This window comes from Durio zibethinus, chromosome 10, assembly GCF_047325235.1.
Source record: "Durio zibethinus cultivar Kanyao isolate XHJ-2024 chromosome 10, ASM4732523v1, whole genome shotgun sequence".
In the NCBI taxonomy this organism is placed as follows: Eukaryota; Viridiplantae; Streptophyta; class Magnoliopsida; order Malvales; family Malvaceae; genus Durio; species Durio zibethinus.
The window spans coordinates 21,443,044-21,587,222 of record NC_143171.1 but is presented as its reverse complement, the minus strand read 5'-3'; the positions used below and the strand labels follow the sequence as shown (position 1 = coordinate 21,587,222).

The 144,179-nt window shown below is 29.8% G+C and overlaps 6 protein-coding genes and 1 pseudogene across 28 annotated transcripts; 3 read left to right on the top strand and 4 right to left on the bottom strand.

Annotated features, from left to right (window-relative positions):
• The first annotated feature begins 41,370 nt into the window (after nt 1-41,370).
• Nucleotides 41,371-46,861, top strand: LOC111292455 (protein DETOXIFICATION 41-like). The gene is made up of 8 exons (XM_022884857.2): nt 41,371-41,728; nt 44,328-44,872; nt 44,946-45,032; nt 45,128-45,184; nt 45,650-45,888; nt 46,142-46,260; nt 46,350-46,436; nt 46,513-46,861. Exons 1-8 carry the CDS (start codon nt 41,435-41,437, stop codon nt 46,582-46,584), a joined length of 1,500 nt encoding a protein of 499 aa, XP_022740592.2. The 5' UTR covers nt 41,371-41,434; the 3' UTR covers nt 46,585-46,861.
• LOC111292454 (Tetratricopeptide repeat (TPR)-like superfamily protein) lies at nt 46,806-53,652 on the bottom strand. The gene is made up of 7 exons (XM_022884856.2): nt 53,421-53,652; nt 53,012-53,300; nt 51,915-52,205; nt 51,414-51,662; nt 49,571-49,695; nt 48,610-48,708; nt 46,806-47,511 (listed from the first exon to the last, which is right to left on the bottom strand). Exons 1-7 carry the CDS (start codon nt 53,615-53,617, stop codon nt 47,004-47,006), a joined length of 1,758 nt encoding a protein of 585 aa, XP_022740591.1. The 5' UTR covers nt 53,618-53,652; the 3' UTR covers nt 46,806-47,003.
• Nucleotides 53,653-55,942: 2,290 nt separating this feature from the next.
• On the bottom strand, nt 55,943-63,106 carry LOC111292242 (protein NPG1). Of its 3 annotated transcripts, XM_089766921.1 has the most exons (7): nt 62,795-63,104; nt 62,609-62,722; nt 62,425-62,512; nt 61,095-62,305; nt 59,596-59,743; nt 56,477-56,810; nt 55,943-56,391 (listed from the first exon to the last, which is right to left on the bottom strand). In XM_089766921.1, exons 1-6 carry the CDS (start codon nt 62,960-62,962, stop codon nt 56,497-56,499), a joined length of 2,043 nt encoding a protein of 680 aa, XP_089623047.1. In that variant the 5' UTR covers nt 62,963-63,104; the 3' UTR covers nt 55,943-56,391; nt 56,477-56,496. The 3 variants fall into 3 exon arrangements, with proteins under 3 accessions (XP_089623047.1, XP_022740245.1, XP_089623046.1); XM_022884510.2 differs by having other exon boundaries at nt 62,425-62,722; nt 62,795-63,105; XM_089766920.1 differs by having other exon boundaries at nt 56,208-56,340; nt 62,425-62,722; nt 62,795-63,106.
• A 2,200-nt stretch (nt 63,107-65,306) lies between these two features.
• LOC111292324 (uncharacterized) lies at nt 65,307-72,221 on the bottom strand. 6 transcript variants are annotated; one of them, XM_022884637.2, is made up of 12 exons: nt 72,016-72,221; nt 71,660-71,769; nt 71,474-71,556; nt 70,355-70,430; nt 70,178-70,245; nt 69,891-70,008; nt 68,872-68,993; nt 68,645-68,728; nt 67,147-67,293; nt 66,218-66,326; nt 66,020-66,139; nt 65,307-65,649 (listed from the first exon to the last, which is right to left on the bottom strand). In XM_022884637.2, exons 2-12 carry the CDS (start codon nt 71,745-71,747, stop codon nt 65,573-65,575), a joined length of 1,092 nt encoding a protein of 363 aa, XP_022740372.2. In that variant the 5' UTR covers nt 71,748-71,769; nt 72,016-72,221; the 3' UTR covers nt 65,307-65,572. The 6 variants fall into 6 exon arrangements, with proteins under 6 accessions (XP_022740372.2, XP_089623043.1, XP_022740373.2 ...); XM_089766917.1 differs by having other exon boundaries at nt 68,872-68,994; nt 69,925-70,008; nt 72,016-72,211; XM_022884638.2 differs by having other exon boundaries at nt 69,912-70,008; nt 72,016-72,210.
• Nucleotides 72,222-96,950: 24,729 nt separating this feature from the next.
• MAPR4 (membrane-associated progesterone binding protein 4) lies at nt 96,951-102,278 on the top strand. Its single transcript, XM_022885347.2, has 8 exons — nt 96,951-97,142; nt 97,232-97,308; nt 97,392-97,463; nt 97,798-97,835; nt 98,860-98,903; nt 99,372-99,418; nt 100,758-100,932; nt 101,805-102,278. The coding sequence occupies exons 1-8, from the start codon at nt 97,044-97,046 to the stop codon at nt 101,970-101,972; spliced, it is 720 nt and encodes a 239-aa protein (XP_022741082.1). The 5' UTR covers nt 96,951-97,043; the 3' UTR covers nt 101,973-102,278.
• Nucleotides 102,279-102,986: 708 nt separating this feature from the next.
• On the top strand, nt 102,987-110,305 carry LOC111292265 (uncharacterized). Of its 15 annotated transcripts, none has more exons than XR_016345821.1 (8): nt 102,987-103,108; nt 104,053-104,511; nt 104,662-104,842; nt 105,602-105,884; nt 106,687-106,759; nt 107,657-107,747; nt 109,651-109,717; nt 109,801-110,305. XR_016345821.1 is itself a non-coding variant. In XM_022884551.2 (8 exons), exons 1-8 carry the CDS (start codon nt 103,034-103,036, stop codon nt 110,157-110,159), a joined length of 1,521 nt encoding a protein of 506 aa, XP_022740286.2. In that variant the 5' UTR covers nt 102,987-103,033; the 3' UTR covers nt 110,160-110,305. The 15 variants fall into 15 exon arrangements, 5 of the variants coding, with proteins under 5 accessions (XP_022740286.2, XP_022740285.2, XP_022740284.2 ...); XR_016345822.1 differs by having other exon boundaries at nt 105,596-105,884; nt 109,620-109,750; nt 109,881-110,305; XR_002690496.2 differs by having other exon boundaries at nt 105,587-105,884.
• Nucleotides 110,306-113,066: 2,761 nt separating this feature from the next.
• LOC111292017 (DEAD-box ATP-dependent RNA helicase 53, mitochondrial-like) lies at nt 113,067-119,929 on the bottom strand (annotated as a pseudogene). The gene is made up of 7 exons (XR_016345817.1): nt 119,454-119,929; nt 119,198-119,325; nt 118,208-118,619; nt 117,714-117,812; nt 117,309-117,533; nt 116,365-116,526; nt 113,067-113,788 (listed from the first exon to the last, which is right to left on the bottom strand). The product of XR_016345817.1 is annotated as a DEAD-box ATP-dependent RNA helicase 53, mitochondrial-like (transcript).
• Between the last annotated feature and the right edge of the window lie 24,250 nt (nt 119,930-144,179).

The following is a 144,179-nucleotide window of genomic DNA, read 5'->3' as shown; positions in this document are numbered from 1 at the left end:
GGGTCTAAAATAGAATTTTCTCAAAGTTTAAGGACCAAAGATGAAACTATTTGATAATTTTATATATTTCATATATATTTTATGAAACTATAGTTAAATATTTAATATAATAACTAAATTTTAAAATCTCTAATGTGATATCTAAATTATGAATATTTTAACTAATATGGTATTTAAATAGTTGTTTATCCATTACGTGTCATCATTTAGAGCTAAACACTTTAGAAGTGAGTATCATATTAGTTAACAAATTCACATTTTAGGTATCACGTTAAACATTTTTAAAGTTTAGGTATCAAATTGAATATTTCACAATAGTCGAAAAACTATTCATAACATTAACCCTAATTTTAAAAATAATAAATTAATGTTAATTAGAATATGATCTATTAATGTACATTGAATAAACTTTACACGATAACATGCACTTTTTAATTTCAATTGTTTGTACAATATACAATTATTTATATATATATTCAATTTATAGTGATTATTTTAACATATGATCCATTAATCACTACAATAAAAGAGGCTTTTAGTGAGGTTACGACCTTCACTAAAAATTTATATAATTCTCACTAATTCTTTTAGTGAAAGTTAATGCGAGTTTCACGAGCTCTCACTGTAAGTTCTCAAGTTAATTTTATATAATGAGTAACAAAAATTGACCCTCACTATATTTATCATTTATCGAAGGTTAAAAGACTTTAACTAAATATAAATAATTAATGAAGGCCATTTTTTACTCTCACTAAATGTAAAACCTATAGTGAAAGTCAAATCTAACTCTCATTATATCTTTTATATTTAGTGAAGACTTCTGTTAACCCTCACTTAAAGCTTTCATTGACTCTTATTTAAAGCTACTTTTAGTAAAGGTTGTGAGCTTTATTATTATACTTTATATCATTTATTGAAAATCTTATGACCCTCATAAAAAAATACTTATTTATAATATTTATTGAATTTGTTAATAACTAAATATATATTTTTATATTTGTAATTCTTATGCCAAGCAAAACATAAATAAATTAAATGTGTTAAAAAAATTTGCATAAAACCAAATAAGCATCGACATTTTCAAGATTATTTTGCCTTGTTGTTTTCTTTTTCGTACATTGCTCATCTTTATTCAGTTCAAAAGATTCTTTCTTGACTTGTATTTCTTTTCAAGAAAATGGTTTTTAAAATAAAGTAAGATAAGGTCTGTTAAGGAAAGATTGGTTGCTCGTTTTCTTCCTTATGTTTGTTGTTCGATGGTGTCAATTTGTAGAAGCTAAAAGGCTTTGGGTGAAGATCATACATATAGAATCCTTTCTAAACTCGTTTTTAAGTTTTCTTAAAGCTTGTTTTAATTGCTCTTGTATGCATTAAGCTTCACTTATTTCCTTCACTGTTTTGTATTTTATTTTCTTGCCTTTCATTTCTTTGTATGAAAAGTTCAAAGTTCAAAGCTTTCATATAATTGGTTCATTTATGTAAAGGGCGACTGCATGTTATTGGTCCACTCATCAGTTAGAATATCTCATCTATATATTTATATAGTTTGATGGAAATGGAATAGTTTGTTGTTTTAGATTAGGCACATGCATCTTGTAGGTCCAATCATTTTTTTTTCTTTTTGTATGTTTTCAATTTTAGGTAGAATAATAATATAACATATATTAAAAATAAAAGTCTTTGGTTTAATATGTTGTTATAATAAGTAGTAAGCTTCATAATTAAAAACATATAGAATAAACAATAACAAATAATAATAAGTAATAAGTAATAAATATGTAAAAGATAAAAATCTAACAAAAATAAAATTTTTAAAACCCTACATAAATTTGTAGGGAATTCAAAATTAATTTTAAGAAAATTTAATTCTGTCTAAATGTTAGAGAATTATTAAATCATAAAAAATAAATAATAATAAAAGTAATAAATAATAATAATATTTTTTATGAAAGGGAGAAAATATATATAAATAAATAAATAATAATAAAATTTTAATGAAAAGGAAAATATATAAAATTATAAAAATTCACTTTTTAGAGAAATTATAATAATATAAAAATAAATTTATTTCAAAAGTCTACTTGAATGTTAGAGATTTTTAGAGAGGTTCATAAATTTTTAAAACAAAACCCTAAATAAAACCCTAAAATAAAACCTCAAATGAAACCTAAAACATTAATATAAGACCCTAAATTAAATTTTAAGCGAAACTTGAAACCCTATATGTAAGCCTTAAACCCAATATGTAAACTTAAATCCTGAATGAAACCTTGAAATCCTAAATCAACCATAAACCCCAAAACCATATCATAATTTAAGGATTTGCATGAAAACTTCCTATGAAGTAATTTATTCTTGAACGCTACCTAGAAGATGGGATATTTAAGAAATTTTATTTCGTTAAGATTTTTCATATAATTTTTTAATTAAAATAATAGCAAGATTAAAAAATAAAAAAAATTAAATATAAATAGTCGCACCTAAACTATATTTAGAAGTTTGAGAGTCTTGACGGTTTCTTTATATTTAAAAACTTGATCTTGAAATTGCATTTCATTGTCTTACATGCCATCTATTCACACATGTTTTTTTTTTAGATTATTATTTGCATTAATTTCACATTCTCCTATTTTAAATTATTATTATTATTATTATCCCTCGTTTAATTACATCATCATCTTTTTTCTGCATAAATATCTTTTTATGAACAATGTTATTTAAAAATGGATTTAAAAATAAAAATAAAATATTTTAAAGGAAATAATTCTTTGTACTCTGCTTAGATGTTAGATAGTCACCAATAATTATCAGTTGCAAAGAATATTATTTTATTTTTAAAAATAAAAATGGATTTAAAAATAAAATTAAAATATTTTAAAGAAAATAATTCTTGGTACTCTTCTTAGATGTTGGAGAGTCACCAATAATTATCAGTTGTAAAGAATGTTATTTTATTTTTAAAGGAATGTTGTGGTAAATTTTAGATGAAAAGCATTATCTTTAAATTCTGCCTACATGTTGAAAAATTATAAGGTATTTTTTTTATTTAAAGAGTTTCACAATATTCTTAATAATAGATTTTTTAACAAATTTTCTTTCTAAATAATGAAGGAAATTATTATTAAATTTTTATATGAAACTATTTTTATCCAAAATCAGATGTAGCGCATGATTAATTGGCATCGATTTAAATAGGCACTTGAGGGGTGCTAATTATTTTCCACACGTAATTGACTTCCAAATCTAATCTTATTTTCATATATTGAAATTATCTTTTTAATGAACTTTAAATCTGTTTTACTATTTTATTAAAAATATAAAATTTTGGGGTGATCAATCACATCTAAAAAAGATTAGTGGTGGCTTTTCTTTTTTATTTTAAATGTTTACTTCTAACGATCGAGTCTCTGAACTAATATGTTATGACATGTCACTAGGAGTTCTCAAGGTTATGAATCTTCTAATTGAATGAAGAATGAAATGTTCAATGAAATGGCTTAGGATGCTTATTCTTAATAGTAAAATCAAATTTCTTGAGATTTTTCACATACATTTGAAAAATTAGTTATACAAGTATCTAACCAAAACTTATTACAAACTTCTAAAATTTTTCAATGACAAATGCATTTTTGAAACATCAACAAAGAAAAATCATCCTATGTTAATGCCATAACATATCCGTTCAGGGACTTGATCGTTAGAGGTAATCATTTAAAATTAAAAAAAAAAAAAAAAGCTGCAACCAATTTTTTTGAGAGTGTGATTGGTTACCAAAAAAATTTATGTTTTTAATAACACAATAAAATAGATTTAAAGTTTATTAAAAAGATAATTTTGGTCTACGAAAATAGGATTGCTTTCGAGAGTTGATTATATGTGATGAATGATTGGTACCCTCATAGTGCCCATTTAAATCAGTAACGATTAATCGTGCGCTATTTATAAGTTTAGATAAAAATTATTTTTATATGAAATTTAATTATAATTCCCTTCATTTTTAAGAAATAAAATCAATTGAAATTTTTTATTTAAAAATATTGTAAAAATATTTTAATTAAAGAAATACCTTAAAATTTTCAACATATAAGCAAAATTCAAAAATAATCTTTTTTGTCTAAAATTCACTATAATATTTCCTTAAAAATGAAAATAACATTATTTGCAAATAATAATTATTAGTGACTCTCCAATATTTAGGTGGAATACCAAAAATTATATTCATCAGAATGTTATTTTAATTTTTTTTTTTTAAAAATCAATTTTTTGAAAAAGCTTTTTACAATAAAAATAAAAATGAGAAAAATGCTATGGTAAACCATGAACATCAATGATTAAAACAAACATGTATATACGCAATAAATGCAAACATAGATGCAAATATGTGTCATAAGTGATAAAGAGATGCGATTTTATAATCGAATCCTTTAAATATAAAAAGACCACCTATACTCTCTAACTTTTAGGTAAAGTTTAGGTACAATTATTTATATTTAAGATTCTATTTTTATTTTTATTTTTTTGTTTAATTTTATTATTATTATAATTAAAGAATTAAATGCAAAATATTAAAGAAATAAAAGTTCCTAAATACCTTTTCGTTTATATGGCATTCAATAACAGATTATTTCGTAGAAAATTTTCACACAAATTCTTAAATATTATGATGATTTCGGGATTTTGGGTAGATTTAAGATCTAAAGGTTTTATTTAAGGTTTTAGCTAGGGTGTATGGCATTTTGTTTAGAGTTTAGGGTTTCACCTAGAGTTTAGGGTTTCATCTAAAGTTTAGAGTTTCACCTAGGGTTTAGGGTTTAGAGTTTCACTTAAGGTTTTTTATTAAATTTATTAACCTCTCTAAAAGTTTCTAACATTTAGACAAATTTTTGGAACAAGTTTGTTTTTCATGATTTTCTCTAAAATGAATTTTTATATTTTCATGTATTTTCCTTTTATTAAAAATTTATTATTATTCATTTATCTTTTATTATTTTATTTTTATTTTTTAATAATTCTTCAATATCTAGATGAAATTATTTATTAATATTTTTTAAAACATGATTTTTAATTTCCTCTAACATCTAGGCATGGATTTTAAAATCTTTTATTATCTTTATTACTTTTTATTTTTATTTTTCAGAAGCATGATGGAATTAATAAATTTAAAATGCATTGAGAATAATTTACATATAAAATAATTTACAACATGAAAATTAAATTACAAAAAAACTAAAATAAGCATAGAAATTTAACTAATAAGGAAATTAAACAACTATGAACAACACTAGGATTTCAACCACACAACTTTCATACCAAAAGGACCCAATAAACAATAGAATGAAACTTGGTTTGAAAGTTTTTGCTGTGATTTCAAAAGTCATTTCAACCGGCCAAGAGGTCTGTGTGATGGACAAGGGATCATTAAACACTCATGGACAACAACAAGAAAGGAAAGAACTGAACTTGACAGCACCTAATCAACTAAAACGGAAACCCCCACACAAGAAGTCCAGTAAATATACAAAACTTCAAGCTTTTTTTTTTTTCTACCACACCTAGCCCTCATGTAACAAACCAATGAACACATAAAATGAGGAAGCTTGAGCTTCCATGCAAAAAACCCACACGTAGAGAAAGGAAAAGAAAACATCAAAATGCAGAGAACCAGATGTGGTTTGAAATATGGACAACAGTTTAACATGCATCAAACCAACTTTCATGTAAAGCAAACAAAACTAAACATGACTAAAATAAGCCTAAACGACGAGCTAAATATGACTATAGGCTTTAACTAACTTTCAATAAAACAGAAGGAAGGCTATAAGAAATATCACCTTTGCTGCAAATTTGGCTTCCACGGGCTCTCTTTTTCCTGGTTTTGTATTGTTCTTTGCTACTGGTTTCTTTGCTGTTGCTCACGTTCCTCACGAGCTGCCTTTCTTTTTTTTTTTTTTTTCACTACTGAATGCTTAGTTTTTCTCCCGTCTGGTTCCTCTTTTTTTTTATTTTCTTTTCTTTTCTGCTGTTGCCATTGTCACTGTTGCCGTTGTCGCCTAAAATGCCTACTCCCCAATTATTTTCTTTTCTGTTTTTCTGCTGTTGTTCCTCTTCTTCTACTTTTCTTCGTGTCTGCTGACATCCTTATTCTTCTTTTGGTTTTCTATTTTTTCGTTCTCTTCAACGGTTGTACGCGAAAGCTAGTGCCTACTGCCTTTCCTGCTTCTTCTTTTTTTTGCTTTCTTCGATTGTTTTCTCTGCTTGCCGTTTTCTTTTTGCTTCCTCCCTTTTCTTTCTCGCTTCCTCTGTTCATTGCCTTCACGTTCTTGTTTTTCTTTTTCCACTACTTTTTTTCCTATTTTTTTTACTGGTTTTCTGCTGCTTGTTCCATTTTTTTCTGCTCAGTTTTTTTCGGTTTGATTCGTTTTTGCCCAATATTTTTGCTAGTTTCCTGCTACCAAGTTTTTTGCCGTCCGTTTCATCGCTACTGCCTGCTATTTTTTCTAATTTTTTTGGCAGTTATTTTGCCCACGAATGCCTGCTGCCTCTTTTGTTTTCTGGCGGTTTCTTGTTTGCTTTTTTCTTTTTTCACTGGTGTTTTTTTCTTCCCCGAAAAGCCTCTTTCCTCCTTTCTTTTCCTTTACTTTTCCTGTTTTCTCCTTGTAGCTTCGCGTGTCTTTCAAGCCCCTAAACCATGCAGCTTTCAGTTTTTATTTTTTTTTCAGTTTTGCCATAGCTCCCATGTCCCATGCCGTGCCATCAGTTTTTTCATAATTTTTTTTGCACGTTCCATACTTTGTTTTCATGTAGCTTTATTCAATTTTTATAGTTTTTTTTACCTTTTTAGTTTTCAAGCAATCATAGGCCGAATGGCCTCGATCATAGGCCATAATTTGGGTTTTACAGAAAAACTTACAGGCCTCGCTCACGGGCCTAGCTTTGTGGCCAAGCTTAGGCCTCTTTAATATTGATCGTGGATTCTATTTTTTTGGGGTTTCTTTCATTTTTCTTTGATTTTGATCTTTCAAAATATTTTTAGGACAAGCTTTTTATTTTTTTGGGTTTTTTTAATTATTTATATTATTTTAATTATTATTTTTTAATATTTTAAAATTTTTTAAAAAATTTTAGTGGCCAATAATGGGCTTTAAGGCTTTTTGTTAGGGCATTTTGTGAAATCATTAGGGCATATACAACAAGCTCAATATGGGCTTCATCTTGGAGCACTTAAAAGTGAATCATGTAATAGGCTCAAAAAATGATGATTGAGGTCCAATTACAAAAATAAGCCCATATTAAAAAGATAAATAAAGTATCTGATACAAAATTAGATGCCTATAGTTAAAAAAGATTTCCATTGGTGAAAAAGCACTTGGGTCAAGGTGCCACTATTGATGAGACCTTCAATCTTCTCTTTCAACTACTTGCATCTCTTAGTTGATTGTCTAGTTGCCTTATTTGATAATTATATTTACCATTTGGATCATAACTCTTCACTAATATATTTGAAATGGTTTTCAAAGATACATGGGTAAAACACTAGTGCTTTGTTACCAAAAGCAAAAGATCATGAATTGGAATTAGGATTTTCTCACGATTATTTCTTGATTTTTTTTATTACTCATTGTTCAAGTGGCAGATTAGGGATAGCGACTTGTGTGAAAACCTCATAGTGGACTGGTTGATGAAGATAAGGATTTTCGGAAAGATTTTTTATGGTAGGGTAATAAAGTTGGTATATTAGAAAATGATGGTATAGGGTAAAGCCTCTAACCTATTTTACCTCATAAATCACGACTTGAACATCTTTCTTCCAATCTTGATGTACCAACTTCTTTTACAATAACTACATCATCACTTTTAAGCTTCTTATTTTTTTATGGCATTTTCTATTATCTCCCCAGATATGACCATGTTAGTAAAATTCCTAATTGCTTTTCCAATCACCCTTTCATAGTATAGGGCTTTAAAAGTGTTGACAAATAAAATTGTAGTTTCTTTTTTTATTAGAGGTGGTTGAACCTGGACAACGGTCAAATAAAATTATAGTTTTTTTTTCTATTTGAGGTGGTTGAACCTAGTCAACAACAACTTTCCATCTTTAGGCATATTCTCTAAAGCTTTCAATATCTTTTTTTTTCCATACTTTGTAAAGCAATCAATCTAAGGCCAGCTCTATGATGTTCGTATATTAGGCAATAAATGCTTTCATCAGTTTTTTATAAAGTGATACGAGTTCTATCCAACTAAGCATATCACTTGACAACAAACTTTGTAAGATTGACTTGGTATACAAGAATAAAAAAGCTTGTCATCATGTATATAAATAGCCATTTTTTGTATTTTATTCTAAAAGTAAGGTAATTTTTGATCTAATGACCCGTATTCCCAAAATGATAATCAAATTGAACATCAATATCATACCACTTAGGATAAGAAAGTTTTAGTGCTCTAGAGGAACTAGTGTTATCAAACGATTTTTGAGGAACTAGGGGAATAGCTCTATGTAAGTCACAAAGATTGAATCAATTATGGCTTTCTTTTTATTATTACTCAATGATTTTTTTGGTTGAATAGTTGTTTGACTTATAGATGTAGGTTATGAAGTAGAATTCAATGCATATGCTTGAAGATTCTTTTGCCAAGTTGATCGCTAATTAGCTGATAAGCATAAGGATTTTGGAAGGCATTGTACATAGCAAGATAGTGATATAGATTTGAGCCAATAAATATGGGTCAAATGGGTGCAGCTCTTACTTGGGATGTCAAAAAAGGTTGTTGAAAAATAATGGGATAGGAATACAAATTTGGGTGTGAACTAATTTATAGAGTCTGTCAGAAAATACTAGATCATGTCTCTTCTATCCCTTTTTCAATTTAGTCTCTATATGGGCCATTGGATGCACTGGTAGGGGTTGGACAATCATTGATTTTGCAAATGATGTTTTGATCTTGACAAAGTGGTTGCTTAATGCATAAATAAATTGGAAGTGATAATGACTCTTAACAACGGGTCATTTCAAGATTTTCAACTATTTCCACTAGCTTAATATTTTTCATTTTCACTTTTCATAGTTCATGTCCAAATTCTTCTTGGTTAAGTTCCAAGGCTTGAACCTGAGCTTCTAATTAATAACTCATATCTTCTAAATTGCTACCCTAGATAAAGCGAAAGATTTTTATATTATGCAAGGATATGATGAATGCATTACATAAATGATGATGATCTATGCATGAGTGAGATGCATTAAATGAATAAAAAATGCAATCGTATTGATATTAACATGATTTAGACAAAAAAAATAATGTCTAATATATATATATATATATAACAACTTAGTGCATGATATATGTACATACAAAAAGGTATTATAGAAACTTAATTTTGTTTGGCAATTTCTAGCCATTTATTAAGCTCTTCAAGTCCAACCTGATTCAAATCCAACTCTTCTACAATTTTGACAAGTTTTTGAAATTAAAATTTGGACCAACTTAACCCAAATATCTCAAGATGAAATCTGATCATAATTGGTCAAACATGGTCAAATAAAGTCAAACTTGATCAAAATTGATCAAAAATAATCAAAATGGTTAGAAATCGATCAATTTTTAAAATTCACAACCAAATTAGAATCAATGTTGTTTCAAATTGAAATTTATGATTTTTAACGCATTAAAAAATTTTCACATTTTGAAAAGTGTAAAATTATTAAAATGTAAAGAAGCATGTCGAAAATGAAAAAGAAAATAAAAAAACCTGTTTGAAAGTAAAAATTAGTAAAGAAACAATATGGAATGGATGAAGGACTAGTAGAATAGTAAATGGAGATCATTTTGGGAGAAACTGAAGATTTAATTGAATAGGAAATGGGAGATAAGTAGAATTTTTTGTGTTTACATTTATATTAGGGCACATACATCATAAAGTTCTTACATTTGCATGAGCATTGGCATTTGTAAAATGAAGTTCTATGGCTGTAGGGAGTATTCAAAATAAAAATTAAATTTGCAAATTTGCATATTTAAGGCATGCATATCGTGAACATTAGCATTTGCCATTTGCATTCATAAGAGGCATTTGCTCCATGAAAAAGAAATTTATTGATAATAAATTTTTCATGCACTTTTTTAGATATATTTGTGTCAAAAAAAATCACATTTGAATGATTGTAGAGTCATCCACATGGAAAAAACATTGGCATCTGCATCATGAAACAGCACTTACAGTTACATTGAACATTTGCATCATAAAAAAGTTCCTGCATAGATTCTTGCATTTGCATAAAACCATTTACATTCGCATCATTTCTTGTGAATCAACATTTGTGTCATGATTGCATTTGTTAACTTTATAAATATTAAAGAAAGAAAAAGAAACAAAAACATTTTGAAGAAAAACCAAAAAAAGAAAAAAAAAAGAATCTTTCAATTTAAGAAATAAGAAAAAAAGAGTTTACCAAGAAAAAGATGAAAGGAAATAGTCTAAAACAAAGAAAAGAATAACAAAGAAAAAAAAGAAAAAGCAAAAAAAAAAAAAAGCAAAAAGAGAGAAAAAAAATGCCATAGGAAAAAGGGAGAAAAATAAGAAAAAAAAATAGTTTGACCAGAAACAAAAAGATAAAAAAGTTTAAAGAATAAAAAAAAAATTTACAAAATAGGAGGGGTTACTGAAACAATGAATGAAAAAGATGAGATGTGATAACAAATTGTGTCAATATCAAGAAATTTAAAACAAAATAAAAATGAAAGAGAATTAAGCTCAATTTAGCTCGCACTTATGAAGATTTAAGCCTAGTCTAGATGGTACCAAGGAATTTAGCCAGTATAGCTAGCATCGAAGAGAATTAAGCTCAGTCTAGCTTACACCAAGAAGAATTAAGTCTAGTTTAGCTAGCATAAATGAGAGTTAAGCCCAGTTTAGTTAGCACAAAGGAGAATTACACCTAGTCAAGCTTGGCACCAAGATAAGATTTTTTAAAAAAAGTTTTTTGCTTGTCTTTATATGAGCCTTTTTCAAAGTGAGATTTTTAAAGTTTATTACTTATCTTTATAGAAGCTTTATTCAAAATGAGATTATTAAAGTTTGTTGCCTATCTTTAAAGAAGTTATTTTCAAAATAAGATTTCTTAAAATTTGTTGTCTATATTTATAGGAGTCTTCCTCCAAATGAGATTTTTAAAGTTTTTTGTTTATCTTTATAGGAGTCTTTTTCAAAAAGAGATTTTTAAAGTTTGTTGCCTATATTTATAGAATCCATTTTCAAAATAAGATTTTTAAAGTTTGTTGCCTATCTTCATACAAGCCCTTTTCAAAAAGAAAAAAAAAAAAAAAACTCCTCCAACATGCAAACAAACAAACAGAACACAAAAAAAAAACCCCTTAACCTTTTATCCCTGACAACATTGATGTCTATGGTCTTAGCATTATTTATTATTCTAAAAAATATGTAAAGATGGGCAACTAAAGATACCTAATTTTATTCGATAATTTTTGGTCATTTGTGAAACCCTTCAAATCCAACCTTTTTCACATTCAATACTTCTTCAATTTTTACATGTTTTTAAAATTAAAATTTAGACCAATTTGATCCAAATGACCTAAGATCAAATATGGTTTAATTTGATCAAATAGAGTCAAACTTTATTAAAATTGGTCAAAATAGTTAAAACTCGAGTCAATTTTCAAAACTTACACCCAAAAGGGAATCAATGTGCTTTTAAGTTGAAATTTGTGACTTTTTATGCATTAAAAATTTTTTGCACTTCAAAAAATGTAAATTATAAAATGTCTTTAAGGGTACTTTTATAATTTGACATTTTTTAAATCGAATTTTTTAATGATTTTTTATGCTTAAGAATCCATATCACACAATGGAAGGTGTGATATTACAAAAATACCTTAAAAATTTTTTGCACTTCGAAAAATGTAAATTATAAAATGTCTTTAGGGGTATTTTTATAATTTGACATTTTTGAAATCGAATTTTTTAATGATTTTTTATGCTTAAGAATCCAGATCACACAGTGGAAGGTGTGATATTACAAAAATACCCTAAACCCTAAAACCAATCTTTAACTCCATACATGCATTTACATCACATTTTATTGTGATACATGCATTTTTTGCCATGCATTCATATTATGTCATTAATGTATTCATTCATTCATTTTATTATGTTCATGCATATCATGCATTTTTTTTCAAATTGAGTTTTCGAAATAAAATTTTTTTAAATAGGATAATATTTCAAGTAAATATAGCCATCGAGATCTGACCTAACTATAAAGAGACTATTGGTGGTTATTATTTACGTAAAATGTTATCTCAGTTTTTGTGAGGTAATTTGAAAACCTTTAAATTAAAGATATTTTTTAAGCTTTTCCTAAATATAAGAGAGTAAAAAAAATATCTTGATATTTAAAATTTTTCACTTTCGTCCAAAAATAAAATGTTTTATTTTCAAAAGATTGATTTGTTTTCAAAAAGGAAAGAGAATTGAAGTTTTTGGAATGGAAAAGAAAATTAATTTCTAAGCACTATAATAGGACCATGTTTACCAAAATGTCAAGATAGCATACAATCGATTGGTATTGTCTTCGACGAGCACTGTAAGAGTACTAATTCTTCCTTATATATAATCGAATCTTAAACCTATATTGGATTTCACAGACCATAAATTTGCTTGTTTATAAAACCTTGAAATCTTTTAAATATTTTATCAAATGATAAATTTTTGGGTGACCAATCACATCTGCTTGAAAGTGATGAGGACTCTTAAAAACAGGTCACTTCAAGATCTTTAGCTATTTCCATGAGCTTGGTAAATTTTCTTTTCACTTCTCATAGTTCATGTCCAAATTCTTCTTGGTTAAGTTCCGAAGCATGAATTCGCATTTCTAATTGAGCTCCCATGTCTTCTAAATTGCTACCCTTAATAAAGCAAAAGATTTCTATACTATGCAATAAAATGATGAACGCATTACATTAATTATGATCTATGAATGAGTGAGATGCAAAAAATGAATAAAAAAATGTAATTTTATTGATGTTAACATGATTTAGACAAAAAAATATAATGTCTAACATTAAAAAAAAAAGAAACAAGTTAGTGCATAATATATTTACATACAAAAAGGTATGCAACCTAATTTTAGGTTATTTTTATGGAATAAGAAAGACATAGCTCTACTTATAGGTTAGGGCTCTAAGACTCACTATATAAGTGTTTTGGATTCACAATCTAAAAGTTGTCAAATTGTTCCTTATATCATTATCTATGATAGACTAGTATGATACCTTAATCCTCACCCATTATAAGTTATAAGTGAAAAGGATTCAATTTTAGTGAATATTTCACTAGCCACTACAAATGCATTAAAACTTCATGAAAGCGTACTTACTATACTTTCTCCTAAAAGAATAAAGCTTGGGTGTAAAGCTCATGTTATATATATGCACATGAATGACATAATAATAAATGGTTGAAAAATAAATAATGAAAAAAATCATTTTAAGGAAAAAGAAGAAAAAAATCACATTTATTAGACTTGGACAACATAAATTCATTCATTGGCTTGACTCTCAATTATCTCTAGTGGAATTACTAAACTGTTATAACATATAAGTCTATGAGCCACCAATCTTTTTTGTTTAAGTGTAATTGATCACCTAAATGAATCTATCCCAATTTAAAAAGAAGTCCTAAGCTTGACTTGGATATTTTTAAAAGGTTGATTTTAGTTTATGAAACAAGTTAGGTCTAAAAGTATGGTTATATATGAGAAATGTTATAGTACCCTTATAATGTCTATAAAAAAATGATGCCAATTGTTTTCGTATTATCCGTTAAGCCTTAAAAATTTATACGAATTGAAAATTATTCTCAATTGAATATAATATTTTGACAGAAATTTAAAAAAACTCTCTCATCTCAAGAGTATATAAGAAAATAATTGTTTCTTTTACGGAGATTCTGTTATTAGGTCATTTAATACTTATCTTATTTTTTGTACAATTTAAAAAAAAATTTAATTTTAAAGAAAAATCAATATTTCAACTTTTTTTCCCAAAATCTTAAAATTGTTTGGAAAATTAATATTTCAACTTTTCCTTAAATCCTTTAACATTATTTTCTTTTTAAAAAAAATGATATTTCAAAATTATTTCTCAAAATTTTGAAATTATTCTTTGTCTAAGGAAAAAATTGATATTTCAAAATTTTCCTCAAAATTTTGAAATTATTTTTCTCTTTAAGGAAAGATTGATACTTCAACTTCTTAATTTTTGAAATTATTTTTGTTCAAGAAAAAAATTAATATTTTAACTTTTTCTCATTTCTTGGAATTATTTTTGTTTTAAGAAAAAAATTAATATTTTAACTTTTTCTTCATTTCTTAAAATTATTATTTTAAGAAAAATTTGATATTTAAACATTTTCTTCAATTTTTGAAGTTATTTTTGCTTTAAAAGAAATTGAGATTTCAAGTTGTTCCTTTTTTAAAATTATTTTTGTTTAAGGAAAATTTGATATTTCAAGTTTTTTTCATTTTTTGAAATTATTTTTTATTTTATTTTTTAAAAAACTTACTAAAAAACATATTAAATAAATAAGCAAAATAATAATAAGGAATAAAATTACCAAAAAACATGTTTCGGCTCGGCGCAGTAAGTTCGGTAGCTCGACTGATGAAACAGAGTTCGGCTCGTGGCTTACTAAACGTCTCGACTTGGTTTGAAGGTGATTCAGCAATTGAAGCAGCTTATATACAGGTCGGGTTACTTGAGGATCGACGTGCGAATCTGGAAAAGCGGGTTGAAAGGAAACAGTCCCTTTACCCCCAAAACGGTGTCATTTTGCACACTGTATAAAACCCTTTTCTCTCGTATTTCTCTCATTATTTACTTTGTTTTTCTTTCTGTAAGGCTAGTTCGGTAGCCTCTCTTGATGGTATTCAGCCTGCCAAAAATTCATCACTTAAACCCAGATCCTAGTGAAGAGCCACCATTGCCATCACCATTTGGTGCTCCAGCCACCACTCACCAACACCGTTTGGATCCTAAAATTCAAACAACCGTTCCTCTCGGCGTCCCCTTTCTGTTCCACGGGTTGATTTCCTTCACTACTAACTTCAAAATTACAAACTTATAGATTTAAGCCAAAACTCCTCTATCGAAAAAATCTTTTTGCATCGTCCGATGTGCCTGAGATTACAACATTTTCTTCCCTTTTTTTAACTCTCCCTTCCCACCGTACCAATTTTCAGAGGCTCAAGTCATCGCTGTGAGCTGCCTACAACACCATCAATCCCGTTATTCTTCGATGACCAAAAATCTCATAAAATTTTCTTTTTTGGTTCCTCTCAGTCTACTCTTCTCTTTTGTTGTTTTGGATTTTTCGAATTCCTTTTGACAAGCCTAAACTTTTCCTTTCTTTGATCTAAAACTATCCCAAAAAGAATTCAAGCAAGCCTCGAATCAAAAATAGCTGTTGCCAACAACTGCCTTGCTGCGTATTACGTATCTTTGTGGATTGTTGTTCTATCAAATTGTGTGGGCTTATTACTTGTTGATTGTGTACTTGTGTGCTGTTTGCTAGAAGTTGGCTGAGGAAAATTGGTTGTTTAGGCTAAAATTGCTTATATGATTGTTTTTTTTTTTTTTGAATTATTGATTAAGGTTTGTCGTATCGTCGATGTTAAAATTGTAAAAAATATAAAAAGTTATCATCAATATATTTTAAAGTATAATTGATCACTTAAAAATTTTATATTTTTAATAAAATAATAAAACTAATTTAAAGTTTATTAAAAAGATAATTTTGATCCACAAAAATTAAATTGATTTAAGAGTCAATTACGAGTAGAAAAGATTAGTAATCTCACAACATCAATAACATTGGTATCAATTAATTATGCGCTATTTATAATTTTAAATAAAAATAATTTTTATATAAAATTTAAATATAATTCTATTCATTTTTAAAAAATAAAATTAATTAAAAATTTTTACTTAAAAATGTTGTAAAAATCTCTAAATTAAAACAATATCTTAAAATTCTTCAATATAAAAATAGAATTTATTAATAATCTTTTCAATTTAAGATTTATCATAAAAAATTTTTTTTAAAAAAAATAATATTCTTTGAAAATGACAATTATTGGTGCCTCTTTAATATTTAGACAGAATACCAAAAATTATATTTCTTAGAATATTATTTTAATTTTATTTATTTATTTATTTTTGAAATTAGTTTTTGAAAGAAGCTTTTATGCAATAAAAATGAAAAAGACTATAGTAAACTATAAACAACAATAATTGAAATGCATGTATATGCAAAAAATGTGCAAGAAAATAAATATATGCAAATGTATCTTAAATGACAAGAAAATTTAACATTAAGATTGGGTCTTTAAATATAAAAGGATTACCTAGACTTTTCAATCTCTAAGCAGAGTTTGGGTGCAACATTTTATATTTAAAATCTATTTTTTTTTATTTTGTAATTTTTATTCTTTATTTAATTTTATTATTTTAAGATACGAAATTATAGAAAAAATTCTTAATGAAATAAAATTTTTAAATATCTCATCATCTTGGTGGCATTTGAGAATAAATTATTTTACAAAAATGTTTTCATATAAATCCTTACACTATAAGAAAATAGAAGATTAGTGACAGTTTTGTAACCGTGTTTCACTTACAAACGTCGCTAGCTTTCATGGTTTTATAAAACTTAAGACGTTTATTATCAAAAGGTCATTAAATATTCAAAAAGCGACGTTGTTACTTATAAACGTCACTCAAGACTTCATATTAGCAGTGTTTATCAACTAAAATGTCTTGAATAATCCTGTCTTAAAAATTTGAGTGAATACTTTTGGCAGAAAATGGCTTGAATAACCCTATTAAAAAAATTGATAGAAAATTACTGAAGGTATTTTTGGCATACAATGTCTTCAATAATCCCCTCATAAAAAAATGTGTGCGATTATTAAAGGTGTTTTCTATAAAAAAAAAAAAACACCTTTAATAATTCCAGCAAAAAATTTCATAGGCTTATTGAAGGTGTTTTTAGTCAAAAATGCCTTCAAAAAATATCATATCAAAATTTTAGGATTGTATGGATGTTAACCATAAGGTGGTAGGTTTGATCACTTCCTTTAGCCTTTTTTGGATTTTTGTAGAGATTATTTGTAATTGATTATCTAGGCATTTTTTGGGTAAAAACATCTTCACCAATTGCTTTAAAAATTTTTGGAGAGAATATTGAAAGCATTTTTGGTAGAGAAATGCCCTTAATAATTCATCGAAAAAATATGGAACCGATTTTTAAAGGCATTTTTAGTTGAACTTACCTTCAATAATACAATCAATAAATTTTTAATTTAGATTATCAAAGGTGGTTTTTATCAAAAACGCCTTCAATAATCCATACACAAAAATTGGAATGGATTCTTGAAAGTGCTTTTGGCTCAAAACGTTTTTAATATTTCATACGATAAATTTGAATGGTCGGATTATTGAAGGTACTTTCTTTAAAAAAAATGTTTTCAATAAAATTTTGTTAGAGATTATTCAAGGTATTTTCAGTAGAAAAATGCCCTTAATAATCCATACGAAAATATATGAAATGGATTATTGAAGGCGTTGTTGGTCGAAAGCACATTTAATAATCCATTCAATTAATTTTTAGTTGGTATTATTGAAGGTGATTTTTTTTTTAAAACGCCTTCAATAATCCATACAAAAAAGTTGAAACAGATTCTTGAAGGCATTTTTTTACCCAAAACGCCTTTAATATTTCACACAATAAATTTTTAGGTGAAATTATTGAAGGTAGTTTTGGTAAAAAATTACCTTCAATAACATTTTGTTAGAGATTATTCAAGGCGTTTTCATGCTAAATATGCCTTTAATAATCCATAGAAAAAATATGGAACGGATTCTTGAATGCGTTTTTAGGTGAAAGCACCTTTAATAATCCAATCAATAAATTTTTAATAGAAATTATTGAAGGCAATTTTTGTAAAAAATGCCTTCAATAATCCATACACAATATTTGAAATGGATTCTTGAAAGCATTTTTGTCCCAAAACACCTTTAATATTCCATACAATATATTTTTAGGTGGGATTATTGAAGGCGATTTTGGTTAAAAACGCCTTCAATAACATTTTGTTAGGGATGATTCAAGGCATTTTCTTGCTAAAAGTGCCTTAATTAATCCCATCAAAAAAGTATTTTTGATATTGTATATGTCAAGTCAGTTGTAGGTTTTTGCTCATAAAACATTTGAAGTCAGTTGTATATTTTTGCCTAGATGGTTTATATATGTTATACTACGAATTACATTTTGGAATTTACATAATGAATATTATTGTATTTTAATAAATTGACCACATATCTGAATTTAAAACTGATAACGTTGCCATATTAATATACTTTTCTGAAGTAATCATACTCAATAATATATTAAGTACACATAGTGTATTCATATTAAGTATACCAATAACATTAAACCAATACCCCAATCTATAAACTTAAATTTTCCATTCAACATGGCATGTTAAAAATATTATAACAATTTGTTCCTCATTATTTACATTCAACCAACAATGTCTAACCTCAAGGTTTATCAACATTGATAAATGATAATACATACTCACATCATTTTTTACAGACTTCATCTAGTTTTTCTACTATGAAGCTTTCTTTACTCTCCCACTAAAAAAAAATCAGAAGGAAATGTTAATAAATGATAACATAATTTTGCTTTTAATTTTTTGAAGATATAACGAGTTTATGAAATTTATACTAACTTTGAATGGTGTAGTCATAAAATCATATAAAACTATCTCTCGCATAAAATGAAGGATATAATATCCACATTCCATATTATCGGGTTCACGAGATACCTGAAATTAAATTGAGTGGGTTTAAAAAATATTTATCTACACAAATTCAGTATAAAATAAATAAATTTCACATTTATCGGTAATGACACTCATTTCAGTTTCTTTGCCTTCTTGTCGAATGCAAATATTACCCTAAATTGAAAAGAAAAAAATTACTTAATACATAAATAAAATTATTTATGAAGATACAGAAGATATATAATATGATAAAGTGTAATACCTCTTTATAAAAGTTTGAATATTGGGGTTAGGCATTACCGTTGGATTAACTGAATTAAGTAAGTATTGCATTAAGGATTTGGTGTCAATTACAATAAGCACCAAATGACGACTGTAAAATAATAACAATGATATAGTCAGATTACGCATCAGATCAAAATTAGGTAAGGTTGGAATATAACTTACTACATATTATACGGGAGCAAATAATAATTAGCCAATCTTTTCATGCATTCAATTACATAATTAGCACGATAAGTGACTGTGTCACTCTATTCACTAATGAAGTTGGGGTTAACGAATCTAAATTTGTTGGTCAACTATCTCCTATTGAGCTCTCTATATAGGAAGCTATACGATAATAATTAACAATGTTAGTTAATATTACACCGTAAATAGATTAATATAATTGAATGTATATATTTGTATTTATAACCTAACCTCATTAAGCAATAATATCAATAGCTGATAATTCATTCAGTTCATAAATTTCTTTAACCTCATCCATACCAATGAAAGGAAATGATGTTTATCAAATAACCCTTCTCAGACTTAATGGTTATGAAGTTTCCTCTAGATAAATACTTCAACGAATAATTAGATAACTCATCCATAGTAGCCTGAACAAGGGTTATACTTTGAGTCCCAACATTCTGCTATAATATTTAATAAAATATAAGTATTAAAACCAAGTCAATAAATATAATAAACAAATTAATATTAAACTTATAAATAAAATCATACTTCATAAGTGGTAGTAGAGGTTGGGTTCGCTGCCTAACTTGCAACGGAAGCTTGTCTTACATAAACAATGTTATCAGATTGACCTACTGGCATGCTATGCTGCATTGTTGCCAATATGGCCTCTAAAGCAGCAAGTCTTTGTTGTTCCTTATTGAGGCGTTGCTTTTGGTCATCAATTTGTTGCTATTATTGCTCAATGATTGCTTCATATTATGCATTTCTCATTCACAAGGTTTTGGGTTGATTACTAAAAACTTTGATGGCAAGATAAATTTACCAATCTCACGAACCCAACCAAGCCTTTCTTTAGAGCCTATTGCTAAAGATAATGGATCTTCGCTATACTAAGTTACCAGTTCACCAAATTTGACTTTGGTAGTATAATCATTCTGAAGGATAATAATAATATGGGTTGTAACAACAAATTTATACAAGCTAGTATACAGTCATGCATACAACCACAATACCAATCATACATGATATTAAAAAGTAGCTATACATACAATCTTTTTTATCATTTCTTCAGTTGCTTCATCTACAAAGGATCCATTCTTTTATAGATGTCCTTATTTCCAAACATCCCATTTGAAAACTTTGGTGCCAAAGCTCACTGATTCCTAGTAAATTATCGTAATATAAGAATCAGAATGTATAAAATGAATGTTCATAAATATTCATTAATGAGTACAAAATAAGTGTGCAAATACATATAAGCTTATATTTTAAATTTGCATATCCCTTTCTCGTTGTCCGATGGTGTATTGTTGTTTGGCCCAAATGTTCTGTTGGTTTTCTTTGATTTTCTACAAAAGAAAGAAATTACGCCAATCACATATAAAGATCAAAAGCTATATTGCATAAAGACTTATAAGTAATTTTTTTTGGTAATGGGTTTATGTACTAAGAAATTTTCTAAAAACTGATATTAAACAAAATTTATCCAATCTTCAACACTTATTACACTGCATATGACGTAGGTGGAATAGCCAATACATCACATTGATCAGCCAACGGTAAAATATATTTGATTGTCAATCTACTTTTAAAGTTTTTGAATGCTTTCTCAGCAAATTACAACATAATCTTTTTACAATCAATTGGGATGTTAAACCATTCATAAATAATTTATCACAATTAGTATGAACACATTCAATTTCAATTAAATGATCATTTAACAAATTTTACGAAATAGTTCAATAAACATACCATAATCGACAACCATATATCATCCTTTAGATAATTAGGAACTCATTACCAATTAGTGTATGTAATCGAAATCCTACTACGGATGATGGATCCAATATGAGTAGCCAACTTGGTAGCTCCTTCAGACACAAGCTGCTCACTTTGATTGAAGTCAATGTGAATTTTTGTGTCACTCACTTTAATTTTTTTATTTGAGCCCCTTTCCTTTCTTTTTTGGCCTACTGGTGTGTCTTGTGCATGTTTAATAGAAGGAAAATGATGTTGTTCAGAGTCGTAATATCTATGATTTTGATCATAATTATACGAATTACATAAAAATGATCGTTTAAATTTAACACTGTACGTAATTAAATACAACCAATACCATACTACGTTCAGAAACACCATTCAGCAAACTAATCAACAATGTACTCAGACACACAGCAAACCATTCAGCATATGATTCAGTATACCAATATCATACAATACCATTCAGCAAAATAATATCACACAACAAGGTTCAGCAAACCATAACATTTAAAGAAAACTACATAGAAACAGCATACATGCAATGATAGGTGCTTTGACGACTATGCTTACGATGAAATTAATAAAAATATATATGCATATGTAAATAGTAAGAAATAAAAAAATAGCTCTATCAAATAATATAAATAATACAATAAACAAAAAAAATAAAGACATACCAGTAAACAGAAAGGTGCGCGCCATTGATTTGTTGAAGGTCGGTGGCAATGATAGGGATAAAAAAATTAAAAGTCTGATAGAAATGTGTTTATGGGTTTGGTTTGGTTTGGTTGATTAATGTAGCTTTTAATCATTCTTTGTACTAACAATTTGTGATTCCGATGTTCAAGATAGGGGAATGAATATAAAAATTATTATTAAAAGCATTTTTTTGAAAAAACACTTTCAATAATCCCGTTAAAATTTTAGTTGGAGATTGTTGAAAGTGTTTTTTACTAAAAGACATCTTTAGTAATCCAGAAAATAATTTTCAAAGGAAATTATTAAAGGTATTTTTTCTCAACAAAATGCCCTTGATAATTCTGAACAAAAATTATTGAATGCGTTTTTAGTAGAAAATCGCCTGCACTGATATTCCCGTGATAAGAATGGAGGGAATTGTTAAAGACGTATTATGCAAAAAACAACTTTAATAAATTCCTTTAAAAAATTATAACAAATTACTAAAGGTGTTTTTCTGAAAAAAAAAATATCTTCAAAAATCCCCTTAACATTATTGAAGGCGTTTTATTCTAAAAGATACCTTTAATAATCTTAATCATTTTTAAAAATAAATTATTGAAGGCGTTTGTTCCTAAAAAATACCTTCAATAATTATGTACAAAGATTAAAATGAATTAGTGGAGGTGTTTTTCTAGAATAAATGCTTTCACTAACTGTTTTAAAATTTAAGAAGTGAAATATTGAATGTGTTTTTTATTGGAATAATAATCCCAAAAATTTTAAAAAAATATTATTGAAGGAATTTGTTTTCAAAAAATGCTTTAAATAATTATGTACGTAAATTAAAAGGAATTAGTGAAGGTGTTTTTCTAGAATAAACATCTTCATTAATCGTTTTAAAATTTGAGTAGTGGAATATTGAAAGCGTTTAGCACTGAAGAACACATTTAATAATCTAAAAAATTTTCAAAAGAAAATTATTGAAGGCATTTGTTCTCAAAAAATGCCTTCACTAACCGTCTTAAATTTTGAGTAGTGAAACATTGAAGGCGTTTTTCACTAGAAGACACTTTCAATAAATTCTTTTAAAAAATAAAACGAATTAGTTAAGGTATTTTTCTGGAATAAACACCTTCAATAACCCCTTAAAATTTTAGTAGTGTAATATTAAAGGCGTTTTGTATAGAAGATGCCTTTAATAATCTCAAATAATTTAAAAAAAAACTTATTGAAGGCGTTTTTAGTAGAAAATTACCTTCTCTGATATTCACAGATAAAAATGAAAGAATTATTGAAGGTGTATTATGCAAAAAATACCTTTAATAATTACACCATAAAAATTAGATGAAATTAGTGAAGGCATTTTTAAGGCGTAAATGCCTTTAATAAGCTTAAACAATTTTACTACGACTCTGTTGAAGGCACCTATAATATATTCAAAAAATATTTATGAGAAAATTATTAAAGGTGTTTTTCTTAGTAAATGCCTTTAATAATCCGGTCTAATAAAATTGTCTCCAAACTTAGCGCATTCAATCACCAACTTTAAGCTTCATCTTCATTATTTTACTATTTTTTTCAGGCTAACTACAATTTACTGTCCCTTTCCTTTAGCTCTTAGTATTCGAACATTATCTTTTAGAACCCTATTTCAACTATTCATTAATTATTTACTTTAGCTTTTACTTCATTTGACTATTCCTTCAGCTTTTGCAATTCGTAATTTTTTTTTGTTTAAACAATTTTCTCTAAAACCCACATTCCTCAAATACCCATTTGTAACCCATCATCCACTTCTCTTTCCTTTTCATTTTCTTCTTTTTTGGGTTTCCTCTATACCTATTTTACCTTTTTTTAATCCTAAGTACAAATACTCTTAGGTACTGTCTATGTTAGCAGCAGAGTTTTAACATTCATACTATCAGGTAGCTAATAAAATACTTCACAACAATGAGTTCTCATTTTCTGTAAGTACTAGTCTTGTTGTTATCTTTTGTTTAAAACATAGTACACTTAAGTATTTTACATGTTCATTTTCATATAAATTATTTATATACATTTGATTTGATAATGTAGCAAGTACTAAATGGATAAGAATTGAATATAAAAGTCAAGATTAAGTCAATAGTACAGAGATGGAGTGAAAAATTTTCTTAATTTTATATTTAAGAATACAAGTAAAGATAATATGATCTTATACCCATGTGTGAAGTGTGCTAATATTAATTAGCAAATGCATCAAGTTATTTTTGAACATTTTATTTGTATTAGATTTCTCTCGGGATATGTTAATCGGTATTTTCATAGAGAGTTTGTACCATCAAAGTTTTTTACTAAAGTTTCTTCAACTTTAAGGGTAACCCAATACTAACATGATCCTTTTATAATATATGACATTGAAAATATGCTGCAAGATGCTTTTAACATTTATAACCAACATTTTTATAATCTTTCTCCCCAAAATGATGGATTTAATTAGTCTAATGTTAAAATGAATGAATTTGGTGAACTGGAATAGGTGTACGTGACCAACAACCTAGAAGAGAAGCATCAAAGTTTTATAGGTTGCTTGAAGATATGAATAAAAAACTTTATGAAGGATCAAAGCATTCAAGTATATCTTTTTGTATTCATCTTTTTTACTTGAAATGCTTATATGGATGGATGAAAAACTTTTTGACTTTATTATTAGTGTTTTCAAAAGAATTTTTTTTTTGTAAAAATTCCTAAATCTTGTAAGAAATCAAATAAGATGATCAAGGATTTAGGTCTCGGATATGAGAAAATTCATAGTTGTCTCAATGATTGCATGTTGTATTAGGGTGATAGAAAAAATCAAAAATCTTGTCATTTGTGTGGTATTTCTCATTAGGTGGATAAAAATTTTGATTAAAGGTTAAATGATGATGGTGATGAGGTTTGTGTCAAAAAAAAGCCCGTTAAGGCTTTACGCTATTTTCAATTAATACCAAGACTTCAACGACTCTTCATGTCTTCTAAAACTATAGATTCACTGGATCATTGAGGCATCTTACAGATTTTTTGGCATGAAAATCATTTCATTCTAGGTTTTCAGACTTTGCATCTAATCTTCAAAATGTTATGCTTGGACTAGCATCTGATGGATTTAACCCGTTCAAAATGATGAGTACTTCTTATAGTACTTGGCCAATTGTATTGATTCTTTACAATTTGCTACCATGGATTACTATAAAGCAACAATCATTATATTGTCTATGATAATTCCTAGGAAAAAAAGTACGGGTAATGATATAAATATCTACTTACAATCTTTTATTAAATAATTAAAATAATTATGGGAAAGAGTTGAGACTTATGATGCATAAAAAAAAAAGAACTTCAATATACATGTTACTTTATTATGGACTATCAATGATTTTCTTTCTTATGTGAATTTATCTGGTTAGAGTACAAAAAGTTGTTATGCTTGTCCATGTGTTGTACAAACATGTTCGAAGTGGTTACCTAATGGTAAGAACTGTTATATAGGATATCGTCGATCGTTAGATGATAATCATTGATTTAGATTTCAAAAATATCTCTTTGATGGAATTGAAAAGTTGAAGAGATCACCTTTACCCATTAGTGGGTCTAATATCTTGTCAAAGTTAAAAGATATCAATTTCACTTATGAAAAAATGACTCCATCAAGAAAAATAGTGAAAGATATCTTTAAAGGTGTCTGGCCTCATATTACACAAGTTGATGATCTTGATGTATAAAGTGATGAAGAGGACAATGAAAAAGATGAAAAAAAAAGTATCTTTTTTTAGTTACTTTATTGGGAATATAATTTATTACGTTATAACATTGATTTGATACACATAGAGAAGAATGTTTATGAAAATTTTATTAGGATAATTCTTAATGTGAATAAAAGATAAAAAGATGACTTAAAGAGTCAGCTTGACCTAGTTGATATGGTGATTCACCCTGACCTTCATCCGAAATTGCTTCATAATGGTAAATATCAATTGCCTACTGGTTGTTTTAAGATTTCTAAAGCTGAAAAAGATGTGTTTTGTAAGGTTTTGAAAAATGTCAAAATTTCAAATGGTTATACGTGAAATTTATCGAGATGTGTGAATCTGAAGGAGCGAAAACTTTTTTCATTGAAGTCACTTGATTATCTCATTTTGATGCAAGACTTACTTCCAATTGCTTTACGTTCATCAATGTCAAAGAAAGTCACTTCTGTGGTAATTGAATTGAGTAACATATTTAAATCTCTATGTGGATGTATGAATATGGAAGAGCTTGACAAACTTTAAGATCGAGCCATGATTACTTTATGTCATTTAGAAAAGATTTTCCCTTCAAACTTTTTTACTGTTATGATGCATTTGGTTATCCACTTTCTATATGAAGCAAAAGTTAGTGGGCTAGTTTATTATCGATGGATGTATCCTATTGAAAGGATTATTGTTTAATAGATTGATTAGGTTTTTATTAATGATCATGCCACTCTAGTTAAAAAGATATATGACTAATATTTTATGCGATAGGTTTTTGGGGAGGTTAAGGTCTTATTGTCGTAACAAATGCTATCCAAAAGGTTCTATTACTGAATGATATTTAGCAGAAGAGTATATGATATTTTGTTGTTGTTATTTGGAAGATGTTGAAACAAGATTTAATAGACTATCGAGAAATGTTAGTATGCAACATGCTGACTCTGCCTACAATCATCTTTTTCAAAGTTTTGGACAACCAATAGGCAAAGCTGAAATGGTGGAGTTAGATGATAAATCTTGGGCACAAGCATATCTATATGTATTTTTTCATCATGACTCTATTGAATCATTTCACACGTAAGTTTTTTAGCAAAATAATTATTCAATAAATTAAGCATAATTTATTGTATTTTTTTATTGTTAATAATTTATCATGATATTTTGTAGTGAGTATAGAAATAATTTGATAGTTACTACACATTATCGATGATCAAACCTTCAAGAGCTTGATAAGTTATTCACCGAAAATTTTCATAAATGTTAGGAGCAACTGTAAGTAATGTCATACTTCCCATTATGAGAAATCTATAGAATGCTTACGGTATAGATAACATTAATAACATATATATATATTTATTCCACTTTTATAGGTTTGGAGTGGAAGGCTTGTTAGTGAAGAGGTGAAGTATCTTTCACAAGATCCAAACAGGATTATGAAATGATACGAAAGTTTCATCATCAATGGATTTAGATTTCACACAAAATCTCATGAAAGATTTAAAAGTACATAAAATTCAAGAGTTGTTGTTACTTCATCAACTAGTAGCTACGTTAATGCTAGGGACACAAACCCTTTAAAAGGAAATGTTGACTATTATAGCATGATTAATGACATCATTAAGTTGGATTAATATGGCAGGTGAAAGTTATCTTATTTCGGTGTAATTAGGCTAATGTGAATAGTGTGATGGGTATTAAGAAAGATCAGTATGGATTTACACTTATGAATTTTTCTAGATTAATTCAGATTAGACAACAACTCATCGATGAACCTTATGCTTTTTCATCTTAAGTCAAACAAATTTTTTATTCTGAAGATCCCAAAGAATTGGGTTTGTTTGTTGTTCTTCGAAACTTACCTAAAGACTTATTTGATATGGGTTTAGATACAATAGATGATGTTGAACATGAAACTGAATATTATCCTTTTGCTGAAAAAAACTTGAATGAAAATATCTCCGACACCTATGCTTAGTAGGTCCGTGAAGATATTAATGAAGACATTTATGAACCATGATGGATCATTTATATTTTGTAATTCGAGTGTTTAAGACATAATGTAGTAAATGATTGTATGTAATTAATGTCGCATTCGCTATTGTATATTTATTAGATCATATATTATCTTTTGATTTAATTAAATCGATATATTCTTTATATATCGTAGGTTATGATTTCTTAACTTCTCAATGTCTTTATATATGTTCTAAACTAATATATTTTATATATTCGCTTTTATGATGCAGGTAAGCTACAATGTAGATGAGTAAATTGAAAGGAATACATATCAAAGATATTAGTTTAGAATCGTCTGTGACACCTATTGATATTGGCTATGGACTAAATCCTTTAGAGGGGAATGAATGTACTGTCGAATCTAACTCAGTCACTTCTAACCCTTCAACTGATATTAAATCTGACAATACGAAAAGTCTAGGTTTAGATAGTATCTCGTCAATTGATTATGCTTTAAATTTGAATGCAAGTATCATATGCAAGATATTTAGAATTCAATTATAATGATAAAAGTATTGCCATTTTACAAATTTATTTTTTATTTTTTACAGTTGATAATAATGGTCAACGGAGGACCAAAGGTCGGACAACTTTGAAAGAATTGTTTGCACTACTTTCGAATGAACGTATTGTAGTGTCTGCAAACTCTGATAGGCAACCAATTGATGAAGAGGCTTAATTGTTTGCTGGATTTCTAGGCATGCTTGCCCGTGATGGAATGAAATTGCCTATTCATTATAAAACATGGCATAAAGTTCCAGCATAAGTTAAGGCCAATGCTTTAAACTTTATTGAGGTATTAGTATAATTAATTACATATAAAAAAATTAATTATTTTAAATTTGGTTTATTAATTAAAATTTTTCTTTTTGTATTATTACAGTCAAGATTTGTACTTGAAATACTAATTTCATTTGTGATTAAGTCATTAAGAAAGAAATGGAAAGATTATAAGCATAATTTGAAGAATAAGTATTTTGATCGAAATACTATTGTAAAGGTGACAATGGAAAATCTACCCTATAATGTGATTAGGTGGTGATATGAACAATTAGTTAGATTTTGGTTCTCAAGAAAAAGAGAGCTACTAATTTATAACTTTTATAGTATAAAGAAATAATGAAAGTGTTTTATGCTTTAAGTTAGTAATATTTGTATTTCAACCATATAAGTAATTATTTTTTATGACAAGAAAAAGAACAAATTGGGATTGATAGCAAAAAGCAACAGAAATATAACCAAACAAGTGGATCAAAAAGTTTTGCAAGAAAGCAAAAAGAAATAATAAGTTTATGATTTTAAACTTATTCCAATGAATGAACTTTTTATGCCGTTAAAAGGTAAATATGCAAATTAACAGTTATTGTTCTGTTTTAATAGTTTTGATAGTTTTAATATATGATATTAAACTTATCAAAATTTTTTAACTTCGTTGACACAGATGATATGTATGAAAAAGTTATTGTTTACATCTATTTAGGTAAAAATACAAATTAGTTGTTATTGTTCTATTTAAACAGTTTGGATAGCTTCAATACTTGATATTAAACTTGTCCGATTGATTGAACTTGGTTTCTACGGTTGATATAGGTGAAAAAATTATTATTTATGTTTATTTGAGACTATTTTTGCTTTTAAAAGGCAAAAATACAAATTAAACTTTTGGATAGCTTTCAACAGTTTGAATAGCTTCAATCCATGATACTAAAATTGTCCAAATGATTGAATTTAGTTGCCATGATTGATATGAGTAAAAGGCCAAAATGCTTTATTGTTTATGTCTGTTTAAGACTATTGTGTTGTTAAAGGGCCAAACTATAAATACATGATATTCAAATTATTTGAAAATTTTGAACTTGATTGACAGGCTTGATATGTATGAATAAGTTACGGTTGATATGTATCCTATCAAATAACATATATTTTTGTATAGGAGATTGAGATGGGCGGTAAAATTGAACGTATGGAACTTTTTTTCTTAACATACACAAAAAAGACAGATCTTATATGAATGTCGAAACACAAAAAATTATGATAATTTGTAACATCTATTTTAACAGAAAGTAAATACTTACTCTTTTTAACATATTATCAATTAATCATTAAACTTTTAGTCGTATATGACTAATTTACAAGAGAAAGCGAAAGAGAAAATGACTGCTGAGATTGAAGTAGCATTTGATGGTTCTCTCAATATGCAAGAATTGAAAAATCGGATATTAATAGAAGTTGTTAGACAAAAAAGGCATGGACGGATCTTAGGCCTTAGATTGGATCCAACAGCATCTACCTACTATGGATGTAGTTCTCAGTAATTTACATTCTCAGCAAGTCAGTTTTCATGAGACATTTTGATATTGGGAAAGGAATTGCAAACTATGCAACAATGTTTTTAGTAAATGAAAGCAAAAGAGAATAGAAGCGTGCCAAAATTGAGGAAGAATATGCTAGAATGGAGTAAGAGCGTGTAAAATTTCAGTAGTTGCATGATCAATTTGATCATCTTATGAATTTTATGCAACAACAATTTTCAGGAATTGATCTTGGTGGTCCACCAACTCAGGTATTATATTTAGTAAATATTTATATTTTTTAATATAAAAAAAGCTTACAATGAAGTGTTAAAAATTATATACTATTATTTAATAGGTTCTTGAGCACGCTAGTAACCAAGATGGAAAAATTCTTTTATCAATTGGCAGCCCTCAAAATCTATGCAGTCATCAATTTCATACATTTTAATTTTCATTTGGATAATGTATTAAAAAATTTGAATGTTATTATACTAATTATTAAACTTTGTGTTAATTAGATGCATATTTGAACGTGAATTAAGTTTATATTAATTTTAGTTTCTAAATTTAAGCTCGTTTATGAAAATAACAAATATTAACAAAAATTTTTTATTTAAAAAAAACTATATTTCTTAATTTCTTGGCATTTGCATTCAAGAGTATCACTAAATGAATAATTTAATGGTGTTTGTAACATAAAATGCCACTAAAAGTAATGGCACTCTTAATAGAAAACGCACTAAATTAGCGGTATTTTTCTTATATAAACGTCACCAAAGTAATGATGTGTTTCTGTTAAAAACGCTACTAAATTAGCGACACCTCAAAGATACAAACACCGTTAAAATAGCGACATTTTTTAGATACAAACGCTGCTAATATAGTGACATTTTTCATATACAAATGCTGCTAATATAGCTTCGTTTTATAAAAAAACGCTACTATTTTTCATGATGCATGTATAACTAGTACTCTGACTGGTGTTTTGGGATTATAGGTGTTTTATAAAAAATGCCACTATTTTTCACGATGCATGTATAGCCGATACTCTGACTGATATTTTTTTCAAATGCCACAAATTTTTTAGTGACATTTATAAATTTCGTTAAATATTTATAAAAATGCCACTAAAAACCTAAACCCCTATAGTGTTAATTTTGGGATTGTCGCAGAGTTTTTGGTGAATTAATGATTTTGGATAGACTTAAGATTTCATTTAGGTCTTCAACTAAGGTTTAAGGTTTCAAAGTTGTATTTTAGGGTTTCAGGTTTTACCTAGGGTTTGAATTGTATCATATATTCAAAAATGATATATTTTATTTCATTTGGTTTGAATTTTCCTGAATTGTATCTACAAATTAGTTCTTCTTTTTGAACTTTAGCTTTGAGGATACATCCCCATTGTTCTTCTAAGGTATCGGTTTTTAAAATCAATAACTCCCTTGGTTTAGGGAGATAAACTTTTGGGATAAATATGAGATTTTATTTTATTTATTTAATAATATTATAATCTTATTTTGTCCAAAAAAAAAGAATATCTTTTTTCAATTTTTCTTGTAAAACCTTTTCTTTTTGGACAAGATTTTTTATAAACTATCTTCCATAATTTAAAAGACCTAAAAATTTTTATAGATGCTTTTTATCTTCCAGTTGTTATGGAAAATCTTTAATTTTTACAATAATATGATCTCGTAAAGTAAGACCAGTGGAGGATAAATTTAATCCTAAAAATTTGAATATCAAATTCATTTATATCTTATTTAGTATAGATCATGGGTTTAACTCTAATAATTTTATTAGACTTTAACATTTGTAGATTTCAATATCAAGGATTTTTTTACCATAATTTTAGTGGTTTTTCACTAAAATTTTCTTATAAAATTTTAAATAACTAAAGTATTTTTTTGATTGCTTTAATTTCAGCTTTGTTAATTTCAGGTTGAAAATTTAAATCACAAATATATTTATGATTTTTGACTAATGATATTTTTATGGATTCTTTATCTATAGTAAGACTAATATAAAGAGGATGTAAACAAAAAGATAAAAAATTATGTTCTATTAAAATGTTATCGTGCAACATAATGGAAAATTGGAGTTAGGTGGGAAACGTTTTGTTTGATTTCAAGCCTAACTCCACCAGAGAAGGGGAGATAAATAAAATAAAATAAAATAATAATATGAGAAGGGAAGAAAGAAGGTTTGCTACAATCGTCTAATTCCGACTAAAGAAAAAGGAACATGTTGTACGAAAGATTTTGGCTTCTCTTTTTTGGTCAAGGGTATTGTCTAGTAGCCTGGTACTTTTTTTTTTTTTTCAAGAAAAGGAAAGTTTCCTACCAATTGTTTGTCGTATTCATTTTCATGGTCGAAAATCTAATTTCAGGAAGAAATAATGCATAATCGTTGGTCACCAAAGTTTTTGCGCTTTTCTTAGCATAAATATTGCAATTTAAGAATATAAAAAATTTTAAATACTAATATTTTAATTTTAAATTTATTACATATTATTTTTTAAAATAATTATATAAATCAATTTATTTTTACTTAATCAAGTATACACTAACTTAATTTATACATGACATTCCATGTCATTGATTTTGGGTGATAAAAAAAAAAATGTATCCTTTCAAAATTAGGTGATCAACACAAAAAATGAAAACTTCGACGAACAAAAATAAATTTTTATGTCAAGTCTCATGCATGCTTGCCAAAAAGAATGTCGACGTGGAATATCAGGAATGAGTTTCATTAATATTTAATAGAAGGTGATTAGAGGTCTCTGTTAGTTGGATAGGATTAAATATGATTAACACCTAAAATTTCTTGTTTAAAGTTTGGTTCGACCTAAACATTGTTTCTAAAAAATATTTTTTACATTAATATTTTTAAATATATTTTTAAATTAAAATTAAATAAAAATATTTTTTATTAATCATTTAATATTTTGAGTGGAGTTCAACCTTGGTTTCTAGTTACCTACTTTTCAAAAGTTATGCTTTGGTGGCTAACGTTTAGAAAATTGTACATTTGTTGTCTAATTCTAGACTTGTAAGTACAAGTCTAGAATTAGACAACAAATGTACAATTCACCAAGGCGTATCTTTTGAAAAGTAGGTAACTAGAAACTGAAAAACCTTAAAAGGCGGCTTTTAAATTCACCACCCAAATTTCTTTATATATCCCATCAATTTTTTTTTTCAAAAATATCCATATAACAAATATTAAATTTATCTTTTAATAAATTATAATTTTACCCTTTTCTTGTTATTTCTCTTTTTTCCTTCTTTTTTCTTTTTCATCCTTCTTTCTCATATACCTAGTCTAATATAGTTTCTTTTTTTTTTTATGTTTTCCAAATCTATTTACGAGATTATAGCATAATTTTTAAAAATTTATTTTCAAAAATTATGATATATTTTTGAAAATGAATTTTCAAAATTCATGTTATATTTTTGAAAATGAGATTTTTCGTAAATAAACTTTTGAAAACCTTAAAAGCTTTTTGAAAATGAATTTTTGAAAGTTTTAAAGACTTTTCAAAAATTCATTTCTAATAAACTTGAATTCTACAAAATTCATTTCATAAATTTTAACCTATTTTCGCATGCATTTAAAAAAAATCAAACGAAATAAATCTCAAAATCTTACTTCTAATCAATGAAAGATAGAATAAGCAAGAAGGAAGAAAAAATATTGATAGTATGAAGGGAATATCAATTGTTGAGGGATGTGGTGTATTTAGTAAAAATAAAAAATTTAAATTTGAATTTGGAGTGTATTTAGTAGTTAGGTGTATAAAATAAAAATGGAGGTGTAAATAGAATTTCCCAAACCCAAATCTTCGATGATAGATACTTTGCCCAAATATGCAAATCCCTTTTTTCTACAAACTATGGAAATCATAATTGTTAGAAGAGTTAATTATATATTTAGTAATATGGTCGTGGAGTCAAGATTTTAAACTAGAAGTTAGAAAGGATCATAAAGTATGTAACATAAAAAATTTTATTTAACATATTTTTTGTATGTTATTATCTTATATTGAAAAATATAATCAATTATATGTTATAATGAAAAATATTGATTTTTTTAAAGTTTTTTTAAGAATAATTATGAGATGATTTTGATAATAATAAAAAATCAGTAATTGAATTAGAAAATATATCTAGATTCAATTGTGATCAATTATAATCTCAAACATCTCTCTCATTATTATTTTTCATACATTATGTATACTGCTTATAAACATGGAAGTTCCATGTTATCTTTCATACAAGTCATTATATCAATAATATAATCATTTAATTCTTTCTCTCATGAATGTAGGCCAGCATAGTCGAACCACATTTTTTTTATATTCTTGTGCCATTGCTTTTTCTTCTTACTTGTTTTTATTCATTTAAAAAATATATTTAAAACTTAACAGGGATCAAGCCATAAATGTTAGAAAAATGAAGTCCAGTCCCATGTAAGTGGTTTTGGACCAAGTAAAGGCCATGGGCCTTGATCTTTTATTTTACACAGAGCCCTAGCTACTTAATAAAAAAGAGGTGGGGTTGTTTAAGGTGTGTGTCGAAAACCAAGCAGAGAAAGAAGAAAAGCCAGGAAAAGCAGAAAGAGAAAAATGAGAAGGGAGAGTTGGTTGAACGGAAGTCAATCCGTAGTCCGATTAAGTTGGAACCTTGTCAGGAGGTTTATGATTCAGAGTTTTACATTCTGAACGGTGAAGATCGGGTTTGAAGCTCTTTAGGAACAAATCCAAGGTGTATTTGTTGAGTCACTTATTTGGTGAGATTTCTCCAATTGTTTCTCTAGTTGTTGATTAGCTCTAGTTTTAGCTAGAGAAGAACTTTGTATAACTATTATTTGATAGTGAAGATTTTTCTGGTGGCCCGTGATTTTTTTCCTCTACACTGGAGGGTTTTCCACGTAAATCTTGGTGTGCTTTATTTTTCCTGCGTATTTGATTATTGATTGTTGTCTATTGCTTCTGTATTGTTGTGATTATTGCTTCAGGCGCAACAAGTGGTATCAGAGCGAGGGTTATTTTGAGACATCGATACAGAAGCAACCCAGGATAGAAATAAATTCTGTTTGAGATCATGAAGGGTGATACAGGTTCCATGATAAAATTGACAGCATCGAATTATTCAATTTGGAAGCCTATGATGGAGGATCATCTATACTACAAAGATTTGTATGAGCCAGTATTGGGTGATTCGGTTAAACCAGCGGATATGAAAGATGAAAGTTGAAAGAAGCTAGGTAGAAAAACGCTGGCTACAATAAAAAAATGGGTTGATATCAGCGTGTTCCATCATGTAGCGCAGGAATCAGATGCTCACATTGTTTGGGGAAAATTGGCAGCATTGTATGAAAGAAAAACAGGTATGAATAAAGTTATGCTTGTTAAAAAGATTGTAACTTTACAGTACAGGGATAGACGATCTGTTACAGAGCACTTGAGTGATTTTCAAGATATATTTAATCGGATGACTACTATGAAACTTAAGATGGATGATGAAATGAAGGCATTATTTCTTTTGGGTTCATTGTCAGACAGCTGAAATACTCTAGTTGTGATTGTTCTTAATTTAGCTCCTGATTATAAGGTGACATTGGAGATGGTAAAGGACAGTATGCTTAATGAAGAAGCGAGACAAAAAGATGTAGACCCTGGAAATCAAGCTCTGATCACAGATAATAGGGGTAAAAACATCGACAGAGGTCAAGACTCAAAAGGCCATGGTAAGTCTAAACATAGATCCAAGTCTAGAGGTAAAGTGAAGTGTTTCCATTGTGGTAAGATGGGTCATATAAAACGAAACTGTATAATCTTAAAGCGAGAGCGAAAAGATGAGAAAAGTAAGAGTTCAGATGATGGTAATGTTGCAGCAATGAATTCAGATAGTGATTCAGTTACTTTGATTTGTACACATGGTGATTGTAATCATGTTAGTGATCCCTGCATTGAGTGGATAGTTGACACAGGTGCGGCATATCATTGTGTTTCTAAGAGAGAGTTGTTTACAACTTACAAAGTATGAGACTTTGGTCGTACCAAGATGGGAAATAAGAGTGTGTCGCAGATTGTTGGGATTGGTGATATTGTTGTATAAACTAGTACAGGCTGCATGTTGACTTTGAGGGATGTCAGACACATTCCAGATATGAGAATGAACTTGCTTGCTATTAATGTCCTTGATAAGGAGGGATATGAAAGTCGACAAAAGAATGGACAATGAAAGCTTCTCAAAGGATCTATGATAGTTACAAGGAGAAAACTATGCTGCACAATGTATAAGACATTGATGCAATTGAACGGTAACCAGGTAAATACCGTTGAAAATGATGCTTCAGCAAACTTATGGCACAGGAGGCTGGCATACATGAGTGAAAAAAGGTTACAGGTTTTGGCAAGGCAGTCTCTCATTCCCTTAACCAAAGGTATGTCTCTCGATTCATGTGATTATTGTTTGTTTGGTAAGCATCATAGAGTTTCTTTTCGTAAAAGTTCTCAGAGAAAAGAAAATAGATTGAAATTAATTTATTCTGGCGTATGTGGTCCCATTGAGGTTGAGTCATTAGGTGGTAGCAAATATTTTGTTACTTTTATTGATGATGCTTCACGTAAGACTTGGATGTATATGTTGAAATACAAAAGTCAGGTACTACAGTATTTTTAAAAATTTCATGTCATGGTTGAAAGGATGACAGGGTTACCCTTGAAGTGTATTCGAACTGATAATGGTGGAGAATACACATCTAAAGGCTTTGAAGAGTATTGCTCAAAGCATGGGATCAGGCATGAGAGGACAGAACCTGAAACATCGCAGCATAATGGTATAGCTGAAAGAATGAATCGCATCATTGTGGAAAAAATCAGATGTATGTTGAGGATGGTAAAATTACCAAAGCCATTCTGGGGTGAAGCAGTCAACACAGCCTGTTATTTACTTAACAGGTCACCATCAGTTCTTTTGGACTTTGACATTCTAGAAAGAGTGTGGATAGAGAAAGATGCTTTATACTCTCACTTGAAAGTTTTTGGGTGTAAAGCATTCATGCATGTACCAAAAGAGCAGAGGTCAAAGCTTGATAGTAAAGCTACACAGTGTGTGTTTGTAGGATATGATGATGAGAAATTTGGCTACAGGGTATGGGATCCAGTAAAGAGAAAGATAGTCAAAAGCAGAGATGTGGTCTTTCATGAAAAAGAAACCATAACAGACCTTGAGAAAAATGAGAAGACTACACGAGTTACTGTTGAGTGTGATGTTTCAACACCGACAAGAATTTCATAAGAAAGAGCCACAGATGGTGAAAATGAGTCAAAAACAGAACTTGGGGATATGAATGAGCCAGCCATAGTTGGTGATGAGCCAGATGCTATTAGTTTTGAGCAGGGGGAGCAATCCTCTCTACCTGAGAGTGTTGAGCAGGGGGAGCTACCTTCAGCATCAAGTGATGTAGAGTCTCAGCCCAGGAGATCTACTAGAGAGCGCAGGCTATCTACCAAGAATCCAAGTTCAGATTTTATTTTAGTTACTAGTGAAGGGGAGCCAGAAAGCTTTCAAGATGTGCAGCTACTCCGGATAGAGAGCACTGGTTAAAAATAATAAAAGAAGAGATGGAGTCATTGCGAAAGAATGGTACTTATGATCTTGTTAAACTTCCAACAGGGAAGAAGCCATTAAAGAATAAATGGGTGTTCAAGTTGAAAAAAGATGGTGACAAACTAATGAGGTACAAAGCTCGATTGGTAGTAAAAGGTTTTTCTCAAAAACCAGGCATCGATTTTGATGAGATTTTTGCTCCAGTTGTAAAAATGAGTTCTATTCGAGTGGTACTGGGATTGACAGCTAGTTTGAATCTTGAGCTTGAGCAACTTGATGTTAAAACTGCATTTTTGCATGGTGATTTACAGGAGGACATTTATATGAATTAGCCTGAGGGTTTTGAAGTGAGAGGGAAAGAGCACTTAGTTTGCAAATTGAAGAAAAGCTTGTATGGCTTGAAACAAGCTCTACGACAGTGGTACAAGAAGTTTGATTCTTTTATGGTGAGTCATAGCTAAAAAAGAATAGCAGCGAATTCTTGTGTGTATGTTAAACAATTCCCTAATGGTAACTTCATTATCCTATTATTATATGTTGATGATATGTTGATTGTAGGACAAGATGCTAGTATGGTTTGCAGGTTGAAAGAACAATTGTCTAAGTCCTTTGATATGAAGGATTTAGGTCCAGCAAAGCAGATTCTTGATATGGACATTATCCGAGATAGGAGAGTTAAAAAGATATGGTTGTCACAGGAAAAGTATGTTGAACGAGTGCTTAGTAGATTCAACATGCAACATGCTAAATCAGTTAGCAGTTCACTTGCCAACCATTTTCATCTAAGTAAGAAATCTTTTCCAGTGTCTAAGGAAGAGCAACTAGCTATGTCTAGTATTTCTTATTCTTCTGCAGTCGGTTCTTTAATGTATCTTATGGTTTGTACAAGGCCTGACATTGTTCATGCAGTTGGTGTAGTGAGCAGATTTCTTTCTAATCCAGGGAAGGTTCACTGGGAAGCAGTAAAATGGATTTTTAGATATTTGAGGGGTACCTCAAAAATGTGTTTGACTTATGGAGTTTCACAACCAATTCTAGAAGGGTTTACTGATGCTGACATGGTAGGCGATCTTGATGGTAGGAAATCTACTTCAGGGTATTTGTTCACTTTTGCAGGAGGAGCTGTATCTTGGCAATCTAAGTTGCAGAAGTGTGTTGCTTTGTCAACTACAGAAGCTGAGTATATTGCAGCAACTGAAGCATGTAAAGAAATGCTTTGGATGAAACGTTTTCTTCTTGAATTGGGGTTAAATCAGAAAGAGTATGTGATATTTTGTGATAGCCAGAGTGCTTTAGATTTGAGTAAGAATACTATGTACCATGCTAGAACAAAGCACATTGATGTTAGATATCATTGGTTACGTTCAGTGATTGAAAAACAGCAGATGCTATTGAAGAAAGTCCATACTGATAAAAATATGGCAGATATGTTGACTAAGATACTTTTCAGGAAAAAGCTTGAGCTTTGCAGTAACTTGACCGGAATGAGTTCCCTGGCCAAGGTAAGTTCCAAATGAAACTGCTATGGTGATGAATCTCCTCCTAATGGGGCTGGAGGGGGAGATTGTTAGAAAAATGAGGTCCAGTCCCATGTAAGTGGTTTTGGATCAAGTAAAGGCCATGGGCCTTGATCTTTTATTTTACACAGAGCCCTAGCTACTTAATAAAAAAGAGGTGGGGTTGTTTTAGGTGTGTGTGGAAAATCAAGCAGAGAAAGAAGAAAAGCCAGGAAAAGCAGAAAGAGAAAAATGAGAAGGGAGAGTTGGTTGAATAGAAGTCAATCCGTAGTCCGATTGAGTTGGAACCTTGTCAGGAGGTTTATGATTCAGAGTTTTACATTCTGAACAGTGAAGATCGAGTTTGAAGCTCTTTAGGAACAAATCCATGGTGTATTTGTTGAGTCACTTATTTGGTGAGATTTCTCCAATTGTTTCTCTAGTTGTTGATTAGCTCTAGTTTTAGCTAGAGAAGAACTTTGTATAACTATTATTTGATAGTGAAGATTTTTCTGGTGGCCCGTGATTTTTTCCCTCTACACTGGAGGGTTTTTCACGTAAATCTTGATGTGCTTTATTTTTCCTACGTATTTGATTATTGATTATTGTCTATTACTTTTATATTATTGTGATTATTGTTTCAGGTGCAACAATAAACTCCAATGACCAAAATAACTTATTTACCTTTTTTTTTTCTTTTTTAATAATTGACACGCATCCCCAAACACCTAACCCTAAAAAGTCATCGTTCATAAAATTCATTTTCTCTTTAAAATATTTATGACACTAGAGCGGGTTAGATCCTATTACCTTTAAAATTCAATGAGTTCTTTTTCTATTGGCACACGTATTACCTTGTCTAATGTCCATTTGATTCAACCTCCCAAACATTCAATTCAGGGAAACTCATATATTTATTTTGCAAGACCATTTCTACGAAGGTTCAGCATCTCCTCCTTCACGTCAATTCAAAACAAGTGGAGCCCACTTTTCACAACCTTTCTTTCTTCAGTGATCATTCCTTAAAGATCATTAGCTGTTGATTTTTGAAACTTTCTTCATCCTAGCTACTCTAATTAATCTTTCATGTGCCAACTTTGAAGGAGACGTGTTGGGAAGTTTAAACATTTTTAAAATTTTTCTAAAAATAATTATGAGATGATTCTGGTAATTAATGAACAACTATTTATTAATTTAAAAATATGTCTAAAATCAATTATAATAAACCTTATTTCTTAATAGTTTTCTCATTATTATTTTTTAGACATTATTCACATCACCTATATAAATAGATTTCTTTTGCTCTTCATACAAGTTATATTATCAATCTAAATAGATTTCTTTTGCTCTTCATACAAGTTATATTATCAATCTAACTCTTTAGTCTTTCTCCTATGGACGTAGACCACTTGACTAAATCACGTATTTCTTTATATTCTTGTCTTTTCTTTTTTTTTTTTTTTTTGTACTTATTTTCATTCACATAAATATTGTAGACATGCATATTTAACTCAGATCTCTCTCATTTTTTCTTCTCTTATATTTTCAATTTGAAGTAATTTATTTTTATAAATACAGATGAAAAATGATAATATTTTTTTTTCTTTCCTCTCACTTTCCTCTCCTTTAAGCCCACTCAATTCTTTTTCTTTTCAATTTTTTTTTCATTTCCTATCTATCCTTTCGCTTTACTACTTCACCAAACACAACTTTCTCTTTTAGTTTACTTGTGGTCCAGCTGATAACTGTGACAGAAAGTTAAACCTAGCCATGCGTCGTCTCTAAACTAGTGCAAAGTCATTTTTAATTACTTTTATCTTTATATATATATATATATATAGGAGGACACTGATCTTATAAGCAATTGGCTCAACATGGAGGAATCTTAGCTGAATTTACAGATTTATTTTGTTGAAAAAGTTATAAAAAGAAGAGTCTATAATTCTTGATATTCCGGAACCTAACCTGCCTAATAAGAATTGTTTAGATTCAGTGAATAATCTACTTGAGATTTTTTAATTAACCTTTTTGGTTCAAATGTATCTGCCCTTCTTTGCTAAACGACTGGTAGATAAACATAAGGACCAATCAGTTGGTGGGCGAACTGAAATATTTGCCCTTCCCAATGAGTTTCAAGGAACCATGCAAATATGTGATATATAAATATACATATATGAATAATGTCATAAATGATTCTTAAATTATAATAAAATATTTAATATAATATTTAAATTTTAATAATTTATTAATTAAAATAATATTTAAAAAATTATTTATCCGTAACATATTATCATTTCAAACTCATCACAATAAAAATAAATATTATATTAATTAATATACTTATAATTCAAATATTATATTAAAAATTTCACTATCATTTAAAATATTAACCAATGTATATGCTATAAATAGATATCAGGTTCTACCATTGTGAAGGAAGAAAAAACAGCAAGAAGTTTTCATAAACTAGAGGAGACTAAGCAGCGCATGGGGTCAGTGGAGCGGCAGCCATTGCTACATATTTCTGAGTTGTCGTCCGATGGAATTGAAGAGGTTTTGGGAAATAGAGTGGCGGTTGAGGGAGTGGGATGGTGGGCGAGGGTTGTAGCATGGGAGTCAAGGCTTCTTTGGGGGCTGTCTGCGGCATCTATAATTGTCTCCGTATTCAATTACATGTTGAGTTTCGTGACCTTAATGTTCTCCGGTCATCTTGGCGCATTGGAGCTGGCTGGAGCTTCTATAGCTAGTGTGGGAATTCAGGGTCTTGCTTACGGGATTATGGTACTTTGTTCTTTAACTTATCAACTTTTTCATTTAAATTTTTAACTTTTTAAAATGGTTCATTTTCATTTTCAAATTTATTCATGAACTAATATATCTCATCTTCAAATTTTTCGTTGGCCAAAAAACTTTCTTCAAATCTATCTAATAAATTTTTGCAATGTAAAATGAGATAAAAAGTTACTTACGAGCGTCTTAAGGGCACTCTTTCAAGTTACTTTATTAAATAATTTATTTTTTAATAAATTTAAATTCAAAATATTAACTATCACATTTGATATAAAAATATTATTATAAATAATATTTTAATTAATTTTAAGGAGTATTTTTAAGACACTCATTAACAAAATTCAAAATAAAATAAAAAAAAATTAAGATGAGAACAAATTATAATTATTAGAACTATATCACATTCACACCATCATTGGATCGATTAAGTTGGTGACCCAACGATCGAATCGATTTAATTTTGTTATTAGACTGTTCACGCATTTAACTCGGATTGGATTATTGGTTATGGACAGTTTTATACTTTTATTATTAATCCGGTGAAATGAGTGGGTTTGACTTATGTTAGTCAAATGATTTTAAAATCATGATTAATTTAATTTTAAATTAAATTTATTGGTTATTATATCATTTAATTAAAATAATATATTTAAAATATTTTTAATGACTAAAAAACTAAAAATAACTTACAAACAAAGTATAACCTTACAATTTACAAATTTCTTTTTCGAAAAAAAAAACTAAAAAAGAGTAAAATGTTTTGTAGTTGACTAGTACTTTCAATTAAAAGTTTCAATTTTTAATTTTTAATTTAGTTTTGTAAGTTAAATTTATTTTATATATATTTTAAAGAGGAAAAAATAATTTACACTAATGTAAAACACTTTGGTTTGGTTTAAAAATCAAACTGAATTAAAATTTTAGTTTTAGTTTGCTTTCCTATTTTTTCAAAATCAATCCAAAATTTTAATTAAAAATGAATAATCTAATGATATTTATATTTGTATAAATTTTTATATGTTAATATTTATATTAATATATATAATTAAACTCTCTTTAATTTAGGGTTTCATTTTTAAAATTACTCATATGTTAAGATTCTACTTTGAAAATGAAAACTTATTCTATTTGTGTAATTAAAATTTTATATTAAATATTAATCAATTTTATATTTCATGTATTGTCAATATATAAATTTTATACATTTTCAATAAAAATATATATTATCTTATTAATGAAGTGAATTAAATGATATCATAATATTAATAAATGAATTTTTTTAAAAATATTAATTTTTATATATTTATTTTAAAATTAATATTTATTTATTAATAAAATAATAATATCTAATTTATTGATAATATATAAATTTTATATATTAATAATATATTAAATATAAAAGCACGCTCATTTATAATATTTTAAACGGCCGGTCGAACCTATCCTACGGACAGCTGACACATTTAATGTTGACCATGAAAAGTCGTACTTGTTGCATCATCCTATCGTATTTGCTATTGCTTTTTCGAAGATTCCGAAACTTTCTGTCTTGATTACGTGAACTATGACGTAACCTATTTTCTTTTTTTTTTAATTTTCTTTTACTAATTCCTCTCTTCATTTTTTTTCCCACTTTTCATTGTTTTATTATATTTTTTATTTTTTAATAATTTTCATTCATTTTACTGTTTTATTTTATCTGTAGCAAAGTTTTGCCCTCTCTTTCGGCATTGCTTGATTCTGTTACTTACTTTTTTCAATTTTTTTTTTGCGATTTTTATTATAGAAATAATAAAGACATTAACAAAATATCCATGCCAAATACTGTTTTTTTAGTTTTTAATTATTTAAAATCATAATTTTTTAAATAAAATTCTAAAATTTTTTATAAAAAAGTAAAAGGAAAGTAAAAAGGTTTTAATCTTCAGCACCTTTTTTTTTTTAATTTCTTCAACAAAGCATTTTCAAAATTCTTTATTCAATTTAATAATAGTAGTATAATATAGTTAAGATTAATTAAAGAAAAAAGTTTCACATAAAATTTTTAAACATCAAAATCTTAAGATAAAAAAAATGAAAATTAAACAAAAAAAATCAGAGAAATTAATTTTTTTTTTTTTATATATTTGAAGTATTAAGATTAGAATCATGGCCGAAACTTAAAATTCAATGCTTTACTTTACTCATTTTTTATCAAAATTAAATTTCAATTATAACATTAGAGGTTTGAAAATTAATAATTGACATTTCAAATTGTAAGAATCAATTTGAACATGAACCATAACAAAATTCATTTATGCAACCAATTTTAAAGATTTTATTCAGCATATATAAGATTTAAATTCTAACATCCAAAGGCGATCTAGCTTTTGCACTAGGATACTTTTTTAACTTATTCTTACTTTACGATTTCCTTTGGAAAAAATAAATATGATGTATGATCTAAACTTTAAAAAGCACAAGTGACATTTACTCCATTGTTTTAGTTACCTAGTAGTTTTTTTTTTTTTTTTTTTTATCAAAATTTCTAGTTTTCTCAATTCTCATACACCGAAGTACTGAGAACTTGTTTTTCTCTCCATAAAAACAGTTGGGCATGGCCAGCGCGGTGCAAACTGTGTGCGGCCAAGCTTACGGGGGTAGGAAATACGCAGCCATGGGGATCATTTGCCAAAGAGCAATTGTGTTGCACTTAGGAGCCGCAGTTCTCCTCACATTTGTGTACTGGCATTCAGCTGCAATCCTTCAAGCAATTGGCCAATCTAAAAGCATAGCTAAGCAGGGGCAAGTCTTCGCTCGGGGTTTGATCCCTCAACTTTACGCATTTGCTTTGAGCTGTCCCATGCAGAGGTTCCTCCAAGCTCAGAACATAGTAAATCCCCTGGCAATTATGTCTGTTGGGGTATTCCTATTGCACATTCTTCTTACATGGCTTGCCATTAATGTCTGGGGATACGGCCTTCTTGGAGCATCCCTGACTCTCAGTCTCTCCTGGTGGTTTCTTGTCATTTTGAACGGGCTTTACATTGTTCTAAGTCCTTCTTGCAAGGAAACTTGGACCGGCTTATCCGTCAAGGCTTTTAATGGAATTTGGCCTTATTTCAAGCTTACTGCGGCTTCTGCTGTTATGCTTTGGTATGTCTATATTCGACATATAGCTAGCTTTATTTTGAACCACTAGTCTCAACCTCGTACCTTGGCGATGCAGCTTGGAAATATGGTACAACCAAGGACTGGTGCTCATATCTGGTCTTCTTCCTAACCCTACAATCTCACTGGACTCCATTTCCATTTGGTATGTTAAGGCCTGCTGGCTCTTCTCATTAGATACAGATATATTTTTATTAGAAGTCGTAATAGTTAAAGCCGTTCATGCATTTTCATTTTCAGCATGAATTACTGGAACTGGGATATCTGCTTTGTTTTAGGCCTCAGCGCAGCAGCCAGGTTGGTATAGCACTAAATGTTTGTTTTGGCATTACTTGTTTGAAAAAAAAAGTAAAAAAAAAAAAAGAGAAATAATGTAAAAGAATTTTGGTTTTGGTGAAGAACCTTAAAAACAATTATGTCTTTAAGATATATCAGTAAAAGTGATTATGTTGAAATATTTATTTATAATAAATGAATAAACATAAATTTTTATTCAAATTATTATGATTTTTTGTATAATTATCATTTTTATAAATAATAATTTATTTATATTTAAATAATTATGATCATTTGATATATAATAATTATTTATATTCAAATATAAATATTTAAAATATAAATAAAATTAATATAAAAATTAATTTTGTTTATCACTAATTAAATTTTTTTTATCAAATGTGGATGCGCCACATTTTAAACCGCCAACATTACCTCAAGAAATTGATCTGTCATTTCTAATCAATTATATCATTTATTTGACAGTGTTCGAGTGAGTAATGAGCTAGGAGCAGGTCATCCAAGGCTTACCAGATTTTCAGTTATAGTGGTGAATGCCGCAAGCATTTCCATTAGTATAGTTTTCAGTGCAATTGTTTTGATATTTCGAGTTGGATTAAGTAAAGCTTTCACAAGCGATGCCGAGGTCATAAATGCAGTTTCCAATTTGACTCCACTGCTTGCCATCTCCGTTTTCTTGAATGGCGTTCAGCCCATACTCTCAGGTGACATGTTTCTTCCCAAATTAGTTTGCTAGCTATAGACCACTCACGAATAATCGACGGATTTTTTTTTAATTACTCACGGAATAAAATTACCGACTAGCTTAATATCATGGATTTTTCGTCGGTAATTATAGCTTTTATGGGTGAAAATATTTGTTGGTAAAAGCTTCTTTTCTGATAATAACCAGCCACTTCAACATGCTTATTTCTAAATATATTTTTCATGACCATCCTGGGAATTTCTCAATTGCAGGAGTGGCGATTGGGAGTGGGTGGCAACATATTGTAGCTTATGTCAACCTGACCACATATTATATTATCGGTCTTCCAATTGGATGCCTCCTTGGCTTCAAAACTAGTTTAGGAGTGGCAGTAAGTGATTCTTCAATCTCTCTTTTCTCCATTTACTTTGATAATTTTGTCTATAAATATTGAGAATGTCTTTTGACACTGTTGTTTAGGGTATCTGGTGGGGGATGATTATTGGGGTCCTTCTACAAACAGCAACTCTAATCATTCTCACTGTCAGAACAAACTGGAATGAGGAGGTAATTTAATTTTCTGTAATAGTGGATTTTAGCTAATTTTATTTGTTAGTTATTACTAAACCTAACCGTTTTGAAGGTTGAAAAAGCTGCTGACCGCTTGAAGAAATCAGCCACTGAGGAGAGATTACAGTTGGTGACAAATGTATGAGAGACATCTTTCTCCAAGATTCCGTTGGGATGTATGCATCCATCATTTAGAGATATTTCGTTAATCACGTTTTACGTTTTGCTTCATTAGGATGAAATTGTTCAACTAATCGATAAGTTTGGTAACTGTTTTTCTATTGGGTTAATATCTCTAATTGTACTCAATTATGATAAAAACAGTTACCAAACTTATCACTGAGTTCATTTTCGTGAATTGACTACTGAAATTAATTGTACTCAGTGATATTTTAATTAATAAATTGTTGCTCCCAGGTCCAGCCAAACTCTACCGATTTTAACTCAGTGATACATTTTCGTGACCGAGGAACCCAACCAGAACACAAAATTCCAGGCTTTACAAATCAAAGAGTAGCCTAGTATGTACATATTGCTTTTCTTGATAACAATCACTACTGAAAACTATAGTTGACCCATTTTTTCATAAGATTCAGTCTCCCCCTCTATATCATCATAATCTTCTTCATCAAGAAACCTAGAAAATCCATTCAACTTAGTCTCCATACATCCCACAAGTTGGTTAGCCTCCTTTTGTTCATCTGCAGTTTTTGCTAAGGACAAGAGAATGTTTTTCGCTTTCCTGTCAGGTGGAACACCATGAGATTCCATTTCTTTAAACCAAACAACAGCACTACCGAAATCCCTGTTCTTCCCAAATGCATCCATGAGAGTCGTGAAGATGGTTTGATTTGCTTTGATACCACTTAATTGCATTTGTTCATAAGTCTCCATCATCTTTTCAAGATTGTTTACCTTGGCATACCCTTTCATCAATGTCCCATACGTGACAATATTGGGTTGAAGGCCATCTTGTTTCAGTCTAGTGAAGAAATTTTCAGCACCTTCCATATCAGACGCATTGACATAAGCAGATAACATAGTTGTATAAGAGCAGATATCAGGGGTGTATCTGCAAAAAAAAAAAAAAAAACAAACAAAAAGTTAATGTAGATGTTTGGGCATTGCATCAATCGCATATGTTAGTGCTTCATAAGGATAAAAGCCACTAGTAAACCACCTTAAACTCAGTTGTCCTAACAGACAATCAGAAGGAGTGAAACTGACATTTGTTACAAGCTCTATTAGATAAAAATGATAGGATATTCTCTAACTAGTGTTGAAAATAAAAGTTTCGAATGTGATGGATATTACTTTGCTAAAAACTGGGTGAGAAAAATACAGTGAACATTAATAAGAAGATAAACTAAAAGCAGAGGAAACAAGAAAAGAAAAGTTGAAATAGTTGCTTGCCATGGAAAGAAGAAATCAAAGAAACATGGCTTAATCTGATTTAGGATGAATGCAAGAATAAATTTTTTTGCTCAAATGTAAAGAAATTTAATATTTACAAAAACCAAGGATATTGGTGAACAGCTTTTTAAAGCAGAATCACACCAGAAAAAGATTTGTATGATCAGATAATATCATTTTTTACAATGTACCACGGCAAATAGTATTGAAGACTTGGATGGCATGGATGACATGGACTTAAAAGAACGGTAATGTAATGAAATCGAATAGCGTTGTAGCAACTCCTTTATACATGCAATAGTGAACAATACAAATAATGCAGGTCTAGGTGTACCAATTTATTTTTTGTTTCTTTCAAATACTCTTTTAATCACTATTCAAATGTGTGAGATCCAAACATGGATTATGGACCTCAAACAATTTAATGGTGATTAAAGGTGTATTGAAAAGTAAAAGAAAGGATCTCCACGGAAATAATGCAATGTGTCAGGAACTACATAATAAGAAGAAATTTACTAACCCCATCCCCCTTCCCATTATATTGGGTTGAGTATGTGGCTGTAAACTAAGTCAATGTTGAAATATCATCAAATCACATTCTTTAAGATAGGCTCACATCTAAAATTACCTTTTTTTAGGAAAGGATATAAAGCTTTGATGGAACAAACTAAAATAAGATACCTAAACATAGGAACCAGAAACCCTGCATTTGCAAAAATCCTCATAGCAGCTTGACTTTCAGATTAGAACACTTTACCTATCTCTTCTCATGCTTTTGAAAACAGTCCGAGCTTGCTCCACCATTCCCGAAATTGCAAATGCATCAAGCAAAATATTATAAGATTTATGGGTAGGCCTGAAAAAGAGGCAGAATATGATAGCAATTGAGACCTTCCCAAAATGATCGGGCATCAACTTCGACAGAAAGAACATATAGCTGTCCAATGGCTAGCCACAAATTTAACAGTCAATTAACAAATGATGATGATGATGACAACGATGATGGTTTGCTATTACATGCTAGTCAAATGGTGAAGTTGGCATTATGCCACCAACATCAACTTTATCCTGTCCACTTGCATGATATTAGTATTGTATCCATATTCATGAGGATGCACACTGAAGCCATCGGATATGAATCCAGTATTATTTCTTGCACATACAATGAATGATTACACAATTCTTCTATTATGGCTAAAGCTGGGATACGCAAAAATGAAAGATCAGAAAATAAGACATCTTTGGTTTGCCTCACATCTAATTACTACTTCAATCATCCTAGTGGAATTTAACCAGCCCAATGAACTATCCCTAAAACCTAAAACCATTATTACTTGAATAAATCTAAGATGCAAAAAACTACTTTGCACCAACCTTTTAAGGACTCAAAATGTTTTTTTTTTTTTTTTGGTACCCTCTAATGGAGTGTTAACAACCAAATTAATGAAGGTCACTTATTAAGGCCAAACTGTTCAGACATGATTTATAATTTTATACATACAAATAAATATGTATATATATATATATATATGTCAAATAAGAAAATTAGCATGTCTATTTGCTGAATTTACTTTCTGTTTTATTTTTCAAGTGACTTGGCTGTTGATAAAAATTGATTCTATAATTAAAAAAAGAGCAAAACTGCTCAACTGACTACATTAGCTTCATATTGAAGCACAGTGGGCTCTAAATTGGTTATATAAGTTCAAAGTATAAACCTGATTCCAGCATCCAGCATCTCCTCAAAAACAGCCAAAGCTTCCTCTTCTCTCCTAGCTTTGCCATAAGCATTAATAAGCAAGGCATAACTCACCACATCTGGCCGAAGACCAGCTCTTTGCATCTAAAATGCCAATACTTCAAAGCATTACAAAATTATTATCAACAAAAGATTGAAAGAGAAAAATCAAGAAACTCGAAAAAAATAGACACTGGTATGAGGACATGAAACAGTTCGGTGTTTAGTTGTTTGCAAGGCTCTTGCAAATGCATGTTAAGTCCAAAAGTTTACCAGAAAAATTAAATTATTTACCACTCTAAACCTTTTTTTGTATTTTTCTACTACGTAAGTACAACAAACCATAGGATATTGGGGAAATGAGCTTTTTTTACATGAGGATACATGGGACTATTTCAGCATGCATACATAATAGATATGACTATTCTAATATATTTTACAAAGAAATCTGACTACCTGTACGGGCATTTTGCAAGTGCTACGCATGTTTGATACATCAAAATGCATATTATCCATGAATGTCAAAACCAACAAATAAATAAAACATCAACACCACTTTGAAAAACAGATGGTTTATGCTGCATCTTCTAGTACTAAAACATAACATATAAAATGCATAAAATGATATGATTAGCTGTTGACAGCATTTAAAAAAAAGGAATGATGCCAAATATACCTGCTTCACTAGTTGAACCCCCTTTTTTTATACAAAGGAGGCCGCAGCTTAGGGATAGGGAAAGGGATTGCATGTGCTGGGATTTGAACCCTAGACTTAATGGATGCCACTTCTTAAGGATGGTTGCATAAACCAACGGGGCTAAGCCTCGGCTTTGAACCCTTTTTTCTACTCAAGTGGGAATGGATAAGTCCATCCAAAAGGAGGAAGTAAATAACCTAAATTTTCAAGTACTAATTTACAATAATATTGAACATTAAAATATTCAATTACTAATTGCAATGATTTTTAATTTAAATTGCTTGAGTAATTACTATAGATAAATCTATATAAAGTTCATAATTGTCTTTTTTTTTTCTAAACTATCAAAAGTGAAAAATTTTCTCATAACTAATACTAACAATTAATAGTTTACTTATGTATCCTTTAATCATTCAATTTTTTAAGCTTTTCATATGTTAAGCATCCAATCTAAAACCAATTGGGAATGGTAGAGAAGCCCAACTTGAATACAAAACCACAGGAAACTCAAGACTAAACAGATATAGGATAACACCACCTAAAACTCCCCTAACATGTAGCTCAAAATGTGTCTACACGTGGATAACCTCACATCGGGTAACAAAAGAACAGAACCTGGCCTCTGAAGTACAAGGAAACATTACCATAGGATCAATGATTAAACATAATTTATCAACCAAGAAGATCAATAAGATTTATATACTACCTCAATTGAGATCACCACTAAAAAACCTCATTCATATATTGTTATAAATGGAATATCAAGGATATGGTAGATAAAGGAGGATGATATGAAAATCTGAAAATATAAAGGACGATATAGAAAAATACAAATGGAACTTTATGATATTAGCATCAGTCAAATGATAGATAACAACATTATTTCTTGGGATGTTAAACAAAATTACATCAACAGAATAATTCATCCAAAAAAGCTGGACACACAAAAAGGACCTTAGAAAATTCAAGAATCTTTCCATAGTTCCTCTTTGAACAGTGGGCAGAAGAACATTAGGTGCACCTAATGGTTTCCACAAAAGAATTTCTTTCAATAAAAGCATAGCAACATCCACATGCTATAAGGCAGAAACATGAAAAGTTGGTCAACAATGAGTAAACATTATACCTGATCATAGATCTTTGAAACTTCCTTGTAATTAGTTTCAAATGTCATAAGACTATTGTAAGTGACCGTGGATTGCTTAACTCCTCGTTCAGCCATGAGTGCAAAGATTTTACGAGCCTTCTCATAACTCCCTGCCTTCTTATACATATAAATCATCATGTGGAACATTTTTTGGTCTGGCTTCAATGGAGATTTTTCCTTATCCAGAAGTGTCTCAAAAACTTCTTCTGCTTCCTTAAATTTGTTTCCCTAACAAGATATTAAAAGAGGGATACTTAGATAGAAGCAAAAAAGACAAAAAATATAATGAAAATAAGAAGGCCAACAACTGAACAATTTGAAATATGCCTTAGTTACTATAGACTGTGTCATTTCTGGACAAAAAAAATGGTTAATCTGCCAATAGCATATTGCGGATAATTATTTAACAGATCTATAAAAACTTATTTTGTAAAGAAAGAAAAAAGTTTTAAAAAGATAAAGGTTTTGATAACAAACTACCTCAACTAGTATTTTAAGTATTATTTGATAAGTCACAGCAGAAGGTTCAGGGCCCGCAGACTGCATCCTTCTAAAGATGGCTTCAGCATTATTATATCGACCTCCTCTTCCATATGCTTCCATAAGAGCAGTATGTGATACAACACTTGGTACATAACCCTTTTTATTCATAAAGCTTAAAATTTTCTCAGCCTTGTTGAACTCCCCTTTCTTTCCATATGCTGTTATAAGCATCAGGAAATCCATTTCACTGAAGTCCCACCAACTCTGAGCTCGAAGCCACTCAAGAATCTATAGGATCAAAAAGATTAGCATACAATGAGCAATTAGAATGCAAAAATACACAAAGTTTCATATTTGCATAATTTATAATTCAAACTTGTGTACTTTTAAACAAAGAATTTGAAAAAAAAGGTCTTTTTTCTTTCTTACAAACTAGGAACATATAATAGTCTGCAAGAAGCCTAAGTCTCAAGCATTTTCAAAAGTTCGTGGTTTCCTTTTCATATGATAGTAAGTCGTCCATATCTTATCCCTGCTCTCCCTCTCTTTATTCTGTTTGTGTTTATTTCTAAATTGATTAAAAGAACAACAAGGCCAAAGTAATTGGGACGAAGGGAAAACCTGTGAAATATTTCTGAGTACAAACGACAATGACACGTTGAAATCTAGGGTAAGAATTTGTTAACAAATGCCAAATTGTTGAACCAATTTCAATCAAGGATGCATTCTATTATGCCTTTTATTTTGGCTATAGTTTGGATTTTTTTACCTCTTCCCAGGATAAATGGTTTGCTTTTGTACTATAATGACAACACCATCATACAAGCATTACTTAGCTTTTGCTTTTTTCTTAATCTTTAATTGGTAGTCATGTCTTGATATTTTATCAGCAATCAACAAAATAATCCATGAAGTCTCCTCAAATTCAATGGTTTTTCCTTTGTGTTCCATTTGTGCAATATCAGTGGGAAGAATACGTTCAACAGATTGTTAAAACTCACTCAAAACCTAAAGCACATTTATAGGCAAAGAAACAAGGTAATTAGGTAATGCTAAAGTTAAAGCAAATAACATACACATAATTAAGGAGATACCTCACTAACATAGTGCCATTTTCTCATTTGCTTAAATCTAACCAAGGTGCCTAAAACCAAGTCTCTAGGAAGAGATTGGTCGCTAGTTCGTTGGCGTCTAAGTACTGTCGAAGCAGAACCCGTGTCCTCAATCTCCTTCATTAGTCTCCTCCAGCTCTTCTGATCAGCCTCATCGGCTGCATCTTTGAAATGTTCCACTTTCTTCCTCTTCTTCAAAAACTTTCTTGGAGCCAACATTCCCATTGAGATCACCCCAAACAAAGGATTACCACCACCTACTTTCAGTAACCTGAAAAAAAAAAATAAATAAAACCCACAAAGAATTCAACCCAATCCATTAAAAAAAATAAAATCTTTAGAAAAAGAAAAGAAATGGGCAGTGATTAAAATGAGAGAAAAAAGGAAGGACCTTGGGGATTGTCCAACTCTGAGAATTGCATGTTTAGTTGAGAAATAAAGGTTTGGGGGAAGAGGGTTTATCGTGAGAGCCGTAGGAAAGGTAAGCCGAGAATTGCAGGGCATGGAGGAGGACAGTGGGGAGCGTCTGAAGATGTTTTGATGAAGCCTGGAGCCACGTAAAGAAGAGGAAGAAGCAGATGTCTCCATTTCTCCTTCTCACAGTCAGTAGGTCGAACGGGGATAAACGTACAAACGCTCAATTCTCAATATATATATGGTTAGATATTTATTTACGCTATGGATTGGAAACATAAAAAATATCCTGTCTATTTAGAAACATATAATCAAGAAACTCGAATATTATTGGACAAAATTTTTTAATTATACTTTGTAGCTATATTATTTTATTATTTATTTCATTTTTTAATTATAAAATTATTTTCTCCATAATAAAATTATTTATTTCAGTATTTAAGAAGGGAAAAATATCCAAATTCAAAGAGGCATTTTCGTTTTTGTTGGACAAATTACAAGAGTAAAATGCATTATTTATTATTATAAAAAATAATTTTTATATGTATACAATTACTTTTTATTTTTATATAATATTTATTATTAAATTTAAGTTTCACTAAATGTAAATTTAATTATTTAATTATATTATAAGTTATTATTTGATTATTTAATAATTATAATTTGATATGTAATAATTAATTACTCAACAAATTATATGATATAATATTTAATTATAAATAAAACTTAAAAAAAAACTCTTAATATTAGGAATCAAAATTTAATCCTTAATAACATCAAATATAAAAAAAAAAATTGAAGAACTTAATCTAATTTAAAAAAATTTGATTGCCTTCTTTATCTATTCATATAAATATTCAAAAATCAATCTAAATATTCCATTTAATTCAATGATAAATGCATTTTCTTGTTAAAATATTACGTTTAAATTTCACTTTTGTCAAAATTAAGTCAATAACATTAAAACTAGAATTACTATTTTTATATTAATATATAGGTCAAATTATGTTAGAGGTCCATTTATTATGTTAAAATTTAAATTTTAGTCCTATAACTCATAAAAATTTAGTTCTCGTATTATTTTTATTTGTTGGTCATTAATTTTATCAAATTTTTACCATTAGAAATTTTGAAAAATCAGTTGACTAGATGACATGACTATTTACTTGATAATGTGAGTATTAAATTTACTAATGTAATAACTTAGATTGATAAAATTAATTGTCAAATTATGTAAATATTTTTCGTACTCACATGAAATTTAAATTTTAATCCTTTCAATATAATTCATAATATTCATGTTATCATACAAGCTTAATTTGATAATATTAATCCAATTACTAATAAGAATCATTTTTTTAATTGTTTAAATTGTTTTTTAATTTTTGAAATCAATATTTTTAATTTTTTAGAATTTTCATATTTTAAGATATTAAATTTAATAATTTTTAAAAATATTTTAAATTTTAGCAATCGTATTTTTAAATTTTTTTAAAGTCATATATTATATTTTAAGAAATTCAATATTCTAAAATTTTTAGAAATTTTCATATTTTTTAAAAACATTAAATTTATTTTTTCAATATTTTAAAAATTTTAAATATAATTCAATTTTGAAAGTTTTATTTTTTTCAAATTTTAACATTTTTATTTAATCAAAATATTAAACTTTTTTTTTATTTTTAGAATTTTTACAAAATTTTCTATATTTTAAAATTTTTTTTTATGTTTTTAGAAATTTTCTATATTTTTATAGAAAATATAAAATTAAAAATTCCAAATATTAGTAATTGAATTTTTTTAAAAAAAATTTTAAAAAATAAATTTAATATTTTTAAAAAATCTAGAAAATTTTAAAAATTGAAGATATTGATCTTTTTAAAATAAAAAATCTGATTTTAAAACAAACAACAATATGATTTTTTAAAATTAAAATATTTTTAAAATATCAAATCTAACATTTTTAAAAAATTTGAAAAGATTATAAAAATTTTTTGAAATATTAATTTTTTAAAAATTAAAATCTAATGTTCTAAAAAATTAAAAATATATATAATTTTTATTAGTAATAAGACCAATAATATCAAATTTGATTTGTATGATAATGAAATTTTTATGAATTATATTAGGTGGATTAAAATTTAAACTTTTATGAATATAAAGATTATTTTCATAATTTAATAATTGATTTCATTAATTCAAATTATCATCTCAATAAAATCAATATTACATTAGCAAAATCAACATCCATGTCATCAAATCAATTGTTACATTAATATTTTTAACGACAAAAATTCAACAAATTTAATGATTAAAATAAGAGTATCAAATCAAAATAATATGAAAAATAAATTTATATAAATTATAGTATAAGAATTAAATTTTAAATTTTGACAAAATAGAGATATCTGGCATAATTTGAGCTTATATATATAGCTCTCCACTTTAGTACCATTGTGCAACAAGACACCAACCAATTGTAAGTAATGATCAATTTTACAATTACCTAAAAAAAGTATAGATAAATGAAACAATCAGTTTTTCCCCTTTTTATCATTAATCACTGTAAATCTGTAAAATAAAGATCCAAGCAATATGCAATTGAATCATAACCACCAAGAAAGCAAAAGATAATATACATACATACATATATATATATATATATATTATTAGTTCTAAAACAGCGAGAAGCATGCTCAGAAAAATATCATTAGAAGACCATTTGAGAGCCCCTACTGCATTTCCTACAATTTGAACTAAATCATCTGGCATTTCCTTTGATCTTATTTTCCTTTCAAATTCCATTTTCATTTGACTTGATCCCTTCTTTATGGCAGCAACTAGCGAGGAAGCAACATAAATGAAGAAATTGGAAAGAGTGTGCAAAAGAGCCTTCCCTGTACCCCGGGGGAAACTGATGTTGGTTAACGTTACATGAACAGATTTTGCTGCAAAAATTAGAGGAAAATATGCGCACAAGCAAATAAGCAAACAAATAAACATCATGAAGTAGAAAATATTAGAATTTAATACCTGAAATGTATGGGAGCCTGTCAAAGGATAGATCTAAAGCTTTCAATAGGATCTGACTCTTCAAGAATTGAGGCTGCCTGGAGGCAATCTGTGGCATCTGCAATGCGACCATCTTCCTTATGTACCATACCTAAGTAATACCAAGCCTTCCGGTTTGTAGGTTCAATCCTCAATGCATCAGATAGTACGGTTCTCGCCACAGGCAATGAGCCCATCTTGGACAACATTGCACCAATCAGTACCTTGGAAGGTACATATGATGGTTCTAGCAGACTAGCATTGATATAAGCAGATAATGCTTTTTGGATTTCTCCACGTTCTTGACACATAAAACCTGTCATATACAATAAAGAACTTTAGTTCTCTATAACTATCACCCTAAAAACATAAATGTTCCTTTCTTAACATTTAAGAAACCAAGTCATAAACTCCTTTATTGCTCAAGGAATAATGTCACAAATGGCCCTTGAACTATAGTGAAATGTTCAATGTGATATTTGCATTTTAAAAATATCTAATGTAGTACCTAAACTATGAGTCTGTTAACTAATGTCGTACTTGACGGGATGTTTGTCAACCACATGTCATCATTGGAAGCTAATAACGTTAGGGTGAGTACCACAATAATTAACAAATTCATGGTTCAAGTATTACATTAGAGATTTTTAAAATTTGGATATAATATTGAATATTTCATTATAGGTCAGGAATCATTTGTGACATTAATCCATTACTAAATTCACAACAAAATTTAATAATACTAAAAAGTAATATCAAAACTATCTAAAAGGTTTAACATTTCAATAATTTAGTTCATATATATATATATATATAATATGTATATATCATAAGCAGCACTGATAAAAATAAAATTAAAAAAAAAAAAAACTAGTTCTCTGTTAACAAAATCCTACTCAAGGCAATGAATATTGTACAAATCTCCACTCTGTTTCTTTATATTGGAAACAAAAACTAATGTGCTTGGACCGAATCAACTGCTCAATCAATATTAACGGCAAACAATTTGGATTCAAACAACTATATCTGCAGCAAGTGTGTTTGAAATGAGTAGTATATAAAAAGCCTGGAAGTCACCAGCATTCCATCTTACCTGGGTAAGCCATTCAATTGAAATCCTTCATAAGAATTCAAGAAAATTGTTACCAAGCAGACAATGTCAATCAATGCTATGCAAACAATGCAACTCCAAAAATGTTTCCTAAATGGGCTTCACTATTCAATGTTATGTTCTCAATCAGATCTCTGGAAAACCTTTAAGAACAACCTGAGTGGCAATATTAGCCTCGGTGAAATCTTCTTCACAAGAGTTAATACATCAAAAGAATGATCAGATTGGAGTCAAACTAAGATTCAAATATGATTTCTTCAATTTAAAAAGAAAAAAAAAAGTTGAATTGAGAATTAAAATACCATAACAAAGAAAGAAACAATGAAACAAAAAAAAAAAGAAATGAAGCGATCCAAGATTTTATTCTGTAAAAAAATGAAGCACCTAAGATTTTATTTGTTAAAAAAAAAAACCCTTCTACTTTGATTACAGCACAAGTGTTAAGGCTCTATTAAACTTGATCTTTAAGCAACTTGTTCCCAAAACTACTGGAATTCCTCAACAATCATAGTAAGAACCATAAGCTATGACACTTAATGTGATTTAGTTATATACCTAATAAATTCTAAGACATAAAAAAATGTTACAGAAATCAAATCAAAGACCATAAAACAAATAATTACCAGAACATAAGTACATAATGCAAAAGGAAACTAAACATTCCTAATCTATTTCTTAATTCTTTAGTTAGCCTTTTCAACATTAAGGACCGTAAACCTTCATTGCATCATAGTAGCAAGCCAAGTTAACCTATAGAAGTCTTAGTTTAGGCAAGAAAAGTTTTGTTTATATTATCCACTTCAATCAAAATCTCAAAGATAATTAGACTGAAAATAAGTAGGAAAAGAGTTCCATTTCATTGATGGGATGACTGCTAACCTCATCTAGTCATCATATTACATATTATAAAGTAGTGCATCATGCCAACCCATGATGTTTCTTAGGCTCTGCTAGAATTAAGCACATAAACAAAATTTAATCATGATACTATGAATATTTTGATATAAAAAGTTAGAAAACCTTTGCAAAACAACAAAATAGAATAAGTTACGGGTGTTATTCTAAACAGTTCTTAGACCTAAAATAAAGGCTCAACAAGAAAAAAAGACTCAAAATAAGTCCCAACATTATTCTCCCACCATTCTAGTAAAGATGCAATTACAGAAGTTCTTGAGTTGTTACTCTTGCAATTTACTTTTTGACTTTTCCCATTTAGAAGCAAAAAGCAGATATTGCTCTTTGGATGCAAAAACAAAGTAGTACTTTTGAAGGATTAAAAACATTATTTTCATGGATATCAAAACACACAATTCGGTTCCATATGATTTTATTGTAAGTGGATCAATTATGGTTGAATTTCTTTTTTAGTCATTTGCTCATTTTAAATCATAAATATGAATTTTCTTTATATTATTTGCTTGTTGCAACTTCTGAGGAAACAAAATGCTAATAGAAAAAACAACCAAATGGAGCTTAAAATATCCCTGACTTCTAAGAGAAATCACCCACAGATCAAGTGCTTAGGATTTAACAGGTTTATTTTAGCTGGACCAAGTTCTAAACAAGACCTACATTAAAAGAGACTGTAATTTCTCATATTCTTGGATTTAATCTGGATTTTTTCTGACATCTCTATCATCTTGTCAAGAGGAGAAGTTCTCTCTCTCTCCCTAACAGATGATAAGACAGATATTTTAAATGTTTGGTGAATATGTCCAAGAAATGTCCTGAAAGCAGCTGTAGCTTTATGTTCTTTATATCTTATGCGTTCTGAACATTTCAACCTATTTCATCATTGCTGAAGCACCTATGATATTTATCAAATCTCTCTCAGCTCATAAGCTAGTCCAAGAGAACTGCTGGGTTGATTCAAGTATAGAGTTGGTCCCATAAATAGACAAGCAAATTCATTAAAAAATTATAAGTTTACCAAGTAGAAAGTAGAGGTAAAAAGTTAGTTCATTCAGTAAAATAAGGTTTCAAATCTTGCCTTCTGTATGCAGCAGTTCTGCAGAATACTGTTTCATCTCTCTGGCTTTTTTCAAACAGATTTCTACATCCTTCCAGTGTGAAAGACTAGAGTACAGATTTGCAAGGCCATGCCAAACTTCAAATTCTTTTACTTTATCATCCTCTACCTATCAATAATAAATAAATAAATAAAGATTAATTCAGAAGAAATAACATCCAAAATATCAAACATTTATAACAATCAACCAACAAAACTAAGCCTTAATCATGGGCTTGGTCTAACTCAAATTTTTTGTAATAAAGGAGAAAAGAAAAAACAAAAATCAAAGTATAATATAATTGCAAGGTAATACAAACAGTAAAAATTTAGAAGTACGACTAAGATAGAAAATAGCAATGTCATCAAAATTCCAACATAGAGCCTTTTGCACAAAAATAATGATGACAAACTAAGCCTTTTCACACTACATGGGGTTGATCAAATGGTTCCTATGAAGCAATTGTGCTCTGTTGGGATCCATATCCTTCTTAAAATCAGTAAAAACAAGGGCCTTTCTTGTAGTTTCTAGCAATGACCTCTTTGGTCCTTTCCTCACTCTTTTGGCAAGAAATCCCAAATTAAGTCAGAACTCACTTCTTAGAATAGGTCTGTGTCTCACATATACAATGCATTTCAATTTTATAATTGTATAACCATGACGTAGAACAAGTCGGGGAATGAGATAGAAAATAGAAATTTAGATGAAAAATCAGAAAATAGACAAACAAGCTAGTCCACAGAGAAAATTAGGGGAAAAACAGAAGAACTAGAAGAACTAGGGAATAAAACCACAAAGAATCAGAGGAGAATACCAGAAAGAATCAATACAGGGAGAAAATCTCAATAATCAATATCTCAAAATGTTCATCATCCAAAACCTAATCAAAACTTAAGTAGCACATATATTTATAAGCTAACTAAACCCACAAAATACCAAATATAACACTAAAACCTAATACTTAGAAATTAAATAAAATAGTAACAGTATAAAATAAACTAAAAATAACCTAAATTTTTGTAAAAATTACAACTGAACGTGTAAAGGCAAAACCTCTTCAAAGTGCATTTTTTCATCAGACAACTATGTGAACTCATTTTCAATATAGTTTCAAAGGTGAGCTTTACAATTAACAACTTCATATGAGCACCTGATGTTTGAAACTCAAAACCAACAACATATATTTCAATTGGTAATACAATTAAAGCACATTGAAGTCAAACCTGGCATATTTTTCTTAAAATAAAAATCTTGCTTAATCAGTTCAAGAAATAGAAAGTGATTTACTCGGCTCGATTTTTATGTAAAACAGTGCATTGTAACAACCTATGCCACTTGCATGGTACTTGTGCTAACATATTGCATTACGGACATTTAAAAGTGGTAAAAAGCAACCATAACAACATTTAAAAGAAATATTATCATGAAAAAAAGTTTTTTCTTTCTTAAAACAAATTAGGAAGAAGATTCTGAATTGAACCTGAGAATCAATTCTCACAGGACCAAATGATTTTCTTTGGGCCTGAACCAATGCAAGGAGGTAACGATAAGTTTCAATAGCATCCATGGGTCGTGACTGGGAGATCTGCAGTTTTGCTTTCAGCCTTAGCAGTGGCCCTTGGTCCCATTTGGCAGTCTCATCCAAAGCAGCATCAGTGACCAACTCAGCCTCTGAGAATCGCTGTTGAGCAGACAAAATTAGAGCAAGCAATCTCCAACCCTTTAATACAGAACCACCAGTTACATCAATGTACTTCTTTGCATAACGCAAAGCAGCATTCAAATTCCGCTGCTCTGCATATTGAACTCCCAACTCAAAGATTATATCAGCATTATCCTGCTCAAAAGATATTGCAGCATCTAAAGATTTAAGCGCTTCAGACTGAATACGGGACCTTTCAAAGTCAGAGGAAGAAACTTTAGCTTGCTTTCCCAAACAAAGACCTAACATACGAAGACCAACACCCTTCAGATGTCCATCCACCCCTTGTGCATTATCGATTGCCCTCTGTGCATATGCTACTCCCTCGGCTGCAAGATAAAAATCCTCACTACAGATCTTGGCAGCCAATAGTAATGCTGTGAGATCATCAGGTCTTTCATGTTTATGCAGAGACTTTCTCAACAGATTCAAGGCAGCTTTATTCTGTCCCGCACCACTGCAACAAAGAGCTAAGATATTCCAACGGTCAATACGATGAAATACTCCAGGTTTGAGCTCTTCAAGTTGCTTTGATAAAACAGGAGTTTGGCTGCATACAGAAAGTGCATACATTAAGTGATCCATAACAGATGGATCCCACTGGATCATACCCTGTTGAATTTTTCTCATAAGAACCATCAAAAGCAGAATAGCCTCTTCCAAATTATTTTTGGGTACGTAAGCTCCGTCAATTTGAGCACCTAAGCTAGGAGGACCAGCCTCCAACCCACTATGCAAGAGAAAAACTGCAAATGCTTTCTGAATTCGTGCACAACAATCATTGTTTAAGTTCCATAGATGGAGCAGTGCACGTCTATAAGCAGACATTGCTTCTTGATAATTATCAGCCTGCTTCCAAAGCTCTGGAAGTAGCTCAACGGCTTGACTAACCGTCTCCTGCAATCGATTCTCAACTTGGACGTTAAGTATTCCTTGAGGAAATATCCTCCCCACAGCATCAAGCACATTTGTACAATCCTGAGCAGCCTCTACAAAAGCAATAAAAAAAAACATTCAACTTTCATTTCCTGAGGTATGAAAAGGAAGATTCCATTTTGAGTAAGATTCGAACAGAAAAGGGAGGCGAAATGTGAGTGTTTTGGAATACCAGTAAATCTCCCGAGCTTTTGAAGGGACTTGGCCTTTAAGTAAACGCCTTCAAGAACGAGGCTGGCAGCGTGTTGGGAAACGGCAGGCTGCGAATCACGATTAGCCCGGCGTTTCTTGTTAGAAGAAGAATTATTATTAGAAGAAGAAGAAGAAACAGAACAAGGATTAGAATTCTCATTAACGGAAGGTTGCAGCCGTTGAATTGCAGCTTGAAGATCGATCCCATCGAATACCCGAAGTGCCCCTTCTACATTTCCTCTTTGATACTCTAATCTTCCCAAAAGAGCCCTCGCTTCCTTCAAAACCAAACAATCAAATTCAAATTCACCCAATTTCAGATCATCCAATAAAAAACATAACAAACAAACCTCAAAATTGAGGGACAAGCCTTCGCGTAAAGAAGATTCAGCTTCTTGAATATTGCCTTCGTCGAGTTTGGCTTCCACATCGGTCGTTTTCATGCAAACCCCATTGGCACAAAACTCCCGGACCGTAGTGCATTCTTGGCTTTGGTTATGGGTATCATCATCGGCCATTGTTAAAGATTTTAGATTCTGTATTGGATCGGTGGCCTTTTAGCTTAGTTTTTTTTCTTTTTATTTGGAACATTGTTTAGACATTGCTGTTTTTTTGTTGGTTTAAGGATCGGCAAAAGAAGGAAAGAAAGAAAGAAAGTCAAATGTTTGAGGATTGGACGAAGGCACGAAGGATTCGGATCCGTTTGCGGTCCCAATGGCAGTCACTCCCATTGTGTCATTTCTTTTTCTTGCTTTTTTTTAATCTGGCCTGTAAGTGCGCCAAAACCCAAAAACAGTAAGAAACAAATATACAAAATTCCAAAGGGTGCTTTGAAACGCACCTTTTTTTTTTATTTTTCTTTAAATAAAATCACATAATTATCTTCCTCATATTAATTTTATAACTTTTTAATATGTATTTTTGATAAGTTATGTAACATATCAAAAATATATATCCGATAAATTATATAATTTATTAAAAATGCACATCAAGAAGTTTTTTAATAAAATTACATTTAAGTTTGAGAAAAAATATCTTATAAAAATTTTTAAGTTTTCAAATATTCAAATTCAAAAGGTTTAAGAGGTTATGAATTTACAAATCCAAAAATTTTTATAAGTTTTTAAATTTATAAATTTGAAATTTTAAAAGTGAAAAAAATGCTTAGATAAAAGAAAAAAATAATTATATAATTTCATTTAAAATAAATTTGAAAAAAAAAATATAAAGAGTAAAAAATAGAATATGAATATAATTATCTAATTATAAATAAAGAAAGAGAAATTAATGAAATTATTTATTTATGTATGTCCCGATAACGATTTTAAAAAGAAAGTTTTTAAATACACCACGATTTTTGTTTTACACTTCACTTTTTTTTTTTTTCAAAATTTTTTTATAAGTTAAATTACTTAAATATTTTCTTACAAGTTTTCGACTTAAATATTGATAAATTTTATAACTATTTAAAAAGTCAATTATAAAAAGTTATATAACTTATTACTTTTTGAAATTTTATTTCTATGAAAATTTTTTTAAAAAATTATTAAAAAAATTAAATTTTATTAAAAAATTTTATGAATTAATGTAATAAAAAATTATTATTAAAAAATAATAAGTTTTAAAATTAATTTAACTAGTTTGATATTGAAAAAAGAAAAAAAAAATGAGACTCTAATTAAATATTTCATTTTTTTTATATCAAAAAAGATGAAAAAACTATCAAATCTAATCAACATATAAAACTGAAACTCTTTAAAATTATATAAGTAATACTATTAAATATTATATAATTTTATTAAAATCTAATAAACCTATCATGATAAGTATATGAAGAGATTTTTTCAAAAAATTCAATTTAGTTAAAATTATTATAAAATTTTAATAATCAATATAAAAAATATTTATTAAAAAATGATCAATTTTAAATTTATAAAAAATTATATTTATCATTTTATCTTTAATTTAATTAAAATCTCATAAGATTTTTTTTTTTTTAATATCAAAATGGTAAAATTAACTTTGTCTATTAATTTTAAAATTTATGATTTTTTCTAATAATAACATTTTCATTGCACCAATTCATAAAAAATTTTAATTTATAATTTTTATTAAAATTTCTCTTTCTACCCTTATAGAAATGGATTTCCAAAATGTTTTATACCTTTTTAAAAATCCATTTTCAGTAAATTATATAACATTTTTAAAATAGATTTTCAAAAAATTATAAAATTTTTCGAATATAAATATCTAAAAACTTGTGAGAATAATAATTAAGTAATTTCATTTGTAAAATTTTTGAAGAAAAACGTATATGAAAAATAAAAATGATGATGCATTTGAAAGCACTCTTTCAAAAGTTTTCTTGCATTCTCGATTTGCAAATTTGAAAACTTAAAAAAGAACGGAATGTTTAGATAAAAAAGAAAAAGTAATTATATAATTTCATTTAAAATGATTTTGTTAAAAAAAAATAAAAAGTAAATATGAAGTGTTAATAGAATTATCTGAAGAAAAACTAATGAAATTATTTATGCGCGTCTCTATAACGATTTTAAAAATTTTCTTTCATTCGAATTGATATGCAAAAGTGATAATCAAATATTTAATTTGATGATAAACATATAAAGTACGTCTATGATGGAGTTAACGTTAACGTCACTGTAATGTTGAAATAAAAATAATTGTGACCAACAAATTTTTTAATACATTCAAATCAAATAAAAATTCAAATTAAAATAAAATTAATAATTAAAAAATTTTCAAATCATTTTGAAATCGAATTCGCTTTTAGATTTTTTCTAAAATTAGAATCATCATGCCACTTCTAAGTTAATTGGTCTATCTATTCCAAGCCCTAAGTTGCCCAGAGCATCAACAAAAATAGCATTGCAAAAATGGTACAACTTAAGACATCTAAATTATGAAAGTACAAGGAATAATAAGAAAGAACACTGCATGAAATAATTTACCAAGTCACAGACTATAGGTTGTATACATTCTTTTAATCCACACTCTCTGCATTCTAAGGTCAGGATGCTATGATCAGAAGCCAGTGATTTCCACCAATTCAGAATTCTACCGAAAGGTGCACATGTGAGTTAATGTTGTTTTTGAACTCCAAAACTCTACCGATACAAACCACTCCTAGCGCTTGGTTTAGTCAGTCCTTCAAGAAGCCTATACATCCAACGATCTAGCATTCCTGTTTTAATGTGACAGAAAAGTCAGATCAAGGAGAAGACATATGCAAATAGCAAAAATCTTCTAACTGGTAAAGCTTTGGATAAGAGAGTTTTTTCCACATGAAACTTTAAACCTTTCTCGTAAATGAACCCAAAAATGTGGAGTAATCATAAAATTTGCAATAAAAGGAGGTATCAACCTTAAGTTATACTCAAAGGTTCAAATCACAGCCAAACCCATATTGGAACTGGAATAAAGTACTAAATTACAAACCAAAAACAACATAAAAATTTTTTTTGCCCTCCTACATTATGCAATTTGGCCTAGTTTGCAAACTTTAAGCAGCTTATAAATTTGGATAGTTCACATAATGAGCATAGGTTGCAAACCTGTTAAAGCAAATGTCCCTCCCAATACTGCACAAAGTCGAGTGATGAAATGGAGAAAGCTTTGGCACTCTTCTTTTATAGTCACAGTGATTGGTGACAGATCATATAAAAAGTAAACAGCTGAACAGAGGAGTAAAGCAATTAGTAACCACTACCGAAAGGAGTTATGATGCTTAAAAAGTCACTCCTCCAACCAACCTGGCCATGTCCTATCAAACTCGTTCATAGGGGAAAAATATTCTGTAACGGAGAACTGATTTGTTGGCAAAACTTCCTTTGAGATATATCTGTACTCAGTAGGGACAATCTGCAACACAGTAAAGAGAACACTTGGATGAATAGAGAAGTCAAGATTGAAACAACTAATTTCCAAAGTCATAGAAGAACAAAAGATAAAGAGGCAAACTAATGATAGAAGTAGCACCAGTGAAAGTACTGAAATACAAAATGAAAGAGCTTGTTACTATTTTACAGAACTGGAAGTAGTTCTAAAACTAAGACCATATTTTTATAGGGGAGGAGAGCAATTGTAAGAACATAGTATGAAACTATACTTTCACAAGGGTGTAAATGTTTGGAGCATAAAGGCAGAGCAGCAGAATGTACCTAGAGAACAAGATCTGGCAATGCTTATAGGATGTTGCTAAAGAAGAGAAATGATAGATATGGAAAAGTGTAGAAGGGCCTCTTTTTAAGTTAAGGATGAAAACAATCAGAATGTAACAAGGTATTCTTACTGCTTTTGAGACAATCTTTGGAACCAATCAAAAAGCTTTACATTGTGACCCTTCCCAACCAATCATACAACCGCATAATAATAGATGATACACAGTTTAGATGGTTACATGCTAGATGACCACTACAATTTAGGATCAAGCACTAAAAGAGAGAGAGAATGCTAAGTGAGGTTGGACCACTTATGAGATCCCCATGCTCATTAACCAAAAGACAAATACCCAATCAATTTAATGCAGAAAACATGGATCATCAATTTGCACACTTTAGTTGTGGAACTGTAGCAGGACAGACAGTTCTATGAGATATTTGCCTAATGTGAGTTCCTTGAAAATGCTGACAGATATTGCCATAAATCTTTGGTCAATCAAGAGAATGATCAAAAATCAAACCTTTATGTAATACTTGAATGTTCCACTAGTATCATGCAAAATCCGCACAGTACCATCAAGCGGGTTGTGAAGTCCTGGATATTTTGGCCCGAATGATAAATCATGAATCATATGACTTACATTGACATGTGTTGCTCCTCCAAAGATCTGTCAGTAAAGAAAAAAGGACTTCTGCTTAAGTTGCAGATAACAAAGAAGAAAATGTCAAAAAGAAAAAAAAAATGACTGTTGTAGAAATCCTCATAACTCTTAAAGCCAAGAAACTAAAAGAGAAAACATTGTATTTAAATCTAGTGCATTCTTCCAAACTATATTTAGATTTTTAAATTCCTCACTCTAACCAAAATTCCAAATCTTAGACCAAAATTTTCTGAGAGACCATGACCGTTCTCCCAAGCTTCGACAGGTCTTTAAGATCAGAACTAAGTAATTATATTTGAATAAAGATACCAAGACCTCTAATTAAAGGCATTCACTGCCTTTTTTCTTTTGTAATACCAGAAAATTTCAACCTAAAACCTATGCGGAGCTCAACACACGAGTAAATTCAGAGATCAGATGCACAATTCACTGATTCTTACACAAATACATTATAAATTCAAAGAAAAAAGAAAATGCCTGCTGAACACCAAATGCACCTATATTGCCTAATAATATCGAAGACGACGGATTAAAGAAACTAAAACTTTAGATTATAGCTTACAGGAGGAATAAATTCCAAACCAAATCAAAAAGTCTGCAACCTTACATAATCCCATTACCAGATGCTTAATCAAAGCATTGCGTTCGATCATCTATCTCTGGCATATGCGTATTAAGAAGTGATGATTATATTAAATTCAAAACTGAAAGATTCTCATTCATGTATCAAGTACATGGTGTCCTACCAGTTCAGGCTTTCAACAAATTGAGGGCATCAATATTGATATCTACTCCTCCATAGGACTTATAATGGAAAATGTTACAAATGGAAAAACCTTTCAATCCCCCAAATACAGTGCAAATTTACCATTTTACTTATGGGACTGCTTCAAATTTACCACCAATCTTTCAACTGGTGCAACTTTACCACTACACTTTTAATTTTGGAGCAAATTTACCATCATACTTTAGAAAATATTTAGTAGAAATTCCATTAGAAGTTGTTTTAGAGTTCTAAAAATAATTTAGAAAATAATATGACAATAATAGAGCAAACATAAAGTTAAAATCTAAATTTTTCTTTATATAATAAATATTCATATATTTTCTTCCATTAAAAGACAAAAATTAGGGTGTTTCTCTTATAATAATTCAAAACATTCAATTAAAGATCAAACTGGTAAAAACAACCAGTCATACCCTTCACTATTCAATCAAACCCCAAGAACAAGAACCTGCACAATGAGCTATCATTACTCACACAGAAACATTCTAACCAAGAAGATGATGAATACTGAATACATGCATATTTAGGATATGACATGAAATTAGATTGCTAAGAGAAAAGGCTACCAACCATTTGAGCAACATTAATGTTTAACCCATGAACTGAAATGTGGAAGTTTCCAGCCACCCTTTGGACATCTAATACCCCATAAACCTGCAGAAAAGTTACATTAGTTGATTAGTTTTCCTTTATATTCTTTCATTTTTTACCCTTGATGGCCCCAAAAATAAAAATTAATTGATTAGTTAAAAAAGCTTAAAGAGTTAATAATTAAGGAAACTCTATAGGATAAATACCCGGCATCCTTCTCCATTGACCAGTGCTTGCTTCACCTTCTTGATCATGTTTTCCGCTTCTTGATCGAAGCCAAGTGCTTGAAACTTCTTGTTAGAATCATCATGATGTTCCTTCTCATCATCTGCTCATATTCACTACAGAAAATTAGTTATTTATGCCTTGAAGAAACAACAAATGAGCACCATTTCTCTTTTTCTTTATGAACTGTAAATGACCTAACAAAGTTATGACAAATCCATATCCATAAATTTTACGCCTTAATCTACCCTAACAGAAAACAAGACAGAGAACAAGGAAAAACCTAGATTTATCTAAATAAAATGTGCCGCACAATTAGGCCATTTTACCAAATGGTAATGATAAAAATCTAAAACCTAGAAAAGTGGCTTATGCGCAAGTCCCAAATATTGCTTAATAATTCGTTGAACATGCTTCTACTTCATTTTCAAAGTGACTCTGCATCTTTCATTTAAGGAGTCAAGCATGGTTGTTTTACCATTTCATGCCATCTTTAAATGGTTTTTTTACTTTTTTAACTTATCCGTAAATCACACACCCAGCAATAGTTGACAGCCTAATCTACAAATTTTAATTCACGATGCGGGATTCCATGACCAGATCACATATATACTTATAACAGATACTACTTAAGCATGTATCATTACCCCCCCCCCCCCCCCCTTCCATCTTTTAAGATCCTGACTTGCTCTAAGATGTCTGATATTCACAGAGGGCAGCCTAGAAGATGCTTTTTGCATGAAAGCATCTTGAGGAAGAAATCTGACCGTTTATAATCTCCTAAAAAGAAAAAAATTTCATTAGAATCTGACCCTTTGGTGCCTTTTTATTGTTTTGTCTCTCCGTTTATCCCACCCACCCCCAACCCAACCCTGAAAAAAGGCAGAGCATGGCTATCATGACATTGACTCGTTGATACATATAACAATGTGCAGTCCAGATTGCATAACCATATATTGAACACAGATGGAGCTACCAAAAAGATAAATTAAATTAAAACCATAAAGTAGATGTGCAACACCAAGGACAACATCATGCTTGTCAGCTGCATGCTCCTTTTCCACAAGGTCGGACAAATATTCAGTCCCAATGATATGACCATGACTGTTCAGGCGAAGCTGCAGGAAGTGTAACATGGTTAGCCAGATAAAAACAAGGAAACTAACTATAAATCCCACATTCATCTCTAATGGAGGGAGGGGAGCTTCTTAAGAAGAATATTGCAGTCATTAGAACACAATCATCTAAGGCAACAAAAGGCTTGCCGAGAAGAAGAAATTGTCTTACTTTCCATATGTTAGTATCAAGATCCACTTCGTGCTTGCCTGACATGTCAATGGCATCTACACTTAAGACTGCAAAACAATATGATAGGTCAATGATCAGCAGTCAATATTCCAAAGAGGGGATAGAATCAGAATCTACAGATAAAAAGAAGATTTTCATAAAAAGAGCAGTACTAACCATCACAAGGTAATGAAGGAAATGTCATATTAATGTGAATTGGAAGTGTTTCCCCACGTTTCAAGTCTACTGACATCTGCCAAATATTTGTTCAGTTAGACATCTCAAGTAGCTTTAATCCCAAACTACTAATGTAATCACATCACTGGTTACAGAATTCCCTTATAGGGTTAACTTAGATAGAAAGGTCGGAGAGGAAATCACCTTGTTTGAGAACTATTGTTGCTTGGGTGCTCTTATTAATATAGAAGGCATTTTAGAAAGCCACTTGAGGTGAGCTAGACTTGGAAAATAACAGGATTGAATTTGAAAGTTGTAGAACAGTTGAAGGGTTCAAAGTTTATATTTGAAATAAGGATTGAATAAGTGGTGGTTGAGTGACAAGGGTTAGTTAAAATATTATTAAATAATAATTGTATGCAAAAGATATTGGGATGGATGGTTGTAAATTGACTTTAGTTTGACTAGTATTTGGTCAATCAGTAAGTTTAAGTAGTTTAGGGAAAGATATAGATGTGATTAAAGAGATATCAGAAGCCAGAAAAAAAAAAAAAAAACATTTAGAATATTATTAAATAAAAAAGAAAGCAAAGGCTTAAATCATTCATTGTCTTGAAGAATACTCCTACACAAAAGATTATCCAATAAACTTGCAAACAACTTGGATGCCAAGAAGGAGATCAGGAGAAAGCAGGAACGTCCACAGAGAATATAAACACGACTCTATCCATAAACACAATGCACACACAACTCATATATAAAAACCGCCAAATCACTGGAGCTAAAATTACACAAGAGCAAGGTGTGTTCTGCTGCATAATTTAAGTTCCCCAAAGCTTTGCCTATCATTCTATTTCCTAGCTGGCATACAATATGAGCACATTTACGCCAGAAGGCAAATCTGTTATAAAACTTGTCCTTCCCAAAATAAGCCTCTATGGCATCCTTTGAAAAGTAAAAGAAGCCTAGGACCCAGAAAATCTAATTGTAAACATTCGAATTTGAGTTGTTTCTATAAAATATTAAGAAATTCAAACAATGACAATGCCATCAGTCCGTTTAACAAATTCATCCACAAAAATTGGTAACAGCAATAGTAAAAACTACAAAAATGCAAACCTGATGAACGGTATAAGTAGTAAGATAATACGTAAGCTCGTGAATGAACAGCGCGGCCATTATCACTAAACCAACGATCGAGACTATAATATAGAGTTTTACCCAAAAATAAATTAGTATTGGTTTTAATCAATAAGTAGCAAAATTTTTTGAGTTAAAAAGAGAAATTAAAAATTGATAATTCACCTAGAGCTCCCGACTGCGTCTTCTGCAACAAATGTTCCTCCGCACGAGGAAACGCATCCAGGCTTTTTATAGCTTGCTTCACGCCCATCTTCCTTTTTTATATATTTTCTCTGCCAAAACCCAAAAAAAAACAAGTGAATGAACTAATCAGAAACCTTAAATATTTAAATCAATTGTCACTATTCTAACCTAAAAGAGATTAAAACGAAACGGAGAAAGTGGGTTCGTTGGAAACATAAACAGCATTTCAGAAGCGGAGGAAAATTGAATTAGCTGTTCGAGATCAGAGAAGAAAGAGGAAGGTTTCGTAGCAATAAGAATTCAAATAGTAGCTAAAAAGAGGAAAAAGCATATACCTAATCAGGAGATTGAGATGTAGAGAGGCTTTCTTTCTGGTTTCGTTTTCTTTTCTTTTCTTTTTTTTTTTTCCAGGAAAAACAACTTCGAAATTTTCGTAAAGAGATAGATGGATTTGCGCTGGAAAGTAATTATACCTACAAGTTTTTTAGGAGAAGAAGGGGGGAGATGTTGGTTAAAAAAATACGATCATAACTCTATTTATTAAATAATAAATTAATATAAGCTTATTAGTATATATATTATTTATTTCATAAATTGGTTTTTATGTTTTTTTAATTAAATTGGTGTCACTTGTGATATTAATTCAAAGTTTTTATAATTTTTTTGACAAAAAAACTTTTATAATTACTAATATAATAATATATAAAACCGTCTCCAATTTTATCTTAAATGTTCACCCAATGATGTCTTAAAAAAATTAAAGATTAATTTAGGCCATAAAAATTTGATTTACAACATATTGTTGTCTCCTATTTCTAGCTATTTGTTTTAAGGGTTTGAAAACCTTTAGATTTAGTTTTATTTATTTTCCTTTCCTTCTCTCTTCTACAATACCTTTCTCCATTCTATCTTCTTCTTTCATTTGTTAGTAGTGTTGCCACTGCCTCTTTTACTGTCATGATTATCATTTGCCAATGTTGGCCTTCCTTTAACTCTTTTTCATCGATCTTTACTTAGAAAATTTACTTTAAAAACCTAAAGGATAATACCTGAAAATAACCTTGGAATTGATTATTTTTGTTGAAGGCTTCAAATATGCCAAAAGGGAGAATGACATTGAAAGAAAAAATCGAGGAGTCCGAGGTAAGATTGAAACACACTCTCCAGAAATATTGATACTGAAGATTTCATCAGAGTTGAAACCAAGGAAAGAGACGGTGATTTGAGAATGATGATCTTGATGATCAACAAGTTGTGATGGGAGTTCTAGAGGTGACAAAGAAAAAGTCAACTTGTTGTTCCTGGAAACCATAAAAAGACAAATGTAAAAGATCTGTGCTTTTATGGTGCATTGATAAAGAGATGTGGGATTATTTCATGCATGAACTAGATAAGAGTATAATAATGATTTTATGTAAAAGAATGAATAAAAATGTAATTTTTGATCTCTTATGCTTTATTTGATCAATTTGTTTTGATTCATTGAAACGTTGTTTATGTTTGATGTTTGATTTTTAGGATTTTATGTATGGCATTAAGTTGGGTAAAGGAATCATAATGATTCAGTGTTAAGCCTTGCTTTCGAAGCTCTGCAATCTCACCATTTCCTATTTTTCGTTTTTCTCTTAATCCATATGAAACAAGGTTCAAATATGTCCCTTTTTTTAATATTTTTGTTCTTATTTTTAAATTTTCTTGAATTGTTTTTCTTTTATGTTGTCCCTTTTTATTTTAAATTAGAATGCTAATCAGTTCATTTTCTTTGACTTTATTTTTTTATTTACGAAACATTTTTTACAAAAAAAGGAAAAGGAAAAGAAAGTGGAGTTTGCATCAATGAGGTGGCAACGAAAGCATCATCTATTGTGGTGAGACGATTTTGGTTTTGGTTTTCTCCACTTGCTTGAATTTTTTTCTCTTTTTAGTTTTGATTCTTGTTAGGATTTGTTATTTCTCTCTCTCTCTCACTCTCTCTCTCTTTTTTTTTTTTTTTTTGCCATTGATTTCACTTTAGTTGTTGATATTATTTTAGATGTAACAAGATTAAATTTGGAGTTAGGTGGTTTAGTAGCAGTAGTAGTTCAGTGTATTTTAATTAATTTTCTTTCATTAATGGAACAAAAAACTTAAAGAAGGTAAAGCATTTACTAGAGCTACCAAATGCTAAAACACACCAGACTTTATGGAAGGCAAATTTAGATGAAGATGAAAGCTTTGATAATGCAATTCAAGATGTACTAGTGTGTTCCATGTTATCATACTTATGGATTTTGAGTCCAATGACCTTGAAGTATTAATATCATATAGAAAATTATTGGTATACTAGCTTGGATTACATGAAATTGTTCTAAATTGAGTTTCTTGGCTTCTAAGTTCTAATATAAAGTTGAAGGCCAACATGAATTATTACTTAAAGTCAAGAATTAAAGTAGACCATAATCAATTTTCATTTTGCTTTTTTTATGCCATTATAAAGAAATTTAAAAAAAAAATAACACCTCATTTTAATGAATTAAACTATTAATTTATGTAAGGATATATCAATAAAACATAAAATTAATTGCTTTTTGATTTGCAGAATAAAGTTGCAAAACTAACAATTAATGGAGTGATAAGTATCATGAAGTTATAAAACCAACAATTAATGAAGTTAGATGGTTGGTGTTCACATCATCTGCTAGGTAATGTTGTAGAACACCAAAGCCCTCTTATGATGAAAGCCGTTGGAGTGATTTTGAATTTATCCAGACCAAGAGAATGACTAGTTAGGTTATTAAATGTTGCTAGCTTTCGAAATTCTTAATGGAAACATAATCAAAAGGAAAAACATGTGATATTCTAATTATTTTCCCCAATTGTATAGATTTTTTTTGTTTAATTTTATAGAATATTTTATAGGAAAATGTGGTAGTAGTCAGTTTTATAAGGGTTGCCTTCAAGATGGCAAAGAATTCACTGTGAAAATCCTAAAACCTTCTGAAGATAATTGAAGAAGTTTGTTTCAAAAATTGAGATTATTACTACTTATTTTTCTTTTTGGATTCTACTATGAAGATAACAATCTACTCTTAGTTTATGATTTTTTATCCATACGAACTTTCATGGTAAGTAAATGCATAACATTCTTGCTATTAGATTGAAAAGAGTTAGAGCTTATAATGTTGCTTATAAAATTCCTAGTGCTTTGGGTCAGAGTAAAATATACAAGATTGCATTAGGGGTAGTAAAGGCTTGAGATTATCTCTATATTATCAAATGATTTTAAGCCATAGGTATCTATAAATTTTAACTTCCAAGTCTTTTTGCTTTCAATTTTTAAAATGTTTCATAAAAAGATTTTCATGTATTCTGTTTGATTTATGCAACTTTCAGATTTTGGATTTACTAAATGGGCATAAATGTCTTTTTCACTTATAACATGCACATATATTACAGGAACCTTTGTGTATGTAATTTTCATTTCCAATACTCTAGCTTACTATTTCTAACTATGTTTTTTTCATTTCATGGGGTAGTATAATGTACAAAAATGAAAATTTCTTAAAGAGTACTTAAAATAATTTAAAATTTTCTTGGGAAAAATATTGGTACAACTTATTAATTGGGAAAAAGATTGTTACAACATATTGATTAATTATAATATTACAATTTGCTCCAACTATTTGGGTTTTAAGTACTTCATGTATGGCAAAGTAAATGACAAAGTTGATACTTATGCATTTGGGATAGTATTAGTTAAGCTATTTTTTGGAAAAAGCCTGTAAACAATAACTATCCAAAAGGCCAAGAGATCTTGGTCATATGGGTATGTCCATTTTTGGCAAGACAAAGTAAGCAAGCAACTCATAAAACTAAATTGCTAAGAATAAAGAGCATAACATCACTAAAAAAATTAAACAAAGTTATTGTAAGACATTGTTTATAGAGGCTCTTTTAGGTTTTCTTTCTATCTATTAGTACAAAGTGCATTTTATAAAACATTATGAACTCAATTAGGCAAAATCTATGCACCTAACGAAAATCCTAGAGGCTACTATACAAGTTAGCTCACACTTTTTAATTTTATTATTATATATGTTTCAAAATTTAGCAGATAAAATGGTTGATGGATCTTTTTTAAAAAAATTTAACATACTCACAAGATGCTAGAAGAATGGAGGAAGAGCACTCTTGTGCCTTTATACAAGAATAAAGGCGATAAATATTCAAACTATCAAAAAATAAAACTTATAAATATACTATGAAACTTTGAGAGAAAGTAATTGAATGTAAGTTGCGACATAAGGTCACTATTTTTGAAAATCAATTTGGATTTATGCCAGAACACTCTATAACAGAAGCGATCTAGATTTTGAAGCTTTTGTTGGAAGGTTTTCGAGTGAGGAAAAAATATCTACATATGACATTCATCGACTTGGAGAAAGTATACAATAATATTTTTGAAGGTGCTTTGATGGGCCTTAATGAAGAAAAAAGTCTTCTTAAAGTACATCAACACAGTTAAAAATATGTATAAGGGAGTTGTAATGAATGTGAAGACGATTAGAGCCATGGCATATAGCTTTCCCATTACCTTATGATTACATCAAGGCTTAGCACTAAGTTCATTCCTTTTTGCATTAGTTATGGACAAGCTTACTAAACGTATCCAAAATAAAGTACCATGGTACATGTTATTTGTTGATAATATAGTCTTAATTGCTAAAACTAGTTATGATCTTAATGCAAAATTAGAATTATGGAGGAGTACATTAGAGTCTCGAGGTTTTAAATTAAGTAGATCTAAAACTAAATATATGAAATGCAAGTTTAGCAATCATAAAGAAATAGGTACTAATGTGATTAAGTTGGATAGTAAGGTAATACTAAAAAATAATAGTGTCAATATTTGGGATCGATTATTTAAAGTGATACTGAGATCGAAGTGGATATCAAGCATAGATGGTAAAGTTCATCGGGTTAGTTGTATGATCAAAACATGTCTTTAAAGTTAAAAGTAAAGTTGTATAAAATAAATGTAAGGCCTACATTGTTATATGAAATTAAGTGTTGGGCTGCTAAGAAACAACATGAAAGAAAAATGAACGTAATGAAGATAATAATGCTTAGATAAATGTGTGGTAAGATTAGAAGAGATAATATAAAAAATGAAAAGATTTGAAAAAAATTAAAGGTAGTTTGATTTCAGAAAAAAAAAAAAAAGAGAAAACGTCGTTTACAATAGTTTGGACATGTGAAACGTAGATCTAATTATGCGTTGGTTAGAAAAATTAAGTCTCTAGATCTATGAGAGACCAAAACCTCTAAAGGTAGACCACGAAAGACATGAAAATAAGTAATAAAAAATGATATAATGGTTAAAGAATTAAATGAAAAGGTTGTTGTTGATAGAAATGAGTGATATAAGAAAATTCAAACTAGAACCTAACATGATTCCCTTATTTAATCTTTTATACAACCAATCCCCAAGAATAGGATATAAGACTTAGTGTGCTGTTATTGTTGTTGTATATGTTCACAAGAACTTGACTCATTTGGTGATAAATACAAGATTGCATATTTCCACCCTAAAAGTTTTGCTAATAAAAGTTTAAGTTGCTAATATTAAATGGTTAAAAGTTATTGGTGTGGTATTATATAGAGTTTTAAGTTGGGATTCATTTCTTTTATTTTTTGTTGCAGATCAAGATCATTAGTATCTCATTAAACCATCCTTTTAAATATATAGTTTATACCTTAAACTTAAAATGTAATTAACTTTCTATGTTTAAACTCTTAATATTACTGACTTCAATCAATCTCTCTAATATTTAGTACTATGTATTTAACAATGGATTATATATATATATATATGTATATCTTTCAATTGTTTGACAATTCCCTTAGTGAAGCACAATCTCTCACCCTAGTTAGTATAATTATAATTTATAATTTTAAAATTTTAAAAATCATAGATTTAAAAAAATAGAAAGTTGTTTTGAAATTTTTTGGGTAATTGGTATTTATATTTTGGTACTTTATTTTTCAAAAAGTAATAATGGTATTAATAAACCAAAATAATTGTCACAAAAAAATAAACCAAGATACTTATTCTAAATTCTTGATTTTAAAAAATAAAAAATAAAATATTTAATTTATTCAAGTAATAATTTTATTTATTTGTTCTTACCTTTTTTTTAAAAAATAATTTGATCAATGTAATTCATGCATAAAATTAAAAATTAAAAAAATAAAAAAAATATATAAATAATTATTGAATTTGACCTAAATTTGTTAAAATTCAAAATAGATTTGAATTGGGCGTGACCCTCTATAACCACTTTGGGTTTAATAATGAAATCATCAATTTCTCATCTAATGTCATTTTTAACTATTCTTATTTAGACCAAAAGAATATTTGATATGAAGTCTAGCCTTATTATTAACAGTGTAAGCTAATAAACATAGAAAATCAATTGCATTTAAAGAATGTGATTTGCTTTGAATTCATTTGAGGAAAAAAAAGTTTCATCATAAAAAGATGAACGTGTCTCATTTATCTCCAAACTTAGAAGATGCAGATTTTGAAGACTATAAGATTAAGTCATTTACAAATTGAGAAAGAATGATATATGAGCAAGCCTTTAATCTACGCCTAGTTAAGTTATCCATACAAAAGTCCAAATTAATGAAAGGTTATCTTTTAACAAGTCCAACATTTTGGCCCAAGGAAAAGTTCAAGCCTGATTTATGGTTAAAATTTTAGAGCAATCAATCACCAATCAGGATTATGTTTGCTATGAGTTATTTTAATTAGGCTAAAAACTTAAAATCACAAGGTTAAAGGTCGGTTAAAAGCAAAAGCTGAATGTTTCTTTGACTTTATGCTCTAACGCTCAAGTCAATACTCGACAAGAGAGAAAATGAGAAAAATATTAAGAAAAAAGAAAGAGAATTAAATGCCTATACTTGGTGTGAGGGGGTTATTTATACTTGTAGGGTGAGAGTGTTAGGTTAGGACAACCCAGGCCTTGAAAAACAGGTTTAGGGCTGACAATATTGACCCTAACCTAACCTAATAGGTAGCAGTTTAATTCAAGGGTGAGAAGTTAACATTCCCATATGCCTTTAGGTAAAAAGCTAAGTTGGTCGAGCTGACATAAGCTCCAAAACTTCAAGTCAACCCAACACATCAACTAGGGTTGAAATGATGAAAATTTTTTTACTTTGTTGATAAGTCACCCTTTGAGGGAAAAAGTTCATAATACCCTTATAACCATAAAATACCCTTAATAATTTATCCCTACCATTGAGTAGTTTAAGCTATCAGACTACTAAAAGGTTATCTGGTTAATTTGTTATTAGTAATCTTGAGTTAGAGTATGGACTTCTCAAGGTTTTTATAGTAGAGACAAAAATATAATCTTTATGATAGTCTTGATGTGACTTTTATAAAATTTGTACTGTGGTGGTGTTGATATTCTGACATAGAGTTTTTCTATGTATTACTTACATAGTATAACCAATGTGACACTTCTTGACTTTTGGATTGTTTGGCCGCTAATTCATCTAAACTAGCATTTAATGAAAAAAGAGAAATTCAAGTGAGAATTTAAAGATTTTGGTAGTTATTTGAATTTGAACGAAAAAGTCGAAGGGTCATCCTAAGTTTGTATACACTAATGTGGTTCAATTTGGGCCATTCATTCGATTTGTAATTTACTTATATAACTTTAGGGTAGATGTTAAAAAAGGTCAGTTAGGGTAGGGTAGGGTAAATGTTTCTTTAAATAATGAGATCCCTTCTACTATTGCAAGATCAAACTATAGCCAGATTGCCTATTAGCTGAACCTAATGTCTACAAAAGGTAAAAAATAAATACAAGAAAATGCCCAAGCTAGGGGTGAAAAGATCTTTATGAAATGATGAACTCTTAGCAACAATAGATTTCAATCTACAAATATGATTAGTTCAATTCATTCATCTAACCTTTCTTTTTCTTCTTCTTCAATCCTTTTTTCTTTGATTGCTCCCTAAATCTTTCTAGTTAGTCCTTTATTTTGTTAAGCTCTTAATGATTCTCCTAAGTGCTCAAACTATCATAGATCCAGTCTCAAACTTTAACTTTACATTAGTATCTGATTTAGAGGAATCTTTCACTTTTGAGTCATCATTATCTTCCTTTAATGTTATAGAGGTTTATGGCCTTTCACAGTTTAAAGATCTTTTTAGCCTCTAGCAGCCAAGCAAACTAGCAAAGAAGCTTCTAGATTGAGTAGGTTCAAAAATTTAAGCAGGCTAAAGAGTCTAACCAAGCTAAAGAAGGTGATTAAGATGATGAAGAAATGAAAGGTTCTAACGTCGATGTTGATGCTTTTATCTCTTTTTATGTTCTTTCTAACAGTGGTGTCAGGCCTTAAGATGTGATAAAAAGTTTAAAGGGTTGAGCTACTCTTCAAGAGTGTCATAATCTTTACTTAGTTCATCATATCATCTTTTTAAAAAATAAGTTTGATCTATTTTTAGAAGATTACAAAGTAATATTGCCCAAATCTGAGAATAAGATGACCAACTTAGTAAAGTTTAATAAGATATAGATTTACTAAAACTTCATTTTGGTCGATCTTAGGTTTCTTCTCCACTTTTTCGTTATTGAACATCTTTTAACTTATAATTTAACAATCACTCAGCTTATCCCCAATTCATTTAAATACATAATAGGATTTATTGTTCTTTGTAAAGAGTTAAGTTTTTTTCCTACAGTAGGTCTCTTTAAAAAAGTTTTTATCATTAAAAAACATCCACATGATAAAAGTTGACATTATATGATAGCAAGACCCTCGAAATAAATTTTTGCTAATTGCCTAAACTCAAATAAAACGTGACAAATTATTTTCCTTTGCATCGAGAAAGTCAATGGATTTTGAAAAATAAATAATGAATTGAGCTTGTTATAAAGGCTAAGATAGACCTTCTGACTAATGACAAGTTCAAAGCTGACCTATTTTAGTGTTGTTAAATAGGTTAAAAATTAGGGTAATCTTTTTGCTAACTTCTTATAATAAGTAATTTTTATCTTTATGATTTTCTAACTCTTAGGTTGGTTTTTCGTTTTAGCTAAAGACATGATTGGTTAAAGGATAACAGGCTTTGACATAATTAGGTTCAACCAAGCTCCTAGAGAGAAAGAGAGGGGCAAAGCTTTTTTTTTAGCTTGGTAGCCCCTCTCGAGGTATCAAGATCATCGATCCATCACTTTTTCAATTAAATCAAGTTAAAGACAAGAGTCATGAGGCATGCAAAAGGTAAAATAGAAGGTGACTGCTCAAAAACCTTAAAAAAGGCTAAGAATGGAGTCTCACTCTTCTAGCCATGCAACTAAGATCTAGCCCTCTTTAGAAAGGCATGTAACCAAACTCCAACCCTCTTCAAAGAGGCATTCTATCACCTTAGACTTTAACTCATCTAAAAGTGCATTTAATGACCTTGAGTTGGTGAAAAGGATTACACATGCTACCATGAAAAAAAAGGTAAATTGTAGATCGATCACTTTCATCATCATTCATCTTTTTTTTCATTTTATTATTATTATTGTTATATTTTTTTATTTTTATAGATTTTGATTGGTTCCCTAAATTTGTTACCCAAAACATAGGTTAAACCTTGATGCATTCATATAAGGCTCTTGCCCATCTCTGTAAGGTAGAGCAAGACGTAAAGAAATAAAATAAAAAAATTAACTCCCTTTGTCGAAGCTACCAAAAAGCTTAAGGTCTTTAATGTTAAGCAAGGTTTGCAATGCTAAGTATAAAAAAAATTAACAATAAGCTTAGGAAAGTTGAAAGTTTGACTAAATAGCTCAAAAATATATCTATTTAGAAGGCTACAATTGAGTCTTTTTAGCAACAATTTAATATTAAATTATTTGATGTTTTGGATAAGGTGGCAAGTTTAAAAAGCAAGCTTCAGGCTTTTAAAGAAGCTAAGCAGCGATGAAGAACTTTTTCCAATCTAATGACTTTTACAACATGTAGATTAACTTTGCTCAAGAACAAGTGTTCGGTTATTTTGATCTAGTGTTGAAAAAGATGAACTATATTTATGTCGACCTTAAACTTTCTATGATCAATATCAATAACTTGATATTTGAGTAAGTTATAGCTAAGGAAGGTGGTTAAGATAAAAATGACATGAAGATTGGCCAAGTTTATGTTAAGGTTGTTGCTATAGTCGGGATTGACTAGGAAAAAAAAGCTGCTAAAGACCTTAATCTTTACGTCGGGAAGCTTAAGGTGCCAGCCACCAAAGTACAGCTTGATGATAGGGCTTGACTTACTTTTTAGAACTCTGATAATATTTTTTTTAAAATCTTGTAATTACCAACCATTATTAATGAAAATATCAATTTATTTCTTTATCTCAATTTTCTCTTTATTTCCATCTTTGAACTTAGTATCTCCCATCTAACATAATTATTTAACTTAATAATATTTTTTTAGCTCAGTCATTGTATTCTCGCATAATTGAGCTCAGTGTGTTTTATCTATTATAATTATTTAACTTAACACTTGATTATCCAACTTAACTTTCATCTTGGGTGGGAAATTCTATAAAAGATTTATTGAGCCATAAAAGAATTTATTTGAACTTTGAATTTAAATGCTTCAGGCTTGTAGACTTACAAGTAGATCAAATGTTTATAAATTACCTTGGTAAAGTAGCATTTATTTATAGTAAATCTTTAAATTATCCACATTTCACATCTTTTGGATAGGATTTTCATTCAAATCTTGTAGTTTGTAAATCCTAAGTCAGACGACATCTTTCATTATATATAGACCTTCCCAATTCAAAACCAAGTTTCTTCATTGATCATCGATGCCTAAAGCTTCAACCTTCTTAAGTACCAGGTCGCTTCTGCATACATTTTTTCATCAGACCTTTTTATTATAATAACCTGAGACTTTTTGTTGATAAGCAACTATTCTTTCTAGAGTTAGGTTAGCCTTTAAGGCTTCATTTTTCCTTTTGTCATTACTCAACTTAACATGAAAGCTTGGTAAATTGATCTTAAGTGGTACCATGACTTTTGTCTTAATGGCTAAATTAAAAAGAGTTTCTCTTTTAGGGACTTTAGCAATGGTCCTCAGTGCCCATAATGCTATAAAAAGCTCTTTGGCCCATTTTCCTTTAGCATTATCCAACATCTTCTTTAAAGTTTCGAGTATGATTTTATTAGCCACTTTGACCTAACTGTTAGATTTTAGGTGAGTGACTTAGGTGAAACTTAGGTCAATGTTGAGGTTTGAATACCATTCTTTGAACTTCAAAGTTTCAAACTGTTTTCCATTATCAATTACTAGGGATCAAGGTAAACCGAATCGATAAATGAAGTTTTTCCATACAATTTTTTTTTTAATTTGAGATTTCGTGTTGGTAGCTAATGCCTTGGCCTTCAACCATTTAGTGAAACAATCAATAGTTGCCAGTACAAATTTCCTTTGCTTAGGTATCAAGGTGAACGATTCGAGCACTTCTATTCTTTATTGCATGAAAAGCTAAAGGCTTATTATTAAAGTCATTTCAACCGAAAATAATGTTGAACATAAGCAAATCTCTGACATTGATCAAATCTTTTAACTAATTTAGTTGTATCATTCCTAACGTTCGACAAATGGATGAAGAAAAAGATGATTCCCACATATTTCTTTCTTAACATTTTTAAACGCATAGTTTGCTTTTTTCTCGTCTACACACTTTAAATATGATAAACTGAATGATCTTTTATACAACTTTCTATTAGTAATGGTGTATTGAGATGCTTTTCTGATCAGTGCCTTTACTCAAATTTTTTTCTCGAGTAATTCTCCTATTGTCAAGTACATCTATAACTATTTGTCTTTGATTTGCTGACCGATTTCTCACTTGTGCTTTTCTTAAAGGATTATTTGATAAAGTAGTTATCCGTTGTAATCCTTAATGCCAATTTGGATAATGAGACAACCAAGGTGTTTTCTAACCTCAAAATTTTCCCTACCTCAGCTCTTTAGAACATTGTTAAAAGTGTTTTTACTTTCTCTAGTACTTTTTTAATTCCCTTTTCTTTAGCCCCGAACTTTCCATTTATTTAACTGAGTATTAGTTGTAAGTCACTATATACAAAAAAGTTTTTCACATTTAGGTTGACTGCTAGTTTTAGGCCTACAATTAATGCTTTATACATTACTCGTTATTTAAAATCTTATATCGAAACTTTAATGCATACTAAAATTGTATAATTTTGAGATGAAGCAAAATCAAACTGATTTTGCTTCTTTCATTTATGGTCGACTTGTCCATATAAAATTGTTATGTTTCTTCTTCTTTTCAGCAATTAGTCAAGCTAGGCTTTTTTTTTCAGGCTCATTTGAGGTACATTGAATAATAAAATTTACTAATAACCGTGACTTAAATGTTAACATTGCAACATGTGCAAGTTAAATTCACTATGCTTGATTGTCCACTTGGTTAGTCTTCTTGACAGTTTGAGTTTTTACAAAATCTGCCTTAATGGCTTACAATATGGGATTGGAAATATTATCTTAATTTTCTAGCTAATATTATCACAATATAGGCTAATTCTTTTATATTATGGTAGCTAAGCTTGGCTCTTGTGAATACTTTGCTAACAAAATACACCGACCTCTGCTTTTCTACTTTTTTCTTGATTAGTGGTTGCAACATAAATGTATAGTATCTCATCAAATCATGGTTTGGACAATATTGGAGGTGAGAGGACAATATTGACACTACGGTGCCTATTGAAAATCTAAGATATGTTTGAATATTTTGAAGAATACTAAGCACCAATCTACCAACCTAGATATAAACTTGCTCAATGCGGCTATCCTTTTTGTCAACCTTTATATATCTATCATTAAGGTCGACGAATTCATATCTAAAATAGCTTAAATTTTTTTTGGATTAGCTTCTATGCTTCTCTAGTTTATAATATATTCGAAGAATTTACACATTTGCTTGGGTAAAACTCATGTTATACCTCTTGAAGGTGTTGAACGTTTCCTTTAAGCGTTTCAAGTATATGTCTGAACTTTTACATTTTACAACCGTGTCATCAACATATGCCATAACATTGAGATCAATATGTCTTTAAACATTTTTTTGACCAATCTCTGATAGGTCGCTTTTGCATTTTTTAGTCCAAATGGCATTATCTTATAATATTACAACCCGTTCTTAGTATTACGATGTGTAAGTATAGGAACCCAACCACTGGACATAAGAAAAAATGAAAATGGGTAAAAAGCATTTTCAATAAAATCAAAACAAAAAATTCACCACCATTCTCTTTTAGGGTGTGATTGGCCACCTAAAAATTTTATTCTTTTAATAATACATTTAAAATGAGCTTAAAGTTTATTAAAAGAATATTTACGATTTATGAAATCAAAGTTGAGTCTGGGAGTCAATTACGTGTGGAGAAGAATTAGCTCTCTCACAGCGCCCATTGAAAATGGTACCAATCAATTGCACACTATCTTTGAATTTTAGTAAAAATGGTCATATTATAATGTTTGTAGATTAATTCCTTACTTTAATTTTTTTATTCCAAAAGCTAGATCTATTTTTCATATTTTTTTGAAGGCAAATCAATTTAATTTTTTTAAAACAAAAATAATCTATTTTTGGATCAAGATAAAAAAAGTCCAAAATATTGAAATATTTTTTCCACCTTCTTATATTTAGGTAAAGTTTCAAAAATGCCCCTGACATAAGAGTTTTCAAATTGCCCCACAAAAGATAAGATAACATCTCGCATGATAATCGTTGAAAGCCCTTTTATATTTAGGTCAAATCTCAAAGATTTCTTTTACTTAAGATATTATCTTATTTTAAGACATTTTTCTTGTAAAACCTCATTTATAAAATATATGCTAGGTAGTACATCAATATATAATATGTGCATGATAATGAAAAATGAATGACAAAAAGTAAATACATAACAATTTAAGAGTGCATGCAACAATAAAGTAAAATGAGATGCATTTGAATAAATAGGATCAATGTTGGTTTTGAGGTTTTGGAATTGGTTTAGGGCTTAGGGCTTAGGGTTTAGGGTTTGTTTTAAGATTTAAAGTTTAATTTAGAGTTTAGGGTTTAAAGTTTAGATGGTGGCTTAGGGTTTAAGGTTTGCATGATGGTTTGGGGTTTTGGATTTGCATGATGGTTTGGAGATTTGGAATTGCATGATAGTTTGAGGTTTAGTTTAGGGTTTAAGGTTTGGTTTAGGGTTTAGAGTTTAGGTTTAGGATTTAAGGTTTTAGTTTGAGGCTTTAGATTTGGGATTTTGTTTAGGGTTTAAGTTTATGGTTAGTTTAGGGTTTAGGATTTTGCATGGTGGTTTAGGTTTTGCATCATGAATGTGTGTAACAAAATAACCCAAAGGCCATTGATAAAAATGCAACTTTTTAATGTGTGAAATGTTGAATATGAAAACCAAGATTTAGGTATATTTATAAACATACCACAAACTAAACATACATGTAAAAAATTCATTAACTCTACACTCTTATTCATTAAAAATTTCATCAAAATCGTAAAAAAATGTAGGAAAATGATTAAGAACATAAGCAACCGAGCATGAAATGATCAACATTTGGCCATAAACACAAGCTTGGGAGTTTTGACCAAGCAATGGGGGATGCTTGGTTGAATGCTCCCCATAGTATTTTCACAATCATGCAATCTTTTATGTAGCTATAACATGCATCAAACACGTAGCAAACTCACTTATAATGGCATTTTATTACTAAAGGATTTTCATAAAATATGTAGTAAACACCTAAAAAGAAAATCATATAAATATAAATTATAGCCAAACACATCATACAAACTATCAAAACAATCAATAATCATGCAAATAAAATATAGTATAACATTCAAATAATCTAATACGTTATTCAAAGAAAGGAAAACATAAAAAAAACAACCAAAGAAGGCTATGGAGGAATGAAAACTTGGCCAAACCTCTCTTAAACTTTAATAATGGTGAATAGTTACTTTTACTTGATCTTTTTTATTTCAAATCCAAACTATTGATTAATTGGTTAAATTTTTGGATCAAACTTGGAGTTATGAAGACCAACAACTATGAGGGGAGTTGTTTTCTCCTGAAAGAACACAAAATCAAAGGAAACTAATATGAACAAGTATGAAGAATATAGTAGAAATTATACCTTTTAAGAGCTTTCCTAAATTTTTTTTTCTCTCCCTTTTCTTCTCATTTTCATGCCACTTCCTTGGCTGCCTCCCTATTCCTTGGCCATGCAAATGCATGAAAGCTTTTGATCAAAATTGCATCCAAAGATTGCTAACCTTTCTCCAAGTTTATTTTTCAAGTATCATCATTCACTTTTAATTCTAAGCATTTGAAAGATCAATGGTTCATGATAATCCAATACAAAATAAGGTTTTAGGTGCAGCTTGAATATTGTGAAAAGATCATTTTGCCCATTTTAAAGTTTTGATCTTTCTATGCATTTTTCTTGGAAAAAAATGATCCCTTCTTTGTTTTTGTGATTTTAATGCATAAAAAATCATCAAATAATATGAAAATATGATTGAAAGTTTTTGTGAAAAATTGACTTTGAGAATGTCAAATTAGAAAAGTGCATCTAAAATAAATTTTGGTAATTTCATATCTCTTGAGGTATGTTGGGGCTTTTAATATAGCAAAGATTATAAAATAATCAAAACATTATATGAAGAGTTTTGTGAGAAATCAACCTCAAGAAAATCAAATTACAAGAATTCTCATAAAAGTTATTTTAGTAATTTCACACCTTTCGAAGTGCAATCAAGATTTCTAATACACTAAAAATCATATAATGATCTAAAACATGATTTAAAATTTTTCATGAAAAATCAACATCGAGAAGGTTAAATTACGAGAATATTTCTATAAAATATTTTGATAATTTTACACCTTTCAAGATGCAATCAAGGTTTTTAAGGTTTGGTTTAGTGTTTAAGTTTAGAGTTTAGGATTTTGCTTACTGGTTTAAAATTTGCTTATGGTTTGGGCTTGTATAGTAGTTTAAGGTTTGCATGGTGAACGTATGTAACAAAATAATCAAGATACCATTGATAAAAATGCAATTTTTAATGTACGAAATATGGGTGAATATGGATACCAAGACTTAGGTATATTTACAAACATACCACAAACTGAACAAGCATGTAACAATATAGTAAAAATGGATTAAACACCAAGGGTTCTAAGGTTAAGGAGGTTTAGCCAAACCATTTGTCATGCCATATTATTTTGGCCAAACAAAAGGAAAATGTCTCCACCATTTTTGTTTTAAATAAAAAACATGCAAACAAAGTAAAATCTAATATAAAATTCATTAACTCTACACTTTTATTCATTGAAAATTTCATCAAATAAATAAAAAATGTGGGGAAATGATCAAGAACACAAGCAACTAAACATGAAATGATCAATATTTGGCTATAAACACAAGCTTAGGAGTTTCGACCAAGCAATGGGGGATTTTTGGCCAAATGCTCCCTATGACATTTCCACAATCATGCAATCTTTTATTTAGTTAGAACATGCATCAAACATTTGGCAAACTCACTTATGATGGAATTTTATTATTAAAGGATTTTCATTAAACATGAAATAAACAACCTTAGGAGAAAACCATAGAAACATAAATTCTAGCCAAACACATCATGCAAACTATTAAAACAATCAACAATCATACAAATAACATATAATATAACATTCAAATCATCCAATACATTATTCATAAGAAGGAAAACATAGAAAGACAACGAGATTCAACTATGAAGAAATGAAAGTTTGGTTGAACCTCCCTTAGGCTTTAATAATGGTGGATTATTACTTATGCTTCATCTCTTTTATTATAAACCTAAATTATTGATTAATTAATTAAATTTTTAGATCAAACTTGAAGTTATAGAATCAAATAACTATGGAGGGAAGTGTTCTCTCTTTAAAACATACAAAAATTAAAGGAGACTAATATAAAAAGTATGGAAATGAATATGAAAAAATATGAAGAATATAGTAGAAATTATATGTTTTAAGAGCTTTTTCCCAAATTTTTCTTTCTTTTTCTCCCCTTTCTAATCTTTAGCCTTAAATGATGAATATAAAGGCCATGCAAATGCATAGAGCCTTTAATCAAAATTGCATCCAAAGGCTATTAACATTCCTTTAAGTTTTTTTTTGTCCAAGCAATCACCTTTCACTCTTAGATCTAGGCTATTGAAAGATCAGTGGTTCATGATGAATACAACATAAAATAAAGCTGTTGGTGCAGCTAAAACAACTTGAAAAGACCCTTTTGCCCTTTTTAAAGTTTTGACCTTTATGTTTAATTCTCTTGAAAAATCATGATCCTTTCTTTGTTTTTGTGATTTTATTATAAAATAATACCAAAACATAATTTGGAAGTTTTCGTGAAAAACCAACATTGGGAATGTCAAATTACAAAAATATCTTAATAGGTATTTTGGTAATTTCATACCTCTTGAGGTGTGATTAGGGCCTTTAATGCACCAAAAAATATAAAATAATTTAAAAACATGATTTGAAGTATTTTGTGAAAAACTGATCTTAGAAAAATCAAATTACAAAAATACTCGTAAATGGTATTTTAGTAATTTTACATCTTTTAAGGTGCGATCAAGGTTTTTAATAAACAAAAAATCATAAAATGATATCAATACACGATGTAAAGCTTTTCACGAAAAACCAACCTTGAAAAAGTTAAATTATGAAAATACCCTTAAAAATGTATTTTGGTAATTTCACATCTCACAATTGCGATTAGGGTTTTAATGCATCAACAATCATAAAATAATGTTTAATCATGATTTGAAAATTTTCATGAAAAACTAACTTCAAGGAAGTCAAATTATAAAAATACCTCTAAAAGGTATTTTCGTAATTTTATCCTTCTCGAGGTATAATAAAGGTTTTTAGTACATTAAAATCATCAATTTCAATCACAAGCCTTGTTAATCCTATTTAGTTGTGAAATTTAAATGTTAACTTGAGTTTGATTCGGTTTGATTGATTTTGATCAAATTTAACTGAGTTTGACCTTAAGACATTTTGTCAAATTGATTCTAAATTCAACTTTGAAAACTTGTCAAAGTTAAAGAAATATTGGATTCAAACTGGGTTGAATTTTAAAGGTCGCACAACTGGTTAGATTCTATCTTGATAAAATTAGGTGTCTACGCTTAGTCACAAACATAGTTTTTTCCTTATTCTCCTTTAGCATTTTATCTAATTGTAGCTTAAGTATGCATCTATGAAACTGAGCAAACCATGTCCGACACTATAATTTACCAACTGATCTATAGTCAGTAGAAAAAAATTATCCTTCAAGCAAACCTTATTGAGGTCGGTAAAATCGATATACATTTTCCATTTCATGTTGTGTTTTTTCATTATTACCACGTTAGCTATTCATTCAAGGTAATTTACTTCTCTGGTGAACCCAGCTTTTAGTAGTTTATCTACCTTTTCCTCAATCACTTTTTATCTTTTAAGGGCAAAACACCTCTTCTTTTGTCAAATTGATTTTATTTTTGGGTCAGTATACAATTTATGGACTATTATTGAGGGATCGATTCCAAGTATATTTTATGGATCCATGCAAATAGATCAACTTTTTTCTTAATACTTGTATGAATTTCTCTTTTTGGTTAAGCTTGGCTTTTATTTAGATGCATTTTTCTTGATTATTTTCAAAACACAACACAAGTATCAAATATTATAATGGTTCACATCAGGTGAGATTAGTTTTGAGCCTTTGACCAATGATTTCTTTTTGCTCATTTATGTTAGGATTGACTCCTACAAATAGGACAATTTCCAATGTGAATTTTTACAAATTTTATTTATTTGTTTAATTGAAAACAAACTCATGCAATAAGATGCTAAGCATGAAATCTATCAAAATGAATTCATTCAATGATCTGTTATTCATGGTATTGATTTAAAAGCTCAATTTAAAATTCATTCAAAGATTTCAATGCCAACTTAAAAGATTGGCTTCAAAAAATATTTACAACTTTTCAGGTTAAGTGTTTGTTTTTTTTTTTTTTTTTGGCTCTTAAAAGAGAATGTTCATTACTTCTCGAGTTAGTCAGTCATATACTTTTAACCCTCAAACCTTTTTTTTTTTTTGCATTTTTTTCTTCTACCATCACTCTAACTTTTATCCTATCACTGTCTTATGTCTCTTCGACATTGGCTGAGCTTGTAGTCTGTTACCTAAATCCTTCTCTCCATGGTAGTGACAGAACATTACCTTACTATGAACTGATATTTTGAACCTCTCTTATCCTATTGAGAGTATAAAATTTGATTTTCATGTGAGATGTTAAGCCAACAATTCTCATAGCAAACTAGCTCAATCCCTCTAAAATCATGTTGTATACAGAAGGAACATCTATATCTATAAATTCAACAACTGAGGTGATTGTCTTTGGCTTGGTTCCTAATATGATCGACAACCTGATAATGCCTTTAACTAGCACTTGTTCATTTTTAAAACCAATCAAAATGATGGTAAAAGGTTCAATATACCCTCGATGATCTTCATCTTCAACATTGTAGAGTAATAGAATACATTCATCAAGTTTTCATTATCAAACAGTATCCTCTTCATCACATGATTGTACACAACAACTTGTATGACAATCACATCTTCATAAGGGAATTAGATTTTTTTTAAATTTTTTGAACTGAAATAAGTCGACTTAACATTTTAATTCCTCTATTTCTTGACTATAGACCCAATGACCATTACCATTCCTTGATCAAAATTTTTTTAGTTAATGCTAAGATCCCACCAATTATCACATTGATAATCCCTACAATGGTCTATTGTCCACATCATATCTTTGTTCATCCCTCTAGTTGGGCCTGTGATCGATATTACCTTGATCATCACCTTTTTTTCTTTTTTTTATTCTTATTTGATTTTTTTATCCTGTTTTTGCCTTTGAAACTCTCCTACATTGTCCTTATCTTTTGTGATTCATAAATTTATTTAGTTAACCTTTTTTAATCAAGTTTTCTATTTTACTCATCAAATCTATGCAATCCTTGATATTGTGGCTATGATCCTTATGAAAAGCACATTTCGATCAAATCTCTTTTGCTATTTTGCTTTAGTCACTTAAGCTATTTGATCTCAAGGTTTCTTTCAATTTGTAATAGAATCTTCTTTTAGTAGGTATTCAATGTAGTGTAATCATTGTATTTTCTGCTTAAACTCCTTATCCTAAGGTACCCATCAGTGAATTTTTTCTTTTTAAGGGATTGTTGTTCTTTTTGCCTATTTTTTTACTGAGGTGAAGAGATGTCCCTCATTCATCTTAGCTATTTACTATTGTAGCTTCTGCATTGATGTACTTCTCAAATATCAAAAACATGTTAACCAAAGTTTTTAGAGATTCCAAAGATAAGGTTAGTTTAAAATGTCTTCTTTAGCAGCTTGCTTTAAGTTTTTCACATGAAGAGCTTAAGCATTAAAATATGTGACATATTCTTTCAAGGGTTCATTTCATCCTTAATAGATGGATATCAAACTTATTGTAGTTTTTTTTATTTGTCAATTACTGACAAAGTGGCCAAGCTACTTGAAAGTTAAGATCGTTCTTGGTTCCAAATTAGTGTACCATGACTGAGCTACCCATTAAGGGCTGTGGCAAGTTTTTTGCACATTAGAGGTTCATTGGCTTCCTATATTAACATGTTAGTTTTATAAAGCTCAAAGTGGTCAAAGAGATCAGTGGTGCCGTCATAAGTTTCTTAGGTAAGCATTTTGAATTCCTTTAGTGTCAAAACTCGATCAATGTCTTCGATTAAAGGGGATGTTTTTAAAAACTTGAGTCATCATTAAAGGTACAAGCTTTATTCTAAGCTCTTTCTCCATGCCTTCATCCAAGCTTCTAAGTTTTTGTTGTATTGTGGTTCTGAGGTAAACTTGTTTCGATTTTTAAGTGGTTTATGTTCAGGTATTTGTGGATAACAACTTTTGGGGGTTTCATCCTCTTTATAGGCTAACGAGGTAACACTATCATCATAAGTTGGTAGTTTTAGTGTTTATGGGCTTCTCGATGCCATAGGATTTGGTTCTTTTAAGGTCTATAAAAGAGTTAAGTTCTGAATAAATTTTTTTAGTAATTGTAATTATTAGGTAAGGGCTTCGAATTGCTCAATGGTTGGTTGTTTGTATAGGTCGATTTCGATTGGCTGAGTTAGGTGAAAGTTCCAATAGCAATAATGTTATCTCTTTTTTTACACCTTTTTTCTTAGAAAGCATGATTAGTTCAGCTAGATGGACAAGGCCCTTACCTAGTGCCCTAAAATGTTTGTATTGAGTTCTCTTGATGAGACCAAAGACTTAAAATTACAAGGTTAGAAGTCGATTAAAAGCAAAAGTGAAAGGTTTCTTTAGCATTTATGTTTCTATACTTAAGTCAGTAATCAAGAAAAAAAAACAATCTTAAGAAAAAAATAGAGAACTAAATACCTATTCTTGATGTGATGGGGCTATTTATACCTATAGGGTGAAAATGTCAGGCCAAGACAAATCGAGCTTTAAAAGATAAGTCTAGGGCTAACAATGTTAGCCTACCTAACCTATCAGGCAGTAGTCCAATTAAAAGGTTACAAGTTAGCATTCTCATGTGCCTTCAAGTGAAGAGTTAAGTTAGCTAAGATGACATGGGCTCCGAAACTTCAAGTTGGCTTAACATATCAACTCAAGTTGAAATGATTAAATTACCTTTGTTTTGTTGATGAGTCATTCTCTAAGAGAAAAAATTCATAATACCCTTATGACCATAAAATGTCTTAACATATTCTTTGATCAAGATTCCATCCAACTCATTTGAATTTGGTGCCATAATTAATGTGAAAATTCTAGATCTGAAATAATAATTCAAAATTTAGATTTTGTCAGTATCCTAGCCGTCATATTTTACAAAAGAATTTCAGCTTATTTTCTGTCACATAGGAAAATTTATTCTAGATCCAAGTTTGATAGTTTTGTGATTTACATTTCAAGCCTAATTTTCAGCACATCGATGTTATTTTCTACTAGCACAAGGTTGACCATAGGGGTTGGTTGAGTTGGTAAAGTCTAATTACTTAACTTGTAAGGCTAGGTTTGAATCCTGTTGCTAGCAATCTCCCTTATTGGGCTATCTTTAAATCCAAAATAAGTCTTTTTTAACTCTTACAATTTGCTTTGGTCTTGGAATGGGAAACCTCCCTTAACCAATAGGAAGCCTTGCCTCATCCTAAACTTTTATACACCAAAAAACCTTGAAGTCTTATTTCTAACTTGATTTTCTATCACATTGAAGCCTTATTCCAACCCCATGCTTTGTCTCTTGGGTATTTTGTTTTAAATTTCATAATTTAAATCTTGTAATGGTCTTTTAAATTTTTAATTTTTTGAGGGTTGTTTCAAAATCTTATAAGGATTGTTTTAAAGTAACTCAATTCTATAATATATTAAATGTGGTATGAGTGTGATTTGAAGTTAATAAACCTTCTAGTTTTTATCTAAGTTCTATATCTCATAGGCTTTTCTTAAAATGGTAGGCTTTCTAAATTAGTGGTGATTTTTTATCTATAGAGTGTGAGTTATCTTATTTTGCATCTTTGAGATGGTGAATCTATATCCTCAAAATTGCGAGCTTATTAATTTTCTATTAGTGTGTGATTGAGGGATTAATAATCAATTAATCCCTTAATCTAGTACTACTTCCAAAATATTATAAATCATCACACAATAAAAAAACAAATCAAAAACATAAAAATAACTAAATTAAAAAATGTTATTGCTAGAAGCGATGAAAAAAATGTCGTTGATGGCTTTTGACTTTAGGTTTTTATAGAGAAAATTTGTTTTTAGAATAATGGATATCAATGGTAACAAAATGAATATTTGCTATTTTGAGGTGTTTGTTAAGGGTGATAGCGGTTCGGATAAAATCATATTTGATTCGATTTTTCGAATGATGCATAATACTATAAATTTTTAAAATCTAATTCGAATCTGAACCGATCTACTAGTTCTGTTCAATTCATCGATTTTTTAAATTTAATTTTTTATATATTATTTTAATATGATTTTTGATATATTTAAATAGAGTTATAAATAAAATAATTATTTTATTTTATAAAAATTTAAAACTATATATATAACTAATAAAATATATAATTCAATTCATTTTTTTTAGTTTTTCACTTCTTGATTCAAAATATGATCGAACCTAATATATATTTAATATTTGAACTTAATTCAAACTGAATAAAAAAAATTTATCTAAACACTACAGTTTCAAATCGATTTTTAGTTTTCTAGATTTTTTCTTATTCCTAGAACCTATATTCAAGTCCATTTAAATATTCAATTAGATATTGTATCACTATTAGAGACGGCAATCAAGCCCGTCCCCGACGGGTTTTGGCCCGGCCCGACCCAACCCTATAGGGTCGAGTTTTTTTTTTTTGAATTTCGGGTTTCAGGTCGAGGTCGGGTAGGGTAAAATTAGATAACAATCGGGGTCGGGTCGGGTTCGGGTATGCCTAAAACCCGACCCTACCCGACCCGACATTATTAAAAAATTATTTTTTAATTAATTAATTAATTATTTATATGTATATTTATATAATGATATTTTTAAATATTTATATTTAAAAAATAATATTTTATATTTAAAAAATAATATTTTTATTAATTTCGGGTCGGATTCGGGTTTAATAAAGCATAAACTCGGGTCGGGTTCGGGGCGAGCAAATAGTGATTAGGGATGGCATTGGGTCGGGTTCGGGGCGGGCAAAACCCACCCCGAACTCGACCCGATGCCATCCCTAATCACTATCCAAATCCATTTAAATAAGTATTATCCATTAAATATTGAATCCATTTAAATATCAGATAAGCTATTTTTTTTGCAAAAATATAAAATAAAAGAGAATTAAATTTAAAATTCAAATTCACTTTTAATTAATAACTAATAAAGGTTGTTTGCTAAGGTTCAAAATCTTTCAAAAATATAAAATTTTATTTACTTTGCATATATAAATGGATAACGGGTTTGGATATCGATTTGGATATCTGATACTATCCATTAAAACTTATATGGATTCAAATATTATATATCCAATAAATATTATCCAAATCCTATCCAAAACTATCACAGATACTAAACTTATTATTCGAATCCGTTAATCCTATATTGTAAATATCCAAACTCAACATAAATGAATCAGATAATGCTTAATATTTGATTATTTTCGTGATTATTTTCTATGTTTACAATCCTTAACAATGGATAAAACATTGAACGAAAAATACTAGAAAAAAATTGGGTTTTTTATAGTTATTGATTGTGGAAAAAGTGGTGAAAAACCAATAGAGATTAGGATTTTTTTTTCCAAAAATAAAAGCAACTTAAAAAAATAAAGAAAAAAAAATGAAGGGCAACTGTTAAGGGTAAAATTGATAACTGCTACAAAAGAAAGGAGAGAACATAGAAAAATAGGCTTAGGAGTTCATGAGATAAGGAAATAAAAGAAAAAAAAGTTTTATAATTAGGGTTAGATTTAAGTTTTTGTAAAAATACCAAAACTACATCAATTTAGTAAATAAAAATTAAAAAAAAAGGTAAGAAAAGTAGGCTACATCGATTCGGTTGAATTTAAGTTAATATTACACTCAATAAATTTAGGTTAAACCTAATTACAAATAAAATATTTATTACTCTACTTTTTAAAATTCTTTTCTTTTTATTTAATTTGTAATTTTATTCATGATTTAAATTTACTAAATTACTTTAAAAATGATTAGCAATAAAAAATAAATGATATAATTAATTAATAATTAAAATTTATATTTAATTTCAAATTTTAATGTTTTAAAATAACTATTTTGATTTTATTATCTTTTTATTATTTTTTTATAAACAGCTTTCTTTTTAAAAAATAACCCTATGCAAAGGGAAAATATAATTCTAGTATGTAATGGTATAGAGTCTAGTTAATAATTGAACAAATAAATTAAAAAATAAGAATTCTAATTGAAAGTACCCAAATGGTGTAGAAGAGGAAGGACTGAATTGAACATTTTATGAAGTATAGGGACCGGATTCTAAAATTTGACCAAATTGAAAAAAAAATAATAATAATAAAGTAATTGAAGTGATGGTGGTAAACGTAAGGGTTTAATCGTCTCGTCTTCGATTGCTTTACCTAAACCAAAGTCAAGTGATGCTAATAAAATTTCAATTCGAAGCTCAGCCCTGGAAACAATGCCATTTCCGGCAAACAAATTTATAACCTCTTCTTTCTTTGGACTCACAATTCTGGTCGCTCTCATCGCTTTTTTCCTCAAATTTAAATCTACACAGGTCTCCTTTTCTTTCCTTTTTTCGGGGGGGTTTTTTCACTGTTTTTGTGCGTGGAAACTGGAAATGTTTTCTTGTTGTTTTTCATGCAGAAATTGTTCACTGCTGAAGAACTGGCATTGTACAATGGAACCGATGATTCATTACCCATACTGTTAGGAATTTTGGGGTACTTTCTTTTGCCTTATTCTTCATATTATTATAAATAAAAATGTTTAAGATGCTAATCCAGATTAATTTCTTTGTGATCAGATCTGTATTTGATGTTACTAAAGGAAAATCTCACTATGGTTCTGGAGGAGGTTACCATCATTTTGCCGGAAGGTCCTTTTTTTTTTTTTACTTGGAAATTGGAATCTTGAAGTAGTTATGTTTCTTAATTATTAGTATTTTTTCTTTTTATATATATGTCTGCACGTATTACCTTCTTATTGTGTTTCTGCATTAGTTGCTATTTCTTGTTGAAATTCTCGATGTTGTTGCTACCTTTATGATATGTGCTTTACCCAATCATTTCCTAGTATTGAGACAATTATTCCCACTGACCAAAGTTTGTTGGGCATATCTTCATATGCCAATTACATCTTTTCTCTGCTTTCACTATATTTCCAAACTTGCAAACTGATATCTCATTTGTTGTATGTTCTTGATGATTCAGAGATGCCTCCCGTGCGTTTGTTTCTGGAAACTTTTCAGGTAAGTATTGTGATCCTTCTGCTCACTTGTAAGGATGGTTTTGAGGGTTTTATATTTCAGTGCATATGACTTAAACCTGTTCACGAAATCAAAGTATGGAGCAAACAAAGAAAAACAGTGTAGTACACCGACTTAGACATATTCTGAACCAATTCTGATTGTATATATGCAAAAGCAAGATTCTAAGTCTCTTCTCAAGCAATAGAAAATTGGGAAATGGCTAATTATGGTTCCTCAATGGTTCCTCATATAGTGAGTCAAATAACAGAATCATGTATTTTGATTCCTTGCTTCGCCATGAAATGCAATGTAAACCAATTTGAAGGTGTTGATATTTATATATTCTTGCTATAAAGTCATAGGCTTGGCCAGTTGCTTAATTTTCACATTCTAGCATAACATTATTCAATCGAGGAGGAGAAAATCCTAAATGATGAACTCTAGAACCATCTCTAGAAGATACCATCTTCAGTTAGGGTCATGAGAAACATAGGAGGATTATAGTCACATAGAGTCAACAACCTTTAATGCAAACAAAAAAGATGTCGAGAAAAGTTATGACTAAATTCTAAGAAATCCAGAATTGGACTGATTCATGACTTTACTCATGCTAGAATAGATATGAGCAATTGGGCACATGTAATCGCATGCTAAATATATGCATATTTTATTCTTATTTCTTGTTAAGTTATTTGTACTTGACAAATATAATTGTTTCATTGATACCACGTAGAATGAACTTCACTTCTAGGTTTAACCTCATGTTATGATGCTAACACAAACACAACAGTGAGGTTTTGGAAACTGACATTTAGATGGCCTTTGACTATATCTCCTGACTATCTTAATGGAGTTATGCATATTCACTGTGCATCCCTTTGGTACCTAAATTAACAAAATAATAAACTGTGTATGGAGGTGATTTTCTGTTAGAAAATATTACATATCTAAGCTCTGCTATATTAATTTTCATTTTGTTAGCTTTTTAAATATTTTATCTCTTATTTCTTCATTTTTCAAACAGGAGATGGACTTACAGATTCATTGCGAGGTTTATCCAGCACTGAGGTAATGAAATATTCCCACTTCTCTTTTAGGGATATGCTGTTATATATGTGCCCTTCCCTTTAACCTACCTTTGATCTATCCGCAAGCTAGTGGAGGCTAACCTTTAATCAGAAGCACAAAGGAAAAGTTTTTCTCATATTAGCTCAAATTACACTTTAATTAAAAGAAGCGCTTAAGCTATTTCAGGCATCTTTTTTTTCTGACAGTTAGGTCTTGGTTTTATTTCTTACAAATGCTTTTTCGCTGGCATCTTTGTCACACAATTTTTATTGATTTAGTTATGTATAAATGCATGTTTCTTCACTGTATATCATGCTAGTAAGTTACTCAGTTTTCATTTTTGTAACACTAATTACATACTTACAAAAGATATAACTATAGGATGGGCCTTTTTAAGAATGTGTCATGTCCAATGCCATATATTAGTTGTAAAATTCATTTGTCTCACACTGTTCTTCATGTTTGTAGGTCCATAGTGTAGTTGGATGGCGAGACTTCTACTTCAGAAGCTACAAGTGAGTACCTCACTGTTCAGTAATTTTTTTCATGAAGACCTTTTTTTCCAGATTTCTTTGTAGACTCTAGGATATTGATAATTTTGAATTCAAACTTATCAGGGAGAAAGCACATGTCCTTCAGATGTTTGAGTCCTAAAACCACTAAAGGACTATAGTTCTCTACGTTTTTTAATATCTAATTCAAGGCTTTAGGTTTAACTGTATTTATTTCTGATATGTACGGTAATGTGAGGAGCAATATGTAAGAAACTATAGGAACTTAATTATGTTAATGAGACTCAGAACCAACTGTGCTGACATGACTAGACTTTGACAATGATATGGGATTTGAATCAGATTCATCGGACACTGTTTGGGAAGTTTGCTACCGATTGAACCAAATCGATGCCCCAACCAAAAGCTTTCTTCAATTTCTTTCTTCCATTACCCCATCAATTTCCTCATCAATTGATGTATAACCTTTCTGCCTAATTCAAGTTATTCAAACAGACACGGATTCAATCCACAAATTATTAAAGAACTAGAAAGAACAAGTGCAGTATCAAAATTGAAAAATTAAGAAAAAGAACACTGAAAAGAGAAAGAAGAGATGTGCTGAGAGAACGCATGGAGGAACATTCTAGAACCAAAAAGAAAAAAGGAGGGGAAGTAAAAGCCAAAAATAAAGGATTAATACAGAAAAATGAATAAAAAAGAACATTGAAAGGAGGAAGAAGAGAATGTTCCTCCATGTCCCTTCTCTTCTTTCTCTGCACTTCTATTCTTTCTCCTTTCTCGTTTCAGTTTTTGCTTTCTTTTTGTTTTCAGTTCCAATCTGCCTTCTTCTTCCTGGTTCTTGCATAATTTTTTATTTGTGATGAACTTGTGTTTGTTTGAATGACTTGAATTACAGGGAAAGATTATACAATATTTAAAGAAGAAATTGATAGGCTAATTGAAGGAAAGCTTTTTTTTTTATTTTCTGAGGCATCGATTTGGTTCAATTGGTGGCAAACTTCCCCAACCATGTCCGATGAATCAGACACAAATCCCATAACCTTGTCGGTGTCAAGTCATGTTGACATGGGTGCACAACCTAACATGCTGAGTCCAAGCAACATAGGGCAAATCAGCTTCTTGTTTCAATTTTTAATATAATTCTTGTTACTTTGATATGTTTGGTGTAGATTCATATTCCTTTTTTTCTCATTCACCTCAAATAGATTAATATTATTGCCCTATGTTAGTGCTTTTGGTCTAGTGATTGACTTTTGTTTTATGAAGAGTAAACTAACAAGCTCATCAGCAATTAATAAAATGCTTTGGAATGTGCTTAATTCTTGATTCATCGCTGTAGATTTGTTGGAAGGCTTGTGGGTCGCTACTACGATAGCCAAGGAAATCCCACAAAATATCTAAAGGGAGTAGAAGCAAAGGCTGCTAGAGGAGCACAACTCTTGGAGAAACAAAAAATTATGGAAGCTAAACAACCCAGTTGCAATTCAAGATGGAGTCAAGATGATGGTGGAGAGGTATATGCTTTCACAGCTTTGAAATCGAGCTGGAAAACCTTCTAATTTAATTTTAGCAAAGTTAAGTAACACTGCTGAAATTCGCACCCTACTCATGCCTGCCAACAAAAAGATTTATCTCAACGAAATCCATTTTGTTTCTTCTATACTTAACTAAGAAAACATGCTAACTTCTGTCAAAGTATGTCATAGAAGTATCTATAATGTGGAAGCTAATATCCCTAAAGCTCCAATGGCTTCCATGCCCTTTGTTAAATTAAATATAATTATTTTGATATTCTTAAATATAGTAATAGAGCTAAAAACTATGATGAGAGATGTGAAAGATGAATGAAGATAATGGAGCGTGCTAACTGATGTCTAAATCACCCTAGATGCTTCTTACTTTTGGTTTGAGGATAGGCCACTGGCATTAACCTATTATTGAAAATCCAGAAATGGAATGAGAGAAGGTTAAAGCATAGTTGTGCGCATGCGTACTTCACACTCTCACACAAACACACATAAGGGAGAAAGCTTTGACCTAGTTTAGAAATTTTAGCATAAACAATGTTAAGGGTCATTTTTTCAGCCCTATAGATGATCCATTCACAGACTTTGATGTGTATGATAGACTATTATATGTCTTCATATTCAGGTCTTCCTTTTTTATGCAGTAATATTTGGCCTCTCCTTATTACTTTTCCCTAACAAGTAGGTGTAAATTTTGTTTAATTTCCGTTTCTTTTCTTTCATTAATGGCATTTGCTAACAAGGAGAAGGTATTTGAGTTGTTACACAAATGATGAAACATGAAAGATGACTACACCTCACTGCAATTTCGAGACATCCCGAATTGTCGTTCTGCTTTATCCACTTATGATTGTGATCAGGTTTGGTGCGATAATGGCTTCCCAAGGTTGGTTCAGAGACCTTTAGAAATTGCTTTAACAGGAAAGATGAGCAAGCGATGTGCCTGCTTTAATGAAGATCAACTTGGCCAGCCAGGGTTGGAGGTCTATGACGGATGTGATTACCTTTCCAAGAGATGCCGAGTTTAAGTAACAGCACTTGAAGAGGTCATCTGTATAGTTAAAGTCCCCTAAATTCCAGACAACTTTGTTCAGCGGTACCGGAGTGACTTCAGGGTTGAGCATCTTAAGAGTTCCAATCCCAATAATAACCCCAAAAACCAAAAAATTTTCAGGCAACTTTTTGAAGATATGATGCAAAATTACTATATAGATTATGTTGGGTACGTTTTGAGTAACATGAAGAGTTTGTATAACATGGATGTCATGTATCCCTAGTGCAGTTGTGGAATTGTCTCTGACTTTTCAATGATTGATTTTCTTATCAATTTTTTAGTTGAAATCTAAGATCTAATCTTTAGAAAATTCCTAAATAAAAAGAGGAACACTGTTCATAGTCATCATTCTAAATAGGGTTAGATCAAATTTATCATTCATCTTTTTGAACAAAGTAATTATTCATTGTATTTTTTAATTTGATTAAAAATTTTAGAAATTAGTAACGAAACGAACAATACTTTAAAAATGATAGCAGTATATTTTTTTTTCACAGAGGGTAGTAAATAATAATAAGAAAAATGATAACTCTATTACTTTTCGAATAATATGGTAATTTTTGTATTTATATTTATTTATTGCGAATTAAAATTTTAAAATATAAAATTTATTATGTCATAATTTATTTTTACAAATAAACAGAAAGTATGATTTTTATTAAAATTTTAAATTATTTTATTTTATATTCTTTTTATATCCATTTTGTCATTAAAATTATTCTGTGCAAAACATGGCCATCAAATTGGGAGCGGAATAAATTATCTTGTTATTTATCCGAATATAAGTAGGTAATGAAAATTAGTTAAAAGAAGTAAAGTGGGGTGGAAAATGGACTGACCAAGTTGGACTGGGCATAAGCCATCGGCCATGGCGGCTAATTGCAACCGAAAAAGAAAAGAAGGAGAAATAAACAAAGTTAAAATTAAATTTTAAAAAAAAAGTGAAAATTTTCTATTTAAGGCCCACGCAAGCAGCGCACTCATTCTTGTGTGCGTCAGTGCAATTTTTACTTTTCCATTGGATTGGAGGAGGTGATGGAGAATTCAGTTGCTGAACATCAACGCAATGAAGCATCTTACTCGTCGGATCCTCCAAATCATGCGCAGGAGGTGATTTTACTTTCTTCTTTTTCTGATAAATCAATGTTTACTTGTTATTTCACAAATCCAATTACCAGCCAATTTTTTGTTTCTTCTAAATTACAAAATAAAAGCTTAGTTTGATCTGAGCTGGGTTTCGCCTACAACTCGGTTTTGTTTCCTTGTTCAGTTGATCAGTTGATGTTGATACCTGAGATTATTCCTGAGATGAGCCAAAATAAAATTCATGAAACTTAATACTATATGATTCTTGTTCATGTGCCACATTCTTAGATCAGGCTTGACGCTGAGGATCATATTTTGAAGAGTAAAGCTATTGTGTCCCCAGTAGGACTGACTGACTATCCAACTATTCATGATTGGCGTTTGTCAGTAGTAAATTACAACTTTATGGGTTTTTTTTTTTTTTTTGTGAGTAGTTGGATGATGACTTGTTGCATGAAGCTCTATTAGAATTTCCTAAAATATGAATTAAAATTTACTTGGAAATCTTGCCATTGCCATGTGATTTATCCAAGCACCCAACTTGTTCATAATTTAGGAGATCTTTAATGAACTTAATCTGAATTCTCTGTGTAATTGGAAGCAATGGTTATGAGTGTGAGGTCTTCGAGAGTAGATGTTTGACGGGAAAAATCAACAGAAAAAGTGTCCACCTAGAATACCAACCTTAAAACTTTTCATCTCTTGTGTACTTCTTTTATATCTGATACCTAAATATCTATTATCCCGTCAATATATCACACCTATTTGTAAGTTTCTTGGATGTGTTTTAGAAGAACTTTAAAAGTTTAGGGTAGTATTAATCTTTAACTGTGGTTCGTGTAGCTTCATGTAGCATATGCATTGTTGTTGAACTGGTGTTTGTAGGTTTTTCTTTCTGTTATTGTCTTTCCAATTCATTGTAGCTTGGTACAATTTGATTCTTATTAAAGGGTTGCGATGGATTGTAGGCATGCATTGAAATGGAGAAAAGCGTTGAAGCCTCTTTTGTTCATCAGACTAGACGACCGACTCTCTCCTCTTTGCAAATACCTTTGAGGTCTTTTGAAAGTTCTTTCTATGATTTTACAAGTGTAGATATTCCTGACCCAAGTCCTAGTTCCACTAAAGCAGGGCTGCCTCCTAGGCCACATTCTGCTAAAATCAGATCCTCTGTTAGAAATCTTCTTCCGCAGAGGAGCTTTAGGGCAAATAATTTGAGCCAAAAAGGTGAGAAGATGGTTCTCATTGTTCCAGACACACCTCCATCTGATGGTTCTTTGGAGAAGCCTTCTACTTCAAGGTCGTTTTCTCTCAACAAAGTTTTGTTCCCTGCAACAAAGGCAGCACATTCTTTACCAGTTACACCAATCTATCCAGGTTCAAAGTCTATACCAGCAAGACATCTAGATGCTCAATCTCATGTTTCTGTAAGTGCCTTTTTTCTCATTCATAACTTCCTTCTGGTGTCTGTTGATACTTTATGGTTATTTTAAGGTGCAACTACTTATTCATGCATAAAACATGTATGCCCTTAAATATTTTTTATGCTATTTAAAAAGGATGCTTTTTACCTACAGATGTCAGTAGCTCAGCAGCATATGAGTATGATGCGCTCATTATCTGTACCAGTTAATGTTAAACCTAGAAGTTTGAGGCGAGCAGACTCTGGACGAGGTTTGATCCGTGTAATTTCAGCAACCTCTCGTCCTGAGGTAGTTGAGGGTGCCTTGTCAAATGATGCCTCATCAACAGAAATCAGTAGGTGCTACTTTTCTTATCTTGGAATTTTAACCAGTAATTCATTTTGTATATTAAATTTAAATGGTTGATTTGGTTTAAGTGTTTAGTTCTTACAAAAAAATTCCATGCATGCTACTTATGTTTTTCTTTCTTTGTCTTTTCTCCTCCCTTGTACCATGCTATTTACATTTGGACTTATTCTTCCTTTTATGTCTAATTTAATGTTTTGGCATGGACTTCAAATGATTGTGTTCCTATAGTGGGAGCTCTGGCATGTTTTCTCTGAAAATTCCTTATAATTTTTTCTACCTTTGTTATGCCTGCACCTTTCCTGTGTCTTGCTAGTTACTCGACTGGATTCACCCAAGGAAGTTACATAAATTTGTAAATGTTTTTGTTTCTTCATTCAAGCAACTCCGTTAATGTTTAAGGATTTGATATGGATTATTTCTTTGGAGCTTTATACCATGATGGGTTTTTGCCTTTGACAGCTTAATATATCTTGTTGTGATCACATTTTAGGTGCTTTGTCATATGACCAATGTCATTTCAGCACAGGCAGTTGAGGTGCTTTATTCTATGACTTGCATCATTATTCATTACAATTTAATGATTTTGTAGCTTAATAAGTCGAGTTGAGCTGTGGCCATATGAGGCCCTGGCCATCTTGTCTAATATTTTATTCTAACTAATTATCACTTTTATCATACGACTGTCCTCCTAGATGTAGGTATAACTTACAATACGATGACATGTTCTCAGCTAGTGAAGATGCAGGTGAAGACATTCCTGAAGAAGAAGCAGTGTGCAGGATTTGCTTGGTTGAGCTTGGTGAAGGAGGTGAGACTCTGAAGATGGAGTGTAGCTGTAAAGGAGAGCTTGCACTTGCTCATAAAGAGTGTGCTGTAAAGTGGTTTAGCATCAAAGGAAACAAGATATGTGATGTCTGCAAGCAAGATGTTCAGAATCTGCCTGTAACATTATTAAAAGTGAATGATCCACGGACTGTTATCAGACGACCTCCGACGGTGGCACAGCAGTCTCAGGTTACTCATTACAGGCAAGTCCGCCTTTCAAAATTTTAGCTAACTTTGTTTTTTGGGTATTTTTTTTACTGGTATAAAATATAAATCCCCTGACTGTTATTCTCATTGGAAACCTTGATAATTTCCTTCTTCCAGATTTGTTTTTTGTTTAGACAGAAAGGGATTTTGGTAATTTTATGTTTAGTTTAATCAGGGATTTTACCTAGTACCTTAGTATGTTGGCTTGTTATCTTTTCTAGAATTTGTGCCAAAGAGGGAGAAGGATAGCAGGCCTGTCTATAAGGTAGTTTTGGAGGATGTGTTTTTTGGTTTAATGATAGACTGGAGTTTAGGGTTAACAAGAGGGCAAAATGAGGAAGAAACCTTTAAGGTAGTTTAAACATTTGTGATTAAGGCTTACACATCAAAATACTGTTGTAAAAGTATGTGACTTTAATGGAGAATACCCTTGTTAAAGGGAAGAGCATAGAATAATGGGATTTCAAAGTATCAAATTGGACACTACATTTAGTGAGATGACTAAATTCTGGTCCTAAATATTGCATTATGACATAATAAGGCCATGTAGCTGATTCCATTATGAAAAGGCTGATTTCTCGTTCCTATCATAGTTACAAATGTGTTTAAAAGCATTCTGCATTTAGCTACATAACCATTCAATGCCAAAGAGAGGTGTTAAAATAAAGATGGGAAAACCCAAAGAACATAAGGGTAAGAAGTTCTGGGTCATTATGAATAGTCTATATGTGTAATATGTATGTTTCTGTTTTTTTGGAGTTTATATCATCAGTTTTCCACATGTTGTATGATCAATAGGGTCTGGCAGGATGTACCAGTTCTTGTCATGGTCAGCATACTGGCTTACTTCTGTTTTCTGGAACAACTTCTGGTAAGCATCTTTTACTTATACGTACTGTGCTGTGCTACTATTTTGCACTGTTTTTCATATTTTCTTTTCTCTTTCGACAGCAGCCATTAAATCACATGCTTATCACTATTTTACGATGACATCTAGTTGTAGTATGAAATAAGTATGTTTCACAAGAAAAGCTTTTCTCGCTTTGGAAAAATCAGAATCAGCTTAATACTGCAGATTGCCTGCGCTGCTGACTAAATTCATTGCTCTCTCAATGCATATATTGGTAGCATTTGTATATGCATATTAACCCATGATACTCCTAGAAAATGGCTGGTTAAAACCTGGACTAGAGTATCACCATATTTTTCTAGGATCCTTTGACTGATAATATTTAAATAACTGTTCAAAGATCTACTTAAAAGGCGAGAACTTTCTTAATCATGATGCTGTTATTGCCCATGGTAATTTTAACCTGAATGTGTCTGCTAGATTCTTTTCTTCTGTCTCATTTCCTTTTCCAACAACATAGTTTGGTTCTTTGCCTCCAAAGTTAGGTCTGTTCCATCTCAAACTTTTCTGTTCCATCTAAAACATAGAACTAAGTACCTAACTGCTAGGTCTGTAATTACTTTTTTCATCCTAACAAAACACTAAAACAACTAATCACTTTCCACCAGATAAAATATTATTGGCCGCATAATGATGATTTTTGCTGCCCTTTGTCTGTCTTTCATTTGAAACCATACTCTAGAAGTCATAAATTTATTTCAAAGGCTACTGCAAGAAGCTCAACATGCATTCTTTGTTTTATAATCTTTTATATGTGCATATTTTGGGCATTTTCTTCCATTTTAACATATTAGTTTCAAAATTTTTCTTCTATAGTACAAGTTGATTTAGGGTTTTGCAATTTTTCTACATATGCAGGTCTCTGACTTGGGCGCACGTGCTCTAGCAATCTCATTACCATTCTCCTGTGCTTTAGGTCTTCTTTCCTCCACAATTGCTTCAAAAATGGGTGAGCATATCATTCCTTAATTGAAAAAATGCAAAAGACATTTATGTTGAAAAAAGGTCCTGGTTGCATAACATCTAGTTCCCATTAAAAAAATTGGTGTATCAAATGGGTAATCCAACTGAATGTGCTTCATTAGCTATTCGCCAATTTGGTTCCAGTACCCAAATAACATGTTGGATATCGATAATTACGAAAGTTTGAAAATAGAGTTCAAATGCTGTTTAGTCTTCTGCCTTTGGCATGTGATTGTGGACATTAGTTTTATCTTATTTATTTTTATCACCCAGGAGATTTCTAGGGTTGTTAACAAAATACATCTGAACTAGTGAACTTTTATTTTTTCCTGGATAAACCTGAACTAGTGAATGTAATGCTGCATGCTGAAGTGAGTCATGCTATTACCAATCTAAAATATTACTGTAAAATAGTCAATGTTCTTTTTATCACAAGTTCATCATGAATAAGAATCCAATTAGCTTACCTATAAATGGAAAAGGTACTTAAATGATTGAAAAAGGGAAACTTTCCCCTCTAAGCCACACAATATATGCCTAAAATTTAGGTCCAATGACTAATTTAAGAACTCCTAATGATGTCAAAGATGAAAATTTGATGTGCATAACATCAGGATGCTGGATAGGAAGCTCTTCTGGTGGTAGATCATTAGTTTAGCAATATGTGGTCTTATAAATGAGATAAAAAGCAGAAGCGCAACATCTGCACTTGGATTTCTGATTTTCCTGGAATAAAGGCTGAAGAATGGCCTAGATGCTGAGAAATAATGGAATGGAAAATGTGACTTTGGTTCTGGAAGATAAGGTAAAGAAAAAGGTGTCAGATAGCAATCCAAACTCTGAACGATGTGCAGGGAAAAAGAAAACAAAAAATTAGAGATCATAGCATATCTAGGGAAGAATAAACCTAGGTTATCTAATGTAAATTTTCCTAAATGATCACATGTACAAGAAGGTAAACAATCCTTGAGAGCAAGCAAAGTCACCTGACTATTTGTGATCGTCAATTTTGACAGGTTTTTCTGGGCTGATGGAAGCACTTTTACACCTCTAGGAAGTTACTGCAAACCAGAGAAAAAATTTAGAGACTTAACCAGCTTGCATAATTGTAAACTATTTCAAATTCCAAGTACAGAAATTTAATGACATGAAACCTTCTCGGGAAGAAAAATATTTTCTCTGTTGCTAAAATATATTGATTACTCTTGTTTGATAAAACAAGGAATTTTACGTGAAATTATGACCATTCTGAATAGCGAATGGACTAGCTTTCTGTTGTCACTGTTTAGAAATATCTACATTGGGCAGCACAAATAACAGAAAACACAAGATATCTGTTAAATTTCAACCATTTCCATTTAGCTTAACACAGAAACCAAACAAAAATGGAAAACTAATCAGCAGAATTATTTGTTATATACAAATGAGCTGATGCTCATCAAATTGAAAACAAAACTGCAAGAAATCTTGAATAAACTCTAATTTTGTTCTTCAATTTTTGTTTACCTTGACCTTCCTGTAGTTTTTACCATCTGTTCATTTTCTTTTGCTCTATAGAGTTGTTTGTCCTAATCTACAGAACCATAAGAGCAAGGATAAACATGATGAAATATGTGTGAAGTTCAGTGACTGTATATAGGAAATAAAGGAGCTGAAAAGATTTATTTTTCTTCCCTTTTTAGCTGAGGTTTGGGTTGGGGAGGGGGGTGGGTTGGGTTCTCTTCTTAGTAAATTTGTGGTATAACGATTAGATGCTGTCAGTCTAACGAAACAACTAGAATACTTAGTGTTTTATCATATCTTCTAAATTTTTTGTTTCTATTTTGAATTTTGGGTTATTTCTTATATTCGATGGCAGCTTGATATTGTTTCATAAGTTCTCGTGACAGAATTCAGTATCTGATGGCAGTGAGCAGGAGTTACATATGGGCCTATGCTTCCTTCCAGTTTGCGATGGTTATCCTGTTTGCTCATATCTTTTATACAGTAGTAAGTTTAAACCTATTTCCTCAACAACTGTGTATTGTTTTTTTCTGTAGCTCCGGTCACCACCACCAACGATTTGTTCCAAGGGACAGACTTGGAGTCATGCTCCTAACATTCTTCCTTGAACATGCAGCTGGGTGTAAATCCAATTCTCTCGGTCCTCCTTTCGTCGCTCACTGGGTTTGGTGTTGCAATTAGTACAAATTCCCTTCTAGTGGAATACCTTAGATGGCAAATAAGAAGACGAACACAACCCCCTCGAGAGCGTACTAACGGCACCCTGCAGCAGTGGCAGCAACAAGTACAACAGCCCCAAAACCAACAAGAAAATGACCAGCCGAGGCAACATCAAGACCAGCATCAGTTTATTGATAGTCACAATGTTAGATCCAGTGGTAGTTCAAGGCAGTAAGAAACCATCATGTAAAACTTGTAGTCCTGTAAAAATATCTTAAGATTTTGCGTTTTTAGTAGAAGCAAGACATTTTGGCTAAATTTTCAGTTTGCCTATGCTATGACACATGGTGAGAAGTAATGAGTAAAAAGTTTTCAATCCCACTGTGTGTTCAGGTATTGAGACGCTCTTTGGTCTTGAAACTTGCTTTGACAATTTCCCAAGTCATACGTTGTATGATCCAACAAATTAGACCTCATCATCCGATTTCAGAATCTAAATGTGAGGTCCATGGTTGGTCAAGAAGCATAACTTAGCAATGGATTTTGGGGGAAAAAAAACAAAAGAAGTGGCCCAACATTTTCGTAGAAACTTCACTCTGCCGATGGATGTAACTCTTTCCTTAGGTAACCAATGATTGTTTTATTTACTATATATTTGGATAGATATTAATAAAAAAAAAAAATTTAAAGGAAATGAAAGGGTTCTTGATTGGATACTTAAAATTAATAAAAGAAAAAAAAAAGAAATTCTAACAATTAATGTATGGATAAATAGTTTAAAAAAATAATTCATTATAATATTTTGTTTAGTTATAATTTTTTTTTATAAAGTAACATATAATATACATATATATTTTTATACTACTTAGTTTATATAAACAAATATTTCTAAATAAAATTGAACATATTTAATACGATAAGATGTATTAATTAATTATTGATTTACATTTAATTTTGTATTTAATTTAATTTTTTAATTTATTCTGACAATAATTTAATTTTTTTTTGTTGTTAAGAATTGAAAATTATAAAATATTGATAAATTATGATCTCATATAAAATACTCATAAAAAATTATTATTATAAAAAATGTTAGTTATATAATCAATTATAATATTATAATAAAAATATAGATATAATAATTTTTTTATAAAAATAAAATTTTTTTAACTTTCTTTTCCTTGATTTTTTTTCTAAATTGAGGTATTAAAAAATGAATATTATAGAAAAAAATAAAAAATTATTGAATTTTTACTTTTTTTTATTAAAAATTTATCTATTTAAAAGTAAAATTTTTCTATTTTCATTACTTTTCTTTATTTATCTTTCCTTTTCTTTTCTTTTCCTCAATCCAAACATATGTTAATGAAACGTATCAATTAACGTATAATGTAATCAGCTTCAAATTAAAGAGTTGCAGAAATATCATTCATTAGATATGAAGGCTGCAATATTGATCATTGTGTTGACGGCTGAGTAAAAATAAATGTTAGTTTTTGTAATAGGATGTAGAAGGTTATAATGAAAAGGTCAAAACTAAAAGAAAGTACTCCATTTGTTTCATTTTATTTGTTCATGCTTGAATTTTTATCAAATAAATTTAATCTTGATCTTTATTTTTTAAAATATTATATTGTATGTAAACTTTAAAAATATGTTTTAAAAATTATGAAACTCAAAATTTTCGAATTTTATTTTTAAATTTTTAATTTTTTTAAAAAAATAATTGAGTTATTTTAACCTAAAAAAGTCAATAAGATACGACCGTTTTAGGACGGCGGGAACTGATATTTTTGTACATTGGTTTTATCGAGTACGGGTGAAGATTGCAGTGTGATAATTGTCAGGTCCGTGAACCTAGCCGCGTGATTCAGCAGTACACTAACTCATCGATTGGATTGAAAAAATTTTATTTTTATGCACTGAATGATATATATCATTAATGCATCATAAATTATTATGTAATTATTAAAAATTTTAATATTTTAAAATTTTAAATATTTAATTATATTAAAACAAAATAATGATGTTGTGAATTATAATAATATCAAATACAATTTTTGTAAAAATTATTTCCCTTTCGTAAAAAATTGGTTGAGCTATGCCCTATCCGGAGAGGAGAGAGGAAAGGGAGCGTGGGTTCTCACTCTCTCTTCCCAACAAATTTTCACGTACCAAGAAAATTATAGTATCTTAGTATCTGTTTCCCACTGGTAGCTGTTACTGGAACGGAGCCTTCTTCCCTGCCATCCAAAATAAATGCACATGAAAACCATAAGTCGCAAACAGCCTGTGGATAACATCCTAGCAAATGGGCAAGGGGATGAACTATGTATTTGTTGGCAGCCTAGCATGTATCACTGAACTTAACTTATCAAATGGACATTACAATGGATAAAAGAATCATGTCTATGCAATGAATGCACTTTTTGTCATCAAAATAATGTGATAGAGGCAAATGAAGATAGGCCTTAGAAAGCAACACTATATCAGCGAAAATTTATAAGCTCCATTCATGAAAATTACATTTGGGAAGTCATTTTATGCATTTTCCAAAGCTTGGATTTTGGAAGGCACAAAGAAAAAGGTCAATGGAAAATAATGGACTGAGGTAAACAACTTTCAGATCGTCACTCCTCTCAAAACAAGAAATAATCATTGTTTTAGAACACTGGTCTCAGACCTTCCCCTCTTCCCTACAGCACATTTCTTTTACATCACCAACTCGGCCTTCACCAAAGCTCACCTCCTGCTTCCACTGGTGCCAACCATTTCTTCCTCCAACCACCATACTCATAAAGAAAGAAACCACCACCAAATCATAACCAAAACCTCAAAAGAAAATATAATCCAATGCCAATGCAAGCAAGCTGAATAACTAAAATCATGATGGCATTTGTGTTTGCTTGTGTTTTTATCAATGAAAATCATTTATTTTCTTGATATCTTGTTATTAGCCAAACAAAGACTTAGTTTTTTAAAAATCAACCAAGTATATTCTGTTAACAGCTATACATTGCAAGCTCTTTCACGAGCTATAAGTTTGGATGAGATCTGTAGCATGTACCAGCCCATCAACTTTACATTTGATGCGGTAGCATGCACCAACTAATCCACTGCAATTTCAAAAGGCTTTACCAGAGAAAACAATTTTCACACCTAAGGGAAAGATGATTAACATTAAGAATACATAGAAAATTAGGTGGATGTAATTCACAATTCATGGGTACAAAGTTAATTTCAAATTGCTAGCAATAGGTGCAAGAGGTAGCAACAAAAACAGGGAGGGAGATATCCTAGCTGTGTTTGCTATATCATGCTTACCTCAAAAGAATTTAGAAGGGTCTTCTTCCAGTGCTCTGATCGTTATCAATTGGACCCCCCAAAGCTGCTAAAAGGACTAGATTGAGAATCACCAAGTCTTCCACTGCTTTGGCCTGAACGATTGTCACCAAATCCACCTCGATTACCTGAACCAAAGTCTCCAAATCCACTAGTACGTCTAGGACCAAAGCTGCCAAAGCCACTAGAATGATCTGATTTACCCAACTTCCCAAATCCACCTGGGCGGTTGAATGCAGAACCACCAAAGTTTCCAGACCAATTATTAGAACCAAAGCGACTAGAGCTAGATCCCCCATAACCACCCATCTCATCAGAAAACTGACCATTACTACGACCAAATCCAGGACTTCTATTGCCTCCAGGACGGCCAAATCCATATTCCCCTTGACTACCAGAACGACCAGAACCCCTATCACCATATCTACGATCTCGTGTACCTCCAAATGACCCAAATCGACTACCAGCATCCATGTCATTGAACATGCCAGTGCTCCCACCATCAATCTCAATCCTAGGAAGCTACAATAAATTAACAGTGATCAGTCTATAAGTTCAATCCATGAAAACATACTGTAACATAGCAATCAATGTCCAATATTCATGTACATCTTTAAGCTACAATACTGATGGGCATTACAGTCATAAACATGGGAATTGGATTATTTGTGTACATCTCCATCTATGAAGATGGCTACAAATGACTTCATTCCAACATTTAAAGCAGCATCCTTCAACAGAAATTGGGACAATATTTGATCCAGCAGTAAAAAAAAAACAGACGCCAAAAAGAAATATTTTACTGCTGAACAACAAAATCTCTCAACCCTATATAATTGAAACCTGGCATGTCTAATAGGTCCAAGTAATAATTCGTACTCTAAGCATCAAAGCTAAGATGAGTGATTCATTTCGAAACAGCAAAATATCAGTACCAAGAGGCTTGAGTGCTTGACTAAGAACAATCCAAACATTATCGCCCCCTCCCCACAGAATAATTGTCATCCTTTTGATCATTCCCTCTAGTATATTGGACGATTTTTAACTTATGATTGTTTTCCAAAAAAATTTTCATAACTCCCAACCCCAAAACAGTTTAAAGTAAATATACTATTGTCAGTTTTGAGAGTCTTCCACATTGCGATTGCTCCCACTAACTCAAGAATTCTTCCTCTTACCAAGAGGTCATTTATTTATAAGAGTCATGATATTTTATGTTAGACTTCTCTTTTTATAATAATGTTAGTTCATAATAATTATCACAAGCAACTTTTTCTCATGTTAGAGTTTTTCTTATGAATTAGTAGTTTATATAAAGTTAGATGTTTTTTGTGTTAAATAGTAGCTCTTGTCTCTTTTTTTATTCTTTTTGTACGCCAGTTATATTATATCATCTTACATGCAATATAAAAATTATACCATTTTAATACTCATGGATCATATAATACCATTCTCTAATTATTTAAAAGCCAGAACACGTATTAAACCAGTGAACGAGGCAGGTCCAGGTTGGAAAGGCAGTTCAACACTTTCTTTTCTATGGTAATCTTTTCTCATCTTTACACTTTAATGGTGATTTTGTTTTTCAAATGTAGAATAGCGGGTCTCACAGGTGGAAAGAAACAACGGTCCAGTTAATGGAATAGCCAGATAGACACAGGTTAAAGTTAGTTAAATTTCCATTTTAGGGCTTTTTTTTTTTAATTTAATGCGCTATTCTCACCAAATTCAAGGAGAGACAATACATCACCTTAACAAATCCCAGTACGGGCTCACTAACATTTCCCAAGTAATAAAGGATGAAATCTCACCTTCCATACTTTAATTACTTTGGAATTTGAAATTTGAATAGAAAAATGACATGTGTAAAGCATTAATTGAAGCTTGACTACTTAAGACTAGAAATTTAGTGTGAACTTGAAAAAGTGTTTTAGAAACCAAACTAGAGCGGCCAGTTTGACAGGAAACTGGTTAGGTTTTTGGTTCAAAGGATATTATTAACCCCAAACCAGAAAAGACTGCTAAAAAAAACCAGGTTTGATTACACAAGAAGACAAAATGCAGACATAGCTTTAATGTTTAGCCAGCTCCACTTCCAAAAGGTTAAGAAAGTCTCAACGTTGAACTTTTTCACTTTTGCCAGCCCCACTTCAAACACTTTCATTTTAGCTTTTAAAAGTTCTTTGACTTTCCTATGTTCAAGATCCCCAATCTATGGACAGATCAAGGTTGTATACAAACCCAGGTTGGAAAGGCAGTTCAACACTTTCTTTTCTATGGTAATCTTTTCTCATCTTTACACTTTAATGGTGATTTTGTTTTTCAAATGTAGAATAGCGGGTCTCACAGGTGGAAAGAAACAACGGTCCAGTTAATGGAATAGCCAGATAGACACAGGTTAAAGTTAGTTAAATTTCCATTTTAGGGCTTTTTTTTTTTAATTTAATGCGCTATTCTCACCAAATTCAAGGAGAGACAATACATCACCTTAACAAATCCCAGTACGGGCTCACTAACATTTCCCAAGTAATAAAGGATGAAATCTCACCTTCCATACTTTAATTACTTTGGAATTTGAAATTTGAATAGAAAAATGACATGTGTAAAGCATTAATTGAAGCTTGACTACTTAAGACTAGAAATTTAGTGTGAACTTGAAAAAGTGTTTTAGAAACCAAACTAGAGCGGCCAGTTTGACAGGAAACTGGTTAGGTTTTTGGTTCAAAGGATATTATTAACCCCAAACCAGAAAAGACTGCTAAAAAAAACCAGGTTTGATTACACAAGAAGACAAAATGCAGACATAGCTTTAATGTTTAGCCAGCTCCACTTCCAAAAGGTTAAGAAAGTCTCAACGTTGAACTTTTTCACTTTTGCCAGCCCCACTTCAAACACTTTCATTTTAGCTTTTAAAAGTTCTTTGACTTTCCTATGTTCAAGATCCCCAATCTATGGACAGATCAAGGTTGTATACAAACCCATGGTTTTAATTCCCCTTCTCCTCCACCCCCCCCCCCCCCCAAACACACACACACACACAAAATGAAAAAGAAAAAGGGAAAACAAACATGCACATCAAAAGGGATACAGGATATTACCTCAGAAAATCTGCATCCTACTTCTCGCTCAATAACCTTAACAGCCCTACTCTGGTCTTGAGTGTAGATAAGAATTGCACTTCCTTTCCTTCCAGCACGACCAGTTCGACCAGTTCGATGAACAAAAGTTTCAGACGTGTTCGGAAGCTCATAATGTATTACCTATATAAGAATATAAAATTAATCAGAAAACATTTAAAAGTATAAAAGGCAAAATAAGCTTATGAGAAAAAATGACCATCATACTAATTTTATACAACTTTGCTTAAGCATGAACTGAAACAAACAAAGGGGAAGTAAAGTAACAATTTAGTGCAATTTTCAGAATCCACAATATCAACACATGCAAAAGCCTTCTCTAGAGTGATGCTAGAATATGCAAACACTTGCATTATAGAATTCATCACGAATTACAAAAGAGAATAATACTAAGAAATTTAATCACTAGTAATTAGCAGTTGGGCAAAAGTGACAGCATGGTTTATTTCCTTGATAACTTCCTATTTTAACTTACAGAATTTTCTAAAACTTATCTGCAGAATTTGTATTATTTTAACAATTAGCAATTATGAACCAACACTCCAAAAATGGTCTAAATAATAGGCCAGCAAGCAATTGCAAACTGAAAAGGGAAGAATATTGAAGCCAATCTCAGTAAACAATAAGATAAAATTTTTTTGCAAGGGTTGATAGGAAATCCACACAACATGCATGATTTAGAGCAGATAAATTTTTCTAAGATGTCACATTGTACAGATCTATAAGAAGAAGATATCATTAAAGTGGTCACGTGACTAAGAAAACAAAAACCAGAACAGTGTCTAGCATCATGAGCTAATGGTATTAACTTATCATCTATAATCAACTGAGAAGACAATAGTTTCTAACAAAAACAGCTGAGAAATGGCTGAAAGCAAGGAAGGAAAATAATATGTGAAACTAACCAGGTCAACACTAGGTATATCAAGGCCACGAGCAGCAACATCAGTAGCAACTAAAATATTAAAATTGCCATCTCGGAAGCCTGAGAGAGTTCTCTCCCTCTGGTTTTGGGAGATATCACCATGCAAAGCCTCACATCTAAAGTTTCTTGCCATGGCATATGCTAGCCGATCAGCATCACGCTTTGTTTGAGTGAAAACAATACACTTTCCTCCTTTGGCATGCTCCTAACAAAAAGGATTTGATGATCAGATAAGAATCAATGATAATTGAGCTATACTATACTGTGTTTGAACTTGGTCCAAAACTGAAATTTGAAAGAAAAAAGAAAAGAAACAAAAAAACAAAAAGACAAAATAGCCAAGCAGGAAAAGAAAACAAGCAAACCCTAATGTCATGACCCTTACTGTTATTAGAGGACCAAGAATTGATGCTTTTCCACGCATATCTGCTGCAATTGAATACAAGGAAATTCCTTCTGCCAACTTCTGATCAGATTCTCCAACCTGCAGGTGCACATATGCCACAAGAACTAAGTGGTGCTATGTTTACTTGTCTTTTCCTATACCATAGCCAATCAAGATCATTCGAAAAAAAGACGAGGATAAAAGGATAAAAACAGAATTCATCCTTAATTGAATGTTAACATAATTTTAAAATAACCAAAATTTCAGCAGAATAATATGGATTACCACTTCACAACTTTAAACATGCCATAATAAGCATTGAAAAGTTTAGATCCCTAAATTTCCATATATAAAAAGCATGCACCAAAGGCAGCATTAATACAATAGGAAAAGATTTGCTGCAAACAAATCGAAGGAATGAACCAATAACTAGAAGCAAGAAATCATAATTACGAGCATAGAGAGATTGATAAAAAGAAGATATCCACACTAACCAGATCAATAGTTAACGGATTTTTCAAGTGCTTCTGTGTAAGGCTTTTGATCCAATTAGGCATTGTTGCCGAAAACATCATGCTTTGACGATTCGCAGGCAACTTTTCCAGTATTGTTTCAACATCCTCAGCAAATCCAACTTGAAGCATCTGATCAGCTTCATCAAGAACAAGAAATTGAACCTCTGTTAAGTTGAGAGCGCCCCTCTTGAGCAGATCAATAATGCGGCCAGGTGTACCAACAGCTGCATCAACGCCATAGTCAAGTTGCCTCATTTGGTGGGAAATGGGTGTACCTCCATAAACACAAATTGTATCCAAGTTGGGGGCAGACTCATGAAATTCCTTCTCAACTTGTTTAGCAAGTTCTCTTGTTGGTGCCAAAACCAAGCACAAGGGGTTCCTACCACGTCTGCATATTTAACACAAAATAACATTATGATTAAAATGAGAATAAAAATTTTCCATAATCAATCAACAGTTCAATCTTTCATGTGTATAAAAGAATCAAATTAAACCAATAAGGTTCTGTTTCGTTGTTGGCTTGCTATTTACCTCATGTTTCCTCAATAGTTGATAAAAGTTTAAAGTAAACATTAAAAAGCTAAATTATAGTAGTACCATATTATTTCAATTTTGATTAAAAATGAGCAAACTGTTAAAGCGTAAAAACATAGCTTATTCATAATAAAAGCAAAATTATGCATTTCATTATTCAAAAAGCTTTTGTAAACCCTAAGATGTGGCATTTCATTATGTCACCCTTAAGAGGTGGCATCCAAGCAGGTCTGGGGTTCAAATCCCAGCACCTGCAAGCTGCACTTCCCTATCCGAAGCTGCGGCCTCCTTTGTTTTTTTTGAAAAAAAAAAAAAAACTTTTATAACCAAAAGAAATTTTAAACCTTTTCATTTTGAAAGTAAAGAAAGAAAGTAGCAAAGTAACTGAAACAGCAACCTTAAGAGTAAGAGAAAGGGAAAAAATGGACAAACCCATGTTGAGCATTGTATCGAATGATTTTGTCCATGATAGGAATCCCAAAGGCAAGCGTTTTGCCTGTCCCTGTCTTAGCCCGTCCAATCATATCCCTTCCTTGCATTGCCGGTTCCAACACCGCTCTCTACAGTTGAAAAAAAGGGGAGAAAAAACCTTAGAAAAATCAACTCTTATTTTTTTTTAAGTTTCTCATTACTCAAAAGCAAAATGTGTAAAACAAAGTCAAAATACGAAATTTTTTTTTAATTTTACCTGGATAGGAAATAATTTGATGATACCCCTATTTTTCAAAGCAGAAACAATTTCTGGAGCAATCCCCAGATTAGAGATCTCAAGCCCATCACCTCCCTTCTCTTCATCATAATCCTCGACGGCATACTCCGCCTGCAAGCTCCGCGATGCCAACGGCCCTGATTTGGCATGGAACTCCCTCGCTGCAGACCCCAGAAAGGCAGAGAAGGGTTTGAATCTGTTAATAAAAAGAGTCTCCGCATTCCTGGCTGTTGCTGCTGCTCTTGAGTGGAAGTGGTGAAGGAAAGTTTGGGCGGAGGCGGTAAGGATCCGCCTGGAAGCCAAGGAAGCTGTGCGTTTTAATACGGTGTTCATCATTTTCTTTTTTCTTTTTTTTTTTGAAGAGTTGTTCCTTATAACAGTGTTGGGAATGGAAGGGAGTTAGATTAGGGTTTTAGAAAGGCAGAGAGGCAGAGTAGGGTTTAAGACTTTATAGTAAATACTTGAAAATTTTTCTAGACATGAATTTCAAGATATTTGTTGGGTCTTGCATCCTCTGCGTTCGGCTTTATTTTTGTAAGACTACACTTGCGACTTTGTCTATGCCACGTCACCCAATTAAAACATAATATCATAATTACGACCTCTTTTGCGTAGCAGTGGATCCGCACGTTGCCGCAAGTAATTTTTTTTATAATGAAGATGAAGAATTTGTGTTGTACAATTTTTAAATAAATATAAATCCAAAAAAATAATAATGGTTGCAGGAGGAGTAAAAAGAAAAATAACAATGAAGAGTTAATTGTTTTTGTTAGTAAAAGATATAAGATTAGCATGTTAAAGAAACATGATAATTAAAGTTGAAGTTATAATAAATTAAAGAAAATATTTATTTATTTATTTTCAGGATTAATTATCACTTAGAAAGTATTTTTTTTACCATGATAAAGAGACAATAATCATTAGTATTTAAGTAATTGTCAATTGTAAATTTTTTTCATCTTATTATAAAATATTTGCCTCTAACATTGTAATGTATAGGCGAAGATTTGTACTTTCCAAAAATCAACTAAGTGATATATGTGTGTTGCTTAGGGATATGTTTTTGGAAATACGTCGGAAGATGCTACATTCTAATAACATAAAAGAATTGTTAATAAAATTTATCTAATTTCATAAATCATTTTTTATGTATAGGTGAATCAAGGATATTTTATGGTTGAATAATATAGTAATATATAATTATAGTTTATAGATAATTTATTACTAAGATGCAATGTGTTTTGGTAGTTGATTGAATCATCGAGTAATGAAACATAAGAGAATTGTTATTATTGTCATTTTCACCTTGTATTCTTTAAGAGTGATAAAATTGAACATGATAATTTGATTCAGAATTTAAACCTTCAACCTCTATAATTTTCATTAGATCTGATATATTAATGTTAGAAGAATTTGCTTGATTTGTTGAATCTTTTTAAATGGAATAGCTAGAAATACAATGCTTGGAATTTGGTGACAAAAGAAATCAATCAAATGGGAGTGAAGTAAAGTTATTAACTTTTGTCGATTAAATACCATCTATTGTTATAGTAGTAGCCAACTCAGGATGTAAAAAAAATTTCGAAAGCTATGTTATTGTTGTTTGTGAATGTTAATACATCTTGATATTTAAATAATGTGAATCTACAAATACTTTCCATCCATTTTGAAAATACAATTGGTTATCAATCACTGCTAACTTTATTTTAAAGAAATTTAGTAGAAAACTTTTAATACTCACAAATTTTGGAGTTTTGATGCCTGGCATGCATATTTGAGCAAAATCTTCTAAAATTTTCTGTAACAAAATTTTTTTGTTAGTTTTTTAATACAATTTCAAGAATATCGATGAAAAATTTTAGGACAACTGATTTATAATTTTGTTGATAAATAATAATTTATAAATTGTTAATCTTATAGATTCAAATATTGTAGATGTTTATCAATATAATTTTAAGAACATATGACAATTGGTTTATAAATTTATTTACAGATAAGTATTTATAAAGTATTTCCTATCCTTGTGCATTAATAATAACATGGAATAAATAAATGAGATAATGATGAAAACATAACAACGAAATGGAAAAAGATAAAACATAAATATTAATGTTTAAATCAATAATAAATGAGAAAGGAAAACATGTATTTATTTTGCCAAGAAACGAATATATAATTATAAAAAAAATGAGTGTTCATAGGTTTGCAAAAAATTGAGGAAACGATTGACTTAGCTATGAATATTTTATACCAATAAAGTGAATATTATTTCATCAGCATTTTTTTTAATATTGATAAAATTACATAGGTAAATATTTGGCATTAATAAAATGTCAAAAATGGAGATAAGGTTATAAACCTGAGGGCAAAATACTTATAGATAATAAAACAAATGAAATTAATATAAACAACCTCAATTTAAAGATTCAAATTAAATACAGAAGATGAAAAATAAATAAATAACAAATGATGCAAATATTTTTAAAATATTGAAGTATAATGGTATGTAAAAATGAATAAAATAAAAAAGAACTTAGTTGTGTTTGAAGTTTTTTTACTACAAAATCTTGAGCAATTTCTTCATAAAGTAAAACCATGACAAACCGTAACAAATCATTAAGGTTTCTACTATTTTTTATGTGAAAATAATTGTCCTTGGACATTTTTTTAGGAAAGTATTGGGATGCTTTGTATAGTTGGAATTGTGAGTTTTGGTTTTAAGGAGTGATTTTGGTGATGCTTGGATATGGTTTTAAAAAAGCTTGTAAACTGACTAGTTAAATTTTTTATAAGGAACGGGTGGAATAATTAATATGTGCATTTAATTGATTGAAGATAGTTGGGCTCTAATAGGTTGGTGAATATCTATATGGGGTGGCCGTATTTTGTATTTATGTTGAGATAATTGACTTATAGAATGGGTAAGCAATGTATTTAAAAGAGTTAGTAGATTGGTATTTTAGCGTTTTAATCAATATTAAGAATTTGTTGAAACTACAATGGGTGTTATTCTTGTATGTTAGAATAGTTAGTTCAAGTACAATAAAAAGCATACAAAAGATTTAACATATAAATATAATATTATATTATATATTAAATTTTGACTGCTATCGTAACGGTTTTTGGGACCGCTAAATGAATTTAAAAAATAAAAGACGTAGTTGTCAATAATCTTTTTTGATTAGATGTGATTGACCACCGATTAAAACTTATTTCTTAATAAAATTTTAAAACTAATTAAAATTTATAAAAAAAAATAATTTTTTGGTCTACGAAAACAGTTTGGGTTCGGGAGTCGATTATGCTTGGAGAAGGATTAGCACCCCTATGACACCCGTTTAAAAAGATACCAATTAATTATATGTTATTTTTTAATATAGACAAAAATGGTCTTAATTTTTTGTATTTAAAATTTGATTTTCTTAATTTTCTTTAAAAACATATTTTTCATTTTAGGTGAGCTTGAAAAATAAATAAGAACCTTCTATTGAAAAATTCCTAAAAATACTCCAATACTTTAGCAATATTAAAAAGAACCATCTCACCTAAGAAATTTTTTAAAATTACTACTCATAATTATAAAAAAAACCTATTATCGGTGGTTCATATTTATTTTCATAAAATATGACACTTATAATTTAAAAAAAATAAATTGTATTTTCTAAAAACTCATTTCTATGCCATTTAAAAAAAAATGAGAAATCTTTATCGAAAATTGATCTAAATATTCTAAAACGTTGGTGCCATTTTAGATAAATTTTCTTATCTAAAGATTCTTAAAGAATCATTACTCGAATTTTTTTAGGATCTCATTCTTAGAGATTTTTTTTAATTATTAAAAGTTATGTAATAATATAATTATTTACAAATATATTTATTTATAAAAAAACACATTCTTATTTATTAAGAAAAACTATTCAAATTAAAGAAAATAATTATAAAATAGAAAATTTTCATATTATAAAATAGAAAATTTTCATATTGAAAATAAACTTCTAAATATTCTAATACTTCAGCAATTTTTAGAAGATTTTTTCACCTAAGAAATTCTTGAGAATCACTATTTGGATTTTCTAGAGTCTCATTATCGAAAATTTCATTACTCAATTTTATTAAAAAAATACATTCTTATAAATTTTTATTTTTTAAGAGAATTGTTCAAATTGATAAAAAAAAAATTATATTGAAAATAGTTTCTAAATATTCCAATACCTTGATAATTTTTAGAAATCTTTTTTCACCTAGGGAATACTTGAAAATCACTACTTGGACTTCTTGAAGTCTCATCCTCGAAAATTTTAATTTCTTGTATAAAATTTAAATTTAAACTCTTGTACTGACAAAAAAAATTTTTAGCACTTATCCTTTTTTTAATATATTTTGTGAAAAAACTAAAAAATAAAACTGTATGAAAAACTAAGAGTAAAACTAAATTGATATTGAAAAACTGTTTATAAAGAATTATACAAGCACTTTAGTTTTATATAAAACTAACTAGTGGGTAAATTTGGAAGCTAAATCTTCCTAAAAATTGATCTTATAATTAAGGGATTGTCTTAATTTTTTATCCTTAATTTTGAGGATATAAATACTTAATTCTAGGGATGCAAATATAAATATATAAATTACAATATTACAATCAGTTGTAAATAATTGTTTTCTCACACTCCTACTCAAGTTGGTGAATAGGTGTTTTCCATTCCCAGCTTGAAAATAATTTTCTAAAATGTTGCACTACTGAGACCTTTAGTCAATATATCTGTAAGTTGACCTTTGGTTGATACATATAGTGTACAAATCAACCCACTGTCTAGTTTTTCTTTTGTGAAATGTTAGTCTACTTCAATGTGTTTTGTTCTATCCTGTTGCATAGGATTGTATGCAATGCTTATTGCAGGCTTGTTATCACAATATAGTCACATTGGTCCAACCTGCATGATCTTCAAATCTTCTAGGATAATCTTTAACCATAGTAGTTCACAAAATCCTTAAGCCATTACTCTGAACTCTGCTTCAACACTTGATCTTGTCACCACATTATGTTTTTTACTTCTTTAAGTTATAAGATTACCACTTAGAAAATACAGTAGCTTAGGGTGGATCCTATATCAGTTTCTAAACCTGCATAATCCACATCTGTATATGCCTCTAAAACCAGCCTTGAATTTCTTTTGAATAAGATATTTCTCATAGGATTGGCCTTCAAATAGTGTAATATACGATAGACAGCCTATAGCTGTACTTTTTTATAACTATGTATAAATAGACTTATCACACTCACAACATATACTATACCAAGTCTACTATGTGAGAAATAAATGAATCTTACAACTAATCTTTGGTACATCTCTCTATCTACAGTAGTATCTTCATTAGTTTATCTAAATTTATGATTAAGATTTATAAAGGTATTTACAGGTTTATATGCAAGCTTTCCAGTTTCCTACTGAAAATCCATCACATATTTTAATAGTTAATTCAAGTACAATAAAAAGCATACAAAAGATTTAACATATAAATATAATATTATATTATATATTAAATTTTGATTGTTGTCGTAACGGTTTTAAGGACCGCTAAATGAATTTAAAAAATAAAAGATGGAGTTGTCATTAATCTTTTTTGGCTAGATGTCATTGGCCACCAATTAAAACTTATCTTCTTAATAAAATTTTAAAACTAATTAAAATTTATTAAAAAAATAATTTTTTGGTCTACGAAAACAGTTCGGGTTCGAGAATAGATTATGCTTAAAGAAGGATTAGCACCTTCACGACACCCATTTAAAACGATACCAATTAATTATATGTTATTGTTTAATATAGACAAAAATGGTCTTAATTTTTTGTATTTAAAATTTAATTTTCTTAATTTTCTTTAAAAACATATTTTTCATTTTAGGTGAGCTTGAAAAATAAATAAGAACCTTATACTGAAAAATTCCTAAAAATACTCCAATACTTTAGCAACATTAAAAAGAACCATCTCACCTAAGGAATTTTTAAAAATTACTATTCGAAATTCTCAAAAAACCTATCCTTGGTGGTTCATATTTATTTCCATAAAATATGACGCTTATAATTTTTAAAAAAAATTTGTATTTTCTAAAAACTCATTTTTATGCCATTTAAAAAAAATAAAAAATCTTTATCGAAAATTGATCTAAATATTCTAAAACATTGGTGGCATTTTAGATAACAAATGATGCAAATATTTTTAAAATATTGAAGTATAATGGTATGTAAAAATGAATAAAATAAAAAAGAACTTAGTTGTGTTTGAAGTTTTTTTTACCACAATATCTTGAACAATTTCTTCATAAAGTAAAACCATGACAAACCGTAACAAATCATTAAGGTTTCTACTATTTTTGATGTGAAAATAATTGTCCTTGGACATTTTTTTAGGAAAGTAGTGGGATGCTTTGTATAGTTGGAATTGTGAGTTTTGGTTTTAAGGAGTGATTTTGGTGATACTTGGATATGGTTTTAAAAAAGCTTGTAAACTGATCAGTTAAATTTTTTATAAGGAACGGGTGGAATAATTAACATGTGCATTTAATTGATTGAAGATAGTTGGGCTCTAATAGGTTGGTGAATATCTATATGGGGTGGCCGTATTTTGTATTTTTGTTGAGATAATTGACTTATAAAATGGGTAAGCAATGTATTTAAAAGAGTTAGTAGGTTGGTATTTCAGCATTTTAATCAATATTAAGAATTTGTTGAAACTACAATGGGTGTTATTCTTGTATTTAGAATAGTTAATTCAAGTACTATAAAAAGCATACAAAAGATTTAACATATAAATATAATATTATATTATATATTAAATTTTGACCGTTGTCGTAACGATTTTAGGGACCGCTAAATGAATTTAAAAAATAAAATATGAAGTTACCACTAATCTTTTTTGGCTAAATGTGATTAGTCACCGATTAAAACTTATCTTCTTAATAAAATTTTAAAACTAATTAAAATTTATTAAAAAAATAATTTTTGGGTCTACGAAAATAGTTTGGGTTTGAGAGTCGATTATACTTGAAGAAAGATTAGTACTTCCATGACACTTGTTTAAAACGTTACCAATTAATTATATGTTATTTTTTAATATATATAAAATTGGTCTTAATTTTTTGTATTTAAAATTTGATTTTCTTAATTTTCTTTAAAAACTTATTTTTCATTTTAGGTGAGCTTGAAAATAAATAAGAACCTTATATTGAAAATTTCTTAAAAATACTCAAATACTTTAGCAATATTAAAAAGAACCATCTCACCTAAGAGATCCTAAAAAAATTCGAGTAATGATTCTTTAAAAATCTTTATATAAAAAAATTTATCTAAAATGCCACCAAAGTTTTAGAATATTTAGATCAATTTTCAATAAAAATTTCTTATTTTTTTTAAATGGCATAGAAATGAGTATGTAATAATAAAATTATTAAAAGTTATGTAATAATATAATTATTTACAAATATAATTATTTATAAAAAAACACGTTCTTATTTATTAAGAAAAATTATTCAAATTAAAGAAAATAATTATAAAATAGAAATTTTTCATATTGAAAATAAACTTCTAAATATTCTAATACTTCAGCAATTATTAGAAGAATTTTTCACTTAAGAAATTTTCGAAAATCACTACTTGGATATCCCGGAGTCTCATTATCGAAAATTTCATTACTGAATTTTATTAAAAAAATACGCTCTTATAAATTTTTATTTTTTATTTTTTAATAGAATTGTTCAAATTGATAAAAAAAAATTTATATTGAAAATAGTTTCTAAATATTCCAATATTTTGATAATTTTTAGAAATCTTTTCTCGCCTAGAGAATACTTGAAAATCACTACTTGGACTTCCTGAAGTCTCATCCTCAGAAATTCTAATTTCTTGTATAAAATTTTAATTTAAACACTTGTACTGACAAAAATTTTTTTTAACACTTATCCTTTTTTTAATATATTTTGTGAAAAAACTAAGAAATAAAACTGTATGAAAAACTAAGAGTAAAACTAAATTTATATTGAAAAACTGCTTATAAAGAATTATACAAGCACCTTAGTTTTATATAAAACTAACTAGTGGGTAAATTAAAAAACTAAATCTTCCTAAAGACTGATCCTATAATTGAGGGATTATCTTAATTTTTTGTCTTTAATTCTGAGGATACAAATGCTTAATTCTAGGGATGCAAATATAAATATATAAATTACAATATTACAATCAATTGTAAATAATTGTTTTCCCACAGTTGTACTCAAGTTGGTGAATATGTGTTTTTCATTCCCAGCTTGAAAATAATTTTCTAAAATGTTGCACTGCTGAGACCTTTAGTCAATATATTTGCAAGTTAACCCTTGGTTGATACATACAGTATACAAATCAACCCATTGTCTAGTTTCTCTTTTGTGAAATGTTAGTCCACTTCAATGTGTTTTGTTCTATCATGTTGCATAAGATTGTGTGCAATGCTTATTGCAGGCTTGTTATCACAGTATAGTCCCATTGGTCCAACCTGCTTGATTTTCAAGTCTTTTAGGATAATCTTTAACCATAGTAGTTCACAAAATCCTTAAGCCATTACTCTAAACTCTGCTTCAACACTTAATTCTGCCACCACATTATTTTTTTACTCCTTCAAGTTATAAGATTACCACCTAGAAAATATAGTAGCTTAAGGTGGATCTTATATCAATTACTGAACTTGCATAATCAGCATCAGTCTATGTCTCTAAAACCAGCCCTGAATTTCTTTTAAATAAGATACTTCTTTCAAGATTGACCTTTAAATAGTGCAATACACTACAGCCTGTAGGTATACTTCTTTAGGACTATGTATAAATAGACTTATCACACTTACAGCATATGCTATATCAAGTCTAGTATGTGAGAAATAAATGAATCTTCCAACTAATCTTTGGTATATCTTTCTATCTATAGTAGCATATTCATTAGCTTATCCAAATTTATGATTAAGATCTATAGGGTTATTTACAGGTTTACATGCAAGCTTCCCAATTTCTTACAAAAGATTCATCACATATTTTTATTGTGAGATAAAAATACCATGCCATGAGTGAGCTACTTCAATTCCTAGTAAGTACTTCAATCTCTCTAGCTCCTTTATATCAAATTCTCTAGCCAAACACTGTTATAAAAATTTTATCTCTTTTTCATCATCTCTAGTTACAATTATATCATCAACATACACTAATAGAACGGTGACTCTCATTGAATCAGAGTGCTTGATAAACAATGTATGATCTCTTTGACTCTGCTTATATCCTATTACTACCATCACTTTGATAAATCTCTCGAACCAAGCCCTTGGAGACTATTTAAGGCCATATAAAGCTTTTGTCAACTTGCATACTTTTTTTGCTTCTAGATGACCTCCAAATCCTAGTGAAACCTTCATATATATATTTTCTTCCAAATTACCATGTAGAAAAACATTATTTACATCATATTGTTGAAGCTGCCAATTGTAATTTACAACCAATGATAACAAAATCTGAACTGTATTCATCTTGACAGCTAGAGCAAAAATTTTTTGATAATCCACTCCATAAGTTTGAGTGTAGCCCTTAGTCATTAACCTGGCTTTATACCTTTCAACACTACCATTCGCCTTCTATTTTATAGTGAAAACCCATTTACACCTAACTAGATTTTTTTTTCTTTAGGCAACTCTACCGATTCTCATGTTTTATTTTTCTCTAAGGCCTCCATTTATATTTTCATGGCTTGCCTCCATTTTTCACTAGATAATACCTTGGATAATGTAGTTGGAACAGAAATAGTGTTTAGGCTTACAAGAAAATTTTTGTGGGATGCTTAGTACATTATCTAGTTTCTTTCCTAATGACAATAGGCATATTATAATCACTAATTATAATTTTAGAAGATTCATGCTCATTTTAAAAAAGAGAGTCAAAGATTGTAGTTACCTAATTCCAAAGTTAGGATGAAGTTTTTGAACTAGCATTGGTTCAGGATTATGTATAATGGATGCTTAATATATTCCCTGGTTCATTTCCAAATGACAATAAGTAGATCATAATCACTAGTTATAGTTTTAGGAGATTCATACTTATTTTAAAAAAAAGAGTCAAAGACTGTAGTTACCTCATTCTAGAGTTAAGATCAAGTTCTTGGACTAGCATTGTTCAAGATTTGAAACTTTTCTTCCTGAGTACACTTATAATTCTTTCATAGAATCAAGAACAATATTATCCTTTATCACATCTTTTGTGTTTAAAATGAGTTCAAACTTAACTTCAGTGCTTGACTTAAACTCAGAAGAAATAAGATTCGACTTGGAAGGATTAATGGGTGAAAATATTGAAGAAGAAGATAAATCAAGTAAAAAAAAGTCTTTATCCTTATTTTTCATGAATGAAGTCTCCCGCTGAAGATAAGGTTAAGTGAAAAATGGTTTATGTTTTTCAAAAGTGACATCTGTGACACAAAATTTTTTGGTAGGAGGATGATAACACTTATAACTTTTCTGAGTTGATGGATATCCGACAAAAATACACTTAATTGCTCTAGGATCCAACTTCCCTCTATTGTGACTATGAACATGAACAATGATGTATAACCAAATATCCAAGGTATAAGGTTTTTACAGTATTAAAGTTCAGATAGAATTGTGAGAGTAGTTTCATAAGAGTTTTAATTTCCAAAATCCTTGAAGGTAACTTATTTATAATATGTGTAGCAATAAAAACAGCTTTCTTCCAGTAGAATTTAGGTACATTTGCTTGAAAAAGTAAAGCTCAGGTTGTGGCTAGCAAATGACTATTTTTTATCTCTGCTACTTCATTTTGCTGTAGAGTATTAACATAATATGACTTATGGATAATCTTTTATTTTTGAAAATAAATAGATAAACTCGGGTTGAAATAATCTATTGTATTATTAAACCTAAATCTCGTGATTTTCACTCTAAATTGATTTTGGATCATGTTTTGAAAGCTTAAAAATATACTATTCACATTTAATTTGGATTTAAGTAAAAATATTCAAGAAATTCTAGTACAATCATCTATGAAAAAACAAACCACCTTGTACCTAAAATATTAAAAATTATAGAGAAAGCTCATATATAACTATGAATCAAGTAAAAAAGAGTAAAACTTTTTTTATTGCTAACTAAAAAAGACACGTCTATGCTTTGCAAGTTCACAAACATCATAATAAAAAATTTCAGCATTTAATCCTTTGAACAAATAAGGAAACATGTTTTTCAAAGTTTCAAAAGAAGGATGTCCAAGACAAAAATAATAAAGTTATATTTTATCTTTATTAAAAGATTTTTTTGAAAGAAATGACAAAAGTAAACTATTCTTGATATTACTTACATTGTTTGATGTCTTAAAATAGTATCGTCCATCATTCTCCTTAGCAAGTCCAATCTTTTTTCCAAAACTCTAGTCCTGAAATTCATAATAAAAAGGATAAAAAGTCACTTTGTAATTTATATCTCTGGTAAGTTTTTGTATAAATATTAGATTAATAGATAATCCAAGAACATAAAAAACATTTTTAAGAATAAACGAAGGATTAATTTGAACATCTCCTAATCTTGCCACTGTACTAAGTGAACCATCTGCAACAATAATTTTTTTATTACTAAGACACAAGGTATATATACTAAACTTCTGTGAGAAATATTTCATATGATCTGTGGCTCCTAAGTCAATGATCAAAGAACTTGTAATAGCTTTAACTGAGACATTTAATCCATAAGAACCAAAAGCTCTACCTGAACAAGAGACCTTACCCAAAAAACATACCCTAGTAGGCTTTTCAAAGGTTTTCAATATGCTTCTCAGCTTTTCAATCTCTTATCTATCCAACTCTCATTATTTTTGAGATATCTGTAGTACTCTGATGATTTTTTTAGTTGACACTTCCTCAAATTGGGTAGCACCGATATCTTTCTTTTAACTAAAATAAATCTTAAGATATAACTAGAAATAACTCTTAGCAATGAAGGCTAAAGAAGAAAAAAATAAAATGGCTATAAATGTCTTAACAAGGTTTGGTAATAAAGGCCTAAAATAGAAGTAAGCAATGAGGGTTGAAAATTTTACTTTTTAAGAAGAGCCTAAAGCTCTGATACCATGAGAAAAAATTAAGAAATAAAACTATATGAAAAACTAAGAGTAAAACTGAATGTATATTGAAAAACTGCTTATAAAAAATTCTACAAGCACCTTAGGTTTATATACAACTAATTAGTGGGTAAACTAAAAAACTAAATCTTCTTAAAAACTGATCTTATAATTGAAAGATTATCTATCTTAATTTTTTATTCTTAATTTTAGGGATACAAATACTTAATTTTAAGGATACAAATATAAATATACAGATTACAAGATTACAATCAGTTGTAAATAAGTATTTTTTCACATATTTATTTTTTAAAAATTAAAATCTAAATATGCCTAAACAAATAAATAACCTAGCAAAAAACATAAATATAAAGGAGATAAAAAAAATACCAAAACCAATGCCTGGTCAAAGCTAATCAGCACAAGTAAAAGAGTCAATGAAGGTCAACAAGTTAAAGCTTCTATCAACTTTGAAACAAGTCAGACACATAATCAAGTTAAAGCATAAGGTCCATGCAGGTCATAAGGTCACAGGTGCAGATTGATTTGACCTAATATTCACTTTTTTATGGCCTATAAAGCCTTAAATTTTTTTATATTCATTTATTCTCCTTTTGCTAAAAAAATAAATGTTTCTCCTTCTGGAAGACCAATCTTGGTTCGAAGCCTCAGTCGTCATGCCATTGGTTAGTATCCCTTATAGCATTACCATTGGAATCCGCCTCTGCTAGCTATGAGCTTCATTTTCGTCTTTAGTCGAATATCTTCCCTTCTCTCTTTTTTTTGTTTCCTTTTAACTAAAATAATTTTTTATTTTTTATTTTTTTAGGGTAGCTTTGGCACCAGTAGTTCCATTCTACATGGAGGATTATGATTTGCTTTGCTTTTTTTTATTGTTGTTATTTTTTTTTGGAATGATTGTGGAAGTGGAAATGGGTATTTAATGATGGTTTCTGATAGGTTGTTTGAAGGCACAGGGAAGGGTTTTATCATAGGTTTTGGCTGTGAAGAGGCTAGTTTTTTATTGGTAGGGCTATGGTTGTGCTGGCCAGTAGGTTGGTCTTGGGTTTTATGCTAGGAAGGGCTTGGGTGCTGAGGTGTCTCAAAATGGGGTTGTTTATGTGTATGTGTGCTAAGAGTATTTTTTGGATATGGTTGGTGGCTTGAGAAAAAATAAGAATCGGTGCTGCATGGGTTTGACTGGGTGAAAGAGCTAGGGCGAGGTTCTCGTTCAATGTTTGAGGAGGGGCTAATGAAAGTTGGGAATGGGGTTTATGGGGCTAGTTCTCAGTTGCTAGGTAAGGGAAGTTTTGGGTCTCCGGTGCTTGGTGTGAGGCACATCAGGGGAGTGTGAGGCATGGTTGTTGTCACTGATTATTATAAAGGACTAGGGTCTTTTGTGCTTCATTCAAGGCTCCTTCCTTGGTGCTGAAACCTCCCTTAATTTTTAATCTACTACTTTCTAAATAGTACAAAATTTTTAAAATGGTAGAGTAGTGGGATTGAAGATTGTAGAATGTAATATGAAGCAAAACAGGGTGTTGGGGCTGAATGTGCAGAGTTTGAGAATTAGTAGTGGTTGCTGGCCACTTCCCTTGATTTTATTTTTCTTCTGTTTTTATTTGTTTCCTCTTTTTTTTTTTTACTTAATTGTAATAATAATATAATTATTTATTTATTTGCATTTTTTTTGTAAATTTTTAGTTAATTTAATTAATTCTAAAGATATCAATAAAACTAAAAATTACTAATTCAGAATAAATTCAAACAAACTCGATTCAATTTAACGCTTAAACCAGCTCAAATAAAAATATGCAAATTGAGCTTAAAAAATCAAACAAATTTGAATTAACCCAGACAAAATTAAGTGTCTATAGCTACTCATATTTGCACATTACTAAGAATTAGGAATAGGGTAAAGACATAGACAATAATTTTGTCCAAAGTTAACGGTTCAAAGTTTTTCAAAAGTTTTCTTTTTTTTAATTTTTTTTTACTTTTGTGAATGTCTCCCTTTAAATAGAGGTTTTAAAACTTTAAAATCTTGTTTGAAGATTACTTCCCTTAAACAAAAGCTTTGAAACCTTAAAAAAATCTTATTTGAAAATAGCTCATCCTAAATAGAGGCTTTGAAACTTTAAAATCTTATTTAAAAAATTGGTCCCCCTAAATAGAGGCTTTGAAACTTTAAAATCTTGTTTGAAAATTGGCTTTCCCTAAATAGAGGCTTTGAAACTTAAAAAAAAAAAAAATTCTTATTTCAAAATGGCTCTTCCTAAACAAAGGTTTTAAAACTTAAAAAATTTAAAATGTTTTGCCTTGAGGTCTTGAAGATTGTGCCCAGAAGTTTTAAAGATTATGCCTAAAGCTCTTACATATCTTAAAATCTTTGAACGTTCCTCGTAATAAAGATGTTGAAACTTTGAAATTTTAAAATGTTTTGCCCAGAGAGGTACAAAATCTTTGAATACTCCTCATACATTAGAGGCATTAAAATTTTAAAAATTTAAAATGTTTTACCCAAAGCTCTTAAAGATTATGGCCGGAGGCCTTAGAAATATGTATGAGTGTTCGCTTAACTAAACTTAAATCTTATCTTATATCATATATCTTCTTTTTCATTTTTTCAACAATCCCTTCACTTTTTGTCTTCATTTTTCCATGATAAACTTCATTCTCTCTTCTTGCTCCCTTTTTCCTTGTTTTTTTTTTCTTTTTGTTTTATTATTTTCCTTTTTTTTAACATTTACAAAGTTGACAAACGCAATCCTTATACAAATATCTATGGTCACCAAATGATGTTAATACAAATGTTAATACGAATGCAAATGTCAATACGAATTCTTGATGCAGATATAGGTAACTTTTTTCAGAATGTCAGTGTTCCTTTCATGTAAATGCCCCTACAAATATTTTTTCTAAGATACAGATGTCATGATGCGAATGCACATGTTTTTCTTATGATGCAAATGTGAATGCCTTGGTTAGGGTATAGATGATGCAAATGTCTTTATCAAGATGTAGATGCTAGTGATGTAGATGTGAATGTCTTTTTTATGATGCATATACTATTGATACAAATGCAAAATCTTTTTTGTGATGTAGATGTGAATGCAAATGTGAAGTCTTTTTTTTATTTTTGTTTTTTGCAATATGCATATCAAATAACCTTCTTATAATACAAATGTGAACACAAGTGATGCAAATATGAATGTCTTTTTTATGATGCAAGTACTATTGATACAAATGCGAATGTCTTTTTTGTGATGTAGATGTGAATGCAAATGTGAATGTCTTTTTTTTTTTTTTTTTTGTTTTTTGCAATATGCATATCAAATAACCTTCTCATGATACAAATGTGAACATAAGTGATGCAAATGCGAAGACCCTTTTTGTTTTTGTAACATATAGATTAAATGTCTTTCTAATTATGCACATCTGATTGATGCAAATGTAATTTTTTCAGTATGCCAATCAAATGTCTTTTGTAATTGACGCAAATTTAAAGACTTTTTTTTTATTTTTTTTATTTTTCTTCAAAAAATCTTTGTTCAAAATTTCAAGATTCACTCTTCACTAAAAATGATCTCAATATCTTGCACAATAATGCTTAACTAAGCCCCAAACTTTTTCAAAGTAATCACAAATTATCCCACATAAAGTGTTTTCGTAATCAATGAGAAAAATTAAAAACACATAACTTTCGAATCTCTTATAAATTGATGATTACCATTTGAAATGCTTATGGATGGCATGATTGGCAATTAAATTTTTTCACTGGTGGGCATATTTCAAAGAAGACTTAATGATTACTATTTGGAATATTTGTGGATGGGGTGAATGATAATACAAATTTTTTACTGATGGACATATTTCAAGGAAAGCTCAATGAGGGTTGTAAGAATTTCTCTTGGGCTCAGAAAAGAGATAATTTTTTTAGAACACTTTTTTATTGAAAACATGATACTTCAATGCCCGTCAAAACTAATTAATATTTTTTAAAAAGGATTTGGGAAAATATAAGGGCTATTTTTTTTTCATGCTTTGGTGAAATGCAAAGTCTTTAGTAGGTATTGATTCTTTAAAAGGTTTTGCATTGTGACTGTTTATTCTGGATAGAATCTAAGAACTCTAAAATTCTTTTGGGGTCTTAAAAGTGGCTGTAGCTTTAAACTGCCCTTTTTGAATTTTTACCTTAGAGCTATATTTTTTATCAATGAAAAACTTGATAAAATCTTGTCAAATAATAGGTATATACAAATTTTCAAGGACATAGCTATTCAATTCAAATGTGCATATTTAATCAAAATAGACTTTTTATGGTATGTAATGTAGGTCAATGTTCAAAGTTCTAAAAGAATTGATAAATAGGCCCAAAATATATTATTCAAGGTAATTAGGCCAAGGATCTTACAGAGCATTCTCTAGACGAAAAACCATGTGTCTGTCTTTTTTTACTATTTTTTTATTCTTTATTCTTTTTTTTTTTGGTTTTGGAAACATTAGACTTTAACTTTAGCATTTTTCTTTCTTGAATTCTATCTCTTTTTCTTTTACTTAGGATTTTAACTAAAACCTTTTTGTTTTTGCCTTAAGCTCTTATCTCCACGGTACATACCTTTCTTTCTTTGCTCTTTTTTATTCTTTTTTTTTAAATTTGACTTTAATTTTAGTATTTTTCTTTCTTGAATTCTATCTCTCATTTTTAGTTGGGATTCTAACTGAAACATCATTCGCTTTTTGCTTTAAACTCTCATATATGAGGTGCATGCCTATCCTTTTTGTTTTTGATTTTTTTTGGAAATATTTGACTTCAATTTCAACATTTAACTTTCTTAAATTTTATTTTCTTGAAGCTTCATTCCCTTTTCGCCTTGAACTTTCATTTTCGAGGTGCATGCCTTTCTTTCTTTACTTTTTGGTTTTTTTAAAAACATTTGACATCGTCTTTAGCAATCAATTTCTTGAATTATTAGGATTCCAACTGAAGCTATATTCACTTTTTGCCTTGGATTATCATCTTTGAGATGTATTTTAGACGTTCTTAATATCATACACTTTTTTGAAGTTAAACTTTTGAAGATATCATTATTTTGCCCACCAATGTAAAAGAAGAAAAGATCATTGGTCAGGGTTTATTTTGGGAACAATAAATTTAATATGCTTAAATGGGTAGTAAGTGAATAATTTTTTTACAAATGAAAGATAGAGAAAGATAGCCATTTTATCATTTTAAACATGATCACTTAATTAGATGTATTTGAAAAAATAGATAAAAAAAACTTTTCTTTTTTTATTTTTATTTTTTTTGTAACCATCAATAATTTTTACGTGACTGATGCCTTATCTTGTTTTTCCACTCAAAGTTTTTATGACAGTGAAAATTAGGTCGTATGGGATGTCCAAAATCAAGTCAAAACATAAGGTTTTTATGGGTCATTAGGTCACTGGTGCAGATTGATTTGACCTAATACTCATTTTCTTGTATGGCCTATAAAGCCCTAAATTTTCTTTTATATTCATTTCTTCTCTTTCTACTAAAAAATAAATATTTCTCCTTCGAAAAGACCAATCTCGATTTCAAAGCCTCAACCGTCGTGCCACAGTTGGTCTCCCTTATAGCGTCATTGTTGGAAACTCGCCTCTACTAGCTATAAGCTCTCTTTTTTTGTTTCATTTTAACTAAAACTATTTTTTTTCAGGGTAGCTTTAACACTGGTGGTTCTTCTCTATGATGAAGACTGTGATTTACTTTTTTTTTGTTATTATTTTTTTTTTGGTATGAATGTGAAAGTGAAAATAAGTATTTGATAGTGGTTTCTAGTGGGTTGTTTGAAGACACGAGGAAGGGTTTTGCTACGGGTTTTGGCTATGAAGAGGTTGGTTCTTGGTTGGTAGGGTTGTGGTTGTGCCAAAAAGTAAGCTGGGCTTAGGTACTAAGGTGTTTGGGAATGAGGTTGTTTATGTATATTTGTACTGAGAGTGTTTTTTGGATGTTGTTAGTGACTTGAGAAAAAATGGGAACTAGTGTTACGTGGGTTCGACTGGGTGAAAGAGCTGGGTTAAAAATCTCGTTCAGTATTTGATGAATGGATGCTAAAAGCTAGGAATGGGGTTTATGGGGCTGGTTCTCGGTTGCTGGGTGAAGGGAGTTTTAGGTGTCTAGTACTTGGTGCGAGGCACGTCAGGGGAGTGTGAGGCTTGGTTATTGTCACCGATTGTTATGAAGGACTAAGGTCTTTTGTGCTTCGTTCAGGGGCTTTCCCCTTGGTGCTAGTGTCACGGGTCGAGACTTAAGCTCTGAACCCGTGTGACTTTGGGACTCGAGTATTCACCCATCCGAGGTCTCGGATCATCCTAATTGTCACGGTTCACATCCTTATGAGGTATTATCCGCTCTGGCCCCCCTGACCTCACGATTTTATCCTACAAAAGGTACCTCACAAGAAAGAGGTGGTGTGAACCCTTATATACCTCAGTGACCCTTCTATTATGTTCGATGCGAGATTCAAGACTTTTTTTTAAGTCCGTGACATTCTCTCGCACCCAACCGCGTGACGCCCTCATCACAGAGGCTGGCCACCCTACCTACCTCCCTCGAGGTGCTTGGCGTAGATCGAACAATATAGGATTGGCTCTGATACCACTTGTTACGGGTCGAGACTTAAGCTTCGAACCTACGCGGCTCCGAGACCTGAACATTCACTCATCCGATATCTCAGATCAGTCTACCTGCCACGGTTCACACCCTTGTGAGATATTATCCGCTCTGGCTCTCCTAACCTCACAGTTTTGTCCTACAAAAGGTACCTCATAAGGCGAAGGTGATGTGAACCCTTATATACTCCTGTAACCCTACTATTATGTTCGATGTGAGATTCAGGACTCTTCCTTAGGTCTGTGACATTATCCCCCACCCAACCTCGTGACGTCTTCATCACGGAGGCTGGCCACCCTGCCTACCTCCCTCGAGGTGCTTGGCGTGGATCGAACGGTATAGAGCTGACTTTGGTATCACTTGTCATGGGTCGAGACTTAAGCTTTGGACCCGCATGATTTCGAGACCCGGACATTCACCCTTTCGACGTCCCAGATCAGCCTAACCGCCACGATTCACACCTTTGTGAGGTATTATCCGCTTTGACCCTCTGACCTCACGGTTTTATCCTACAAAAAGTACCTCACAAGGCAAATGTGGTGTGAACCCTTTTATACCACAGTGACCCTCCTATTATGTTCAATGTGGGATTCAAGAATCTTTTTTAGGTCCGTGACATTCTCTTGCACCTAACATCGTGACGCTCTCGTTACGGAGGCTGGCCACCCTGCTTACCTCCTTCGAGGTGCTTGGTGTGGATCAAACGATATAGGGCTAGCTCTGATACCACTTGTCACGGGTCGAGACTTAAGCTTTGAACCCACACGGCTTCGGGACTCGGGCATTCACTCTTCCGACGTCTCAAATCAGCTTAACCACCACGATTCATACCCTTGTGAGGTATTATCCGTTTTGGCCCCCTGGTCTCACGATTTTGTCCTATAAAAGGCCCCTCATAAGGTAGAGGTGGTGTGAACCCTTTTATACCCCAGTGACCCTCTTATTATGTTCGATGTGGGATTCAGGACTCTTCCTTAGGTCCGTGACACTAAAACCTCCCCTTGGTTTTTAATCTGCTCCTTTTTAAACAGTCCAAAATTTTCAAAATGGTAGAGTAGTGTAAGGTATTGGGGCTGGTGTACAGAGTCTGAGAATTGGTAGTAACTACTAACTATTTCCTTTAATTTTATTTTCCTTCTATTTTTGTTTGTTTTCTCTCTTCATTTTTTTTTTGCTTAATCGAAATAATAATAATATAATTAATTAATTATTTATTTATTATTAGTTAATTTAATTAATTCTTAAATTTTCAATAAAATTACAAATTACTAATTTAGAACAAGTTCAAACAAACTCGATTTGATTTAACACTTAAACCAACTTAAATAAAAATATCAAAATGAGCTTAAAAAATCGAACAAATTCGAATTAACGAAGACAAAATTGAGTGTCTACAACAACATAAAGTTTGTAAGAAAAAATGAACCAAGAAACAGCCAATACAAAATTTATAAATTATATTGTATAACTTTTCATGATTACTTAAAGTTAACAAAAAGAAACCAAAAAGCAGTCAAAAAATGAGTTATAGGCCATCCTATAAGCATAACAGCTCAATGGCTAAAAAGTATCATAATAGTTTAAGTAAAAATTTTAAGAAAGGTAGTCAAACTTCTGCATGTCTAATGACAGTTAATAATAATATAAAATATTTCTTTATTAACCATCTCAAAGACATAATGATCACTAAGATTTTAATTATTATTTATCACCAATCTCCTCTAACTACCCAAGAAAGCTTTATTATGGGGTGAGTACATACAATGAGTAGGCCAGCTTATATGACTTTTTGGTACCAAAAAGATGACATCAACATATTATGATGGAAAGTAACTTCTGTAAAATGTCACTAGCATATGCTTATTTAAAAAAAGTAAACAAAAGTCCAACAAAAAACTTAAAATGGTTGTTAGTAATTATGAATGTATGTTTTATTCGAAGATTTAAGTTATTCAACTATAAAAAAGGGCATAACAACAATTTATTCTTACTACATTACCAGAACACATGATGACTGAGCATTTGTCTTGGTCATGGTACATTCAAATGAGGGATAGTCAAAATCATCATTGCCACTTTCATTGTTAACATTTTCATCAAAAATGGTTTTGATATAATGATTTGATTCGAAAGTTGAATCATCAAGATAAATAATTTCTTTGTAAATTGATTTTTTACCTTTCAATTTATCATGCTTTTGTTGTCTACCCTTTAAAGAGGTTGTCTGATCCACTTGTTCTTTTTCAATTATGAAAATGTAAATACGAAAATCAAAAAATAAAATAGTTTGATTATATCAATGCAATACAATTGGAATTAAATTATTACCTATTCTTGTTTGAAGGATATTTCTTATGATAACTGTTCCAAATCCAGCATAGAGAAAGAAATGAAAACTCATGTTTTGCTTGTATGTCAATGTAAACATATCACCACTTTGTAGATAGTGCGTATTAATAAATTTTTTTTCAAACCATTTTTAAAGTATAGTTGACCATTGACCTTAACAAAATTCACTTTGAATTTAATAGGCAACAAACTTGTAATGTGTACGATCATTGAAGTCTTTATGTATGATAGCCTTGTTTCCATACAAACCTTTAGTAGCCTTTGGTATTACAACATTTATGTTTATTAATGTAGATTCAAAGAAATAGATGTACATATTGTTATTCATAATTGAACAATATTTTAACACTGAAATCAAAGAATATAAATTCATAAAAACTTTTTGTTGGTTTTAGTCATAAATGTATATATTGTTATAAACTTTTAAACTGTATTTAATGCAAAGAATAAATAATATCATTTTTTTATATCAAGCATTATTATTTTAAAAGGTACAAAGGCATATCATGTGACATTAGCAAAATGGACAGTAGGATAGGGAGCAATCAATAATTTATCATTAATTTATGCTTATATATATAGTTCAAATATAATTAAATAAATAAGAAAGACTATATCTATATATATATATAAATATATATATGTACATGGAAGTGAGATATGTGTGTAAACAAAAATAGAAGTTTGAGCATATATTTGAATAAGCACAAAATTGGTTCAAAATATTTACAAAGATAATAGAGTTAGAGCAAGAAAGATAAAAGGGTCACATGTTTTTCAGAAAAGATAATCAATTTATGTAACAATAAAGAAATTCTTTTTAAAATATAGTAAGAAATAATTTTATAGATCACAATAAATTAATATATGCATTTTTTGTTGGATTGTATAATAAATTTTCTGTATATATTAAACATAATAGTATATATCATGAAAAAATCAAGTAATGGTAAAGATAAAAAAGAATAAAGAAAATATACATATTTTCATAAGATAAAAGAATGGTAAATATAACAAATGAAAAAAAATACAAAGAAACAGATTAAAATCAAATGATTTTATCATTATAATATCTTTTATAGCATTTTCACAATATGGAATATTGAAAATTATCAGTACGTGATCAAAGTTTCTAAGATTTAGGATAGGTGAATGATTTTGATTAGATATTTTTGCAATGAAAGTTAGAATAGCTGAAACTTTTAAATCTTGCAAGATTTAGAGTTTAGGGTTTCATACGTACAAAAATTGAGGGTTTAAAAATTGAGATAAGGTAACTTTAAAGTTTAAAAGGCTAAAAATTGGGGTTGAATGATTTTTAAACTCAAAAAATAACTTTGAAAAATTTTTAACTTTTTTTTTTTTCTTATTGTTTTGGGCTTTATTTCATGTGATGATTTGGTTTGGGTTTAAATTTGTTTAAATTCTATTATCATGGATTTGTAGCTCATCAACATAGTACAATATCAACTCATTTTTTGGTTAGGCTAACATGGTAATTTTTTAGGTTAAATTATTTATTAAAATTAAAGTGAAATTGCATTATATTTATAATATTAACTTGTTTTATTCAAAAAAAATATCAATTAGAATTTTTTTTCTATAATCCTCAAACATCAAGAACACTATAAAAAAAATAGGTTTTCAAATGATTTTATCACTATAATATCTTCTGTAGCATCTTCAAGACATAGAATCTTAAAAATTATCAGTACATGATCAAAGTTCCTAAGATTTAGGATAAGTGAAAGATTTTGATCATATATTTTTGCAATGAAAGTTAGAATAGTTGAAACTCTTAATTCTTGCAAGATTTGAAATTTGAGGTTTCGTAAGTATAGAGATTGAGGGTTTAAAAATTGGGGTTATGGTAACTTTGGAGTATAAGGGGTTAAAAATTGGGGTTGAATGATTTTTAAACTTAGAAAATAACTTTGAAAAAATTTTAACTCTTTGTTTTCCCTATTGTTTTAGGCTTTATTTCATCTGATGATTTGGTTTGAGTTTAAATTTATTTGAATTCTACTATCATGGATTTGTGACTCATCAACATAATGCAATATCAACTCATTTTTGAGTTGGGCTAACATGATAATATTTTAGATTAAATTCTTTATTAAAATTAAAGTGAAATTGCATTATATTTATAATATTAACTTGTTTTATTCAAAAAATCCCAATTAGAAATTTTTTGGCTATAATCTTCAAACATTAAGAACATTATAAAAAAGGAAAGTCTTCAAATGATTTTATCACTATAATATCTTTTGTAGCATTTTAACTACGTAGAATCTTAAAAATTATTAGTACATGATCAAAGTTTCTAAGATTTAGGATGGGTAAATGATTTTGATCAGACATTTCTATAATGAAATTTAAAATATTTTAAACTCTTAATTCTTACAAGATTTGGAGTTTAAGGTTTTGCAAGTACAGAGATTGAGGGTTTAAAAATTGAGGTTAGGATAAGTTTGGAGTTTAAAGGGTTAAAAATTAAGGTTGAATGATTTTTAAACTAAAAAAATAACTTTGAAAAATTTTTAACTATTCATTTCCCTTATTGTTTTGGGCTTTTATTTCATGTGATGATTTGGTTTAAGTTTAAATTTGTTTAAATTCTAATATCATGGATTCGTGGCTCATCAACACAGTGTAATATCAACTCATCTTTGAGTTGAGCTAACATGGTGATTTTTTAGGTTAAATTCTTTATTAAAATTAAAGTGAAATTGAATTATATTTACAATATTAACTTGTTTTTTTCAAAAAAATCCCAATCAAAAATTTTTTTGCTATAATCTTCAAACAACAAGAACATTATAAGAAAATAGGTTTTCATTTCTTACATTTTTTAGCAGCTATCTATTTTTTTTATTGTGAATTACTATTTATTCATGATAAAAGAATGCAAATCCAAAAATTTCAATCACTTTAAATAATATAATACTTTTTATATGTCAATAAGATATAAATGTAAATGAAAAATTGATAATGGGCATATAAATGTGATTATTAAGCACTGTTTAGAATTATTAATCATAATAGAAGTTTGAATTTATAAAATATGATCATTAAGCATCGTTTTAAATTCTTAATAAAATTATTAATCATGATAAAAGTTTAAATTTATAGATATTATAATTTAAAAAGTAGATCAAACATTTTCTTAAATATATATATATATAAATATATTAAACATCAATACAATCAAAATATAATCAATTATTTATTGACACAAACTATAGATATAAAGAAAAGTTCATTTTATGGTGATGATATTTTTACAATATTGTTCAACATTTTTACTTTAAATCTGGCTTTTAACATATCACTGAATGTTGACCATTTTAAACATAAAAATATTTTTTTTATGATTACATTTGTTGCTTTAAAGTTGCCAACAAATTCAATTCTATTAACTATTGTTGGTTTTTTAAAAATTAACAAAAAAACAAAAAAGAATACATCATGATGATAAACCAAACAAACCAGTATCATCATGTGTTTAGCATTTCTCATAATACAGATATAAAAAATGCATTGTCAAAAAGTTGCACAAAAACTCCAT

Excerpts from the sequence above, each read along its gene's own strand:
- LOC111292455 (XM_022884857.2), top strand. The coding sequence starts at position 41,435 with ATGGGGTCAGTGGAGCGGCAGCCATTGCTACATATTTCTGAGTTGTCG. Across the intron at positions 45,185-45,649 it reads GGCCTCAGCGCAGCAGCCAG|TGTTCGAGTGAGTAATGAGC; the intron begins GTTGGTATAGCA and ends TTTATTTGACAG. Across the intron at positions 46,437-46,512 it reads GAACAAACTGGAATGAGGAG|GTTGAAAAAGCTGCTGACCG; the intron begins GTAATTTAATTT and ends ACCGTTTTGAAG.
- LOC111292454 (XM_022884856.2), bottom strand. The coding sequence starts at position 53,617 with ATGGAGACATCTGCTTCTTCCTCTTCTTTACGTGGCTCCAGGCTTCAT. Across the intron at positions 53,301-53,420 it reads AGAGTTGGACAATCCCCAAG|GTTACTGAAAGTAGGTGGTG; the intron begins GTCCTTCCTTTT and ends TTTTTTTTTCAG. Across the intron at positions 48,709-49,570 it reads ATGCTGGATGCTGGAATCAG|GCCTACCCATAAATCTTATA; the intron begins GTTTATACTTTG and ends CCTCTTTTTCAG.
- LOC111292242 (XM_089766920.1), bottom strand. The coding sequence starts at position 62,962 with ATGGCCGATGATGATACCCATAACCAAAGCCAAGAATGCACTACGGTC. Across the intron at positions 62,723-62,794 it reads GCTTGTCCCTCAATTTTGAG|GAAGCGAGGGCTCTTTTGGG; the intron begins GTTTGTTTGTTA and ends TTGGTTTTGAAG. Across the intron at positions 56,811-59,595 it reads AGAACTGCTGCATACAGAAG|GTTTTATGTGTCAAGAACGT; the intron begins GCAAGATTTGAA and ends TGTATATGACAG.
- LOC111292324 (XM_022884637.2), bottom strand. The coding sequence starts at position 71,747 with ATGGGCGTGAAGCAAGCTATAAAAAGCCTGGATGCGTTTCCTCGTGCG. Across the intron at positions 70,009-70,177 it reads TTGATACTAACATATGGAAA|CTTCGCCTGAACAGTCATGG; the intron begins GTAAGACAATTT and ends CACTTCCTGCAG. Across the intron at positions 65,650-66,019 it reads AGGGACATTTGCTTTAACAG|GAATGCTAGATCGTTGGATG; the intron begins GTTTGCAACCTA and ends ACATTAAAACAG.
- MAPR4 (XM_022885347.2), top strand. The coding sequence starts at position 97,044 with ATGCCATTTCCGGCAAACAAATTTATAACCTCTTCTTTCTTTGGACTC. Across the intron at positions 97,143-97,231 it reads TCAAATTTAAATCTACACAG|AAATTGTTCACTGCTGAAGA; the intron begins GTCTCCTTTTCT and ends TTTTTCATGCAG. Across the intron at positions 97,464-97,797 it reads TACCATCATTTTGCCGGAAG|AGATGCCTCCCGTGCGTTTG; the intron begins GTCCTTTTTTTT and ends TTGATGATTCAG.
- LOC111292265 (XM_022884549.2), top strand. The coding sequence starts at position 103,034 with ATGGAGAATTCAGTTGCTGAACATCAACGCAATGAAGCATCTTACTCG. Across the intron at positions 104,843-105,586 it reads TGCCTCATCAACAGAAATCA|CTAGTGAAGATGCAGGTGAA; the intron begins GTAGGTGCTACT and ends ACATGTTCTCAG. Across the intron at positions 105,885-106,686 it reads TCTCAGGTTACTCATTACAG|GGTCTGGCAGGATGTACCAG; the intron begins GCAAGTCCGCCT and ends TATGATCAATAG.